Source organism: Sparus aurata, chromosome 13 (assembly GCF_900880675.1).
Source record: "Sparus aurata chromosome 13, fSpaAur1.1, whole genome shotgun sequence".
NCBI lineage: Eukaryota > Metazoa > Chordata > Actinopteri > Spariformes > Sparidae > Sparus > Sparus aurata.
The window spans coordinates 12,208,210-12,329,994 of NC_044199.1; the positions used below are offsets into that span (position 1 = coordinate 12,208,210).

Sequence of the window (121,785 nt, forward strand, 5' to 3'; positions counted from 1 at the left end):
AAAAATTAAAACCCAGAGAGAGTTCTGGGTGGAACCATTACTCCATAGAAGTTTTCTGTAGAACCTCTGTGGCCAGTTTCTTGGTCAAACCCTTCCAGATGGTTCTAAGTATCACCCTTCCTGTTGGGTTCTAGTAAGAACGTTCTAAAAGGGTTGCAGGTTGAACCTTTATACGAAGAATCACAGACCCAAAAAGGGTTCTCCTATGAGGACAAGCCAATAAACCCTATATGGTTCTAGCTAGCACTTTTGTTTCTAAGACTGTACAAGATCAAGACTGAAGCCGAGGAGCAAGAGAGTAAAATCTGGGTCAGGTGTAAACGAGCTGTCCCTCTTCAGCTATTATTGAAGTACCTATGAGCAATCCCCACTTGTCCTAGTGGAGCTGCTCAGTGGCAAACAGCAGAATGTGCTTGCCCGTGGCAGCTCCCCGTCGGGAATCTATACAACTGCATGAATGTGACACAGTGTGGTGCTGAAAAATAGCATGCACACTCAGCCAAAGCCCCCTGCATAAATAAAGACTCAAAAAGTTAAACGCCAAGAAAAAAGAATTTAACGTGTAAACATTTTAAAGATTGTAAGTCCCCCTGCAGAGCGCCAGTGAGTGATTGCCGGGGCCCCGGGTCCCATTGCCTTTCAGCTTGACAGAAAGAAAGGGAGGTGCATTCAGGGAGAGTTATTCTTACGTAATTACTCTGAAATCAAGGGAGGAAAGAAATAAGTCTCTGTCTTTACGTAGAAACTTTCGGGAGTATCTCACTCTCTCCTGTAGAGCAGCAGCGAGTGATTGCTGTGCCCCGGGTCCCGTTCCTGATGGGTTGACAGAAAGAGTAGAGAAATGCATTCAGGGAGAGTCATCATTTATCCCTATGTAATTACTCCGAAATCAAGGTGCTGAAATATCTGTACTCAGGCCGACGGAAGAGAAAAGCCCCTGAAGGACTGTCTGAAACACACGCTGCCTCGGAAATGAAGAGACGGCGAGGAGAGAGGCGAAAGCGGAGCAAGAAAAGCGAAATGAAGAGATGAGGGGGGATAAAAGTCGATACAAGGTCAAGCAGTTTTAAAAGAGATGGTCTAATGAGCAGTCAGATACAATGATTAATCAGCAGACGGTGATGAAGGGTGGAGTGGAGAAGTGTAGAGAAAGAGTGTGCGTACCTGCCTTTGTGCGTGTGTGTGTGTTTGAGCTGCTGAAGTCAAATAGTTATTTTAAACTGCATGGAAATGAGTCGAATCTTCCGTGTCAGGACGGTTTGTCTCATTTCAGGTATCATGAACCATATTCACATGGCGGCAATTTTCCTCTTTCCCCTCTCAGGGTGGGAAGCTGGAACGCTGGGATAATGTAATGCTGCTGTTCTCTGGCACGTCATATAAACCATCGTTTTCACAGCTACACGATTGATCAGCAACTGAAGAGAGGATGGATAGCGAAAATCTGGAAGGACATCAGGCCACATTTCAAAACAAGATGTTTGATAACCCGCTACCTTAAAGTTAGCATTCGACCACTTCCGAGATAACGTTACCGATCACATCCTGCACGTTTCACTTCAGGCTTAAATGTGCAATATGTGCACTGATGGGTCGTGATATTTTGTAATTATTTTAAGGCAACACTATCAAACAGTAATGTTAGCTCGGGAGTTGTTCGAAGCTAACGGAGGCGGCCATTTTCCTTAGCCATCACGCTCAGAGCGGTGCTGTGGTACTGCGGTGCTTCAGATTGCAGGGTTAGGGTTAGGTAAACATAAGGCACCTGACAAGACGTTATCATTTGACTGCTTTCAGATTGAGCAGCGTCAACGGTCAGTTGCTAATCGATCAGGAAGCAGCGATATGATAACAGTTTGTCAAATTCCCTTACGTTTACACAAGCTGCAACTTGGAACACAGCATTGCGACATTTGAGCTGATGTCAGAGGAAAACGGACGCCGTGTGAATGCGGTCTGCGGATCGTCAGTCGCGGAAACAATCAGCTGAACTTCTTTTGGGATGTTTTGCATGCAATGATCAAAACTTACTCATTGCATCTACTCGGTGCTCTGTTTGGCCAGTGTCGAGTGCAAACATCTGCTGCCGAAAGTGCGTATCTGCCTGAATGCGTGCAATCGGGCACAATGACGAACTTATTACTTTAGTTTACACGAAAATGTTGTTGAAATTCCTCCCCGAATTAGCTCCCCTTTCATCTCCTAAACATCCGCATTGAAAATTCTCTCTTTTCATTTTTTCCCGCAGTAATTCTCTCAAACAGGAGTCCTCTAACCCAGCCCAACAGCCCCCCCCCCCCCCCCCCCCTTTCTGCCAAATGAGAAGTTTAGTTAACACATCCAGCACTAATCTCAGGACCATTATAAGCATTGCAGGGATGAAAGAATGGCAAGGGAGCTGATGAAAAGCGGGTAGGGCTTTCGCGTCTTCCCCTCTGCCGCGCTGTCCGCTGATGAGTGGGTTTTTGAGGATGTTTGAGTAGATCATTAAGGAGAAAATAAATCCTTAATTCTCTCTCTTCTCTCCCCCCCCCCCACCCGTCTAAAAGACAGCAGTTTGCGAGCAACATCTCTAATTCAGCGTGCATCTCTGACAAACAGACACGCACACACCCGCTCTCGTAAGCCATGCATGCACTCAAGTGTGTGCGACTGTGACAGGAAATGAATATTTAAGCATTGAGCCGCAGGTGTAGGAGACGCAGTCATTTCTTGAGTCTTCTTGAGCGCATCATTTATTTACCAGTTTGAGGCTTCAAAGTGGGCTTAAATATCATAATTTTCTCACAGTGTTCTCTTTAATCAGGCGCATCATCTCCTCCAACCCCCTTTTTCCCTTCGACTCCAGCCTCCATCTGCTTTCGCTCCCAGGTGCCGTGGAAAAAAAGGGTTCTCTGTGTGGTCTCTGAAGGCATGTTTCTCCCTTGTCAGGGGTCAAGGATCAGAGTGTGCTGCTTTCCTTAAATAGTTAACACAAGTCCATCGTCCGCCTCCCCCCGAACACAAACGGGAGGGGGAGAGAATGTGTCAGAAGAAGGACAAGTCTCCGAGATACACATGTGCAAAAAGCTGGAGGAGATGTGTTGGCAAAAAAAAAAGTCCTGGTAGCGCTTCCTGTTTCCCGGACAGGATGTTCAACTACAGCTGAGTCTTCCCAGCGATTGGGCTTTGATGTTACCTTGAGTGACAGATGAGAGAGGTGGAGGAGGGTTGGAGGAGAGGGAAAAAGGTGATGTTGCTGACACTGCAGTTTGAGACAACTTTCTTCTCCACGTTTTTTTTTTTTACTTTAAGCCTTTGCCACTGTTCTATCTGCACTCCACACTCCAAAAAAAAAAAACAACCGCCTCACTTTAAAGATGGTATAAACCGGAGATGGCGTGGCGGCAGCCGAGAGGGGGATTTGAAAAAGGAGCGTGAAACGGGTTATGTCAATTTTTTATTCTAATGCATTAAGGAGGCAGTCGGAGGTCACTGCGGTATTCACAAGCGTGGGGGGGGTTAACACCTTGGACAAACAACGCCCCGCACCTTTTAATCAGCTCATCGCCACATACTGTAAAAAAAAAAAGTCTGCTGTGTGAGACGAGCAGCCCTGAGGAGGCGGATGGGGAAGAAAGAATACTCTCACTGACACACACATGGATCATCTCGCACACGCAGAGGGAAAAATAAGCATTAACCGGCGGGACGGGAATGGACGGTACCGTTTTCTCCTCTTTATTAATAACCGCGGAATCAGACAAGCAGCGCGCGTGATCGAATGTTTGTTGTTCGTCAGAGCTTTTGGGTCCATTTGTGTTCAAATAGCTTGTGTCCCTGGTAGCAGAGGCAGCGTGCATCCCTTGATTTCATCTTAGTGATTGATAGTGAGAGTGGCACATGCACTTGTTATCCCTCCTCACGCTTGCAGGGGAAATAATGTACTCCGCTCGCACAAAGCATACAGAGAGTCTAAACAGAAATTACCTCAGTGAATCCTGATCCCCCGTTGGAGATAAGTACAATTAGTAGTCGGCGTTCAGCAGTCATTTCTTGTGCGGCTTTGTACATGTGCGCCTGTGTCACAACATTCATCTCGTGTCTTCAAAGGACGCTATTACCTGGGAGCGGTGGGACAGATTAAGAGCTAATTCCACAATTAGGTTTCTGATTTTAGAGAAAATTGACTCCCTCTATTACATACGAAAAAAGACAGAAAAAGATTCACATATTGCGTTCTGTAACAGATGAACTGTTTGTTTTAATTCTGTCTAAACTAATGCACATAGCCTCGTGTTAATAGAAGTCCCCGGTAAGAGGTGGTAGGTGTTGGATCCTCTTGTCCTTCCATTGCAGCGCCTCTTTCTTTAATTCTCGTTCCATCTTCATTAGCACTTGACACGCACGCTGTGTATTTAATAAGCCGGGTTATTCAACCCTGATGTTTGTTCCATCAGTGCAAATGAAACCTTGGCTTCTCTACCTTTCGCTTTTTACAGTTACTGTATCCTGCGGGGGCAATTTTAAAGTGGCATCACACCTGCTGCAGCACTTAAACCAGAAAGACATCCCTCCCTTTTTTTTTATTTTTACCACACTCTCCTGCACACACAGCTAGCAAATACTGATATAAGTCTCATACAAATTAAATTGCTTGTCTAAAACAAATAATCATCTGAAATGGTCACATTGCGACAGCTCCCTCTTAACAATGAGAGGGGAGATTTGATGAGCCTTATGAACCTTTGAGTAGCAGTATTGATGTAATCTATATTCATGCTGGCTTATTTCAGATACATCCACTGGATCAGGAAATGTCATTGTATTTCATTAGCATTTATACATGAGTGAACCATGAGCGTACCCCTGGCCGGGAGTGAGACGGCTTCCTCGCTTACAAGGAGCTACAGTGCCCTCAAGTGGTTTTATATTTAGATGGATTTCATGCTCCAGTTTTGGTCGAAGCGCCACATAACAGCCAGCCCAAGTCTGTGTGTCTCGTTTGAACTTTGAGAAATTCCTTCTGAGGGGGGGGAAAAGGCCAGGCCTCTTTTTGTCTTTCCAAAAACCGGTTTCGACTGATGAGACTGCCGAAACAGTTGCCGGTCATCCGGAGCTCTCAGGCCACTCGAGAAACAAACAAATGTCAGAACGAAGAAATGCCAAAGCACTGTTGGCTTTTCACAGCGGCTGAAAGTTAACACATTTACTCAAGAGCTGCACTTAAATAGGACTCTGTGGTACTTGTACATCCCATCTTATGCTATACGTTTCTTGTGCTCCACCACATTTCAGAAAGGAAATATTGTAATTTCTACTCCACATTATTAATTCAACATTCTATCAACAAATAACATATGACACACTATTAAAGAATACGCCACACAGCATATAAAGTATTGGCAGTCAGCTCCACCTTCGCCAGCATAGTTTCAAGCCACTGAATGATCACAGAGATATAACAGGAATACTACAGGCAGCGGTGTGTCTCTATGATCCTCTCGCTCTTCAATGACTTGTCACTTTCATCATGAAGGTGATTCTACTCTTCTGAGCATATAGGCTACAATAAAGTATCCAATTGTGTATTTATATTATAAAGTTTAGAGAATATTACAGATCCAAGAGGAAACTGACAGAAGGGGGAGCCTGAGAGAAATACAGGCAGAACCACAAATCAGTCTGCTGCTTCAGCACCACAGACAGCGCCATGGATTTAACAGGGCACGGCACAGTTAGGCTACTGACGTCTCAGAGCCAGAGTCCGAGCTGCACAGATCTAAAAGACTGATAACTGAACAGTGAGAACTAAAGCACAAGGTACAAGATTATTTGTTGGTCGGTAATAAGTAACCTTGTACTGTAGCAAATCACCTACTGTGAACTCACAGAGGAAAATCAGTCAAATGTAAAGTAAAATGAGTACATATTCCACCACTGCTTTTTGGGATCTATATCCAAGACCCAAAGTTGCACACTTTCTTGAAAATTCTGGATAAGGGAAGCTCCAGGTTGCACTTGGTTAGCCTCACATAGTAAAGAAAATGCTATGTTGCAACAATGGGCACGTGACGGGATGGAATATGTTATTAATTTAGAATTGAATGTGGCAGTTGTGTATTAACTTTGCTCCAAAATACCGGCTCTACAATATAAAATCTAGATGAGTTTTTTTTATATTAATGAAGATTTACAGCTATAAGCACATTAGCCGTACATCCATAAGGACGTTCTCATTGACACACGCTCGTTTGTTTTGCACATGTGCCAGCCACTAATGCAAACACACGTAGGTATCTGGAATAAAACCAAGGAAATGGTTACCTTTGTCAGTAGCAATGGATTGGTCACGGGATACTTGCGCTCCTCACTACGTCAAGTGAATAAGAAATGGAGCTCTGGACCTTTAAAAACGGAAATGCTACCATTAATGGGAAGATATTTATCTCCAATTATAGTTTTAATGGCAAAGGGTCAGTGTGATGTTAATTAATCACAACATATCACTCCAGCTCTATCTGCGGTGACACTTTAATTTCAGCAGTTATTATCAGTACCGGAGCATACACTTTGCTGTGTCAAGTAATGGCTCGGTAATGACCCCTTGCTAACTGCGGCCTCGCATGTCTGGCATTTATTAAAGGAACCGAACTATGATGAAGTCCAAGAATGCATATTATCTGTTCCTATCAAAGAGACATATGCTCCTCTCACCTCTCCCATTGTCCATAATGTGTATAACGTGTCACCATACATACTGAGGCAATCAGGTGCAATTTCCGAGGGAGGCGTTCAGATCTTTCATCTTGTCCGGACTATTTTTGAAAAAAAGCTGTCGTCTGGGTAAGGACATAAGTGAAAGAAATGGCTGAGACATTATGAAGAGTGAATGTAAGTGGGATAGAATGAAAGGAGAACATTATTCTGGAAAAGGGTTTTCTCAGAAAAATAGGTATGCGAAGGTCATACACATGATGTCTTTTCAACTATCTATCTATCTATCTATCTATCTATCTATCTATCTATCTCTGACTTTGTATTAATACTAAATCTTTCTCCCTGTTTGTTCTTAAAGCTCCTGTTTGTAAGATGGTAAAACTGACGCTTTGGGTTTCCCAAATCGTCAGATACTGACGCTTTAGGATTGTAGGTCGGGTCGGCCACCACCTGAAAGCGTCAGTATCTGACGAGTTGGAAAACCCAAAGCGTCAGTTTTACCATCTTACAAACAGGAGCTTTAAATAAACTTATATGTGAATAAATACTGAACCCACTCCTGGCTCCTTTGTGTTTGGCACAATAAGCCCTTTCTGACACCAGACATTATGACTTGTCATAGCAGGAAACGCACCAATGTGTGTTACTAACAACATTAATGAGGTTCTGTTCTATTTTAGGGTCCCAGCAAGCTGTGACAGTGTGAAGCAAGAGCAGCAAAAAAACCGAGCAGTTAAATGAAATTCACGGATCGCGTGGCACGTCGAAATACATCTACTATGAAAAAACATCCGTACCTCATAACATGTCAATATTGTGAACTGAAAATTGGTGAGCTAATTCTGTTTATCCCACAATGCAGGTTCCAGGTAATTAATATCAAAACACAACGCATGTTTTTTTGGCCATGGCTTCTGTAATTGAGACACTTCAACGGAAGAATGTTCACACTAACTTAATTTTATCCCAAGCTCTGATGACAGACCTTGCTCATGACAAACAGTAAGCCCACTCAATTGTACAGTATAACATGGATGCAATGGTTTACTACAACCTATGATTTTTCCTTTCAAAATGATGAAAAGTGTCTTTGAGCACCATGAAAAGTATTATTGTTAAGACTGGAACCTAAGATATCCAAATAGAAGAGCATTCCACTGTCCTACAAATGGGGCCAATCCACAAAACTGGATGGTTCAGTGTTTCGAAAACACCTTGTGTAAATATTGAGGTTATGCTTGCAGTCCTGTTTTCTGATCAGGGTTTCCCCCAGTGTATTATAAGCCTGATTTTTATTACTTGTGTCAAGACGTCAGTCGGGTCGTTCGGAGAACATACTGAGTAGACAAAAGGCATCATTGTTAGACACAGATGGCGTGTTGTCTGAATGTGTTATAGTGAGATTAAATCGCTGGAAACTTTCATATTGAGCTTACTGGACCGTTGCTGTCAAAGTCACCCCCCTGCTGTATGTTATGACACCAATACAAGATTTTAATGTTGGGCTACTATCTCCGTATAAAAGGCTTTATACAAGACTAGTCACGTGTTTTTTACAGTGTTAATGCTCTCATGGCACTTACCCAAATGCAGACTAAAAGCAGGTGAGTTAAAGGCCATTTCAGTGGTCCTTAGGGTTGTGCAGTATTGCAAAAAAAAAAAAATCATATTGGGATTTTATTTCTGATAATTTTGATTGCGATGTGACTCATGATAAATGGGGATAATCATTTTTGTAACACAATTTTAATTTTCACAAAAAAAAACTATTCAAGTCATGATGATGTGACATTTGTTGGGGTTTGTACCAAACAAACTTGCCTTTAAAGTCCCTCCCCACAGAGGAGCCACAAGCACAAGCAGGCTTGTAACCAAGGTAACAGAGGAAGCCAGATGACCAAGCTGGTGCATTCAAAATAACAACAAAATAAGTCCTGATTGTTCTATTTCTGATAAATACAACTAAATTACAATGACAAGTGCCTGGTGGCGATCACTGTAGTAACTCGAGTAACAAACAATATTCCTCACATCACTGTAGATGGAGTTACCATGTAATCATTACCCGATGCAACATTTATGCCATGCTGCTTTTCTCAAGCAAGAGTAATGTTATTTCTCGAAACCAATTCAACCACTTCAGAGCGTATCGACCACAAACTAAAATTATAACTGCCTGGTCACTTAAAAGACACTTTTGCTAACCAGTAGCCAGAAAGACAAAGCAAAACACCAGAGTTAGCATACAAGCTAACAAGCTAGTTTTAGCAACAAGCTACGTAGCTCGACTGCAATATCTTAGGGCGATATTCGGTATTGCAAGAATTACTGTGACCGCCGCCACCATAGCCTTTTGGGTTAGACATAGAATTAAAGATATATCATGCAGGGGTCCTTACTTGTCCAGCAGAAAAGCAGCCAACTCTGCGCTGCTCTTGAGTCATTACAAATCTCGCAGCTCCTCCACCTCTGAAATGATGCTCTGATATTCATCCTTGTTTTCTCTCTGTCTCGGTCCAATTATTTCGTTTTACACTGCTTTTCTACGCCAATCTTCTTATTTCTTCTCTTTGACTTGGGAATTGGTGGGGCATTTTTTGGCTCTGTTGTTGTTGTCTGTTCCGCCATTGTTTACAGTTTGGGCTTGAGCTTGAACGTCTCTGACCAGGTAAGAGCTGGCACTGCGCCTGCGCAGGGGAGGGGCACTGCCCAGTATGCGCTGCGTGAGGGAGGGGGGCTGCCTCAAGTGTGCACGAGAATGATTGACACTTCTCAGACACTCCCTTTGGCTCTGATTGGTTGTGTTGATCTGGTGGATACTGGACCCACAAGACAGTGGATTTTTACACAGCTGATCTGCATCTTATTCCACTGTCAGATCACATGACATTTAGTGCAAATATAACTATAGACTATAGCTGTAATTGATTGATTCGTTGCTGCATTTAACTAAATGAGTGATGCCCGTCGCTACCAGTTCTGACCAGGTGAGGGCAGTGACGTGACGGTGACGCACGCACTCGCACCTTCAATTTCTGAAACACGAAGAAGAAACGCTGTTCCTGGCAGAAAATGGCCGACTGCGAGTGTGGGAATAATCTCCCTCGGCTTCAGGTGCTGTCTTAAGGTGTCTTACATAGGAGCATGCACCGCTGCGTTTATTAGAGAGACATAATGTTTAAAAAGGCGAAGCGAGCTAACTTTCGGCGTAGGAATGAGTCCGACGAGGACGAGCCGGAGGAGGGTCGGCTGCCGACGCTGGCGCCGATATCGTTCGGGCCTGTCGCGGAGCAGATCCCGTTTATGGAGACCTCCAGCAACAGTGTTAGCGGAGCACCTAGCAGCACGGATAACTATCATAGCAATGGGTTTCTGGCTAACATGAATAGCATAAGAGCTGTGAAGAAGGAAAAGAAAAGCAAAGAAATACCCATTGTACCCGCGCCGACGAAAGCCAGCTTGCTGAGTTTCGACGACGATGAAGGTAACGTTAACGTTAACTCGTTGAAGCAATGCTAAGTTAGCTAGCCGGTAACGATAACCAGCTGGAGAAAAACGTGTTGTCCTGACGGGTTTAAGCATCATGTTCATATTTGATACACGAAGCGTGTATAAAATGATGTATAAGCAACACCCTTTTAAATTTAAAATCACCCTGTGGTCTTGAGGTTAGCTTGGATGATGTGTATGTTTAAATTGACTCTTCACCGCTTGTTTGTGAACAGATGAATCCGAGGTGTTCAGAGTAAAGAAATCCAATCACAGCAAGAAGATTGTTAAACAACTGAAGAAGGAGTACAAGGAGGATTTGGAGAAGTCTGGAACCGTCCGACAGGACATCAAATCAGGTGGGATACATGATATTGTCACCTCTGCTGTCAATTAGCAACGTGAGAATACCTTAACCACGCATCTGACTTTGCAGCTGCAGCGATTGTCCCCTTCCACGAGAGGACATGAAGCTGAAGTGAAGCATTTAATTTTAGTTTTGCTAACATGCACTTAACAATAGACAACAACAGCATTAACAAATACTCAGAGCCTTGAGGGTTAATTGTGTATTAATACCACAAGATGGGGGTAGATCTCTGAGGGGGGGGGGGTCATCATTTTAAAGAGACAGTTATTAGTAGTTATAGCTGGGATTGCATTCAGCAGAATTATCCTCATATTGCATTCCCACCAAAGGGGATCAAAATCAGAAGTCATCAGTTTTGTCTCCCGAAATAAATCTGATTGGTAGGATTTATTTTTAAAGGGTGTATGGTCTGCAGTCACACAAACACATTTTATCATATTGGTACAAGTTGATAGAAGCTTGCCGTGCTCTATCCTTAATAATACCTTTTGAGCATTGATTGCAAAAGTAACAAAAGAAATCAGATGTCAGTCGGTCAGTCTTTAAAGGTCAGCAGGGCATGGAAATGGCTCCACCCCCTGCCAAATGCTAGTTAAATATACAAGTGGTTGGTAGATTTGCTGCACTCACCTACCAATAAAACAATCTGAGTGGCTGGTCAAATGCAAACTAGCCATTTGGCGGACTGACAGAAAAGTTAAGTATGCAGCCTGCTTGTCAGTGCTCATTTCAGATTTCCATTATGTTCTCTTTGGTGACACCGATGGCGATGAGTGGCAGTTCCAGGTGTTTTGAATTTTTTTGGTAGCTCGTTTACAGAGAAAATGAATTAGCCCTGAAACGATCCCGTTTGTTTGCAAACCTAATGACTTCCACAAAGTTTCATGAAAGTCGGGCCAAACCCATAATCCAAACAAACAGCTCCGAAAATATAACCTCCTTAGCTGAGGTAATAAACTCTCTAAAGTCTGTGTGGTGACTAACGTTAACCCAAAACAAGGTCTGCAATTGAGGTGGAGTAGATTTTATAGTTGACATTATAAACTTTAGCAGTACCTCCCAGTCCAAGAGAAAGAGAGCAACATTTGTATCTCCTCTCATAGTCTTTTCTTTCTTTTAGTGCTCTGCATCTTGGCAAGGCAATGCATATACAACCTCTGGTGCTTCCTCGCTGGTCACTTTCCCTTTTAGACCATTTGCCTTCTTTTGAACATCTAATTGCATTTCTTTCTTTAGAGTGGCACCTTCTTTTAAAGTTCCAGCTTTTGTCTTCTTTGTTTATTTAGACATGACCATTCAACGTTAGCCAGACCAGAACAAATAAAACTGTTATGTCGTGTGTGTACCACCTACTGTCTCTGGCCAGTAAACCACTGCTCACTGCTGGGTGACCACATAACTAACTGTGGGCCATTGTGTTGCCTCCTTCGGCAACAGATGATGACTTAACAGATATTTATTTATGTGAAAATCTTCAAGATTATTGCTTTAAAATTACCTTAAGAGTCTACATATCATTGCTATTGGGTTATCTGAATGGGCCAGTGCTGTAACAGTATGCATCATGGCAATCACCCTGTAGTATCTGCTAAATGGGTATCATGTAAATATAATGGAAGTTTCTGAGACAACAGGCTCATTATTTTGCTGCATTCCATTTTTTCCTAGAAGCTACTCAGCCTGCGATTTCTATCAAAGAGGAGGTTGCTAGCAGAGCTGGTAGTGAACAGGGGGAGGAAGAAATGGAGGTGGACAGTGCTGATGAGCAGGAGGAAGAGGCGAAGGGTCAAAGTAGCCAGGCATCCAGTCAAGTCTCCAAGAGCACCAATGCTGGAGCAACATTCAACACACTTTCCTCCCTCGGCAGCCTGAAACCAGGTATAACACACACACACACACACACACACACACACACACACACACACACACTAAAATTTTAATGATCGACTGGCATAACTGGCCTAATACTAGTATGAGCACTTTTGTGAAGATTGGGCCAACTCTCTATGTAGTCTGATCGTTCTTTACTTTTAAGTGTTATGTAACTGAAAATATTTTAATAATATTTTTTGAAGTGCACTTTTCTACTAATGTTCAATTGAACTTCATACCCCTCTCTGAATTATTGGTTCTTGGAAGTGCTCTCATCTCATTGCATGCAGCATCAACCCTCTAGACCTGAAAGACTTGTTGGGAGCTGTAAGCACAATTACACAAGAATGTCACTCAAGAGCTGTTTCACACTTTCATTAGGAGAGATTCCTGACGCTGCATTCATCCACGCTGCCAGGAAGCGCCGGCAACTGGCAAGAGAGCTGGGAGGTGATGCCCCTCTGGTAGAGACGGAGACCCCTAAGAAACGTCTGGTAGGAGAAGACCAAGATGCAAGCGATGATGAAGATGAGGAAGAGAAGAGGATTCGCTTCAGCGGGGTCAAGAACAAAAGCCAGAGACAAAAGATAGCTGAGGAGATAGGTACTGTAAGAAGATAGTGCACTGACAAGTCATTGTGATTATACACTACTGTTTTCAATGACATGAATGTCCCCTTGATATGTACAGGTATTGAGGGTAGTGATGACGAAGCACTTGATACAGGTCAGGACGAGGAAGTTAGCCGTTGGGAGCAGGAGCAGATTCGGAAAGGAATCAGCATACCCCAGGTAAGCTCTACTAAATCTCTGAACAACACTTTTTTATTTTTACGGTAAAGACTAAACAGTTAGTCCATATGAGGCTAATAGCTTTATTAATAATACAAAGAAACATTTGTTACAGACTTAATGAATTAGTCGTATAAGCAGTACTAAAAGTTTTATGTGTTTTACCTGTTTTTTAATGACCAGGTCCAAAGCAGCCAGCCAGAGGACAACACAGTCTACTACCAGAACAGCTATGAGAGCCAGCCCTATGGCTCTTCCTACAGCATGCCGTTCACCTACAGCACCGTGACCCCACAGACTGTCAAGCCAGTGGGCCGAGCAGACAACGGCTCTGTTCACTACGGAACCTCTATTAGTGATCTAACCCCGGTATCCATTGATCTGGTAAAGAAACGCCTGCAGGATAGGTAGGTGCAGTAGAAGACTGCAGCAAGGTCTTATATCAATCTTCAGGTGCAGCAAAGCTACCCACAGATCTAAGGGCCAGAGAGGCAATGTGGGGCTGGAGGGAGTTGTATTTCTCGCCCTAATTACAGCTCCTTTTTCACCAGGAGTTCATTATTTTAACATCTTTGTCTCCTGTAAATCAGTTTTCCTGATTATCTGTGTATTTGATGGTAGTGTTTTTCTGCTTAGTGTATGTCAGTGATCAAAATTAGGCTACCTTTGTTTGTCCTCGGCCCCATCTAATTCATCCTTACTGTTTTTCCCCTATATGTCGTGTGTCTGTAGGCTCAGCCATATGCATGCAGGCCACAACGCCAACCTCAAGCGCTACAAACAGATCGAAGAAGATCTAGCTGCCTCTGAGAGCACCATACAGCAGCTGGAGGGCTCGTCCAATGACAATTCAGATCAATATAAATTCTTGCAAGAGATGCGAGGGTATGTTGGAGACTTGCTTGAGTGTTTCAGTGAAAAGGTAAGGGAGAATTTTTCTGCTGCCTGATTAGCTGTTTTCTGTTTTGTGTCTGTGTTCTCCTACCACTTAATGTGGATTTGAAAGGGATAAAGTCAAATAAAACAATCCATATTGTGTTTTGATTTAGATGTTAATCTTTTAGACATTATTGTTAATGCTAGTTACCAAACCTGCAAGCCAATGTGACTTTAAATGTCTCACTTGGTGTACACTTCATGATTGTCCCAGTTGCTTCACAATTTCTGGCCTTTTTATAGAAAGTGAATGTTATTAATTCATAATAAAACACATTGTCAATTATTCCCGCTACTTAAACTGAATTAATTTATGCTAGTCATTACTCATACAATAAGTTAACTTGTCCATGATAAAATTTCATCTGATACAAACTATATATTTATAGATTTTCAACTTACTATATGCATGTGTAAACAGAATAATTCAGTCTTGATCCTGCAGCAGCAGAGCAGCAACTACTTGAAACAAACAGAGAAGAGACTTTTCCCCACTAATGTCTGTTTTAATCCTGATAGGCAAAACTCATTGCACAGAACACTGATGGAGACGGGACACTAACCAACCATTCTCAGTATGACTTAATATGGAGTCTTTTAATCCAGCGTAAATATCAAGACTGGAACTGGATATTTACAGTGTAGGGTAAAAACCTTCAATTCAAATAGTACAAGGCATTTGACTTTAATTTGGTTGATCAATATTTTCTGGCTTAAACCACTGGCTGATCTAAAGATTGTAGATTTTAAGCTTTCCTTCATGGGAGTATGGCATTTCAGAGATGCCAGGTTTTCTCCCGACACTAGTGATATTTTGGTTCCAGTGTGATATTGTCCATCGTGCTCCTCTTGTCCCTCCAGCAAGACACCCCTGTGATTCGGAGCCCAGCTTTTGTTTGGGTTAGAGGTCACAGAAGCCATCATATCTTTCAGGTGCCTGCTGTCCTGGAGCTGGAGGCTGCCATGCACCAGTTACTAAGGCAACGGGCCTTACGACTTGTCCAGAGAAGACAGGATGATATTAAAGATGAATCGGCGGAGTTTGCAAGCCTTTCAAGTCAGTCCATCTTGAAGGTTTTTATGATTTATTTGAACAGACCTCGTTAGTTCTCTGTATGCAAGTGTGTGTGTGTGTGTGTGAGTGCGTGCTGTTCACATTCTTGTCTGCCACAACCCCCGTTATGTTTCCCTGATGAGTGTGATTAAGGTTAATTGAGGTGTGATTTTGAGTGAGTGAGCATGTACATACACGGGGAAATGTTTTATTGGAGCTGTTTCAGCTGCTCTTTAATGGCCGACTTTCACTATCAGCTGGGTGGTAATAACGCAGCTCAAGAGTCACTAAGTAAAGATAAAATCTGTCAGTGACTTGTCATCTGTCACTTCACTGTGACATGTAGGAGGTTGCAGCCAGGTAAGTGACTAGAAAATGAATGATACAATACAATTATTTGTAAAAAATATGTTGTGTTACTGTTGGTTTATAGATTAGCAGATTAAGGTCAATATTTTAAATTTGCTTTGTGATTATAAAACAGTTCTTAGACGTATCCATTGCCTGTTTCATCTGAATTTATTATTAAGTAATTAAAATCATTTGAGTACTTTTGTGTCCAGTAAAAGATTGAGGTTATGCGCTGTCTCAGCTTTTCATTACCGGTTCTAACATGGCTCCTGTCTCTTGCAGATAAAGCTGTCGTGGCTCCTAATCTAGACTCATTTGGTCGAGACCGCGCAGCATACCAAGAGCATAGTCGTCAGAGGAGAATAGCAGAAAGAGAAGCACGACGGTATGACGCTTATTCACTGTCGAGGAAATGCTGCCAGGATGTGTAATCTTCATTTTTGTGACGTGTTTCTAGCCTTAAGACACCAGCTCTATTGTTGTGTTTTTGTGCTTGCCTTAGACCATGAATCCTGATCTTCCCTCTTTGTGCTATTCACAAAAACATATTGCTGATTGTGTATTGGTTTGTAAAGTTTGGGATGACCATGCAAGAGATTCTTAGTTCTGACTTTTAGTGACAACTGATTGCAGTTTATCACAAACTCTGTCCGCTTTTATGCTTGTGACTGGGTGCAGAACTCGGCGGCGACAAGCTAGAGAGCAGAATGGAAAGCGGGCTGAGCATAAAGAAGGCTTATCATCGGATGATGAGGAGACCTCGACTGACATCACCAGTTTTAGCATGGAGAGAGGTGCATGATTAAATTGCTGTATAGATCTCACACTATCAACCATAATTAAATGTGATGATTAAACACAGACATAACTTGCATCTGCAGCTCATGCCTAACTAAAGCCTTTCGTCTCCCATCCAGAAAGGGTCATCAGGGAATGTAAGAAAGTATTTGAGGATGTGGTGGAGGACTTTCACTCTCTTGACTGCATCAAATCCCATTTTGAAGTGTGGAGGAGAGACTACGCCGACTGTTACAGAGACGCTTATATAGGGCTCTGTCTACCCAAACTCTTTAACCCTCTAGTCCGTCTGCAGCTGATAACATGGAACCCTCTTGAGGTACGGCTTGTATGAGATTTTATAGTTTTAACTTTTTTTTTTTTTTATATGAATTCTGATTCTCTGATGTCTTATTCCCCCATTCTTCTAGGGCCAATGTGCAAATTTCGAGTACATGCTCTGGTTTGAGTCGCTGCTGTTTTACGGCTTTGAGGAACACAACATTTTGCAGAGAGGAGATGGAGATATCAGCCTGCTGCCTGCTATTGTGGAGACGGTCATCCTGTCCAAGCTGACTGGTTAGAGAAACCCGCACAGACGCACTGAGCATACTAAGATTTGTCATGTGTCATATGTCATGTGTATTCATGTATGGGTTTGTGTGTGTTTGTTAGTGTTGGCAGAGCAAGTGTGGGACCCGCTGTCAAGCAGTCAGACAGCCAGTCTGGTGGGCTTCATTCACAGACTAATGAAGGGTTACCCCACTGTGCTGCACGGGGAAAACCGATACACACAGGTATAAACATAATGAATTTTATCTGCAAAACAAGAGATAACTTTGATCACTTGTCATGGAATTGATGTCTTGATTTTTTTCCTCTATCAGGAGCTTTTAAAAACCGTTGTCTTAAGGACCAGGCGGACTCTTGATGAAGATGTCTTCCTTCCACTCTACCCAAAAAGGTATGTTTCTCAACATTGTAGGTCGTCCAGTTTGCATTTGTTTCAATCTATATAATAAAACCTGATAACTGATTAAAGCTTTTGTTTTTTGCTTTTGTTTAGTGTTTTGGAGAACAAGAATAGTGGTCCCTACTTATTCTATCAGAGGCAGTTCTGGTCTTGTGTGAAGGTAAGCGAAGCAAAGACGGTGTTGTTTTGTATTAATTCATTAATTCAGACACTAATTAAACTGACGGGTCAATTCAAACAGAGGTCCAGAATCCCTAGTGTAGGCTGCATCACAATAGGAAAAGCGGTGATTTGTATGTTTTGTTTGAAAGGCTGATTACTTGACAAGTTGCACAATAGTAAAAAAGTACAGAACAAAAAATCTGAGAAAACTGTTAGGGTGCATTTACCCTGTCAGGAGAAACCTGATTGCCTCTTTTCTCTGTAATACTGCCAGATGTTTAGCATCTGTAACCCTATTTGCTTTGGACTAGTATAAACATGGGACCTCATAATTTAAGCAAAGTCTATATTTTGCTCACATTTACTGGTATAGTCTTCTGGATATGATGTCATGGCTCTGCGTAACACTAACATTTAAGAAGCGAAGTATCTGTTCTTTACATTAATAATATGGTTCAGAGTTGTTTTGGTTACTTTCTGCCTGTGTTTCAGGCACAAATGCACATTTGCAGCTCATTTAGATCAAGTAACAGATGCTTTGGGGCTTAACTTGAATATGACAACCTTTTGTTGCACCTAACTTTTCTGCTGACTGCTATTCAACATATTTTGAGCCGCAATCAACTTTTACACTAATTTATTGTGGGACAACATAAAACGGAGAAGAACCACCCCAAATCACTGCAAGTCACCCAGATGGCAATCTGCATTGAACTAGTATTATAAGTTGACACAAATGAAGGACAGGGCAGATTTGCACGGGATAACAGTCCCAGTAAACCCCCCCAATTACTATGAATTACTAGAGTACCCCAGGTAATACTAGTCCTCTGCGAAAAGGCTCTATATATATTTTGTATACTAAACACTGTAGGCAACATTTCCATCCTTGGCAGCCAATAGAAATACTTGGATATTTACGTTGACATGCTGTTGTGCTGCTCTCCTTTTGAGTACGGTCTTACTCTGTTACTCCTTCTGTGCGTAGCTGCTAGGCAACATCCTGCAGTGGGAAGGCATCCTGTCCAGTTCCTGTCTGAGGGATCTGGCTTTGGACAGCACTCTGAATAGATACATCCTCTCTGCACTGCAGACCACAGATACTTGGGAAGATAATGTTCCAAAGTGCCAGAAGGTACAAGACACACACACACACACACACACACACACACACACACAACACAATGTTTAGTAGTTTCATTCACATGTAAATAGACACAGCGCATGTTCAGATTAACTGGCCTGTTTTGATGCAGTAAATTACAGTATTCATAAATTTCACATCTCGCCATGTGATCGAAGTCAAGTTGAAAGTGAAGCTTAAATTTACATTTGGTGTGTTATAAGTGTTGTGAACATGATTTGAGGGCATGTACATCCTTGTAAATCCTGTTTACTTCATAAAGCCTAACACCCCTTCTGCTCAGATATGATATCAGTGTGTTGACATAGAGAACACCATTATAAGTAGGCACTGAGAGGCCTCTCCCGTCTGCTGTTTTAACTCCATGCTCCACTGCAGTTCATTGTGCTAGAACATGAAGCTTAGCAGGAGGGCCATTTTAATTAGATACGATGATTCCTGATTCCACCAGTGTGGTCAGCAGTGATATTAGTTTGGTTTGTATGAGAGCCATTACAGCATTAGATGCTGTTCTTTCTAGTACATTTTTTAGGTACACACCATCAGTAGTGCAAAGAGGAGAGCAGTTCTTCTACACACTACAGTAGATACATTTCTTGGTTTCAAAATAAATGTGCCAAACATGTCTAAAAATAGATTTTTATTTTTTTATAACTACACAGTGGGAACAGTCTCCTCTCCTGACTCTATTTTAGATGTGCCTATATTTTATCATACACGCCTCTCAGCACAGGTCCGTGTGATTGGGCTGCTCTCCTTACTATTTGGCCTTTTTTATGACTTTTTTTAGGCAGGACAGCTTGAAAGTGTGACAGGAAACCAGAATGGGGGAGGGGTGACATGCAAGCAAATGGCCGCAGGTTTGATTCCAAACCGGGTCTGCTGTAGTGAGGACACAGCCTCTAGAACATACCTGTTAAGACTCAACTTTAATAGCACACCTGTTCGGCTGGTTCAAGCCTGCCCGTTTTTCAGAATCCCTAAACAAAGCGACACACTCATGTTGAACTCCCTTCTTGTACGTTTTCAGGTGGTGGAGTGTTTGCCAGCACAGTGGTTCTCGGGGCTGAAGGGCCAGCAGACGTTGCCTCAGTTGGAGCCACTCTGTCGCTACCTCGCCCACCTGGCCAACTCTTTGTATCGCAGTGGAATGGGCACTTGTGATGTGGAACGGCGAAATACCAAGTAAACGTCTCTGCGTGACTGCATAAACAGTTTATCAATGCAAATTTGGGAACTTGAATTCAACTTTAGCTCCATCTGCTGTAGCATTATGGAAGGTGCTCAGAGAAGGGTAAAAATGTCAGGGTTGTTTGGTCAAATAAAATAAACCACTAATATATAACCCATATCTGCCAACAGGGACCAAGTCAAAGAGGTTGTGAAGATGTTGGGCCATATGAACGCCCTGGACCACATCATCAACGTGGCCGCAGAGCAAGGCGTTAAAGACATCAAACAACTTTTTGAAGCCAAGTCTTAAAGGAGGACAAAGAAACGGCAACGCTCCAATGATCTTTTCTTGTGTTCAGCACATTTAAAGCAATCAGGATCAATAAGTTGGATCCCCTGGACAAAGTGCGTGTAAATCAAAAACAACAGTTGTTACCTTTTGAACGAAAGGAGAAGGTGAAAAAATACTTTGGTGTAAATACTGTGAATAATGTATAGAAAGGTTTGCTCACACACTTGTTAACACAAGACCGATGCTGAAATGAGGCCTTGTTATTGTCAGCTCAAAACAACCACTGTTACACCACACGCTGGCGATATTTTAAATGCATAATTTATTAAGAGTAAACTGTTGTGACCTGGATTATTGACATTTGATCACCAAATCGACAACCCCGCTATCTGTAAAAAAGAAAAACCTGCTTTACCACCTTGATTTCCTCCTCCTCAACTTAAACTTTTTCCACATGTGCCAAAAAAGAAAAACTGCACACTGGCAAAGACTTGACACAACTTGTTTTTGTTCTTTGGTCCCCCACTTCATCTCACTGTCACCGACAGACTGCCCCGATGACTCCGCCAGAGCTGCAAGCTTTGTATTTAGATTTGTAAAACTTTTGTTTTAGAATATTATTTGCCTGAAAATAAAAATATCCATTTGAATGATCGCTGTCTTGTCGCAATTAAGTGGAAACTCTAGCTCCTACTTTGGCTTTGTTTTATAGTTTTGACCATAAAAGGGGACATCCTACTGTCCTTAAAATGTTTATTTTCTCTCATTTTAAATGACAACTGTATAGACTGAGGGAGGAATTACCATCACTGAACTGGAAGTTTTATTTTCTGGATGTTGATGTGAGGTTCAGTGCGCGACCTTTTGTGAGAGTCATTCTAAATTGCTGATTCTCTCACCTCGTCTTCTAATCATCAGTCTAGACAATCCTGCTGATTGGAAAAAGTATTAATTTGTTGTTGTTGATTTCAGCCAGTTGCCACTTGTGGCGGTTGGTCACTACTTGGTATTGCACAACTGTAATGAGCGGGCGGGGCTGCTGTTTGCCTCTGTATCCCCTCCTCCATCTGAACGCGCTACCCGAGACCTTAAATTCTTCTCGCCACCTATGGAAAGAGACGTCTAATTCTGCCCGACCACCGTGTCTCGACGCAGTTTGGGTTTTCCAAAGTTTTCAGACTTCTGGAGGACATTTACCACTTCTTTTGGATCACTGCTTCATGCGCTCTCGCAGTGTATACACGGTAAGGAGCAACTCAAACGAAGCCACATGCATGTATATCTTCACTGTAGGTATAATTTCTAACCTTTTAGTGTTTGTACTCGGGGATAGAAGATTTTCTTGGGACGTGCACAGTAGTCGGAGCGCTTTGCGGACAGCCATTTCCGTGCGTAAAGTTGGTTGTTGCGCGACACCGTGGAGCACATGCTCCTCTCGCTCAAGCCCATTTTAACTGCTTCACAATGCAAAGAGCTGCTGGTTTTTTCTGCAGGACGCTCGTGGAAGAAAAATCCCACAACAGCATTGCGTAATTTCTTTTTCTTTTCTTTCTTTACATGCAACTTACCATTTGGCTTGATTTTAAAACGTACGGGAATGTAAGCATGGCCATGTAACGCGAGAGGGGCAACTCCTGGAATGTGTTAAGACTTTTTTTTTTTTTTCTGAAGGCTTCGGCTCAGTGCGGTCTGTCCAAAGAGGACTGAGAATGAGGGTGATGACAGGAAGGTGGCTCTTGTCTGGACTGGAGTCAAAGTCAGCAAGTGGTCACAAAACAGAGGAGAAAGCCAATAAAGAAAAACATCCAATGAAGTAAAAAAAAAGTGTTAAACTCTCCTTCAGAGTTTGAATTAACTCAAAGGAAAGTAAACCATAAACCAATTATACCATTTAATTACATTTCTTAACAGGCATGTTAGTGATTGAAAACAGGAACATGGGTGCAGATAAATGTTGTTTCTTTCTTACTCAAGAAGAGATTGTGACAATAGTTGACATGTTGCGCCTGACCCATGAATAAATCCACCTCAGATATTATTGGGGTGTTATAGATTTAAAGATATGTTCATGTTCATAGGCTAATATTTGTTCAGAGGCAACTGTCTAGTTACCCAGCTGTTGTTTGTTTAGAAAAAAAGCAAAAAGATTAAATGTTAAATTAGATGTGAAATGTTAAATGTGCACTATTTGGGGAAGAATCAAAAGAGGAAGATCTTTAATACCTAAAAAAAAAACTAAATTAACAAACTGTCTTTATTTCATGACTGAATAAACAAACTGACCTTGAAGGACGACACAATTTCATAGCGTTTCATCATGTTTATATGTGGCGGACCCTGCCACCTTTCTAGCTCCAAGGTTTGAGTTTGAACCCCATTGATATTGTAACTACGAAAATTCTGGGTTTGAATGTCTTCTTCAAAACAACACAGTGCCCCTTTTTTAAAATTGCACTTGAATGCATGAACCAAAACACCGTGGAGCCCCTGCTAACAACTCAACATCTTAATAGCCAATATATTGCGGGTAACACTCTCACATAAACCCCAGTTATTAGCTGAAGAGCTGTGAAATGGTTTGAAGTGGCAGGAGAAAAAAAAAAAAAGAAAAAAGGGTCAAATCTGCTGCAGTAAATCTGTGTCAGTAAAACGGTCCGAAAATGTGGTTTAAATCATCGTAGGTTTTGCAGCAGTCCAGTTCGCTGGATGGTTTAAAGACCTGACTCAAGCCCTCTCTCCAAACCTTTGGCATTTGGAATAATAAAAACAAAATAAAATAAAAATAACTTTAGAAATACACTTGTGACACTGCAGTAGAATTGTTTTGTGTCATCTTTTTTTTTTTTTAAATGTGACAAACAGAAATCAACTATGGCTAAATTCCCAAATGTAACTACGCTTTAAGAATGACCTTTCAGATCCTGGTGGCGAGAGTTCAGGCGAGTTCCAGCCAGTCTAACTTTAGCCACCGGTGTGAAAGTGGGTCACTTGTGGGCAAGCTGCTGACTGCAGAGCTGTACGTAAGTAGCCTACACAAGACGTACTGAAGGTTTCCAGGTTCACTGGGATTTCTAGGGCTTCGTATTTCCTTTTTTTCCTCATCTTTAGTTCCCTGTATGCTTAATTCCTCCATAAATGAGTTTTTTTCTCCGAATAGTGGGTTGCTTTTGCCTGCACTCAACATTACGGTGAAACAAGTTGCAGTTGGTGGTTTTGAGGCAGTGTGCAGAATGCAAGCGACTGCCGCTGCAGTAAATAGCTGGCAGTGTGTACAAAACATGGATCAGGAGCATATTACGATGTTGGGTAATAGCAACACACACACACACACACACACACACACACACACACACACACAATGTGTACTCAAGCTTACGGAAGTGATTAGCCCCTGAAATAGAAACAGGTTGAGATTCCAAGACTGTGCTTTGTTTTTTTTAAACAGGCAGTGATGCCCTGGACCAGCTTTTTAATTCGACAATCAATGTAGTAAAAATGTAAATGCTCTCTCAGGGGATCATGTATCGAGGAAAAACTAAATCTATTTCATACTCTAAATCCACTAAATCTGTATTTTTAGATAGTAAATAATATGTTGGACATGGGATGATACGGAAATTTCAAGTCACGATCATCCTGCCCTGCTATACATATTCACTCATGTGAAGATATTAACAATTATCCCGATTCACAAGTACCCTGATATTTTTTCTTTTATTTCTTCAACATGACCCGCAATAAAATCTTGTATCGTCCCATCCTTAATGTGACTGTCGGTCAGTGTGATATTGGATGTCTCAGATCTTCGGTCCACTTAAATTCTCAGCATGCAGTCAGCAGAGAAAAAGAATAGAGGTATCAGAAGTGTTTCACACTTTCCTTTATATTATCGTGGGATCCCATGTTCTTTGCCTGAACAGTGAAGGGCCTCTAGTGTTTTAGCATCCTTTTCCTCCTGAAAAAGAGATAAAGGGCCAATCTTTTGCTTTCTAGAGTGTGGGATTATTTCTCTGGTCCTCGTCAGGGGAAGGCATGAGGAGGATTGGGGTCAGTTCAGACGGAACGAGGGCACTTTGCCTGACATGTGTCCCTTGTCATGAGCTGGGAGTTTGACTTGACTGAAGCGAGAGATGCTTTTTTTTTTATATATATATATATATGTGTTTATTAATTTTACATCATAGACAAGACACGTGACAAGACCAAACAGGGACGAAAGACAAGCTGGGAGTAACAACACAAATAAAAAAAACAAAACAAAAAAAAATAAATAAAAAACAGTTAACCAGTTCCAGGTTAACACGACAGGTACATTATACAGCACAGAGTGGAATCAAGTCCAATGGGAGCCAAAAACAGAAAATTGTCTTCTTTTTTATACAAATGCTCTAGTCAATATAGCAGAAAGATTTACATTAATATAGTCAGGAAATGGTTTCCATATTCTTTCAAAGGCATTCGTTTTGTATTGCAGGAGACAGGTCAGAAAGTCCAGAGGTATATATTCCATTATTGTCCTCTGCCATCCCGCAACCGAGGGGGCTTTGTCTGAGATCCAGTGCTGAAGAATATTTTTCCTGGCACAAAATGTCATAACATTATACAGTTTTTTCTGATACATATCAGTTACACGGCCGCTGGGGAGACCCAAAAGGAGGGAAACCGGGTCAAATTCCAGCTCCTTTTTCAGAACCTTTTGTATTTCAAATAAGACTTCCCTCCAATACTTTTGTATCCTAACACAGGACCAGAAACAGTGAGTAAGATCACCAATTTCTGTCCTACATTTAAGACAAAGTGGAGAGACGAGAGATGCTTAACTAAGGTACCAATGACCTGTTCTGGTAATGCTCAATATGCATTGGAATTACAGATCATTTGAATGTTATTGCCACTGCATTACTTGCTGTTCTTTGTTGCTCACTGAGGCACAGTAACTTATGCTTTTTCCACAGACTGACTGACTGACAGTCATTGTTGAAATCCTGGTGCACGACAAGCTCAAGGTGACCCGGTGTGGCGCGCTTAAATCTGCCACCATCAGAATACTTTTTTTACACGTGCGGCAGCAAAGCTGTAAACCTTGGTAAATTAGCCGGGTATGTTGATATATGGTTCTCCGGGGAAATGAGTGGGTGGCATCGTGTTTGCACAGAGACACATATAGGGCAGGGAACAGATGAGAATTGTCAACACGTAGCAGTCGGCGCTTCGCTGTTGCATGCCGTTCCCTCTCCACAGCGAACCCGCCTCCGCGAGTTGGACAAAATGTACCATGCATATGCACAGCACATTGAATATTTTTCTTCCTTCCTCCAACATAATGGAGCACAAAGCTGCTCGCGTGCACTTATTCGAGCGGGGCTCTGTCAGGCCGACTCGGCTGACCTTCTTCTGCGAAGTATTTCTTTTTCCACCTACTGTTTATTCCGTTTTTTTTTTAAGGAGAAATCATCATCAATTTTCTGCCTTAAAAAAACAGAAAAAGTACTTTTGTAGTTCTTTTGAAAAGAGCTCCGAGCCCTTCCTAAATGTCAAGCAGTGTCTCATTCACGGCCCGCTTTCATTGGTCGTGCGGGATCACACCCCCCTTCCTGTTCATCCACTCCCTCCCGGTGACACTGGCACTGCCTCCTCTTTCTTCTCTTTCTCCACGTCTCATCTGCCAAATCTCTTTTAAACTGACAGCAGGTCGTGTACATGAACTGTGTGTGTGTGTCTGTGTGTGTGTGTGCACACTCAAGATGAGACTGTGCTTTCTAAACCCTACAATTCGGAATCTTTAATATTTATCCATGTGCTCTTACAGTGCAAATACATACAAGATATACAAATACGAGAGAGGGTAATGCCTGTGCGCTTACTTCATGCCACAGAAGCTTAATGAAAACAGTGTTTAAATCCCCACGTGGCTCTTCATCAGGTCAAACTGTGTATATGATATGATATAATGTGTGTATGCGTAATAAACTGAAGGATTGATGCGGAAGTCATTTCAATCCAGAAACATCATATATGAGAGTTAAAAAACGTACCCTTTTTCCGCAAAGGGAAGTTTGTTGGGTTAGTAGTTTGGTTTTGACACAAACGTGTTAATAATACTAGGATGCTGTTACCAAAGTAACGTTTTTGTTGCAGGTTGTGACTTTTCTTTGAGTAATTTAACAGCATTCTGATAGTCACTTCTCTTCTTCCACCATTGCTTGCATGCATGGCTCACACCAATGCACAGGCTCGTCTGGATGTTACCAGCCCTTGCTGCAGTACGTTTCTGTTCTAAACAAGCTGCTGCTTTTTTCGAGATAAACCCAGTCACTGCGACTGTTCGCAGCTGCCATTATATAAGTCGTCCAGAGTTATAACCGTAAAAAAAATCACGTTTATCAAGGTTTTCACGGTCAGCTAACGCTGCGCTTGCAGCCGAGCTCATGTGTGCATGCGTGCGTGTCTGCGCCGCTTGGAATAGCCGAGGCCATGTGATTCCTCCAGGTTCTATTTCAGAACGGCGGCCGGCGAACGCTCTGCAGTCTTCACAACAGCTTGAAGAATAGTTAACAAATCCGTCATTTAATCCAGCCAGTATCTGTCAGACTTTCCGCACGGAGCGACAGGTGAAGCCTATCTGACCTGCAGACGGCCTCAAGTGAGTATTTGGTGAAAGGTGGTGCAGGAACAGCTTGCTTGCCATTTAAACGTTGATTTGCAGCATTTTAATTTGCAGTGATTGGTTTGAATCGTCAGATTTTGTCACGGTTAAAGTGTCATTATTGCGTCCGATGAATTTTCACAGACAGGTTTGACTCAGCAGTTGCACAACCCGTGCACCCGCGTCAGTGAGGGGTCACGTGGTTCACACGGTTCTACTTGCATGTGTGTGTGTGTGTGTGTGTGTGTGTGTGTGTGTGTGCGTGTGTTCATTCCCGTAAACACAAAGATATTTGATCTATTTTATTTCTAAGCTTCTCTTAATGAACTGCCATTGTTTTAAAGCAGCATGGGGAACGAGTTGTTATCTGGGTGGGGTATTAATCTTACTCAGCAATTTTACCGCTGCTGGTTAAGATCCTGTAATCTAACGGATTATTTGTGAAACGCACATGACACTTTTTGACATTTGCCCTTAATTTGCTGCACATCTCCCCATCCTAAGCACTTACATTTACTCGATATGTGAAATGTGGACTGCATTGACAGCTTCGAGGTATAGTCTTGTTCATTCATCGTTTAATATGTGGATTGTTTTCTCTAATCAATGAATCGACCGGTGGTTGCAGCTCTAATTAAAAGGTCTTATCACCCGCTCTTAATGATGGGCAACACGAGTGCCTGCACCCGTGTCATTCTTTCCACACTGTTTCTAAAGGACGTCCAGCGAGCCTCCCAGCTGTAATGTTACACCGTTCGAGATCAGTGACCCCGAGCAAACAATAGTGACCTCTGGAACACTAAATAGCAGCTGCAAATGGGAGAGACTGAACGTAATGTCTTCCAACTCGTGTTGTGCAAGCTCCTTTAAAGGGGTAATTTGTGTTTTCTGACGCTGGGGTCTTTGCAACATTGTTTGCAAAGCCTTTCTGACGTGGAATCAAAGACATTTCTAATTTCTCTTTCCAGCTACAGGAGTTTCTGGTCTACCACTTTGTGTCATTGTGGGACTTCAGTGAGACCAGCACCTCCAGTGTCATGGGAAGTTGGATTACTGTATGTTCTTGAAGGAGTCTGGTGCCCTTTAGAAAGAGCAATATCACTGCCTTGGTTTCGCGCTGGATAGAGCTGTCCGATGGCAGGGCAAAGCTGTGAAAGACACGCTTAAACTTATTCTGGACTATTTTAAGCTGTCAACATGCTGCCTCCGTCCACTACAGTGCACTGCTCAGCTTCCTGCACCATTACTCCTGCTGATTCACCAAACTGGGGTGGGGGGCGTGCCGACTACCATCAGCTGCAGGTAGTGCCAAAGATGACTATTAATATGTACCTCATGCAACCCTACTTATTGAATCTGCCGTTCTAATATTCAGTATTCTCATTTTATAAACAATTTAAAGCTCAGACGCTAACGTGGCTGGTTGCTGGTAGTGGCTGTACCAATACAACAGTGTTTTTCAGTGACTGATCTTTATGTAACCACTGTATTTTTTCACATGTGATCTAATAGGTCAGGTTGGGAAAGTTGTATCCGAGCCCTTTTTTTTTTCTTCTCTGGATTGAACAACCTACAAGGTCGCTACCTTAGCTTACCCTCGCGTGGAAGTTTCCATGAGGTGTGACACGACTGTTGCAATGTCCACATGACCTTTTCTGGGTATATGTCCTCTTGTCAGCGCTCCCTGGACGGGTTCCATTATCTGGAAATGGGTCACGGTGTTATCCCGCCGCAAAACACATCCCAGTCTCTTTCTATGGGACATACCACTGGACTTCCGCCAGGCCGGCACTACTTAACTTCGCTGCAACACATTGTTTATGCCCCCTCCCTTCTTTTTTCCTCCCCTCTTTCCACTCCTCTGCCTGCCCTGTGTATTTTTTTTCTCCCTTCCAAATATCAAGTATTACTGCTGAGTGTGTGAGCTCAGCACTGGGGAATGCGCATAAGATGTTGGACAGGCTACTGACACAGAGAATCCTCTCAGCTACCACTTACAGCTGCTCTTGGCCTCCAGGCTGCGTTGGCTGCTCAATCCTAATTCCTCTTTTTAAGTATTTCTGTGAACACGCACTCCTATTTTGATATCAGCGTATGTCTGCTTTAAGTCAGAGAGCAACACGCTGTTACTATTTCCCAAAGACACACATTTTATTGTGTTGCAGAGAGATTGCAGAGGCTACGTGCTAACCAGCTAGCATCATTCTGTCTTGTATTACCACTTTGTGCCTCAAGAGGTGCTAGTATATCCCCCGGACTTTGAGCTGGGATGTGTTTGTGAGCGGCAAGTTAGCTAGTTAGTCTAAGGGCGTTTTCACACCTGCCTTGTTTAGTTCGGTTGAATCGAACCCTGGAGCGTTTACCCCCTTGGTGCACTTCGTTTGGGAAGGTGTGAACACATCAATCGCATTCGGGTGCGGACCAAAACAACTGGACCGAGACCTTGTTGAAGAGGTGGTCTCGGTCCGGTTCCAAACAGACTCTGGTACAGTTCGTTTGTGGTGAGAACATGATCCAAACTCGATCCGACCCAACTGCAGGAAGCATCAGTGCTTAACCCCGAATTTCCACTGGATACGTGTCCGCTGCGTTACGGCCCGATCAGGTGTTTTGCTCTGCCATCCGGTAACCCCCGGTTGCGTTTTGAGTCGGACACGGTGCAGTACGGTAGGCAGCTGGCGTCTCGAGGCCAAGGAGTTCCCGCGATAATCACATGATCACTCGCGACCGCAGTTATAGGTCTGTGTCATAAAAACAACAACACGAAGTGTTCCCGACCGAAGGATCAGCAGAAGAGCTTGTGTTTGTCTCTTTTTTTAGATTTGTGTGCTGGTGTAAACACGGAGTGTTTTATTTTGAAAATGTCAAATTGTTGTTGTTTCAGTGCTTGACTTCCTGTCTGCTCGGTGCTAAATTCAGCTGAATTGCTGCCTCGCTTTCGAAATTTAGACCAATTAGAGAGCAGTTTCCTCGCGCATCACACATTTTGGTCCACTTGTAAATGCTGCTTCGTGAACACAAACCAAACTCGAGGCAATATGCAACATTGTAACAAGTTGGTCCCTCATTCGGACCAGAGCAAACGAACTATAGGTGTGAAAACGCCCTAAATAGTGAATAAAATATACTTGCAAAATGTCAAGAAAGGCGATACTCTAATGGAGCGCCACGGGAAACGTGTCCTATAACCGGAATTTTTATTATTTCAGGTTCTCTCATCTCAAAGTCAGCAGGCTTTTTTTTAACAGATTTTCCGTTAGATGTCTGAAATAAGGTCTGTGGTAAACACGTTTTGTTCTACAACATAAAATATGTATACCCCACACCTGAATTAAACAAGAATTGTCTTGTCTCAAAAAAGGCGTTCGCTAACAAGTGGCTTACCGAGACCGCAGACGTTGAACATGGGAGACTCATCTACTCACTAGTCCGTCTTTACACAATTCTAACTCTAACTTTACAACATATGGATTGATCAGTTTTAAGTAAGTGTGTATACTTACAGTGTAGTAAGTGTTGGTGACATCCAAGTCATATGGTCGCGGTGTAGTATGTTTATAGCCTGACATTAGCTTCTTACTTCTGGCGATTTCATTTACACTTCGTAAATCATCAAATTGGTGTTTGACAAGCCTATAGAAATATGTCATCCTTACACCAGTCTCGCCTCATTGCCTCATCGTAAAACACATTTCACTGAAATAAACTCAATAAAACCAACCAAAGCAATCGTGGCTTGTCTTTCCACAATCAACTCTGGTCAACGTAAATACTTTTCTTACAGAGTAAGATGTGAAAATTTTCCAGTTCAGCGTGCTGACGATGTCCGACTCTCTGTCGCACCTCTTGGCACTTCATGCCTCTCATCTCCCCGCCTGGTGTGTCCTTATATCCCCGAGTTATGTAGTCTTGTTCCGAGCCATTGTAAATCACCTGCGTAGTGTATCCTCTGTTGTCTGACTCCTGTCTTTCATCTCTGCAGCTGTGTCCAGTAACAGTCTGGTCTCCAGTTGTTTTAACAGAGAGCTAGTGAGGCCACTACTACACTAAAGACAGCTAAGAGTACAGTGAGCAGTTGGCAGTTATGCTGCCTCATATATATATTTTAGAGCTACCTTCAAATTCTGCTTCAACCTTACAAGATAAACCTCAGTTCGAAATGTTTAAATTACTTACCTAATAGTAATCAAAGCAAAATGCAATATAACATTACATAAGACCTGCTTTTTCTCTCCACTTTGGCCGATTAGGTGTCTTTTTTTGTTGTCTATTAATTATTTTTACTTCAGCCCCAGATAATGTTGGATTGTCCTCATTTGTACTGTGTAACCCAGAGGGAGCTCCTGACAGAACAGTCTGAGCACTGTAGGTTTTGTTCCTTCTGCTATGTGTAGGAGTAATGCAATGTGATGATGAAACTCAACGGCACAGTTTCAAGAAGGCGTTTCTGTGCCATGAGTCGGGATTCTGTTTCTTGTCAAGCAGCCTGTTAAAGAGCTCCGCGTCCTCCCCTGTGAGTTCCGCTGTGTTATGTAACGTATGTCTGCGACCTATTCCAGCAATAAGATGGATTATCCCTATAGGCCCGCCGTTTTTTTGGCTGGAAGTCACACATCATGGATTTGGGCTGCGTTATGTAACTCCCCAGAAAACACTGTTCTACTTACAACAAGTTTTGTCAAGCACAAGTGAACCCATTTAACCCAGAGTGGAACACTCCACCGCTGTGCGACCACTGTTTGTTGATGTCATTTTGAATGTGCCCTCCGTGTACTTTCACACAGAGAAGACACATTGTACGGGCTGGAGAATATTGGCAAATTGTTTGATGAATGTTTCTATCACAGGGACATATTTAGTACGCTAGACAGAGCGGACCACTATAACCTACTCTTGTCTCTTATCTTTTTTCACCCTCGCTTCTCTGTAGGTTGTGTGTGATCTCTCCCCTTCTCCTCTGTGACCTCAAAACCCCAGCCAGCGTTCTACCCCCTCCCCTCCTCTCCCCGAGGCCATGGTGCTGGGGAACCTTCTGGGTTTTGGGAAGCAGTTGCTGAGGGTGAAGGTGGTGGACTGTAACGCAGAGGACTCCCGTCTGTCCCGATGCCTCAACACTTTCGACCTGGTGGCCCTGGGCGTGGGCAGCACGCTGGGCGCCGGCGTCTACGTGTTAGCCGGCGCAGTCGCACGAGAGAATTCGGGTAAGTTTACTGGGAACGATCAGCAGACGTCCTGAGACATCTTGAAGCCTCTAATCGTATGATATGCATTTACCCACTCCCCCCCCCCCCCCCCCCCCCCCCCTCACACCCCACCGCCACCCCACCCCACAGGTCCAGCTATTGTGCTGTCTTTCCTGATAGCAGCCTTAGCCTCAGTGTTGGCTGGTCTGTGCTATGCTGAGTTTGGAGCCCGGGTTCCCAAGACAGGCTCGGCTTATCTTTACTCCTATGTGACTGTAGGAGAACTCTGGGCCTTCATCACCGGATGGAACCTCATCCTTTCCTACATCATTGGTAAAACTTACTCAACCACTATGAGAGAATAGAAAAAAAGCTTGAGAAGACCTCACGAGATCAACTGGCTTTTCTCCGTCGCAGGTACCTCGAGCGTGGCCCGTGCATGGAGTGCTACCTTCGACGAGTTGGTAGGGAAACGCATTGAGCTGTTCTGCAGAGAGAACATGGCCATGAAAGCGCCCGGTATACTGGCGGAGTACCCTGACGTGTTTGCTGTTCTCATCATAATCACTCTGACAGGTGAGAACACCTCATTCTTTCTTTCTGTGCCGTTCTAACCCCCGGGTGTTCGCTTCTGTTGCGCAAAGAGAAGCGCGTGCTTTATCTTCGCCAGCATGCAGTCGATCGTACTTGAACTTGTAATAGTTGACATTTCTGCATTGGCATATATTCACTAGACACTTGATAGATTTCAGTACAAAAACACTCGAGTCCAGTCTTTCATTGTTCCTTTTCTTTTCTTTGCCTCCTCCATTCCTAAGGTCTGCTGGCGTTCGGGGTCAAAGAGTCAGCAATGGTGAACAAGGTTTTTACCTGCATCAACATCCTAGTCTTGTCGTTCATGGTGGTCTCCGGTCTGGTTAAAGGCACTTTGAAGAACTGGCAGCTAGACCCCGAAGAGATCCTGCATCCTAATCACACCAGCAACTCCAGCAAGTAAGAACGTGGGCGCGCACACTCGCTTCACACGTGGAGGACATTCGGTGAAACGTCCTGTTACACTCGATCAATGTAGGTTATTTTCTGTTGATTTTCATCTTCATTTTCTTTTTCGCTGTTCAGTGTGACAGACGTCCTGCCAAGCACAGAGCGGTTAGGAGCGGGCGGCTTCATGCCGTTTGGATTCACCGGCGTGCTGTCAGGAGCTGCTACCTGCTTTTATGCCTTTGTCGGGTTCGACTGCATCGCCACCACAGGTCAGTCCAGGGTGAAAAGACCCTGTTCGGCCCTGTTCTTTTCTAGGTCCACTTCTCGTGTCTCTTCCACTGGCTTGAGGGTTCGATTCCACTTTTGGGGGGTTGGGGCTGCGGGCTGGTGTAACTAAAACTGGAGTTGGAACCTTTCCAATGCCAAGCCTGTCTAAACATCCAGGAGTGTTACATAAGAGGGGCAGAGCAGAGAGAAAAGATGCAGTTTTCGTGCGCCTGGCCTAATTTCACTCTTGCAAAGCGCTGGAATGCAGGTCAGGGGCATAAATCATGACATGAGGGTTCCTCAAGTTTGTGCAGATCTACACCTGCGAATGGGTGTGTGTCCTCCTATAGTTCTTATTTAATCCATTCAATTCCTCTGGGCCCTGTAATAGCTGGAGCGCCTGCTCCCTGGCCCCCTAGCTTTTCCCACCTCTCTTTTTCCTGGCTTCTAATTGGCTAGCATGAAGTTAACCCTGAGCGATTGCTTGAGTTTGGCTTGTAGGGGCAAGTCTGTCTCACGCACTCTCCTAGGCAGCTGAAAGCCATTATATTATATCATCTGTGTGTGTGTTCGTGTATTCTGGCTAGCTAGAGTTAAGTTGGCGCAAAGCCATGAATCCCTTCCCCCCCCCCCCAAAACACACACATAGACCCACACATACAATAAACACACTTGCATCCACACAACTGTCATGCTTATGACCCCGCCAGCCTCGCAGTAATCTAGGCCCAATCAGTAGCTGTCACCTGTCATGACTAGATGTGTAGAGGAAAGGATCCAGGCAGTCTCTCACGCACTCCATCATCGCGGTGTGATTTCACAGCAGAACAAGACGTGTGTGTCTGAGGAGCTCTGTTGCGTAATCACCTGCAGCTGAATAGTTGGGTGTTTCAGTCTCTCGGGTGCACAGAGAAAATAAGCTCCTTGTTCGGTTTGTTGCAAAGTACCCAGATTTTTTTTTTTCCCCCTATGCACATCTGTTTGTCAGTTTTTTCCATGTTTACTTGAATTCGGCCAAAAATGACGATTAAAGACAAGATGGTGTGTATAGGATTCAGATGTATATAATCGACCCAGCTCATTATAACGTGTCATTACATACATTTCTCAGGGACACTGAACTTCTGAACAATATGTTCTTGCTGAGTACATCATCAGCAGCCTGCAGTCAAATACACAGGTCTCAGTTGAAGATGTTGATCTGATTTCTTCTTTTAGCTATATTATTGTAAATGGCGTATTTATTCAGATCACAAAGCAAAGCCAAAAAGACTGGACCTGAAATTCCAGCTAAAGTGATAAAGAGGTTTGGCCTTTAACTGTGCCCATTCACTGCCCCACGCCCCAGGTGAAGAGGTGAAGAATCCCCAGAGAGCCATCCCTATCGGCATCGTGTCCTCGCTGCTCATCTGCTTTGTGGCGTACTTTGGCGTGTCCGCCGCCCTTACCCTCATGATGCCGTACTACCTGCTGGACAGCAACAGCCCTCTGCCTGTGGCTTTTAACTACGTTGGCTGGGGAGGAGCCAAATACGCTGTAGCTGTAGGCTCTCTTTGTGCTCTGTCTACGAGGTAAGCGGCCACACGCCGGCATAAGCCTGCCATTGTTTTTTTTTTTTTAAATGCATGCTCATGTGCCGGTGGTTCTCTGTCTCGGATAAACATGAGCGCACACACATAGACACGCCTCTGTGTGTCTGTGTGCGTGTGTGAACATCTGAATGTATATTTAACTTCGGAAGGGCACTTGATCCCTCCGCTAAAAATACAGGCACTGCTCAGAATATATTGAAGCTTCAGTGTATGTGTGTGATTATGTAACACTTAAATGTCCAGCTGCATTTTTAATTAACATTCAGTTTTTTGTATGTTAATTTTGCACATAATTCTGAAAGTCTATTGATAAATAATTATGTATTATATGCATCTTTTATTAAGAAATGTTTGCATGGTATGTTTGAGGTCAGGTTGGTGTGTATCAACCGAGGTGTGCTTCCTGTCACTCGTATTCTACCGTGTATGTTATGCACAATGTGTGTATTGTGTAATTGTACTGTATGATGTTCCCTGTATATGTGAGCTGGTGTTTCTTGTTCATGTATGTTCCACGGCATTCTTGTGGGTGTAAGTGTGGATACTATATATCCTGGTCTCCCCCCCTCCCCGGTAGCCTGCTGGGTGCTATGTTCCCTATGCCGCGTGTGATCTGGGCTATGGCCGATGACGGGCTGCTTTTCAAGTTCATGGCCGAGATCAGCCCCCGCACCAAAACCCCGCTAACTGCTACCCTCACCTCTGGCGCAGGGGCAGGTGAGACACTAACACGCATGATTCAGAACAAGCACCCGTGTTCACTGAGGCTTCTTTTCATGTCGCTGGAAATCAGTGGTCCAGCATAAAAAAAATGGCATCACTAATGGTTATTGGTCGAGGTAGTCCAGGTCATACTGTGTCATTCTTCTAGCATGTGTCAGTGGCTAGACCTTGTCTGTTATTAAACTTCAAAAGACCCAATATAACTGCATGCCGAAGTAACCAAAGGTTTTTTACAGTGGAACAGAGTAACAGCATGTAAGGAGACAAGGTTTTTTGCATGCTGGCATTAGAATATCGCCGGACTTGTGTTCCGTTGCAAGTTCCCCCACCCCCAAATCCGCAACTTATATTTGCTTCATTTCACTGATTCCTTCCCTTTCTGACCTACTGACCTCTTTCAATTCTTCCTTTCTTGTTTCCTGTTGTTCCTTTTACCCTACACCTACAACTGCCATCCCCAATCTGACGTTTCCCTCCACATCCCACCCACCCCCCAACTCCCAGTCTGTTGGGTTCCATGTTTCCCCTACCCCGTATCATCTTTGCCATGGCTCGGGATGGCCTACTCTTCTCCTTCCTGGCCCGCGTCAGCGAGAGGAAGTCCCCCGTAACCTCCACTGTGGCCGCCGGGGTTATGTCTGGTAAGATGAAGAGGGAATGCATAGTCAGGAGGTTGAGGAGAATAGAGGCCTGTGTTTGAGGACAGGGGAGGAAAGAAGGGGATTAAGTTTCCTTATTGGAAGAGTAGCTTCATCATTATGTGCGATCATTGAACCATATATTTTAAAATCATTTGATGCCGAAATTGTATTTATTGAGTACACTGTTGCAGATGCAGTAACTAACCTTTTCTTCATGCGCTTGCTGCTGCCACTTCATGCATATGTTTTGATTTGATTCCTACCTGTGACACACATGATTGTGACCTGTACATGAGAAGTCCATAGCCGTGCTAGCAGCTCTGTGAGGATGTTCTGCACTGCAGTTCCCTGCGCTAAATGCTAATGTCACCATGCTAATATTCTTACAGTGACAATTCTTACATGCTGGTGTTAATTTTTTATACATTTTTTTTTCCACCTAAGACACTTTTGCCTAGTTCTGCCCGCTATATTGTATTATATATACAGGTTTGGCCAGAAGCTCTCTTGCATATTGCCTTTTTTGGTAAGTTCTATCCAAAACTACTTAGTTAGGTTGAGTCAACAAAACTACATGGACAGGTCTGGTCAACAAAACCACTTGGTCAGATAACAAAACGACCTGGTTAGGCAACAAAACGACTTGGTTGGGCAACAAAACTACTTGGTCAGATAACAAAACAACTTGGTTAGGCAACAAAACGACTAGGTAAGGCAACAAAACAACTTGGATAGGCAACAAAAGACTTGGTTAGGCAACAAAACGACTTGGTTAGGCAACAAAACAACATGGTTAGGCAACAAAACGACATGGTTAGGCACCAAAATGACTTGGTTAGGCAACAAAACAACTTGGTTAGGCAACAAAAGACTTGGTTAGGCAACAAAACAACATGGTCAGGCAACAAAACGACTTGGTTAGGTTTAGTCACCAAACTAGCCTACTAAGGTTTGGGAAAATATTATAGATTAGGTCAAAACAGAGCCATAGAGTAGAAATTATAAAAATGGCGAGACATGGCTCCTTTGCAGATTTAATGTTTGCCATGTTTTCCATCTTAGTTTAGAGTAAGCTAAGTTTGTATAGCTAAAAAGGAAAATATTGTAGATTAGGTCAAAAAAGAGCTATAGAGTAGGAATGATAAAAATGTCACACTAAGGCAAGACTTGGCAAAACTGTCTTGGGGGAACAAAATTAATGCTGTTTTGCAGATTTAAAGGGATATTCCGGTGTAAGTCTAATCTATGTTCTAACACATCGTGACACCGAGTAGGACCCCCGCTCGAGAGATAAAGTTTGCAGACTGCTAGCTTACATAGTTTTAGCAACCTCAGAAACGACCGCACGACTTATACTTGGACCCATTAACTGCAATGTATTGTTGTCGTGCGATCGTTTCTGAGGATGCTAAAACTACGTAAGCTAGGGGTACGCAAACTTTATCTCTCGAGGGGGGGTCCTACTCTGTGTCACGATGTGTTAGAACATGGATTTAACTTACACCAGAATATCCCTTTAATGTTTGCCATGTTTTCCATCTTAGTTTAGAGTGTAAGCTAAGTTTGCATTGCTAAAAAACAGTTATCAAAGAAGACGTACAAATTAAATCCTATACATGTTAATGAAAGATCAGAGATCTTGAAAACACATTGCGATCCTTTCAGTAGCAGTTCATGACAGTGATGAATATACAAATGTGTTTTTCAGTTTCAAACTTTCTCTTTTCTTTCTTGTTTTTTGAAAGCTATCATGGCATTTCTGTTCGACCTCAAGGACCTGGTGGATCTGATGTCAATAGGGACGCTGCTGGCCTACACGTTAGTGGCTGCCTGTGTCCTGGTGCTCAGGTCAGTGGTGGGTGGGGGCGGGTTTCAGTATATAGAGTTTATCCAGGGACACTGGGATTGCACCTGTCAATACTTTTTCATGAGCTGTCAAAACTCCATGCGTGAATGCGAGGTGGAAAACACACTGGCAAGTCAGTTCTAGTCTGTGAAGCAAAGTAATTTCCACGTTGGCGTTGGTCCAGCATGAGACTGAAATACTCTATAGTTCGATTACCGCCTTCCTGTGGCTGCATATGTTTGTGTCTCTTTTAAGCAACCCTGTGAAACCCAGCCCGGCAGTCACGTTGGAAGCCGTTCCATACTCTTACACTACCAGGAAAATGTTGACAGCCACTCAATTACTACTGTGACTACCAACTTATTCAAATGATGCAAATAAAAAGTAAAGTGTGGTGAAACGGCTTTATGTGTGTATTTGGTCGCGCCAGGTACCAACCTGAGCACCCAAGTCTGACGTATCAGATGGCGAACACCCAGGAGGAGGTTGAGCTGAGCGATGGCATCAGTGCTCCCAGCATGGGCATCCTTCCTGGTATGGAGGAGAGGTTCAGCTTCAAGACCCTTTTGTTCCCAGACAACAGTGAGCCATCCACACTGTCGGGCTTCGCTGTCAACATATGTGCCTCCGTCATGGGTAGGTGATAATACCAGGCCAACTGTGATAAATACAAATAAATTGGTTAGAGATCGGTAGTCTGTGTTAAGTTGCATTTTCTCCAGAGTTACACATGAAATGAGATAAAAAAAAAACAAAACATTATGTTCTTCTGCAGGAGCGTTGATCTTGGCGTTCAGTATCCTGGCAGTGCAGGGAGGCGCCGCCGTTTGGAGCGTCATGGCGCTCTGCGTCATCTTCATGGTGTGTCTCCTCCTCACCTTTATCATCTGGAGACAGCCGGAGAGCAAGACGAAACTTTCCTTCAAGGTACGATTCCAGGCACTCACTCCGTGTTGTGTCGTGTGGATTTAAGGAATCTCTTTTTAGGATCGCTTTTTTCTTTCTGTGATATCGGCCCTTTAGGTTCCGCTGCTCCCCTTCATTCCGGTGATCAGCATGTTTGTCAACGTTTACCTGATGATGCAGCTGGACAGAGGCACTTGGATACGATTTTCTATCTGGATGGCTATAGGTAGGTAGTCTCCATCTCTGTCGTCGTAAATGGCTTCTGTCCAGGGTTTAAACTGACTTTCTATTTGAAGAAATGTTATTGATTCCTTAAAAGGAAGTGTGTTTTTTTTTCTTTTTTTTTTACTTGACCATCACTTGAGTGTCTGTGGCTGAAAGGATTGGCTGATTTCCTCATCACACACTTTACCGCCGATGCTCTCAGACTAATTCCGCACAGCTGTCACTTCACTCGCTCTTGTAGCTTGAAATAGCAGTCCATCAAAGCTGTGGTGCAGGCAGCCTTATTATGTCATCATTTTGTAATGATAGAACCAATCGCAGCGTTTGTTTACCATAACATCTTGGTAGAAAACCCCCGTGCCTACATTTAATATGCTTCTTTTTTAATGATGCTATAGCAGGGTTAGGGTTAGGGTTATTATTCCGAGCAGCTGTAATGTTGTAATGTGGAGATTTAGTTTGTGAAAGACGTCAGTTGAGCAACAAAGTACGTAAAATAGGCACAGGCCATGTTTAACTACAGTATATGTCTTTAAACTTTGACGGCACATTCAGCTAAGAATATGCCAATACGGGTGTTATATTGTTCAAATTATTTGATGTAAATTGTTTAAAGGTGCAATATGTAAGAATTGTATACCTTTCAAATTGAAACCCACAGCAAAAAAATCACATTCTATTGGTAGTTTTAGTTAATTTTTGAACGTTTTCAACTTAAAATTGTTACATTGTTCACCTTTAAATCATTTACAAGCGAGCATAATACACAATGATTTTGTGTCTTTTGCTCTGCATTTCAGGTTTCGTGATCTACTTTGGCTACGGCTTTCATCACAGCAATGAGGCGGCTATGGCCCGCTCATCTCCGGGCACAGAGATGAATGGCTTCAAGCGCGTCCAGGAATCGGTGGCCATGTCACCGGAAAAGGAGGCCTTCCTGCACTACACCAACGATGCCAGGGAAGAGGACGATGGGGATTTGTAAAAAAAAGAAAAAAAAGCATCAGAAAAATGCTGCGTACCTCTCAACCTGCCCCGACACCAGTCTATCTGTGTAAGAGTGTTTTTGAGCCGACAACTCCCAGTCCCTCCCCGGCACTGCTCCTTTTTTGCAGGGGAAAGTTTATTAAAAAAAAACAAAAAAAACTTTTGACCTCAAATTCACAAATCTGTGACTTTCCTCTTTTGGTCAATCGGTGGAACAACAGAATTTCTGAAGCCATAATTGACGTTATTTCGGTATTTTGTAACAAGCTTGTTACCCCCTTTTTAGCTTGGCTTTGAGTTTTTCAACTACTTGTTATTGCTTGGCTGTCCGAGGGGAGGGGAGGGAAACGTATCAGTGTTTCAGGGAGTGTTCAGAGATACTGGGAGACCATAACATTTGTTCCTCTACATGGGTCGTAGCTACGTCTTTGGAGAGCGTCTGGGTTACATCGCTGGCAGTAGGACTATGTGCACATGTGATAACTGCTTTCATCTGGGAAAAGTTCAACAGCAGTACATTTTTGTCTTCTCTTTTCTGCTAAAATCCAAAAACTAGCTACCGTATCAGATGAAACAAGTTGGTATTTAACAGATTGGTACACATTCTCAGAAACCTGCCAACTCTTGTGCAATTGAGGTTGACATGCTGCTATATCAGTCCTCCCTGACCAGCGAGAGCTTGCACAACACACACTTGCCCTCTCACTGTTATAATTACCCTTGTTCCCTCGAAGAAAAGGGTGGTCGGGCCAGTGGGTGCAACGTGGGCCGGCAGGGAGCTGTAGCCTACAGCCTCCGTGAGTCCAATTTACAGTCCAAAGGGGTTGCATTGAGACCATCGGAGGCGCCATGCTTTTTCTTGCAAAAAGGGAAAGCCTGGCGTCCTACTGTGGTCATAAGGTATAGTTTGAATGCAGGCGTTTGTCTTAGCAGAAAGCGGTCGCGAATGATCATGAGCTACGGATCTGGCTGCAAATTTATGATGCAGAAACTGCTGTAAACAAAAATACTGAATGTGACATCCTGTTGGGTGGTTCCTTACTCTGAGAGACAGAGATTCTGAGAAAGATATTTGGTTTAAAGCCTACCAGGAACAATTTAAATCATTTTATCCTTGGTAAATATGGGAAATCTGGTGAAATCGTTGACAGTTGCTGAATGTTTGTGAATGTAATGTAACAGTAGATCATAGTGGATTTTCACAGTGCTGGCTGCTGTGTCTTTTTTTTTGCATCTGTAGCTTGTTACATTTAGTTAGTCTTATTAAAAAAAAAAATAAAACAGGCAACCTTTTTTTTTTCTAAAAATGTTTGATTTGGAGTTATGTATTTGTTCTCAATTTATTTTACGCCTTTTCTCATGTTTATTCATGTCTTTTTATTACTCGCTCCCTACACATGGTCATTTCTAGCATGCTGTTCAAATTAGAATCTGATTCAAGTTTAAATTTACAATTAAGTAAAAAGCCTCCGAAGAGTTGTCCAAATTGTGGTCCTGTCTAAAAGGATCAGTGTAGCAGAAGCGGAGATATCATCTCCTTTTATTCCACATAATTCTCTTCCATGTCAACCAGGCGCCTACATTACCCACAATGCAACTCAAGCGTCGACATTACGGCACGAGATTTGGGTCTTGATGCTAGTAGCACGAATGATGAGATCAGATGAGATAAGGAGAGGGTTACACTCGTAATCTCTCTTCTTTTTATACTATTAGAATAACATCTTTTCTTTCATTGCTAAACTTCTAGTCTTCAGCTGACTCAGGTGACATCACTTGAGTCAATTTATCAGACTATGCGTTGCTTCCTCTGGGGCTATAAAAGGCTTTATACAAAATTTTTAGTACTCCCAAAGATTTGCCAACAGACGTTGGTGTGTGCAAAAGGTGTGTTTTCCTGTGAACAAAGGGTTATTAATTGTTTAAAGGTGCAATATTTAAGAATTTTAGCCGAACAACATTAAAAAACTAGCTAAAATCATCACAAGAAAGTGAGGAAATAACAGTTGACATTATGACGTCTATGTATTTTATAGCAGAGAGCTATCTACTGAGATTAGCATGCTAACCAGCTAGCCCCGGCCTGTTCTGGCCTCATAGCTCCTATGTTTTAGCTTCCCGGTCTGCACTGCTAGCTGCGGGAGCTAACAAGCTAGCAGCAGCTACAGTTAGCAGTAGCTAGCAGCTATTCTGGTGACATGGTGAGATTACATTTTTACGTATTGCACCTTTCAATTGTTACGTCATATCATTTTCCCATTAGTTTTAACCCTTAAAGTGCATTAACTGTAGCTTTGGGAGTCCTTCAAGACAAAAGTAGCTGTATAATCCAGATTGTGTATATAAGATTTTGTTTATATTTCTTGCAGTAAATTATTTGTAAATTGGAGAAAAAGGCTTATTTTATGTTGCTCTGTTTGTGTCGGACGTTTTGTGGCTTTACATTGTGTTTGCAGGATCAGTGCAACTGGAACTTCATCCTCAGGGTTGGCAAAATCACTGCCTTCACCTTACTTCATCCGTTATTGCCTTTTGATAGCAAAAAAACAAAATGCAGTCATGTAACTAGGAATATGTGATATTGGCCATGACTGTGACAGAAGCAGGTTCCTTGGGGGGGGTCGTAGTGGGGCTCCCTGTTACGCAGCCTTCCACTGCAAGTTGAATCATGAATTGCGATGTGACACTGAACACATCGGGTGTCGCTTTGATGAATCACGACTGACTTTTCTGGCGTGCTTCACATGTTCATGTGCTGCTAAATTGTCAAACAAGGAGGTAATTGTATATTCTTTTTGAAATAGACATATCAACTTTGTCAAAGAATGTGAAAAATCCCATTTCCCGGTATTATTTTTTTGCAAAGAAATCTACCTATGCACAGTATAACATGACAACAACCGACAAGTGATTCGTGTTTGATCTTACTGTCCTGTGAATGTCCATGGTGGCAGTTATTTGTTTTTTACTGCATGAAATGTATATCTGGTTTCCTGTTGAATCAATACAAAAGGGATTCATGTGTATATGAAAATCTATTTTCTGGCATAAGATGTACCTTTTACTCGTGCTTTTATCATGTATGAATACTATAATGTATACACATCCGCATAGACAACAAGCAGCTTCTTTCTTTCCCCTTTCATGCTGCTTTAAAACCCTACTGACCTTAACCCTTCCCTTTTACATGATGTATGCAGCATTTTCGAGCGTTTGATGTTTCAAATCCATCACCATCATTTCGCTGCGATCGCATCGAGTTCTCAGACCCTTTGCCTTCATCCCTCGGCCGTCGTTTGCTTTCATTGTGTTTTAAGAACTGCATGTAAATGCTGAAAAAAAAACCCACGAAAAATGTCCGTCTGTTTCAGTCTCGTCGAATGTTTTTTTTTTTCTCTTTCCGTTATTCATCTCTGTGGTTCAGTTCTCAGCACTGCCTCGCTGAAGAGGAGCGGGAACATCTTGTTCTTGCTGCACACAAAAAACTGCAACAGCAAAAATTGTGGATCACACATTGTCACGTGAATGGGGCTGTTAAACAAGTAATGCATGGCGGTGAGCTTGAAAAAAACGCTTGTGTGGTTACACGCTTTTTTTTTTCATGAAGCTTTGTGTTCCACACGTAAAGTAGCTCGATGACAACAGAGCTACCTCCTTGACAACTGAACAAACGCCGTCTGGTTTTATGCACAGAATCTTTTCAGGTATACGGCTGCAGCCTAACACAGCTTCTAGGTCTCTGGTAAAGTTCTCTATGTTTGTTTGACATGTGACTCTTTTTGTTTGTTCGTTTGTTTGTTTTCTCGTTATAATTCACATAATTAGTCACTGTGTGTGTGTGAGGGGAGGGGGTGTGAAATGTATGTACTTTGGCGCCACCTTCTGGTAGTATCAGGACCGACCCTGGGGATACTGAGAATGAGGGACTGAAAGCAATTCATGGACTATCTTAAAACTTGTGCCCAATCAACCACAAGTCCCTCACGCTGTAAATGTCACACTCATGTAACATGTTGTCAGTCGAGAATGCCTTGATTGTTTATGCCCGTCTGGTGGTCCTCTCGTCTCCTGTCTTTTTGTTTGAGATCGGTGTATGTTTCGTGCATCGCTCCTGTAAATAAAATGAGCTTTTTCGAAAGAAAAAAAAAACCCAGACTCCTTCCTTCTGTGGCCATTCACGAAGAGATCTACCGATTTAAAGACTTTTATCACGCTCCTCACGCAGTCCTATTGACAGGAATATAATGTTTCTCGCAGACTTACAATATGATGAAGCTCATAAATATCAGAATCAGAATATTATATGAGGAATTATTTCTACAGACAAACGAAATGACTCCTTCGGGGACGCGTGTTGAACGACCGTTGAAAATACACTGAAAATACAGTAATTCAACAACATATAAAAACAACAACAAACCACAGGTAGATGTCTGTTCCATTGTTTTCTGATATGTTGGCATTGACTGACTGTAGTTTTGCATGTTTCTGATATTTATTTGACAGGTTTCTTGCAGTTTTTGTAATCTTTCTTAACTCCAACCCCTTGGATCATCGTTCAATCTGTTCAGAAACCCCGCTCAACCAACTATCAGATGAGGACTGCAGACCTGATCCGAGGTGACTTGCTTTCCCGAGTCTCTGTCCACTCCATTGTGAACACTTGGATGTTTGCGCATTTAAAGGCTGTAAATTAATCAGCGTGCTCAAGTCCCCATTCTAAAATGTGTTGATTTAATGAGTTTTCTAAAAATAAAATCAAATAAAATAAGATAAAATAAAATAACACATCGGGATTCCAGAAGAAAGTAGAGAAATATCTTGACACCCAAATCGTTTATTCATTTAAAGTGGAAGCCAAGGCTGTAATACTAAAGCAAAAAAAAAAAAAAGTGCAGGAGACTGCCAGGTTATCAATTTTCGCATTCATTAAACATCTCCCAAGGTCTCACTCATAATTTAAACCCTTTAGGATCAACTTTGAGAATTACTTTCAAGCTATAAACAAAGAAAATGTCCTTATTCATTGACTTGTTATTTATCATTTATCATAACATAACATGTACTTTCTGTCCTATATTGAAAGTATTATCTCATTGAGAGCAGAGTAGGGGAGACCGGAGACAGTTGTAACAGGGGACGGTTGTAACACCTTGAATTTCTCCAATCAGAAACAACCTAGAGTGATGACACTCACTGTGCTCATGCTAAGTTAGTTTCCCTCCATTCTTGCTTAAAAGGAAGCCATATTTTAAACTTCCCGACGGTGTTATCTACAAAAGGTTGTTTTTGAGGTAAAAAAAATTACTTTTCTTTCTGATGTACTTTTTTTGGATGCTGTTATAAGATCAAATGTCTATGAATTCAAACAAGTATTATTAGAATCACTGTTTTGTAAGCTAAAAATAGAAATGGCTAACAAGTGTCAAACTAGCAGTCAAGCTAGCTCACATGAGATGAAACATGGTTGGTGATACTGGTTGTAACGCCCCGTCACAACCGTCCCTGGTTTCATTTATATTTTAAAAACAAGCTAAGGTTAGGGATAGAGTTGCAGATACTGGTATTAAAGGGAAGCTATGCAGTTTGGGCAATTTCTTTGCTGTTTTCTAGCCGGCCCAAAGTTGCATGGCAGGTTTTGGCAGTAAAGGGCCGCTGTGGCTGCTGGTTTTCATTCCAACCAAGCAAGAACACACCTGATTCGACTTATTCAATCAACTGAATTGTCTTTACACAGTTGATTTGTTGGATCTGGTGTGTTCTTGCTTGGTTGGAATGAAAAACTGCAGCCACAGCGGCCCTTTACCAGATCAGTTTGACACCACTGCGCTAGGGGGAAGTGAGGCGGCCACCATTCACCCCAGAAAAAGTCATATAACCATTCCAATGACCCAGAAGCTGTCAAGTTAAGGTAAATTAAGCAATTAAAGTAAAATGTGCACTTTTGTTAGGTGTTCTACCCATTTGATAATTTTCTTGCGTTATAACTTGATGGCTTCACCACTTTTTTGTCATGTCGTATGAAAAAAAAGGTAAACATTACTTAAAGACATGAAATTCATAGTCACAATAACGTGACTGATAAATAATATTTTCCATTTTGACTATATGATTGATTCATTGTGTATATTTTAGACATGTTACAATCGTCCCTGACATGTGTTACAACCGTCCCTGTACACTGGGACGGTTGTAACAGTGGAGAGACTGTATTAACATCAATTTTGCAACCTGTACATATTTCATAAAACCACTTTCAGCAGTTGACAGATTGAAGATTATAATATAACAAATTGGTTATTCCAGTGTAAATGGTTTTTGATGTATTGCTAAAATTGCAAAAAAGTTTTACAACTGTCCCTGGTCTTCCCCTATGTTGCAATCGACAAATGACGGAGTAGGATTTGGTCCAGCAGGGGGCGCAAATGTGTCGCGCGGGAGAAAGGAGGAGGAGGATGCTCTGCCAGGTGTCGGCTGCAGCATCAGCACCGCTCCTCCTCCTCCTCCTCCTCCTGTCCGCAGCATCTCTCTCTCTCTCTCTCTCTCTCTCTCTCTCTCCCTCCCTCTGTTGCACTGTTTTCTGGCAGTCGGAGAAGGAGGGAGACGGAGTGAAGAGACGCAGCTCCCGCACCTGACCGACATCTCTTCAACGCGCCATCCGCGCAGAAGCCTGGAGGTGAGTCGCGCAGCTGAAAAAACAAACAAACAAAAACACCCGGCGGTTATTGTGTTGTGTTTGCAATGACGCATCGCATTGAAGACAATAACAATTTGTATTAGTATTGTTATTATTGTTTTTTAGCTTGACGGATTTTGGTCTTGGTGCTGACTCGGTTCCGGATCTGATGTGTTTTTATTTATGTTTTTATTTTTTTCTCGACATTGCGGTGCAGCTTTGTGAAATGTCACCAAAAAAAAAAAAAAAAGAGCGACGCGGAAGTTGACCGCGCTGTTAAGTGGAGCAGCATCGGCGGCGGCGGCAGTAGTGGTGGTGAGCTACAGGAGAGCGAGGCTGCAGATCGAGGGAGGTCAGACAGGCAGGAGCAGCCTGGTGTGATGGATGGTAGCGGGTCAGGTCTCTGTGGGTGATGCTAATGATCAGACATAGATTACGCAGGGCTTTAAGGACCTGGCCCCAGCTATGATCTACTGCACTGAGAGGACACTTTGGAGGAATATTGTGTTGTTGTTGTTGTTGTTGTTGTGCTTTTTTTCTTGGTTGAGTAGTTTTGCACCTGACTTTGGAGCGTAATATTTTTTTCCGGCATCAAGTAAATGAAACATAAATGGAGAGGCAAAAAATTGATCTTACAAGAGTTCCGTTCTGAACTGTTTCTCCTTGAAAATGCGCCAGGAACAAGGCAACCGGTTTCTAGTTCTGTTCTGTAGCTTTGGGGAAGGCATTTATGTGCATTAGTAAATTAAAGAAACAAACTCCATTGTTTCCATAAACTGAATTAACCAACCGACCAACAATTTCACACTGTTTTCACTTTGTTTATATGTGGCGGACCCTGCCGCCTGTCTAGCTTCAAACAGTGTACTGGGGACATTGTTTTTCCTCTGAGAGCAGCTTGTTGATTCAGTTATGGAAATAAAACAGTTTTAGTATTATTGCTGCAATTATGTTGTAAATATTACAATTCTGAGTTTGAATTTCTTCTCCAAAAACTACATAGTGCCCCTTTAAAAGTGGAAGTGGCTTTTTAAAGAAGCAGCTGTGAAGTTTTGCTCGGCGATTGATCAAATCTCCAAGGAAACTAAGGTTTCTTCTTCTTCTCTTTACCTTCATTTGCCACTGAGACTGCCCTGCTCCTGCACAAAAGTAAATCCCCTTCCTTTTCTTTAGCGTCTTTTAACTCCTTTTCAAAGAATCGAAAGCGCCTCAGCCGGATGCACAGTATCTCTGTGCGCTTCAGTCACTTTTGCAAAAACTCCTCGGCTTCCTCTGGGAGGAGGGGAGGGGAGGAACGACGGGAGATGATAGATTAAAGAAAGGTGAGCAGACAGGGGGCATGTCTTTCACACTCGGCTGCCTCTCGTCCTGATTGATCGGCGTCTGATGATCAAGTCGTCCTTGAGACTGTTTGATGGGGGGTCAGTTTGTTAGAGCTGTGTTTGTTAGGGTGGAGCCTATGCATTGGGTTTGTTTTCTCTTGACCGAAAGTGTCCTGACATCTAAAAGTTGCATCATTTTGTTCTGTGTTGTGGCTGGAAGTTTGTTGCTGCATGTGTGTGTATTGGAACAGTCTGCTGCCGCGATTGATCTCAATATCAGCGGCCCTCCCACATGTATGGATCCCACCACTCCATGTTCCTAAATCTCGCCAATCCCTCCCGGCTATGTTAATGCGGAGGGTTGACAGGGGCAGTGGAGCCCGTGGCCTTGTAACTCAAGCCGGTCTGCTGTCGCTCGCTGTAATTCCAGATGCTGATGCGTGTGTGATTGATTCATTACATCTGACCTCTGCATTGCTCTGAGCAGGCGATCAATTCAGCAGATCTCTGCCAGGAAAACCACTCACGGCACTGGTGCCTGCGTGTGTTTTGTGTGTGTGTGTGTGTGTGTGTGTGTTAGTGCTGGGTCATGTGCTTATGTATGTGTGCGTGTTTCTGCAGGTAAGACAGTTTGTCACAAGGCCCAGGAGTGTAGCTCGCCTGCCGCGACCTTCAAGGTCATTTTTATAGGCCGGAACAGGAGGAGGAGGAGAAGGAGGAGGGAGGGAGGAAATAGAGATGATAAGTGAGGACGAAGGAGAGAGGAGGAAAAAGTATGTCAGTGTGCTTCTCAGTTTCATGTTCATGTGTGTACTTGCGATTGGTTTTTTTGTTGTATTATTTAAACGCAGCGAAGTAAAAGCAGCTCTGCGTGCGCTCAGAGACAGGAGAGAACGCCAGAAAAGAGGGAGAGGCCGCTCACAGTTAAAAATGTTTTGAAGGCTCTGCGCGAGTATGCGTCGTGTGCGCATGTGTGTGTGCGAACGTAAGTGTCAACACACATGCGGCCACACGCTCTCAAATCCACGCCGTCTTTTGTCTGGAAGGTGGCAACGAGCTCGATGCGGCTCCTCCCCCTGCAGTCACAGGCAGGACATCGGAGGGTGAACAGAGAGGCACGCCTCCGCAGATGACACACACACACACATAAACACACCAGCATGCACATGCACGTGCACACACTCCCCCCTGTCCTGCGGGGAGTCAACATGAAAGACCTTTTTTCCACTTGTGTGCGAGCGTGTGCATCCATTTGGAAGAATCTGTGCCGCAGAAGTCAGAAAGGTCATTTTAATTGTGTTAGTCAGCAGGCTGCGGCTCTTAATAGGCAAAATAATGTTACTTTATGAATGCAGCGGACAGAACCGTGAGAGGCTGCACTTAACTCCACCACAGAAACATTCCCTGAGTCCACATCATTCATCTTTTATGTGACGTCTCCACGCCGGACGTCTGCATCCCGTTTGAGCCTCGTCCCCGTTTGCCAAAAATAAACTGCTCTGTCGGAACGGCGGAAAAATCCTTTAAACTGAGCAGAATATCCTCTTTAGGTATCCCCAAAGACCAGTCCGGTAGTTTCTCTCTGCTTCCAGTCTTTTTTTTTTTTGTCAGTTCAGACCATTACCATATTTTTTTTTTTTCTGCACATCATCACCACCACCACCACCCCGAAACCCTCAGCTCGTTCTATTCTTTGCTCACCTCTCGCTGATCCTATGCCAGCCGTCCCTCCCCCACACCCCTGGGGTTTTTTTGCCACTTGCACATTACGCATGCATACGCGCACTCACACATTACAATGCTAACAAGAATCTCACACATCCACACTCCCCCCCCCCCTTCCCCCCCCCCCCCCCCCCCCCCCCCTCTCTCTCTCTCTCTCTCTCCCTCTCTCTCTCTCTCTGCAGCATCATTTGTTTCTATTATCATATTTTTTTCCCCCCGAAAATAAACAGAAGTGACTCAGCCCGTCTAAGTTGCACACTTTCTTTTGTCTGGGGCCGTTTCACCTTCGCCAGGCTTTATGTCTAACGCTGCGTGGGCAACTTCCTCCCGCCGGTGAATTCTTTGTCTGCGGCGTGAACTCACATCCTCACCTCTCCTCTCCTCTCCTCTCCTCTCCTCTCCCTCCCCTCCTCTTTGTCCCCCCTCCGCACAGCAACGCAAGAGTTAATATTTTCCCTGCGACAGGAGCGAGGGTAGTGGGTGGAGGGGCTCTGCTAATAACAATGCGGTGCAAACCAGCAGCCAGCGTGGACAGACACCCCTTTTTTTTTTTCCCCCCTTTCCTCTGTGCCACCCCTGCCTGCATCCACGTTCATCCGTGAACCAGTAAACACAAGTCTTCCTCCCTCTCCTTGTTCTCTCCTCCGGACTGTAGCAGTTCGTTTATTCCTCACCGAGTCGATCTCCCTATCAGTTTGTTGTTTTGTCCCTCATTTCTCTTTTGCATTTCCCTGCACATTCGTCTTCCCTTTCTTTTTTATCCATCTCACCGCCGTCCATCCTCACAGGCTGCACAGCACAGCACAAAACCAGACAGTGAGGCAAGGACCGCGTCTGATTGATAGGCGATTCACTCCTCGGCTCTTGCCAAAAGCGAAGCTGGAAAAAAGAAATAATGATTTAGGAGATGGAGAATGTCATCGGTGTGTGTTTTTTTTTCTCGTCTTTTGCGTGACAGACCGAGCCACATTTCCTACCCCAGAAGAGAAGCCGTCTTCTTTGTCTCCGCTCCCGCTGCAGTGGTAGTCACTGCCCGCATGTGTGTAGGTGGTACCCACGTTGCTATATGTGCAACTTTTTGTTGCACGTGTGAGCCCAAGTTCGCAGCTCGGAGCTCATGTATAAGTGGGAATTTGAATGTTTTTCTTCGTGTGATTATCTTTTTATCCAGGTAGCAAAGTAACAAAGAGACGAGGTGTGTGCGAACACGTGTCGTTGGGAGGGATGTGCGGTCGCGCGCCCTCCATTTTTTCATCTTCGCCCCAGCTGATAAATCCTGTTATTGCCATTTTGCGATTTTTCCCAGCGATTTTCATAGCAGGTAGCAAACGCTCGCAGTGAGGGGAAATAAATCAGCTTTTATTGCAGATGATCTGATTTTCCTCATTCTTCTTATTCAGTTAGGTGTGACCACCCACTCTGACCCGGGATCCTGCAGAAATCCTGTTACACCCCCCCACCCACCCTCCTTCCCTGCGATACAGAATAACTCTCTCTGGGGTGCAAACTGTCTGCATGTGGGAGTGGAGTGGGAGGGAGAGAGAGAGAGACAAGAGGGGGAGAGAGGAGGGATTATTTGGGGAGATGGTCTGCTGATGTGAGGATGAAAATGGGATTGATCACTTCGCCCTGCCCTCATTAACTCTGTATTATTAGGGTGGATGAGGGACTGGAGGAAGAGATCTCTTTTTGAAGGAGGGATGGAGCATATGGGGATCACTGAAGGGACGAGGCTTAATTGAATACAGCTAGGAAGGAGCTTTGTTGTGCTGCAGTCGTGGGGGGGGGGGGGGGGTGAAGCTCTAGATCTATACGTAAAGTGCAAAACCGACAGTCGAGCAACTGGAGGATACTATTTCTGGATATTTCCCAGTTCTACCTCAACTCTCCTCTCTGTGATGATCCCTCTCGCTGTTGCTTGGTTCACACATCCAAACACCCGGGCCGCAGTTTAGTGAATCATCACTTGTGAAAAAAAATCTGTCTACGGGGTGTCTATTGTGTCTTCTGTGGAAAAATGGAGCGCTTAGCTTATTTTGGTGCTATTTCTGTCGCCGACAAAGATGGGAGGAGAGGGAAACGGATGACTGAAGCTTAGCTCGTTCCTGAATAGACTTTCTTTCGCTAAGCTTCAGCCCGCCGGATGATTTTCTATGTGAATAGAAGTACAAGGAGAAAGAGGAATACTTTCCCCCACCCAAAAAAAAAAAAGAAAATGGGCAAGAGGATGATTGTTTTTTGTTTTTTTTGCGTGCGTTCAGCGTTCTGCCGCTTTTATTTGCATTTCCACCAGCCAGAGCCTCGAATGCGATCGCGTCTTTGGAGGGTAGATGTTCACAAGTTCACACTTTCACGCGCGCACATTTTAACGCGGCCTCGGGACAGCGCGCAAGGACACGCAAGGATGATGTCATTAGAGATTAATTACTTGCAGGCAAAGACACAGCATGTTCTGTATTAGAGTTTCGTCTATAAGGGCCGAATATTAATGTAAATCTGCACTAAATCTAATCATGTCATGTGCTAACGCTCAGGAGTCATAAATTATGGTCATGCCCACGTCGACGCGCCCACCGTCTTCTATCTAAGTGCTGGAATTCACATTTCTGCAGAAGTATGTGTGTGTATGGATGACAGAGGGATGGCACAGGGGGAATGTGTGTATGTGTGTGTGTGTGTGTGTGTGCGTGTGTGTGTCGTTGGGGGTTCCCCTGGGACCAGCGAGCTATAAAACCTGTCTGCTCTCCAGTGGGGGGAGGAGAGGAATAAAGCAAAGTGCCAAAGACAAATGGCTTCTGTAACAGCCACATGTGCTGCTGGACCGACAACAAAGACGCCGAGGGGGGGGGGGGTGGGGGGAATGTGCGCACATGTGTTGATTGTGTGCGCGGTGCTGAGCAGGTGTGCGCGTCCGCTTGTGACACCATGCATTATGGTATTCACGGCCAGCCTTTGTGTTGTAACATCTGTGTGAAAACAAGAACGAGGAGTTGCGCGTTGCAGGTTTTTTTTTACCTGGCTTGACTTTTCAGGGTCACTGAGAGAAAAAGACAGTGTGCGTATGAGAATCTGGAGCATTGGTGAAACTCTGATGTTTTTATTCTACATCATGAAAGCCTAAGGGACTGCATGAAAATCAATCGTATACTCGTACAGACCCTACCCACAATTGCAATTATGCACAGCTCTGTGACTGCTGATGGAGAAGAGCGCTGCCTTGTTTTCACCCCACCCGCCGATTCCATTTAACGCCACCATACATTCAATTGGATGATGCCGTAGCCATGAAATATATGAGATCAGATCAGGTGCATGACGCATGGTCGGGGTTTTTTGTATGGCCGCACAGTTTTCAGCAAAATGTAAGGCCGAGTGGGTAATCTAAATCACAGAAGCTATGATTTTTCAAAATGGATCTCGGTCATCAGTTTGGTACAGATCCCAGCAAATGTGTCATCATGGTTTCAATAGTTTCCACTACTAGTTTTTCAAAACCACACATTTAAATGTCAAAAAGCCATCTTTGTAGAGCAGCTATTTGATTTCTTTTGATTTTTTTTTTAAGAATAAGTGAGAAATCTTTAAAATCCAAATTTTTAAAGACATCATCAGCCCCCCTCCTCCCCAAATAATGATTTTTCACACAGTCCCTATGAGAGAAACAAGCAAAATGGCTATAGTCCATTATTAGATTCGGGGCTTACTGCTACCATGAGATTTACCACCTGCAGTACCGAAATGTATAAAATGGTTCCATCAATGGGGGGGCAATTTAGCGCTCATTAGCATTATATATGGTAAAGGATTTTCAATAATTACCTCTCTCCGCTCTCGTGAGCTTTTATCAGCGACGGGGGTTCTATAGCTCGTATACTGTAGGGGTTCAAATGATGTATTCCCCTCCATCAGCCTAATTAGAAAAAGCTGTGGCTCTCCTGTGACGATTCTCCTCCTTCTCTTTATGTCTCCATCTGCATGTCTCCATCCTTCCCACCTCATGTCTGTGTCTCATTCGTTCACCCACACATGCCGGCTCGCATTCAGAGCAAAAAATAAATAAAAAATAAGCATGAGGATGAGGAAGGCCTTTCTCTTCTCACATTCCATTCTGGATTTTAGTTTTTCCTATCCATTTCCAGCGAGTCAGGTTCTCAGCACATCATTTTTCTGCGCCTCAGAAGAGCTTTTCTGTGGTTAAATGCGGCACTTGATAGGTTGGGAGCCTGGTGAAAACCACATATTCCAGCCCTCGACTGAATTTGATCAGTGCTGAGATATCGTCTTATCCTGCCCTGCACTCTCATCACTTCAGCAACCGACTACCCACTTGCGGGGATATGATTGCTCCTCGATGAGTGGTATAGCTGGTGGGAAAAATGTTTTAAAAACCCTGACTTTCACTCAGCTACTCAGCGAGCACCGTGTGGATTTCTTCACACGAGTTCACATGTGAAAAGCGTCGCACAGCAGAGTGTATGCATGAGCTGTGAGTGTGAAAGCGTGACCTTCAGAACGGTCCATCTCCCCTCTAACGCTGACCTTTTTTCCCCTGATGGAAGACGCGGGGGTCAGGACGTGTTTCCTCCAATTCCCAGGGATATGGCATTGCCATGACAACAGAAGCAGGACTGTTCAATTCTTTCCTCGGCCTTGTCTCCCGCTCTCGTCCCAGAGGAGATTGCGCTGAGTGGTTACCTCAACTGGTGGTTCTCACCATTAGGTGAAACAAAGCCAGCCTCCATTAATTATTCCAGCCCAGATCACCTCAACATGCATATATGCAGGAGGAGCATCAGTTCTGGCTTCCGCGGTATTCTCTGAAAGTCATCAAAAAGTCAGAATCCCAGCCACTTCGAAACACTTTAATTTAGAAAGAACTTTTGACCAGATTTGAGTTTCTGTGTCCGCCCTGGAACCTACAACAGCCAAGGAGTAAAAGTGTAGCCAGGGTCCACTCCCTGTCCCCTCCCCTCCCTCCTGAGCCACTCACACACCAGCCATCCGGATGATTGACACATCCTATTTCAAATCCGGCATAATATGCTTTTTATTGTTTATTGTTTAAGAATTTCAGCTGCAATTTTATATATACATATATATATTTTTATATGCTGTTTTCCCACCCAGGGACCTATTTCTAACTGTTTTATATGCACAAAGTTAATGTTAATAAGGAAATAAAAAACTAGAATGACTTTAAGGCTTCTGTAACTCTCAGGAAGGGGTGTGTTGAGGTAAAAGAAATGTTAGGGCTTTTTTTGCCAAATGCCTGGATATTTCCTCAGAAAAACATCTGTTAAGCGTCCTTTTTTAGTGATATCGTCATTAAATTTGAAGCCGGTGCATGACAGGCAAAATGATGTGGACCCATTGTGTTGTCCAGCTAATAGGGGCAGTTCATGGTCATCTGCAGGCTCGTTTTCAGGTTCACCTAAGACTTTTCTTACCGATGGTTAATGTTAGGGGTTACTACATCATCATCAGTTAAATCTATCTTGTATATCTGCGGTAAACCAGTAAAGAAATAATGTAAATGAATGATAGCGTGCCATTGGCAACACTGCATACATAACTCATGAAGCCAAAAAAAGTACCCTGTGCACTTACTGTTTTATTTACAGTGTATTCTCAAACTGAAGGAGGTTCGGCGATCAAAGATTTCCATCCACATTTGTTATTTTTGTAATTGCATAATTCATACTCCAGTCAAAAGGAACATCAAGTCAGCCCCTTTGCCAACACCATCCTGCTTCATCCACTCCCTCCCGTGTGATCCTCTTTACTTTTAGCATCTAAGCAGGTATGTCACCGACAGGCAGTGCGACAGCAGGGAGAACCTGTCAAGTTATTCTGCTCTGAAGCATACGTCTCCCGAAGCGTCCCGAGATGCACCCAATTTTTTATGCTCTTTATCATCACAACAGGCCCTTTTATTCACATAGTCAGACAGGTTCTTTTGTTCTCTGTCGTATTGTGTTTAGGGCCTTGCCGGATTGGTTTTGTCTGCCTCGCTGTGAAGGTGATGTGTGCAGCTTATTCTGGTTCAGCCACTGTGACCAAGCTCAGCGCTCAGCCTTCCCAAGACTGCTGTCATCAGCACAACCTCCAGCGCTACATCACTGCCGCAATCGATGCGCTCCCCACTTTCAAATACGGACCTCTGTTTCTTTCTCTCCCTCCCACTCCTCTCCCTCCCCGCCCTCTTAGAATTTTTGTCTGTGTGTGTTTTATAATTAGCTAATTATTTGATTGTGTGTGCACCAGCTAAGGGTAAATATTAGCCGTCTGGCAGAGTGCAGGAGGCAGCGTGTGGATTCATCTACGCGATGTTTGTCTATTTGTCGACGGAATTTCCCCCTGTCTCTCTGCAATTTCGACATCTGGCTATGAAGGTTTTGGAATCGGCAATACTTTAGTAAAACAACCTTTGTTTAACCTTCTTCCGCTCCCAGAAGTTCTGTAAAATGTTTTTTTTAAACGACTGTTTGAGATTTTATGATAATATCGCCAATGATTTTTTAAGACGACCTTCAGGAATACGAAAATGCATCCTTAAATGTCTCCCCTCCCGGTACATTTGTAGAAAAAGGAGCTCTACAGCCGACTGACTGTAAGAGCATCAGATGTGCCAAAGGCAGTGAGAGCTGCCATGTTAGCAGTTCACTCTGTTCAGTGATATCGCTGCCACAGGACACATGGAGAAACCACCTACTAATGAGAACAGACTCCCCCGCCACAAATATAACTAGAGGGTGGGAGCTCTATTTGAACTTTGGAACCCGCTCAAATATTCAGTGTGATGGTTTAGAGATGCATATTTGGACTACATTAACAGCCATCTTGGTCTAAATATACAGTATTGACTGCCTGCACAGACAGATGACGGGACATGTTAAATAGGATAGGATTGGAGTTAATTGGGCGATGCAGGAAATAACCTGTGTTTGATCAAAACTGCAATATGACCAAGTCATTTTTTTTTTCGCGAATCACAATGCAGTATGTCATAATAATCAAAATATGACTTTCTTTTTATCGCTTTCCATCATCTGCCCGAGAGACAAGTCAACAACAGATACTCAAATGTAACTGAGTCCATTAATATTCTGTGGTTTCAATGCTTCTGGTTTCGAGGCAGAAAGAAGAGCTCCTCACAGAGCTCTTGCATAATTATGGAGAGATTGAAATGTAAAGAGACACCGGGAAGTCCTCCCTCCGAGAGCGAAAAAACATAACAGAGTCGTTTCATGTCGTCGAGAGTCCCCTCAAGTTTCCTTGGGCGTGTGGATGTGAGGTTGTTTGTCGGTTTGAGTTGTTTTCTCTTTTTTGTACCGCCGCGATTACACCGTCCTGCAGTGACACAGTGCCGCGAAAAGCTCTCAGACATTTGCCCTCCCTGCCATCTGCTCATCTATTCACTGTACGCCGCACACAGTCTGTAACCTTGCTGGGTGTCGGAGTGGAATTTGAATCTCCGCTTTTCTGTACATCCTTCAGAATGTCGCTTTCAAATCAGACAGGATGCGCTGTGGTTGAGCGCCATCTAATCGCGGCATTGGCTTAATCAGCCATATGGCGTGCTAGAGAGAGCATGTTGGGAGAAGAGCGTTAACCCTCCTGTAGAGATGAGACCTACAGTCTGGATGTAACCCTCCTGAGCTGGTGTTTTTATTCCTCGCCTAAGTGACACCCACACATCATTTTCATGTTTATCATGTTGGGAACATATATGCACTTGTGGGCGTATCAGAGACTCTGTTAGCTTGTTGTGTTCCATTAGAAAAAGAAAAAAAGAAAAAAAAAAGGGAACATGTTTTTACTGCAGATGTTTTCCCCTTATCCTCATTCTGCCTTCTATTTTTCAAAGTCTCCAGAGGAAAGAAGCTCATTACAAAACACTTCGCACCCTTCCTTCCCTGTCTTCCTCTTTCCTGTCTTCGTCAGAATATCCCCATGGTGATTCCTTCACTCGCACGCAAACAGACTCTCCTCTCCTCGCTTATCTTTTTTCTTTTTGCCCTCAAGTGAACATCCATCATAATTTGATAATTGCACTCCTATTATTAAAGCTGCAGCAGCCTCTCCGGTTACACTATGAGAATTATCACTCTGTGAGTGCATTTAGCCACCGGTCGCATTGAATGTGACACTCACATTAGCATCATTTAATGTAGATATTTCTACCTTAATTGCAACAGATGCTGTTAAGAAGTTAAAAAAAAATTAATAAAATGTTAAAATAGAAAATAGTGATGCCGAGACTTGCACTTCCTGTTCTGCCTGTGCTGTCTTTTTGTCACATGGGCATCTGTTTGTTTTAAATGACCATCCATTTATAGTCTTGAGCAAGAAACAAACCTGCTATGTATTACTGATTGTTGACTAGGTATAAAAATCCTTAAAGTTAGTGGCTCTTTGGGGAAAATAAACACAGAATTGGTCCTGTGTAAGTGTCTACCTTTCAGGCATACTTGTTGCCTTTTCTTACCATTTCCTTTATTATCCTCTATTTCAGATTCAACAGACCTCCATCTCCTCGAAGAGCCATTAAAGACAATATCATTAACTCAAGGTAAATGGAAGATCAGTGGTGAGTTGAAGTGAAAAAGATTTCATGAGATGACATTTCGTCCTTGGAATGATCAACTGAAGGGCCATCATCGCACAGAGCCTGAAGAGGAGAGACAAGGAGGGGAGAATAATTTGTAAGTCCATAGATGGCCTCAGCACCCTGCAGGTGTCTTTGAGCGTGCCAACAAAATCAGTCTGACATGAGCTTCCCAACTGGTTACCAGGGGCTGAGGGTCAATGTTGACAGGGGAGAAAAGATCGGAAACAAAACCCAGATCCAGTTCTCCCAATCTGGGGATGATAATGCCAATCAAATATCCTCGATTGGCGATCGGGAAGGGTACAGCACAAGCTCCATTCCTCCTTTGGTGTCTCAGAGTGAATCCCCGGACAAGTTAGTGATCTGGGGCTCCGAGCAGCAATGCATGGAGCCTGAGCTCGGAGAGTTTGAGGTTTTGGAGCGTCAGGAGATACATACGTTTTTGGGGAACAGGGATCAGGAGGAGGAGAATGAAGAGGAAGACGATGGGGAAAGTTTGAGGGATGGAAAAGATCCCATGTCCATATCCTCGAGCTCAACTGCCAGCTCTGCTTCAACCGGCGTGAGGAGAAATGACAATGACAGCAACAAAGTGGAGGGCAGAATGCAGAGGGGCAGAGAGGTGCAGAGGAGGATTGGCTGTCATAGCACTGAAGAGCTAGACATATGTGTGACAGGCTCAATAGAGAAAAGAGACAGCAGGTCGGGCAGAGCAGGAGACCAGGAGAGACGGAAGGGAGGTCTGAAGGAGTCCAAGTCAGAGACGAATGTGTTCGTCTCCAGTCTGTCGGCAGCCGCCCTCAGCGGGAGTCTGTCGAGTGCTCTGGATAGTGGCGGGGAAGCTCAATCTTTCATCTCTCTATCCAAGACCAACCCTTATCCCAATACAAACAACACTACCTCAGCTCAGACCAGGAGAAGGGCAGCCCCTGTAGATGCGTACCTTAACTCCCCACCATCGTATGAGAGACAGGAGGAGGGAAGTCATCATAGAAATGGATTGTCCTCTGATGGAGGGCTGGGCCAAAGGAGGAGGGCTGGATTTGAGGAGAGGGTGATTCCACCACGAAGGCAACAGCTTGTCAGACCCCTCTGCCAGACTGAAATGGGAAGAACAAGGAGCTTAGCTGAGCCCGGTGCTCATCAAGCCGAGACAGGCCAACCTCCTTCCAACAACCCCTCTCTAGAAACACACAGTAATGGGTCAAACAGAAAGTTGACCAAATCGTCTTTACGTGAGCCATCGGATTTCTCCTCCTTGTACAACATATCTGGAGCCTCACAGCTCCGACAGCCCAACCAGGTTCCACCTGCAGAAAGACAGCCGGCTACAGCTGCATGGCGTAATTCCAGTCCCTCCAATCCTTCCACTTCGGACAAGAGACCTCAGACTCAGCTCACATACAGAAGGAACTGCTCCAGTCCGAACAGAACAGGCGTGGATTCCAGGTCATCTACCCCTCCCCACTCCCCTCTCAGGACACCCCAGGGTTCACCACGCAGGCAACCCTCCATGTACCTCGTTTCCAGGAATGTCTCTGGAGGGGTTAGACACATCCCGTCAGGATGCAACCCTGCTGTGACAACATCAGCTCAGGGCTATGGCAACAGTTTCGTGAGAGCACCAGTCAAAACCAATATAAGCACAAGTGGAATCCCCAAAGCGCCTCTTAACAACCAGCAGAGCTCGACCCACAACTCCAAGCCCAAAGACAGCTCCCCATCACCTAAACTCAAGCCTAAAGGAGTTCGACCCAAAATCATCACCTACGTCCGGAAGAATCCTCAGTTTAAGCCCCAGGCCTCTGACGGACCTTATCAGGTATCCTCTCTGCCATCCCGGCTCTCAGCATACACACACGGCCAAACGGCCAAAGACCCCGCAAAGCCAGAAGCGGAAACCAGAGGAGCTCCAGTACTCAGTGCCTCCAATCTGCTTTATGACAAGTACCGCCAAGAGATGCAGACGAGCATCTTCCCATCAGGAATGCTGAACAGGAGTATCAGGCCGCCTGGACACACACACACTGTCCCCCCTGCACACACACACAGCCACACGGCACCCCCGAAACTGGGCAGCAAAGCAGACAACTTCTACGGGGCTCCATCAGAGGTGAGTATTATGTCCCTATTACACCTCTGTTCCACATATGTGAGTTGAATGGGAATCCATTCATTCCAGTGGCAACCTCCATGATCTCCTCCACCTTGAGTACGTTGAGATGTATTGATGGAATGTAACTAAGTACATTTACTTAAGAACTGCACTTGAGTACAATTTTATGTTACTTTTACGTACTCTGCTACATTATACATTCACATATTGTACTTTTACTCTACTACATTTACACTTTAGTCACTAGTAACTTTGCAGATTTCCGGTTGCATCAGAGCGGGAGTATTACAAATTTAAAAGTATTTCTTTTATCAGCAATCAGATAAATAACCCAAACACTTATTCCGATAATCAGAAAAATGCAGTGTATATGTTATATATGCACAACACTGCTTTTGTGGTGTATTTCGGACAGACTGTGTGCACTGTGTGCCACAGGAATGTGATCGCTTACTGATTGATGAAACACATCACACAGGTGAAACATTCGATGGCATATTAAGCTAACACAGGTAGCATACTGGCTGTGTGCGTGCATAGTGGTTCTTAGCCTGTAACAGAAACACCTGGCAGGCCATCTTTCTTCTTACTGTATATGTCACTATGCATTATCGATCATATTTTGTCTCAGTTATGCTCTCCTTGCATACTAAAACTAAGAAAAATGAGCTTCCCTCCCTTGTTTCCATAGCGTTTCTAACCATCTGTAAAGAAACGCATGTCCTTGCGTTGAACACCAGGGCACACGTCGGTAATTACAGACAAAACAACGTGTATTTCAAGGTTTTTATGATACATTTTTAGCTTGCGCTCTGATCTCTTTTGTAGTTTGGTATCGTGCTCGTTCTCATTCAGCGATTTTCTCTCATGCAGAGATTCAGCACAAACCGCAATCACAGCACATTCACAAAAATAGGCTCTAATTATTGTAGCTCCCTGGTCAATTAGCAAGACAAAATTACTTTATGCTATGCAATACACATTAAGTACAAAGACAAACCTCGTCTTTTAAATCAGTTGACTCTGCGTATCAGTGTTGCTAGCTGCTGTCCATAATTCCTATCCCACAGTAAACCATGTATAATTGATCACAGCTCTACTGCATTTTATTCCCACTCTCACAGCGGCTCATTATCGCTTTAAAATCATTCCTTATTGATTCCGATTAAATAGCTTCATTTGGCATTCGTATTCATACCGTGTCAAACAACCAGCATGTGGAAAATAAATAGTTAATGCATTTCGAAGTACAAAACCCACAGGGACACGGTGATTCTCAGTGCTTTGTACAGTACGTCACTGCATGTACATTAGCATTTTGTCCAGCACGCGATGTGGTGCCGCTGAGGGACAACACTCGCTCTTGCATTACGCCAGAGATGTTAAACAGGTCAAATTTCTGGAGATGACTTTCACTTCAGATCTGTGTTATGTTTTCTTTTTGGAGCCCGCAATGTCAGATTTGCAGCGGTCCAAGTCACGACACAGCATAAATCAGGTCTGTGGACACTGCTGGCATTCGTGGCATTGTCAGATCATTTATTGTCATCAATTTCAATTGATCTATTTCACATGATCAGCCTTATGACTGTCTCATTATGTAGTCTGAATCACTGTGACGTTGTGCTAACATCAACAGTCACTCCCAGGTGGTAATCTGGCTGTTGATTTGCATTGTACACAACAATAGAATGTCAGACTAAGTGCTAGTTCGGGGGCAAAGTCAAGCTATCATTTTATTTAGTCTGTGACCCAACAGGTAAATGAGATCTTTAGTGAACTTGAGGGAAAGTGTCATGATATGAGATATGTAAGCTAACGTGTGATGTACAGTTTTTTTTAACCGAGAGCTATTGTAAACAATTCAGTCTTTCTAATGTTGGATTCGGTCTTTCTAATGTTCTATAACAGAGGGACAAGTCTATCTTGATACAATGACAGACGTAAAACATAATTATTATGTTGACTAATAAGATTAAAGGGCGCATCAGATGTTTGTTTTTTTCTGCCTGTGGTTTTCACACTATCAAAGGCAAGATAGACATTATACAGTATATGACATTAAACATTAAATCCCAATAGTTACTCATGGGCTCACTATTTACATCTTTGAGAGCTTAAGCCTTAATGATAGCATACATGCAACATGTTTATTGATGTTTATAAAACACATTTATAAGCACTTTTAAAGAAACTTGTTAACATGTTAAGTTTATTCTTATAAGTGTCCTAAAACTGTTTAATATAGCACTACAAACATGTATTGAGTGGAATTAACTTACCTATTATGTCACTGTTAAGTGATAACTAAGCTTTTTTTGTTGCCTGATTAAGATGAACACATACTTTATTAGGCATTTGTAGCAGTTAACTATGCACTTACTTACAGTGTACTCTGCTTTTTTTGCAGCTGCCAGACATATAGTGTGTTTTAGAGGACTTATAAGGGTTTTTATATAAAGCAGTGTAGAGATTTTTTTTGCAGTTTGTGGGTTTGTCCCAGAGTAAATTACAGGGAAGTATAGAACAACTGGATTTTCTCTGAGAACTTCTGCTTAATGAACACTGTAACATGGGACTGTACACTGATATGCTCTGTGGATCTGGTGACACTTAAAATTGCTCAGGAACTGATAAAAGATAATTGCCAGCAAGTATTTTTAAACTAATATCATTATTTTGATCCCTAGTTGGGAAGATCTGCCAGTTTTAAAGGAAGTGCAGCGGAGGACGCGCTGCAGGCCCGGACGGCCGCGCAGGCCGGAGGGAGCGGCAGCCTCCTGCGCTCCGGCAGGGGTCTGCGTCTGGGCCTGGGAGCTGTCACCAGGACGACTACGGGGTCAGCCAAGGGCAGAGGACCTGGTCAAAGTCAGAGGTCGACTCTGGTACTCAGCCAGCCGGTCCAAGCTGTGAGCCCAGCGACCAATCAGAAAAGCCAGGACAACACAGGTAAAAATAAAACATTTCCCTCACAGGAAACAGATAGAATACCAGATGGAGATGGCCTCCTTTTGCTACTGTATGTGTCTGATTTGATTTCAGCAAACCCAAAATTTGACACACTGGAGAGCTACCTTATCTCTCTTCTCCTCTGCATGAACAAGCAGTTGTGGGACCGTCTCCCCCCCCCCAAAATTGGCGTGAGATGAAGGCGGCTCATTAAAATGCGCTCTCCGAGATTAATTTTTGGCTGATCTGATTGGAGGGCTTTAAGAAAAACTCTGAGGGGACTTTTTTCTGCTCCAGAAGGCTGCCATCTACAAAACAGAATAGATAAATAAATAAAAGCTTGCTCACTCTATCCCCCTCTACACACACACACACAAACACAGCACATTTCTAATTCAGATGATTCAGATACCACCTCTGGCCCGCTGAAGTCAGATTTACAGTTCGCCCCTCGACTGTCGCGGGGATATTGAAGTACGAAATGTGCTCATCCCCCCGCACACTGCCGGAAGGCCGCGCCATTTATCACATGCATGCATATTTGATTTGCTCTCTCTCCGTCAGTGCGATAACCCGGACGCACGGTGGAAAAAAGAGCATACATGTGCACGCTCACACACTCACAAAGCCAAAGAGTGCACGCGCCGAATTGATCAGCGTGGTGGTTATGATGTGCCAGGCTTGCTTATCATAAACCCCATTAATACATATGCATGGTGTCTCCATACTGCACGGCCCTCTGGGAAGTGCAGTGCTTTTGAAGTGCAAAGCAATTAACTCTTAAGTAACGTCAGTATCTTCCTGATGGAGCCCTGCCGCCCTGCACACGCTGCATGGATAAACAGCAGCTAAGACGTACACTGTACATGTAGCATTAGTCAGCGTCGTGTGCATCAGTGTCTGTCCCTGTTTTTCCTCTCGTTCATGTTGTCGCTGTTGCTTTCCTCATCCGCGTCCCCGAAGAAATCTGAGCCACAACACTTGACACCGCACGTGACATAAGCTCCTTTTCTTTTCCTTATTCTTTTCAGGCTTTTGCGAAGGGAAATCTCTCCATCTTGCATCCACATCTTATAGTAATTATACTGTATAGCCATTGTGCAGCAGTCAAAGTACTCTTAGCGGCTCACGTAATCACTGTGTAGGTTTTTTTAAACAGCATTGTTATGATAATGAGGATGAACTACTCATAAGACAGGACGTTTAAGCTGCTGTAACTTCTGCACGTCGAAGGCTCTAACCCGCCCCCTTTTTTCGCGGATTCGCTCGAGCACCTCCGCAGAAATTGCAAATGTATTGAGTGTCGTATTTTTGATAACGTGCAATTTAATACCGTGCAGAGGAAATACACGCAGGTTGACTAAACTCGCCTCGGGTTGGGATTAAAATCGGTCGGTCATTATAGTGCTCAACACGGGGGATCTTTTCTAACCTTATTCATCACACTTTAGGATGCCATTTTGACAGTTGCAGTGAGAGCCTACGGCTGTTTCGAAGAACATTTCTCGGTGGTGTTTCAGACCCACAGGCGAAATAAAGTTGTTGTACACAAAACTTTGGAGTGGCTGAAGGGAAAAAACTGCAAACCCCAGGAAAACACCAAGGGGTTTTCTGATTTATGATGCGTTATTTTTACAAATTTTATGAATTCTAGTTTTCGGTGCTTTGGGTACAAACTGTGGAGGAAGGAGATTGACAATTCTAGGAGAAACAAAGTCGAAAGAGAGCCAAAAAGTTTGACCAAAAGAAACACAGAAAGAGAGATGGACAGTCAGTTTTAAAGGGGCACTATGTAGTTTTGGAGAAAAAAATTCAAACTCAGAATTTTTATATTTACAATTTTAATGAGGTAATGATTCAAACTCAGATATATTCATCTCTTCTATAACTGAATAGACAAGCTGTCCTCAGAGGAAAATAAGGTCCCCAAAGCACTGTTTGAAGCTATAAAGGTGGCAGGGTCCGCCACATTTAAACAAAGTAAAACAGAATGAAATTAGAAAGTAGGCATTTAAAAAAAATCAGTCGATGAAGATCTTTCTCTTCTTGTTAAAATTTCTTTCCCCCAAAAAACTATGTAGTGCACCTTTAATCGTGTTATCTCCTTTTCGATTCCTCTTTGGAGTCTCATGAATAATGTGCGTTTTCATTTCGCTGGAGCACCGGTCTGTGACATCCAGGCTAAAGCCGATGTTTGTCAGTCTCACTCCTCTCCCTCGTCTCTTGGAGGAGCTGAATAGGGTGGAGGGGGCGCGGGAGGGGCAGGAGGGAAATGAGGACATTTATCTTTAATGATCCTGACCTTCTCACTGAAGAACAGCGAGCTCCAATCTAATAAACAGACAATGTGGCACACAGGCAGATATTGAAGAAGGAGGAAACAGCGGTACTGGTGACGCTGGAGGCGAGCCACGCTGGAGACTTTTTCCTCCCTCCTTCCTGCCCCACTTTGTTTCGCACAGAGCTGGCGTTCTTCCTCTTAGAGTTTTGTCTTGTTTTTGCTGCGGTGGTTACCCTGTGGCATGCACTGGAGCACCCAGCTGTGCCAAATAGAGAGAAAGAGGAGGGCTGCCCACCTTATCTCTGGAGCCAGCAGGGGATAATGCTCCTCTTCAGCCCAGGATCTAAACCTTGTGCTGCAGGCTCGGGTGGCCAAGATGGGTCTCCTCTCCGAGGCGCGGGGATTTGCCCACTGCCCACTGTGTCTGTGTGTGTGTGTGTGTGTGATTGTGTGTGTGTGCCTCGGTTGTTCATGCCTGCACATTTCATCTGTTTTGCTGTGGGAAACCGCAGATAACGGAGAGGGAGGATTTCTTCCCATTGCTCGCTGACAATAGCCGCCACTATGGAGCTGTGATTACTTATTTATCCTCCCTTTCTATCTGTGATTCGCCGTCGTTCCTTTCTCTTTCCTCTGTGAAGACGTTTTTCCATCCTCTTCATTGCCTTCCCTCTTTTAATCCCGCTTGCATTGGAGCCCTCTGTACCCAGGAACGAGGGAATTACTGATCATGTAATGAACCATAAACACAGGCAAATACAATGTATGTAAGACACATCTAAAGATCTGAACTGCGGGGTGTCACATTGAATGTCGTAACAGTGTCGGCATTAGAGATTCCGCTGGCCACCGGCCCAGCCTGCGAGCACGGCCAGAGCCAGAAGCAGCTGTTGGCAGGTTGTTGTGTGTACAGTTATTATATTTGCTTGCTGTAGCAGTCGGAGTCGTGACACAGAGGAACTTCCTGGACTTAGCGGCACTTAGTGGGTACACTAAGTGCTTAGTCAACGCAGGATGATGAATGATTCACAGGGGAAATAAACATCACAGCTATGCCGGGTCCCCCCTGCATTTTGTTGGTATGTGAGTGGTGCTTAATGAGTTTACAGTAGTTATTTAAACACACAGACACACAAACAGCACACGCTCCATATGCTGCGTCCCAAGTTGAAATGCAGCGGATGGATGATGTTTGTTTACCATTGTCTGGCTGCTGCCTATATTCTCCCGTATGGATAATATCAGTTTAGCTAAGGACACTCCATGTAGATTTTAAAGGGACAGCTCAACCCCAAGTGATATTTTTCCATCCAGATTGCTTTGCTGTGAGTTGCCGAGTTTTGGAAATATGTCCATCTTCTCTTGAGTGTAGTGAAACTTAGATGGCACTCAGATTTTGGCGCACAAAGCACCAAGAAGTGATATTCGATAAACTCAACAGAAATGCCTCTTTCCAGAAATCGCGACCCAGTTACTGAAGATAATCCACAGACCATGTTGGGAGTGGTTTCATGCAGGAGCTATTTAGTTTCTACAGAACCAAACCCTGCTCGAGCACCATGAGATGAGTGCCATCTAGCATTGAAAAAAAGCACTGAAAGATGTATGTTTTTATTTTGGGGTGAAGTGTCCCTTTAACAGTCTACCTTTCTGAATTGCTTTCTGAAGTCTAATACGACATCAAAAAAAGCACAATTTCTTCATTTTGTTTTCTTCTTCTAACAGATGAGGTCTTCACCCACCACATTCCTGCTCCTCTTCCTCAAGCAGCAGCAGCAACTCAGCCCCAGGCTGCAGCCTCCCGCTCTATGCTCCCCAAGGCGAGCCAGTCTGGTCTGCGTCCACCCGGCTTCAGCTCCAGCCGCCTCCCCGCGGGCCGCCTCGCAGCCTTCGGCTTCGTCAGGAGCTCCAGCGTGTCCTCCGTCTCCTCGGCCCACTCCGCCGACAGCACGCAGAGTGACCCCTGCAGGACCGCCCACCGTGAGTCCGCTCGTTGCAGATCTGCTGTGCTACCATTTTGTGAGATTTGATTTGTGTCTTGTCTTTTTTTGTTTTGTTTTGTTTTGTTTACAATGTGTTAGTATCTATTTGTTAATCCCAATGGTGCTTTCACAAACAGCCAGTTTATCGCTTCATCATGAGCACACCATTACCATCACCGGGCCGTCTTTATTGCCGTATCCCCCTCATGAATATAGTTTGCATAAATAGCCCCCTCCCACATTCATTATGTTCCAGTTTGTTTTCTTTTTTCCCGAGCTCCACCCCGCCTACAGTTTAATCTTCACTCTGTATTTCCATGAACCAGCTCCAGGTCAACGACAACTGTTGCGCTGCAGCAATTTTGAAAAGCATATTTTTGCACATTTTTGCTCTAGGGTGACTCCTTAAGTCCCCCTTCACTCAAAAATGTTGTTTTTCCTCATATTCCTACGGCTGAATGTTTTGCTGAGTAGAATGATGTACGTGCAGAGTTTCACTCTCGAAGGATGTTATTACATAAATTCCCTGAGAATTGAACTTTCTCTGTGCACACTAAAAATCGGATTTTAAGTGGCGGGACACTATTTACCTCAGAATGACCTAGTAAAGTAGACTGTGAAATTTAAGCTGTATGAGCTTAAACTTTTAAACAAGTTAAAAGTATTAGTCCATTCAGTAGCTAATCAACTTCCTAGTCTTTTTTTTTTTTAAAGTGAAGTCACTCTGTCGAATTTCAAGGTGTAGTTTGAAAGCCAACTCTGGTCCTAGTGTGACGTGAAAACTTGAAGCCTTTAGTGTTCATAAATGAGCTTTAAATGAAATGGGAAATATCTTGTGTCTGATAGTTGAACTTTGAAAACGAAAAAAAAAAAAAAAAATTAGCTATTCACAGATTCTTGAATTTTAAAGTGGAGCGAAGGAGTAGATGTTGTTTTAAGGATTAGGTAATTTAAGATAATTTAACGTGATTTTGTGTGGAAACAGCGAATCTGACAGGCAGTTATTCGGAGGAGAGCATTTAATATGCATCTTAAAAGAATGCTGGAGGGGATCTTTAAGATTCATGAGTAAAGTGTGGCGACCCAGTGCAACGTTGATGTGATATTATGTACATGTGCCTTAAATGTAACTTCAGAAAAGTAGAAAATGTAGTATGAATTTCTTAAATTTGGTGCGAGAGTGATAAGTGATTGTTTCACATACTGAACGCGGCTTGTTTTGTCTTGAATGTATGTAAAGAAAACAGGGCCGTGAGAGCCATTCCTCAGACTCATCAGCAGTTCGATAGGCTCTTATTATTTCCAAGGTTAGCAGAAGTAACAGTGCAGGGTGCTTTACTTTTAATTCTCACAGTCACTGAGAACGGGAGGTTTACTCACAGCTGTGGTTTCAGAGCTGCTCTGCAGGCTGGTCGGTTAGTTGGCTGAATTTGCAGCGGCTTGCATGTGTTTTTAATGTGACCTACATAAGGAATGCTTTTTCTTTCCTCTCCCAGTTACAGTTGACGTAAGCACCTCCACTCTCATGCATGCCAGGCCCCCTGTTATGTCATCACTCCTTACCCTCGTTCTCCCCCCCCCCCCCCCCCCCTCCTTTTTGCGTTCAGGCTTGTTTCATCTCTCTCTCTCTCTCTCTCTCTCTCTCTCTCTCTCTCTCTCTCTCTCATTGGTTGAAACTGAATACAGACTGTGCATCGATGTGAGGGTGGCGCATTTTTTTTATCTGATGTTGAGTAGGGGAAAAAGAGGACTCCCTTTGGGGCTCCGGGGGAGAACAAGATTATTTTTTTTTTTTTGTGAAAGTGAAAGAAAGACAAATTCATTTTTGAAAAGCTTGTCCGTATCTGTTTCGGTGATGTATCTTTCTTAATTTCTCCATGTTTGGGTAAAAACGCGATGAGGGGAAAGGCTTTAATCAGTGAGCAGTGCTCTAATTGCATTGTGAGTATTAACAAATGATGTTGTCGTGTGTGTGTGTGTGTTTGTGCAATAGAGCTGAAGTGATTAGTCGATTTATCGATGAACAACATAATAATCAGCTATTTTGATCATCAGTTAAATGTTTTTTTTATATATATATAAAAAAATTCCAAACATTTAATAATCCCAGCTTCTTAAATCATACTACAAGGAAGCAGGTTATTAAACAGTCAGCCTCGAGATGGCCTACATAAGTAAATGAGGCCATGAGAGAGAGGACTGGCCATTTCTATATAGTTATTGTAGTTATTCTTAGTGTCTGTCACTGGATTGGAGTGTAACTTATACGGGTTGGATAAGGCATAAAATTCAAACTAACTGGTGGCATTATAAAGTCAGCATCGACACACAGTACATAGTCACAAAATAAAATTTTATGCTTATTTTCATTTTGGGTCACTTCTAGAATAGGTTTACATCTCACATCAGTTTCCTCATGCAGCAGAACTGTATCCCTCCTCTTTCTGAGACGCTGGCTCATGTCTATTCAAGGCCCCCCTCCTGAATACCCAGTTTGCTCTGATTGGTCAGCTCACACATGCCTGAGCCAGCGCCGGCCAACAAAAACAGATCGGCTGCGCTAAATCACTTATCTCGTTCCAAATGTTCGGCAAAAGTTAAGCAAGCGTGTGAGTCAGTGTTGAGTTTGGTGACGAGACGCTTCAGGAGCTGTGTTGCCTCTGTGGGAGAGAGGAGCTTCAGTTGGTGCGGACTTTGACCTTTTTAAGTTTCAAGCTCTTTTGTCGTGCACAAGGACCTGTATAAAACACACATGTCCCCTTTAAAAACAATGATTTTATCTCACGCTAGCCAGATCAAGATCTTTACAACAGGAGGCGGTGCTGCTCGTACTTCCTTTGTCCACAAGGGCTGCCAGTATCAACAAAAAAAAGGTTTCTTGTTGCTGTTTACATGTGGATATTGTAGGTTTTGTTAGTCTTCTTCGATTGAGATGAATATTTTGGTGTTTTGGGCTAATGGTCCGTCAAAACAATCCATACAGAGACGTCACCTGGAGCTTTTTACTGAATAATTAATCACTTAATTAAACTGGGAAAAGACAAGTGTTGATTGCACAGTGTAATGGCTGTAGAATAATGACATCATCAGCTCGGTTTCCTATAGACCTAGCTTTCAACATGCAATGATGTCTGGCACAGGGCACATCCTTTCTAGCGGAAAATGAAGTCAGGCTGGCAGCCTGGCATCATTTATATCTGCTGTCATGTCTCCATTGTTGACAAAATGAATAATAATAATCAGCAGAATAATCAGTGGATGAGTCCATCATGAAAGTATTTGTCAGCCGCAGTCTTAGCGAGATGCAACACTTCTCTTCGTCTGTCTCTTTTATTGTTATATGCTATTAATTGCTCACAGTGTAAATTCCCTTCAGCATCTAAAGTCAATCTGTCAACTCAAAAGTGTGTGCAAAACACAGTTTCCATAGCACTTGGATCCAACATAATCAACATTATTACATTTACCCTTCGTTTTCCTCCAAATAATAGCTTCATTTGTATCGTAGTTTTCCGAATAATTCACCCTGCTAATAACACCAGCATGAATCAATCTGATGAGATTCAGGCGAGAGAAAAATTTTCCGCCACGCCAAAGACTTCAGAGTTCATCCCATGAAAATACATCAAACTGAATCTGACTCTTTACTGTAACAAGTGCATCCACAAAGATGAAAATAAAATAGAACAGCGACCTCTGGCATTTAAGCCACCTGCCAATTTTAATGTGGAAAAATATTTTTTGGTAATCTATCACCCCTCATTCACTGTAGGCCATTTTATATTACCTGTCAACCACACAAACAGACACACACATACACACTCATACGCACTCACCAGGCACAGAAACACCTGCCAGCACAGCGAGAGAAAGCTAGAAGTTTTTTGAAAGTAGCGCCTGTAGCAGAATGTTCCTGTTCCCGCCGCTGCTGCTCAGAGCTCAGTGAGACCAAAATGGAATAACGGGTGATAGACATGAGAGGCAGGAGATTATGGGCCCTTTGATGTTCAGTCCTGTGAGTGTGTGTGTGTGTGTGTGTGTGTGTGTGTGTGTGTGTGTGTGTGTGTGTGTGTGAGAGAGAGAGAGAAGATGAGAGGAAGGAGGATGGGAGGGCGAGCGAGAACATTTACTTCCTCTTTTGACTCAGTGTGGTGCTTGTGACCTTTAGCTGGGAGGCATTTGAACTCCCCACTCTATTTGAGCCTTCCAGAACCAAAGTGGGCTTGACTGTAGATACCACTCTCTCTTTCTCTCTCTCCCTCTGTCTCTCCCTTCTTTCCAAGTGAGAGAGCACTTGTTGAGCTTCGACAAGTGTATTATCCGATGGCCTTTTCCTGAACCTTTCTTTGGGAAATTGGGGAAACTTTGAAAGTTATTTGTGTTTTTGCAATGCTTTAAAACTAAACTTTTTTTGTTCTTGTTTGTTTTGAACCTTAATAAAAAAGAGAACACCAGACACTAAGGCAGGTAGGAAGGCATAAAAAAAGATAGATATTTATGTACCACTCTGATGGTTCCAAAAAGACCTCTGATTGCATGTAAGCTTATGAGAAAATGACCCTACTTCTTCACTTGATTTATTACATCAGCACATGCAGTCAAAACCATTTTATGGTCTCGGTCACTAGTTTCCATTGTTATTAAAAACAGCATAATGTCCATTTTTGACTGGGATTATCTCATTAAGGGTAAATGAGATGAGAAGATGGGGTATGATTTAGATTCACCCTCACTTTTGGCTCCAAAGTGACCGAGACGACGACGGCTATAGTGCCAAATTTGAGGCATTAAAACAGTATTCCAAAAAAAAATCAGTGATGTGATGGTGGGTTTACACTTGGTCAGAGCTTTAACACTCAAACCTTAAAGTTTGTGGACTGTATTATATAAAATTAACTTATTTTGTTGTTGTTGTTTTTGTCCTAGAGCCAATTCAGAAAAGCTGAAATAACCGCAGTGACATTTACCTGATTTGAATTTTAGATATCATCAATTTATCCCAAACAAATTGCATTTTGAAATCCTTAGGTAGCCCCAGGCCCCCTGTAAGATATTGCAGTGCATTTCTGACTGACTGCACAAGCCCATTTGTGGATGACAATGTTGTTATTTGCAGCAAGACGGTGAAACACCGACGGGGAACAGAAAAGTTAAGTAGCACTCGTGAGAGCCGGTAAACATTCTTCAGTTAATTCCAGAGGCTTTAACCTACATGTATTTGTAAAATGCGTTCACAAACAGGTCAGCGTCGGGAGCTGTGTGTGCGATGCTTGTTTGCGATACCCGGTTTTTCCTCCACCACCCTGGGGATCTTTGCCCCCTCTCGCTGCGCTCCGGCTCAGATCAAAGAAACAGACAGATTGACGGATGAGTTCTCACACGTCTTTCCGTCAAGGATGTTGGGGGAGCCGCGGCAACCTGGTACCTCCTCCTGCACTGCGGAGAAGAAAGCCCAGGCTCAGTTGTTCGTTTTCCCCATTGATCAGCAAGCGAAGTGGACTCCATTAGGGGCCCTGGATGATACGGATAGAAGAAATCATTAAGGAATAGAGCGATAGGGTGGAGAGAATTGCAGCGCTTGAGTAAAGTGGGTTAGGGGAAGTATGCCCAGAGTTTAAACTCCCCAACTGTCGTAGCTTGTCAGTCTGCTCTGATCAATCTGTGCGTGTGTGTACATACGCAAGTGTGCATGACAAATTGTGTGTCCTAGGACAACATGCTTCGATTTGCCCAGTCATCAGTACATAATCACGATGTGTGATTGTTGGATCATCCAGATTAGACACACAAAATGTTTTTTTGTTTGTTTGTTTTGCCTTTTTGGAGAAATCAACGTCCTTTCAAGATTTCTGCCTGCACCCCAATCCATGTATCGACAACATTAGTATAGAGCAATACCCTTAAGCGGGACTATAATTTACAAAATGAACATGATGTTGTATTGAAGAAGACTTGAATCTAGCAATCAGGACCATAAAAGTGATTAGAAAACTGTTTACTGAGGTAATAAATCAAGGGGGAAGTGGATTCAGTTTCTCATAAGCTTACATAAAATTAGACCTCTTTTTTGAAACCAGTGGAGTTGCCTCCTGCTGGATATTAGAAAGAATACAAATTCACTTTCTTTGCTTTCTTTCTTTCTTTCTATCACTTTTCAAACCCGGAAGCTTAGTCCATATTATACAAAGTCAATAGTACTGACACCTTTGATATATTTGAAGTAAAAAAAAAAAAAATGAATCGCCTCCAGATCTACTGTAGATCACTTGAAGTGAAACAAATCGCGGATACAGGATACCTATGATGGAAACACACAAGATCGCACTCTGGTTACCGAGGTGAAAGTGAGCTAAATTGTTATGGCCTTGATTGATTTTTAGCGCCTGTTTGCTATAAGTATGCACGGGTGTATGTGTGTGTTTGTCTAGCAATCGGAGGGGCTATAGGTTACTCTATATGACATCGATTAGCCATTAACCCAATCCTCACTTTAGCCCAGTTGCTGACATCCCCCTAAGGTGTTTCAGGGATGCATGTGTGCGTGCGTGTGCATCAGAAAAGAGAGGATCTGTGCATGTAAGAAACCGAGGGGGACGCGTTGCTAATTCCACTGTGATTGACAGACTCCATTACACAGCCGATAAGGGATCTAGCAAAGGGGGGGGGGGGGGGGCTGATGAAGCCTGTGCATTTGAGCCAGCGCTGACTCTGCAATGGAAATTCAATCGCCAAAACAAACTTTGTGTTATTAGAGGACTCTCACCTCTATCCGTCTTCTCTTTAATGAAATAAGAGTGGAAAATCGAATAAACGAAAGGGGGGGGGGGGGGGCGAGCCCGAGCCGGCAGCTGACGGGAGACGATGAGCCGAAGGGAGATGCGATGATATAAAGAAGGTGAAATTCAATGAGTCGACATGAGCAGTGGGGGAAAGGGAGAATGTGAAAAGGGAAGAAGAAAAAGAGCGGAAAGAGCGTGGAGAGATTGGCGCAGGGAGGAGAGCGGATGCCATACCCCCAGATGCCATGGCTCAGATCTGCTCTGTGACTCATGCTAGCTCACTGTGAACAGATGGTTTCTATGGTGCATGTGCGCACACGGATATTCACACAAACACACACTGGTAGAGCAGCAAATTAGATGGGCCAATTAGATATAGCTGCCATTCTGCGGACTGAGGAGAGGAAAACCAACATGGCAGGCAGAGGCTTACTGGAGCGGCGGCGTCAGGATGGGCTCAATGGGCCTGTTCATTAACTGATAGAGTCCCAGCGTATTTTATCCAGCTCCGATGTTAATCACTGTTTATGAGCTCAACTGATGCACTAGGGTGACAAAGACGAAGGGAAAGTGAAAACAAGATCAAATCAGATAAAGGTGTTGCTCTTCAATTTACCCAGAGCCACCGGATGATGATTATATAGTAAGAGTTGTGGTGTATGTAAGTATTAGTATGGGGTTAAAAGCCTTCAATGGCTAAGAAATATAATCTATGATTCTGCTCGCTCGCCAGTCCCTTTTCTGAGCAACCCTCACTTCTGTCTACATCGCCAACTGATTACTTTTTGTTCCACGGCGTGTACAGTACAGGCTTTTCACCCTAGCTGCTTCCCCCGAAAAAGTTTTCATCCTCTGAAAATGTAGCTTTTATATTACCTCTCTGGTAATGGTCCAGTGGTTTTTCGGATAGCATGGTGCAAGATGAGGATTTAACTGAACCATTCGTGTCAAGACATGGCATGATTGAACAGCCTCCTTACCAAAGAAAAACAAAAAAAACCCAACAGTGGGCGGTGTAGGCTGCTAATTATGGCCCATATTTACGGTTATTGTTGGGTAGAATAGGAGCAAAGGAGGAAGTCAGATGATGTAGCATAAAAAGCGCATATGGATGGGATGAGGTGGATCGGCGGGTCAAAGGACCCAGGCTTTAACCCAGGAGATCGCTGTTTGTGTCCCATGTGAAACCAAAAATAATCGCAGACTTTTTTTGAACTATTCAACATACTTACGTACATTAGGGTTTGCAATCATACTGAAGCTAATGTTCTCACTTGACCACATACCAATGATGATTTTGTAGATCCGAACATTTAGTTTTAGTGACTAAATGTAACCAAACTGCATCCGATGTGATGACAAAGGTCCGTTACTTCTGTCACCTTGACCTGGTTGATTTGTTTCATGCTCTTTCCTGGTTCCATCCATGCTTTAGCTGCTAAGCAACCAATGGTACCAGCTTGTATTGCAAAAACTTAAACTTACCTCTTGAGCCAGAGTATTGTGTGTCTGGAAAGACGTTTATTGATGTAAACATGCTTTAACACCTGCACCGCCTACGGGAAATGAGTGTTTGTGCAGAAGTACCAATGCAAAGTGTGTGTAACGCTCATGTGGATAGCAAATACTATCAGCCTGTGGCCTTAAAAAACATTAATACAAGCTTGTGAAGATTTCTGTAAATGTTTTGTTTATACGTCTTTCTAAATATCGGTTGGCTCAGTTTCCTTAGCGTTCCTTAATGTTAAGCCAAAACCCTTGGTGATTCTGCACTCCGCTGAATTTACTACGGTGACCTTCGCGCGGTTCTTGAGGGTCGTGCTTGTGTGAAAAATCTCTGTTTCCGCTCTAGTGTGCACGGGAAGAGAGATTTTATTCATCGATATTCTACAGAAATCCTGGCAGGCAATTGTGAAACAGCACCAGAGAAACGGGACTGCACAAACTGATTGAGAGGCACAGCAACGAGCTGGCTCCGTGTCGCCTATACTGTGTGTCAAGCTGGCCCCTTTTTCAGGGACACTTGAGCAGGAATGATTCTGGCTGTCGCTGGAGTTTGAACCCAGGCCGGTCACTTCCTTGCATGAGTCCTTCTGCCGCCCTCTCATTCGGTACGAGAACTTCAACTAACTGCACTCTCCTCTTTCTTCTTCTGATCTGGTTTAATCCCTCCGTAACTGTCGCTCTTGTCCAATAAGCCTGGCCTTGTTAGGGATACTGTACTATTGTACCCGGCAGACTGTGGGCAGCTCTACCGGATCTTTTTGTCTCCAGGCAAGATTACACTACGAGTCCTAAAATAACAGAGAGAGTCTGTGATTCATTCAAGTTACTTACAGCATTCGACCAGTTTCAGTCGATGTTGCTCTACCGGGGAGGACTATCGCTCTCCCGTTGACCGTAAGATGCGAAATGCTTCACTTTATGTCCTTCTGGTCGGACCAAACCTTTAATCTCCTGACATCTGGGTCCTGACAGAGGACAAGAGGCCGGTGGATGCTGCTGTCAGCTCCATTGTTATCATCTGATCTATCTCTCAGTCTGCTGGAGACCGGGTCCAGTCTCTGCAGGGCCATTACTTTGTGTTTTATGCATGCAGTTTTAACCTTGGCGTTCACACACATCGCTGCAGGTGCACCGTTGTGTGCTCTGCATTTGCGGACCCTATTGTTGCAGGGAGGAATTAATTGTTTGCAGCACATACTGCTGTACGGAAGTTTTTTTTTTTAGGTCGTGGTATTGTTTTGTTTAAAACACTAAAAAAACCTTTTACTCCAAAACTGTTATTTCCCCTGAAACAGTGTGAGGCATAATGATGCCAGAGGATTTTTGTTGCATACACCGAGAGGGAACAATGTGTCCTGTCCTTTAAGACTGATGGATGAAGAGTGACAGACGTTTTAAACTGGCTTCAAACAGTCCGACAGGAAGCAAAACGATTAATGAACAGGGCCTATCATGGGCTCTGATGAATACAGTCTTCAAGGTTAATTTCACACAATGTCTTCTGTGTTGAACGTGATGTGATGAGTGAAGCTGACGTCTGTCCGGAACAGCATTAAATCTAATCAAACAGCCAGCGTTCAAGTTAGACTTTCAAAAAATCTCCTAAACTAAGTGTAGATGAGCTGTCTGTCCTTTAAAGAATTGTCAATTACACCGTCGGGGATTAGATCATTTCATCTGTTCACGCCTCAGTTTGAATATACATCAATGCAAACTTGGTGTACATTTCCTTGAGTCCTGTGCCTCTGGTGCTTCACTGGTTTGTACTTTATTTGTTTTATTTATTTATTTTTTGCAGGCAACTTCTTTTGTTCACTTATTTGCTGGTGCCTGCCCCTTCTCTTTTTGTTGCAATTTGTTGACTGCCTTTTGTATTAGCTCGATTTTTAGCATAGCAAAAAAAAAACATAGCACAAATGACACTTTGAAACGTTACCTCGTCCGTGAACGTTTTCTCGTACGTAGATTCTCATCGGCAATGGTCGTAGTTTACATAATGGAGTATTTTTTTCAGTGTGAAACCTTTTGCTTCAGGGAAAGTATCTGTGTAGTTCTTCCACTTCTGTATGACACATAAAAATGCTTCGAAAAAACAATCGATAAATCAGTTAGGAACAACAAGGTTACTAAATCCCCCTCCTCCATCTATCATCTAACCATCTAGCTCATCCTCTAAACTACCCAAATGAGTTTGTTCCTACTAGATGCTGCTGGGGTGTTGTGGTTTTTTTTCTCGCACACAATACATTTTGAAGCGTTCGTGTATCTCCCAGAGGCTGTGTGTTTTCTGAAGAATCAGAGCTATTTTCTTTGGCATGCACCTGGGTGTGCGCTGTAATCAACTTGGACAAGACTACACCATGATGAAATCCTCGAGGACAGCGGGGCAGTGTCGTTCGCTGGATGCGAATGTGCTGATTTAGCTGACAAGCGCCAGAAGTGTTTACGCTGCAGAGAGGAGCAAAACACCTCCGAGGTGTAAGTTTCACAATCGAATTAGGCCTGGCACTCGTGCAGGTGACGCGCGGCTGCATCGAACCAATGCATCAAAGGAAACCTCTGAGTGCATAGGACTGCTTGAGAAATGAGAATCAGCGTTATTCTACTGGCATTAGTTTTGCTATGAGGTGCAAGCTGCTCCAATAAAATGGCCTCCCACTGAGGTGGAAATAAACCTGCTGTCTTTTGTTCTCAGCTGTTTATACTTGCTCACAGTCCCTTTTTAATATCGTTGCTATGTTTCATCCATCATTGTAATACGCTAAGCTCGCCACTGGCTCCGTTGCAACCGTCCCTTTATTCCTCTATTGTTTGCTTCATCTTGATGCCACGCAGCCGCCCTCTCCCTTCCCTCTCCCTCCGATCCTCCTCGCGCTCTGTTATCCATCATCGGCTGGCACTTTGCCAATCAGTGATGCATATCAGCTAGCTTTTACCGTTAATGAAATTCATCCCTTTTTTCTCCCTTTTCTCTGAAGCCGCTCCGAATTGCACTTCCCCTTTTCATCATTCACAGCGTTCCCTCGGTCTTGTCTCTCTGACTGCCCAACGCCATCATTTACTCCCCCCGTCTCCGCTCTGTGCTTCGGGAATTTGTTCGTACATAGTTGACCTATGACTAATGAGCGCGCTCCTGTTCATATCAACTAGCCCGTCCATCTGTGTCCACCCGGAAATGTTTGAGTGCCAGTCAAAGCATTTGAGATAAATTCTGATGGATATCCTCTCATCTTAAGAATCATATTATTTGTTGCTTACAAGCGCAGTTCTTATCATTATCACGCTGTGGAAGTCGTCCTCACATAGAGGATGTTGACAGCTAGTAATTGGAGAGCAGAGATTCCAAGATCATCCGGCCTGGATTCACTGCCCAGGCCCTCGACCGGTTAATGAGGAGGGAGAACTGTAAACAGCCTCGCTAATCAACTCCTGGAATAGCGACTGGACGACAAGTTAAGCACTGTAGCAGTGTAGCATCACTAGCGTATGGTGATGTAGCAACGTGAGCAGCACATCACAGCACTGAGATAATCATAGAAAAGGCATCTGCATATATGTCCAACATATATAGCTGTTATTTTCTTCTTTTTTTCACTTTAATGTAATCATTTCAATTTGTGTTTACACAGAAGAGTATCTGAAGCTAAAACTGATTGCGTGTCCCTCTAAAGGCGCCGTTGCATTCACGTTACAACACCGCTGATGATCAAACCACCCCTCAAGTTGCAAGTGGTTTGTTGCACTAGCTGATGTAGCTAATGCCAGCTTGCTAACGTTAGGGCTGCTAATATTAGCTGGCAAACGTTAACGTGGCTAACATCAGCCTTTTTGTTGCTAACGCTAGCTAACATTAGGGAGGTACAGTATGCTGTGTGTATGCTGTTAAACTCAGCCATTTTTAATGCCTGTTTCCACAAACTGGCAACTACCAAGACTGTCGATGGCTGCCGGAACACAGATACCAACGACTTAACACTGTTGGCTGACAAACCTTGTTATAAGCTCGAACCACCCAGACAAAACAAAACAATCATTTCTGACCCGACAAATATTTGAGAATTGTTGATTCACAGTCATAATGTTAAGCACTGTAGTTGTATAGTCTTAAAAAAAAAAAAATGTGTCTACATAGAATGTTGTCAATATGACCTTTAACCCATGGTTGTTTTTCAAAAAAACACTACACATTATATAAAATATATTGGCACCTTTTTTTTCTACTGTAGCTGCTCACTACTGACCGGGCACATTTGCCAACACTATAATCACAGCCTCGTCGTCGTCGCAGTGTGGCTGTCGTTATAACGCACACCTCTCTTTTGCTGTCAGTTACGTGACCTCTAACCACTGTCCTGCTCTGCTCGCGTCTCATCTTTCCACAAACATATAATTCCCATCGCCAATTGCTTCAGGCGCATTTTCATTTTTCAAAAATTACCATCATCGAAGCCCTCCTGGGTCTCGGGAGACAGAGCGAGTCGTTCCACTAATCACAGGGCTGACGGTTTGATACCTGCCACCACCCCCTGCCCACATGTTAAAGTGTCCTTGGGCAAAAGGGCGAACCTCACACTTGGATTTGTGAATGAGAAGAAGATATTGAAACAAACACACATACACATACCTAGTCTCCGGGTTTACAATATACCCTTGCATATGTATTTGTGTGTTGTGTGCAATAAATCTGGTCTGCATTTTTAGAGCTAAATTATCCGTAAATATTGGATTTCAAACAATACACGCACCGGTGCAACATGCATGGCTGCATTATACTGTAGGGTACATTTACCTTTCTTGTCTTGACATATTTCTTTCCTTTTTCCTTTGTCAAACATTCTCTGTCAAGCATACAGAGCGCTGTCAAGGGTGTGCTGTTTTTTTTTTCTTTTACGTATAAAGAAAAGAAAAAGGGGAGGTGGAATACTTTGGTCACTGAAACAATTCACACCAAAGCAGCTCCTCTGAACAGATGAGGCTCCCTGCAGTGTACTATTCTAAGCCTGAGTGCCGGAGAGACTTGGCTCTAACATGAGACCACACGGGCCAAATCAAACTCTTCGGCAGCTGTTTTTTTTTCTTTTCTTTTTTTTTAAACATTCTTTCACCACATTTTCCAACATGCACTGATCCCCGAGGATGCGGGGAAGATTTGGGAGAGTCCTGCGACGTGGCTTAATCACCGCCTCACGGCATCTTATGGGAGGCTTTACATTAGATTTGTTTATCCCCCGCTTGTCACACGAAAGTGCGGGCAATCTGTGGCGTCATTATCGATCGTGGGGATGAGGAGATGAGCAGGATGTACGCAATGTGTGTTTGTGTGTGTGTGGGTGTGTGTGTGTGTGTGTGTGTGTGTGATAGTGTGAGCCCCGCCAGTGTGTAAACTATCCAGTGGCCGTTTTGATAGATTATAGCTGCGGCGTAGGCCCAGGATGAGCGATGATCAGTGTGCTTCTGTGTGAGTGTGCATTGTATTTTCCTGCATATGAATGCGCTCATGTGGAGAAGTGTCCCTGTGTGAACATTGTGTGTCACAGTGTGTGGGTGTGTGTTTGTGTGTGTGCAGGATAAGTGTCCAGCTGATTGAGAGAACCAGCAGCGAGACCCAGAGGTTACAAACCATTTCTCAGTCCAGTGAACCTAAATTAGGATGTAACAACCCTATCAGACTGTAGAAAAAGCAATATGTGCTTAAAAAAAAGGAGGAAGAGAAAGAGCAATTGAGATAGGCTTTAGCAAATCAGGAGAGGGGACTTTGAAGATATAGCCTTACTGCAATGGATTTAAAAACGTTTAAAAAAATCTAATTCTGTGTATTCCAGGTCTGAGTGTGAGCGAGGAGCCTCCTCTTCACAGAGTGACCACGGGCCCCCCGTCCACGGATCACCAGAGAGGGGTGCCGTGTCGCAGCAACAGCCTCCAGCCGCCCTCGACCCCCGCCCTGCCCCGGCGCTACCTGCCTCCCCAGCCGAGAAGCTCTCCTGGAGGTCTGTCCGAGCTGGATTTTTCATCGGACTACAGAAATCATTGAAAATGTGTCTTCCAGCTTGTGCTGCGGCATATTTTTAAGAAGGGGAACAGGGAGCGCACTCAGCCACATAATGTATACAATGCAATCTGAGCTGCATGTGTGAGAGAGAGAGAGAGAGAGAGAGAGAGAGAGAGAGATGCGGTGTTCCACCTGCAACAGATCGTTTTCCCATCGTCACGTGCTGGCTAACAATTTAATAACCGACACATGGTGTACAGTATGGCATACTGTATGTACAGTGCTGTTAAAAAGCCCATTTTGCATGCAAGTGACACACCAACCCTTCCAATCCTCATCACGTTTTGTGGAAAAACAGATTTGTCCAAATTCCATGCATAAAATAGATCAGCCAATGTGGTAAAAAAAAGAGCGAGAAAGGTCACGCAGAAGCCAAAGACAACATTGACTTTTGTTTAAGTCAAGACCATGATTTAACAGACATCAACGTAACATGCATCGCATCATGTAACGTCATCTTTTCCTCAACCTAACCAAGTAGTTTTGCTGCCTAAACCGGGGTAAACAGGGGTAAACAACAGATTTTAGATTCAGTTCTTTTAAATTGAAAGTAGTACTTAAGTCATATACACAGTACAAATGTTTAATATATAGCACATGGCAGGAAATCAATGGTAGAAGTAAAGAATGCAGTGTTCTCTATGGCTTTTTCTGGCTCCATATACAGTCGTAGCAACTTACTAAGCACAAGCTCCTGCTCTCACGGGTTGTTGAAAGCCATTTTGGGACACGCTGGAAGCCTCTAACGCAACCCCTCAACACTTCACTTAATTTGCAAAAACCACCCACAGAGCTGGGTTTTTTACCAGATATCGAAAGGGTGGAACTGCCTGTAAGGGGTCGTTCCTGCATTTTGTTTTTTTTTTCATTTGCTATAAACTGTTAAAAACACAAAAAGCCTTTCAAAGTATCATAAAACACAAACACCACACACTACGTTACCTCCGCCTCATAAATGTTGAAGAACTTGTCACCTGTCCCGGTTGATGACGCCAATACGGTTTGATGAGCGGGCGAAGGAAGCCCACAGGCAGCGATGCTTTTCACACACGGTTGTATTTTTCACACGTCGGAACTAACACCATGAGCGACGTAGTATCACACTTCCCTCGCTCGCACTTAACGCATGTCTGTAAACTTTTATGGGGGGGGGCTGATTGAATAAAAGACACAGAACTCTGACATCTTCGCCGTAGCGTGAGCCAGCTATCTTGAAAACAAACGTCAGGATGAGGCGCGTTTCAGACAGAAAAACAGTGTCAACAGTGATGTTGTATTGTTGCCTACATTTTTTTTTTTTTTTTTTTTTTTCCCAGCCCCCGGTCTGTGTATGCAGACAGAGTAGTGGCTACGAGAAAAATCTCTCACCCTGTCTGTCTGTAGCCCTGAGCTGATTTTAAATGTGCTGTAAATTATTGATGGAGAAGTACCTGAGGAGTCCCTGTCAACCTGCAAGTCATGCACACGCTCTCCTTTTTTATCTGTGCTTATCTGTGCTATACATATATTCATTTTTTGGAATATATGTATGTAATACAGCGCTCATATATTTTGTCAGACACCCACACACACACACAAACACACATCTTATAGGACAGACAACTCCGTCCTGCTGAGCCCCTGAGAGCTTCAGACGAAAACCTCTAGTACAGACAGCCCACAGCAATTTAGCGATTGTGTTATTACTTTCCCGATAAAAATGCTCTTTATAATCCACGATACAATACGTGGCCTCAAAGATTAGAAATTATTATTTCAACTTGCTCTCAAACTGACTGACAGGTCCTTTGTCACAGGGATTTAAACAGGACAAGAAGACAATCTCTAAATCTGAGTTATTAAAGGACCTGAAAACGAACTTTCTTGATTTTCTTAATCGAGCACCCAATTTCCTTTTCCGAATTCATCACGGTTATTGTCTTTGGTGATTGACCTCCTTGATTTCCACAAGCACATAGTTCATCAGAAAATTGAATGTTCAGGCATGTAAAGGGTAACTCCACCAGTTTTAGACATTAACACGTAATGTTTGTAGGTGTCAAGGAGTACTACAGCATATGATAAAAAAACATTTTAAAAGTTGTATAAAGCCTTATGTGGCCTTCCAACGAAAGCTGCATGTAGCCTGATAAACTGCTTCAAGCTGAGTTGAATTGTGGGTAATGGAGGCGCCGGGTTCTGATAAGCAGTCCACTGTTTCGGCATCGGGCTCATGTCTCGTTGGACTCATTATGGACGGTTTGAAAACAAATAATCAAACCGCAGAACAGGAGACCTTGGTGCCTACGTTACCCACAATGCAACTCAGATTAGATGCAACTTCCTCCGGAGCCACAAAAAAGGCTTTAGACTACTTTTTTCACATATGCGGTAGTACTCCCCAAGACCTGTGAACACACTATAACGCGTAAAATTGGTGGAGATACCCTTTAACTAGCTGTTTTTTACTGTTTACATCCAATTAGGTCTGTAAATGTCATTATTTATTCACATTTTTCTTTTGTAGCTCAGTAACTCTAAGCAAGATAGTTTGCTGGAGGCCATATTCGTTTATTTTCCTTACTTCTGATAGACTTTCTCTTTGCTCCCGGTCTCTGTGTTCAGCTTGGCTAAACACCTCACAGCGAACTATTGAACACAGAGACAAGCGAAAAGTGTTCCCAAATATTCTCACCCAACTTTTGGGTGAGAATATTTGGGAAAATGTTAGTTTAGAGTAGACTTGTACAATCAAAAACTTCAAACACAGGTTTGATACAGTTTTACCAGTAACAGTACAGTGGTGTGGCAGTATAAGTGTGTGTGTGTGTGTGTGTGTGTGTGTGTGTGTGTGTGTGTGTGTGTGTGTGTTTGAGTCTTGGGTTCACTCGGCAGTAATGAGTCACTCTGAGAGCCATGTTGGCACAGCCGCGCCGACACACGCACGGCGAACACACACTCCGCACGGTCTCTGCAGACCTGGAGTATCTCTCCAGGGTTATTTGGGGGATTTGTTCAGGATCAGAGGCTTCTCTCCCATTACAGGTCTAATTAGTTTCTTTTCAAGGCCCCTCTCCTCCTCTCCTCTCTCTGCTTCACAACAAATTCCCTGCTAACCTCCCGAAACCCACTTCCCTATTCACTATCATCATCGCCACCACCACCAACCCCCGAGCACCCCGGGTAATGCATCTCACATTTTATTGTTTCAAATCCTCTCTACTCCCACACACACCTCTGCGACAAGAGTTCCAGATTGTTGCCTGTCTTGGCTGCAAGGTGCGCGATGTCACGGAGAGCTGAGCAGAGCAGGGAGGTGACGGGCACGTCTTCCCGCAGTACATATGTTCCGCTTCGCTTTGACCCAAAACTCCCGTGGGACGTAGTTATACGACGCAGCAGGGGGAGGGAGATAGCTGGAGATGAAAGCGGGAGGGTAACAGAAAGATTGAGAAAAAAGTCGGGAGAGGGGAAAAGAATCAGCACAGAAATGGAAGAGATGGAAAAAGCAGAGAGTCGACAGGGATAGATGGTTCGTTTGATGCCTGTGTGTGTGTGTGTGTGTGTGTGTGTGTGTGCACGACGAAGTCTGACTGACGTAATGTTATATTTCAGGTGGCTTTCATGGTTTGTCAGTGCTACATTTAGTTTGTCGCCTTTTTATGACAAGGTGCGCTTCTCTGATTAAAGTTGTCGTATCCCTTGTTGATTGACAGTCGGCAGGAAGGAGTTTCAGCGTTCGGAGGTCACACGTTCTCTCCCGTCCTCCCCGAAGAGGCTGGCGGTGGTCCCTCCCAAACCACAGTCCCCAGGTGAGTCTTTTCCCCCCTGTTACCAAATTAAAACACGCATAATACTGTACATACACGGAGTTACTGACAACGAATGTTGGAAATCTACGTTTCTGCAGACCATGGATATGTTGAGACTTTGGCGCAAAAACAACTTGGTTAGGGTTAGGAATAGACCCGATCTTGGCTGTGGCAATATGCGAGAATTTGAATTTAAAAAGGAAACAGAAAAAATGATCAAACGAATATGAGTTTTGTCATGATGAAGTCTATGTATTGTGTTGGAGAGATATCTACCGACGTTAGCATGCTAACCCAGCCTGTCCTGGTCCAAAGCTCCTGTGCTAGCAGCGTAAACACCGACACCATGTCCCCGAGCATCCCAGTCTGCACAGTTAACTGAGCTAACTAGCTAAGGGCAGCTACAGTTACTACTACTCTGGTGATATTTGTCTTGAATTCAACAGGTGGCTAATTCTTGCATACTGCACCTTTTAAAAATGCCAGTTTATGTCGCCACAAGCACAGCTGGGGATGTCCCAATTTCCCGTCAATAATATCCGGGTGTGTCACGCTTACCATTGTTGAAGCGCAGCAATCCCTTGTCAGAAATATCCAGGGGTTTTCACAGTTACAAATGTTGGAACATGAGGTCTCGAACTGCTGTTACGGGCATGGCAGCCTTCTTGCCTGTAACTCCGCCGTTTAAAGGCATGTAACATAAAAGTGATGACACCTTCTGCTTGAATGTAAATATGGTACGTAGCCTTTGCAGAAACACTAACTGACAACATTTCATCCTGGCAACAGGTGAAGGCCAAATTAAGTCTCACACACACAGGAACCAAAAAGTCAAAACAAGAGACCCTTTTCTTTTTTTTTCATATTTTGACTTGTCAAAGTAGGAAAAGCACAGGTGTTGCTAATAACATTAACAATGACTCCATTGTGTTCAGGTGTCTCAGCATGAACCATCCTGCACAATGCTCCGGACGTCTTTTTACCCTGGAAGTCGATTTTCACAGCGGCCGTTTTCACTCACTCGAAGCTAGAAGAAGCTCGCACAAAGGGCTTTTTCTTTTTTTTTCTCGGCAGACATTTTGACCTGTCACGCTAAAAACACAATCGCAGGTGACATTAATGACATCAAATTTTGGCTGCGGCCTATTCAGCTGTTGCAGCTCCGGGGCTCCGGTGAAACACACGCTGGCAGTACTTTTGACACCTGAATGGAAAAGCGTCATCATTAACGTTTCACACCTGTGTTTTTTTCCCACAATGACATGTCCGCTGTTCGAAAAGTGTCGTGTCAGAACCCCCTGGCAGCCTGCCTACGTATGTGCCGTCCTTATTAATGAGTTCTGCCTGCCTGTGTTTGATTAAAAAGTTGAAAAGGTTCCGCTTCCACTGACGGCACGTTATTGCTTTTTTCAAAATTCGGTTTTAAGAAATGCAAACAAGCCAGAGCCTTTTCCCCCCGCAGCAGAATGATAATGGGTGCAGCCAGACACTCCAGCACTGACTCAGCTCATAGAGGTATGTCTGGCGATGCGAGACTATCGTTTGACTGACCTCCTCCTCCAGCCCACTTTCCCTAACCCTTTCTAAAAATAGCCTTTATATACTGTACTTTATAACACACTCAAACCCAGAAGCAAGCTCGCGTTCGCACACTGTCTCCGAGCTCTTCTGCGTTGCAGTTTGATCCCTGCCATCTGGACATTTTTCTTTCTCTCGGCTCCGTAGGTGTTAAAATCATTTTCTCGCAGGATTGCGCAGGGGCCTCCCCATCCTTTTTCCTCGCAGAGGCCGACACGTTTCCTCGGGCTACACCTCTCTCTCTCTCCGCTCACTTCGCTGTTTCTCGCCAAAGGGCTGCTGTTACTGCTCACCCGTGTCTTTGCTGCATCTTGTGCTGGACCTTGTCTCCTCCCACACAGTCGCTGAATAAGAGCACTTTTTTTTTTCTCCACTCCGAGTCAGTTGTTTACTCGGGTTTAGAGATATTGTCAACGTGTTTGCTCCTACTCGAAGCTCTTTTCTCGACGGCGTGCCAGAGACATTAACGTGAAAATTTGCTGAAAAGCAGGGCCTTACCACCTTTAGCCAGAGCCTAGTAGCACACACACACACACACACACACACACACATACACACACACACACACACACTGGCGTCTGCACCCTGCGATGTCTGCCGTTGCCTTTTTTTCTCATTGTTGCCCGCATCATTATTCCTCCTCCATCAGCTCCTCCGCTATCATCTGCATGCTGCCTTCACACTAGAACTCATTTGGTATGCACTCAACTCTCCCTAACCTCTCAGGTAGCACCTACAGAAAAAAACGGTGTGTGTGTGTGTGTGTGTGTCTGCAAAAATAAGGTAGACATCATTTACATAAGACTTCTATCCATTTTTAAAGACAGGGAATCCTATTGTGCCTTTAAGGGGAAAGACCCTGATGAAGATGTGATACTGAAACATTCACCGATATTTGCAAAGCCAAGCCAAGCCTAAATTATAAAGAAGTCATGAACACACACCTTCCTCTTTTCGCCAAGAGAACCCCCCCCCCCCTTCTCTTTATTGGCCTTAAACATCCATCACCATCCCGATCATTTACCTCCAGCTACCTCCCCCACTTCTTGCTGAATTCTTTGTCTCTTCGCTCTCTTCTCTCATTTACCCGTGGCCCTCAGCAATCCCCCTTTATTGTATCCTCCCCCCCCCCCCCCCCCGCCTCCTCCCTCCTCCCTCTAACTGACTCATTACCTGGGACCCTGCACCCCAAGCCCAGCCTCACGTTGCCATGGAGACCGTTCCTCATGCCTCGGCAGGCCTGACTGATGCAGTTGAGGCAGGTGATGTGGAGCTGCAGTGATTTCGTATATACATCTTAGCCAGAGAGGGCTCGTTTCAAGAGAAACGCAGCCGATCCGAGTAACGCTGTGTTCCGATGCTGTGCGTCTCCACAGGCCGATAACGCGTTCACACTTCCCGACAAGGTGACTAACACAGAGGTTAATCTGACTGCATGTGCGTCAACTGCAGCTTAATGGTTGCGTCCTCCCCGCCCCCCCTAAGGGGAGAAACGGCTGTCACATGTTTGTCTGGCCTTTGAATTACCTCTGTCATTAGCTTACAGTCAAAACACAAGCACGCTGTGTCTGTATATCAGCGGATGCAGCAGCTCCATCATTTCTCGATACGGATCACATTCATCACGAGATTAGGCGGTCCGACACCAGGAGCACCTGACTGGGACTCACCCCGAGGCTTCCTCTGTAGAAAAGATTCAATTAACTCACGATCATTTATCATGTGAACACAGCCATTAGCGATAGGTCAGGTCAAATCTCCTCTGATTTAATGCTCATCAATTTCATTATTAGAGTTGGATGTGTCCCAGTTAGGTTTAGGAATTAGTACAGTACACTAATTAATGACATAAGAGAGATATCATATATTGTACGCTATCTTTGAATATTTCCACATGTTTTTCCCAAAAAGACAGTCATGTAGACTCACTTCTGACTTCATGTAATTGTCTGTGTTTGTTTGCGCAGTCCAGTCCGTGCAGCGGCCCGCGGCGGCAGTGCGGGGGTCGGCTCCCCCGGGGTCCCCTCGCCGTGTTGCCCCCCTGAGGCTGCAGCAGGAACAGCAGGAGAGCCTGCAGAGGGAGAAAGAGGAGGCTCAGCAGAAAGAGAAGGAGAGGCAAGCAGAGGAAAGAGAGAAAGAAGAGCAGAGGCACGAGGTGAGCTGGTTGGGAGAAATCCAAGGGCATGGGGTTTTGTTTCAAGCGGACATTTGAGCGTGAAACACATAACTGCCTGCGTGTCTTCTACATTCTTGTTATTCCCCGCTGCATTAATTCATGCTCGAAATGTCTTTATATGTAACAGGAAAGCACAAATTTAAGGGCACCCGACAGGCAATCTTAAAAAAAAAAAAGTGGAATAAAATGCACTCCGGCTCTCTGAAGCAGTTTGTCAAAATAGAAGTCCTCTGCTTCTTGTTTCTTGCTTCTACTCGGGGGCACAAATGCACTTGTCCTTACCCCTCCATCCCCCCCAAAAAATTCTACGCCTCTGGGAAATCTGCAGCAGCGCTCGGTGCACTGTGCTATTCTTTTTTTTTATTATCATTCTTATTATTCAGTTTCATTCTTCGTCACTGCAGGTTCAGCGACTGCAGGGACGCTGTGAGCAGCAGGAGAGGCAGCTGAGAACGCTCAGAGAAGAACTGAGGAAGACCTCCTTGGGTCTGGAAGCCTTCATTATAACCACTCAGCATTACTGCCTCAAGGTAGGCCACTTGGATAATGCAATGCATACACTCAGTAAAACTAATATTGTCCAATACCACGTTAAATATATCCTGCACTTGCCCATACACGCTTGTATACTGCTATCATCATCGTGTCTGCCCCCTTCACGGCCCCACCGCTGACGCACAGGAGATAATGGGTGACAAAAACGCTCTGACGCTCAAACACGAAAACAGTGACTGAACCTTTCCATTTTACTCGAAGCTTGGGTTGTAGGGAGCACATGCTCACCCACATGTGAACTCAGGAACACATACAGTATTAAACACCATGAGGTGAGATTCACAGCATGGTCCAGCCAACGAGCGAGAGTGATTGCGACTGTGTGGAAGGGTCCTCCAGAGTTCAGTATGCCACGGAGCTTGTTTTTATCCGGCTCTCCGTGTCTGATGGTGCGATGGAGCCTCTGAGGTGCCGTAGCTGTTATACTACTGTCATGCTGTCGTGGGAACCGTCTGATTTCCTCATGGTCACTGTCTGAGTGCTGCAGTCACTGACTCACAGTGCAGACATGGACAGCCTGTTTGAGGAGGTTTTGTGCTCCCTCTGCTGGCGTCAGTCAGACACAGCGTCCACGGTTCAGCATGTGCGTGTGCTCTTTGAGTTGTGAATGTTTATTAATGATATCAATTAGCTGTATTTACATCAGTTTTTTTTCCCCCACTTAGCTCATGCAGGTTAATTTCAGATTAATCAGCATATCAGGACCTTGTGTACACTGCAGATAAGCCTTCATAATAGTCTTCTGGTGTCTTATCTTTTCGGTTCCTTTTCAAGGCTAACAGCTTTTGTGGTAGTGTTAGTGGAGGTTAAACATTCATTCTGGAAATCATTAATCGTGATTTGAAAAAAAAAAAGATAGCAACAGGTTTTGTTTTTTCCTTCTGGTGTAGCTCTGTTTTTAGCCATGCTAGCACATCGCCCCAAGAGTTTGTCCAACACTTTGATCAACGACCAAGTGACTGGCGGGGCCAAGACATTCCCACTGGCCATTGCTGGACTTTGTGTGCTGATTAGCAAACGTTAGCCTGCTAGTGTGCTTAACTAGGATGATGAACATGGTATGCTTAACATTACACCTACAAAACATTTACATGTTTGCTTTTTTAGCATTGTGAGAATGTTACCTTGCTTACATTAGCATTTAGTTTGAAGCTTCACAGAGCAGCTAGCATATGGTTTTACATTATTGTCTTGTTTCAAACAGTTATCAAGTATTTAAAAGTACAATATGTAAGAATTGACCACCTCTCTAAATTACTGTCAAAACAAATATGGGGTCAACAAAATACTGTTGCTAAGGGAAGCTAGTTAACTCACTTAGCTCGCTTAGCTCCCAAACTGGGAGTGTGAAGCACCAGAATTGTTGGTGTTTACACCACCAGTATAGAAGCTTTGGGCTTGGGTTAGCTGGTAAGCATGCTGACCTCAGTAGATATCACTGCAACACAACACATAGACATCATAATGAGAAAAACATTATTTCTTTACATTCTTATGACTTTTACCCCCCATTTATGTCCATACTCCAGTATTAACTGTATAAATGGCACACCGAACCTGCGCTAATAATGTTGTTTATTTCCAATTTTCAGAGCAAAACTACAGAAGAGAACCAAAAGAAATTGTCCTTGGAAATGCAAAACATCAGAGATGAAATGGGTAGGTGGAAACCGAGGGTCAGTGGTCCCAGTAAGCCATGACGGAGTGACAGTGAACCAACATGAACAATAGCACGACCATGAAACAAAAGCAGCTAAATTAAAGTTATACTCTTACTGTTTACACCTGTTTTTATTCTTCCTGTGGCATGATATCGAGATGTCTTCTTGAAAAAGGCCCTGGCAATTTTTTTTTTCTGTATTTATATTTGTTGATCTGCTGACAGTTTGGAGGACTCAGGGAGGACCATTTATTTCTACTTTTTGTACTTTTGAGATTAATTAATTATATTTTGAATATAAAAATCAATTCCACATAACTGCTTTTCTTTTAAATTCTATCTAGCTAAAATTAAATTGAGTGACCCAAGTTTGCATAGTAAGTCTTTGAGATAAGCTCTGCTCCATACACAGCCTTTAACACGGCGCGATGGGAGAGACTCCATCGGGAAAAGATGGCGCTGGAGGTGGCGTTTGAACGAGAGCTGCAGGAGCTGCAGCTGCAGCAGGAGGCGGAGCTGGCTGCAGTGGAGGAGGGGCTTAGGAAGTGTCACTCGGCCGAGGCGGAACACCTGAAGGCGGAGCATCGGTCAGAGATGGAGGAGCTAAGGACCCATCAACAGGAGCAGGTGAGAGTAGGGCACCATGGGAGATGTGTCTGTTTTTAGGTTTGATGAAATCTGATCTTTCACATTGCAATGTGTGTGTGTGTGTGTGTGTGTGTATCTGTGTGTGTGTGTGGGTGGGTTGGTATGTTAGGTGGAGGAGATGACTGTCAACCACCAGGCAGCCATTCAGGAGCTTAGAGACATGCATAACATCACCATGGCAACACTGCATGAGGAGCACGCCCGTACCATGAGAGGTATGATTTTTAGGCCTCATTTAATAAACACAACATGACACCGGTGCTGCTAGACACAACACCAACTCTCTTTTGTTCCGCTTCCGACTGTGTGTGTGTGTGTGTGTGTAGACTTAAGGAAAGCTCATGAGCAACAGAAGATGCTGCTAGAGGAGGATTTTGAGAAACTCAGGCTTTCTCTACAGGTATGATTCCATTAAAACTATACTGAATGGGTCATTTTTTTGGCTTATGCATGCTATATATGTGTGTACTGATACCATGAATCTTATTGTGTTTGTGCAGGATCAAGTGGACACTCTAACATTTCAAAACCAGAGTCTGAGAGACAAAGCCAAACGTTTTGAGGAGGCTCTGAGGAGGAGCACAGACGAGCAGATAGTTGTGAGTTTACCTACAGCTACCTACTCGAGCAAATGATGACTATGAGTCGCCTGAAATATTTTAGATATCCAAATATCTCTACGATGACCCCTCCTCTCTTTTCCACCTCTTCGTGTTTGTGAACGTGTCTGTAACAGGATGCCCTGGCGCCGTACCAGCACATCGAGCAAGATCTGAAGAGCTTGAAGGAGGTTGTGGAAATGAAGAACCAGCAGATACACCAGCAAGAGAAGAAGATATCTGATCTGGAGAAAGTGGTAGGCTCAAATAAGCTAGCCCAACCCCCTCTGTCACAAGCACACACACACACGCACACTGAGAGTTTTAACGGCTTGAATAGCTGAGTGTCATCAGCATAAAAAACGGTAAAACAAATCATTACTGTGAAAAACCTGGCAGCATGCAAAAAGAAAAGAGAAGGGGGCCATGAACGGAGCCTTGAGGTACACACACACGTCCATCAACGCCAAGCAGTTACTTTAAAGATTACAGTGTCAGTACTATGAAGCGCTCTCACACTTTTATGTCTGGTGAATTAAATATTGCGCTGCGGTTGTGTTCTACTTTTGAGCAGGCTCAAAAGAACGTCTTCCTTGAGGAGAGGGTCCAGGTTCTGCAGCAGCAGAATGAAGACCTGAAGGCTCGTATTGAAATGAACCTCTCCCTGTCCAGGTAAGACACCTCCGATCATCACCACCATGTGGAGATTTTGAGCTATAATTAAAATATTCATACAAACAATGCAAAGTGAATGGGATGGATCAGAGGTGAAATATGACTAAGCATCAGGGCCAAGATTCATCCTCTAGAAAGTGTTAAGGAGCATGTTTCAGGCCATTTGGAGTTGATTGGGTACCAATCAACTCCAAATGGCCACTTACCAGGTGCATTTGTATTGGCCAGGTGCATTTGTATTGGCGCTTTTTTGGATTACATATTTGGATCTGGCATTAGGGTTAGGGTTAGGCAGAAAACTGTCGATGTATTCATGGAAAATGGAAACTTTTCTTTGAATTATTCATGAAAAACAGAAGTTCTAGCAAAATCCAATAAAAACAAGTGTGTCTCATTCAACCAGAATCAGGCGGTTAGGGTTAGGGTTAGAGTTAAGGTTATAAAGTTGGATCTAAGGTAAGGGATAGGGATAGAGGCAGAAAACTGCCAATGTATTCATGAAAAATGGAGACTTGAAAATGGAAAATGGAAAATGAAACACTGCATTGTTCCCTGCAGGCAACTGTCCGAGGAGAATGCCAACCTCCATGATTCCGTCGAGAAGGAGAGCACCGAGAAGAAGCGGCTGAGTCGCAACAATGAGGAGCTCCTGTGGCGTCTCCAGACCAGCCCCCTCATGTCCCCTGCCTCTTCTCCGCTGCACCGCTCCTTCTCCAACTCCCCCGTCCCTTCATCTCCATTTTTCTCCTCCTCACCTGTAGCGGGCTGCGACTCCCCCACCCACTGCTACGGCTGTCCCCAGCAGGCCCAATACTGCTCCCCCTCACACAGAGCCTCCACCAACCAAAACCTCTCCCCTGGACCAGGCACACCCACTCACAGGGCAGCCAGCAATCAGAATTACTCCCCTGGCCCGGCCACGCCCACACACCGAGTGTCAGCCAATGGCTGTAACTCGCCCAGTTTTCTCAGCTCTTTGCAGAGATAAGCTCACATTTCTCTCTCTCTCTCTCTCTCTCTTTTTTTTTCTTCACATTCTCTTTCATTTCCCTTCATTCTCCTCTCTCCTCCGTTTCATTTTTGAATGTGAACAGTCGGAGAAAAGCAAGGGCTGTGGTTTCCTGTCATCACGGGGACAAAACTGGACAAAGTCGTGAACTTTCAAGTCTCTTGGTGATGCCGGGGGGTGTCCGTCAAGTGAATCACAACGCAGACACAATAAGACTAAACAATGTAATGGATGCAGATGACTGCAACTCAGCCTCGTCTCCTGTCCTGACTTGTACGTAGTCCTGGAAGTGTAGAATGTACATAATGTATGATAGTGGCACGGATAGTGTCGGCGTGTAGAGAAACCTCCCTGCATTGGCAGTCACGACGAGTCCCGCACAGAGGAAAACAGTACAGATGGAAAGTAGCACACTCTCGTCACCAGAACACAATGTGTTGTAAACACGGCCATGACCTTGATAAAATAAGCTATGTTCTCTCTCATCGGGATTAGTTTCTCATATTCAAGTCTGAATTTTGAGTCGTGAACTGAATCAGCGTTCAACAGAAAGGTTTTATTTATTTATTTATTTTTTTTGTTTAGTTTATCATCCGGAAAAATCCCCAACAAAGCGCCTTATACTTCGTCCCGCCGTCTCACCAGCAGAGGACAAGCAGCATTTTATCCCGTGAACGGCTTTGGATTAAAGAATTGGTTTGTAAATCCAAGTGAATCGCGTTTTTTCAGCCGTTTTAACATTTTGTAATTTACGTCAACACTGATAGTTTTACTTGTGTGGGACAGCCCTACCTGGAACCCCAGCCATTTGAACCTCGCAAAAAACACAGAGGACTTAAAACGTTTAAAACCTTTGCCAGGTCTTCCTTACACGAGCTACGAGGGATCCCTCAGGTCAACATGCAAAAACTACGTCTGCCATTTTGTATTTTTTACCTCAGCGGGGAATGTGCAGTCTGTTGCGTAGCTCAACAGCAACATCAACAACAAGAAACAAACAACACAGAGCTAACAGGGAGCTCAAAGCTAAGGGGGGGGGGGGGGGGACCCAACACAGGAATCTGTTTATAAATGTTGTGGATTTCTTTAAAAATGTGATATCTAATTCATTTGTTACATGTATTTTGCTAACTTCTGCAAGCATGTACTGTGAAAGTCTTCCAGTCTTAATGTGAAACTTATTATTGCTGTGATCCGTCTATTTATTAAGGGGGTGTTTGTAATTTTTTGGGGGGAAAATAACACATATGGGACACAAGTGGAATAATATGTGATGTACCTGAGGAGAAAGGAAATATAGTGCAGAGTTATTGATTTTTTTTTTTTTTTTTTTACTCGTCATACATAGGTGGTGTTCAGGGGACTGACTTATGATATGATATGGGTCTATAAGCTATGTAGGTTAAAGGTGCAATACGTAAGATTTTAGTGGAAAACACTCAAAACGTAACTAAAATGATCAACAGAATGTGAAGAAATAATGTTTTTTGATTTTTTTTGGGGGGGGGGGGTATTAATAAACAGGTGTCAAATTCTTACATACTGCGCCTTTAAAAAAGAGAATAAAAATACAGGTTAACTCTCTGTTTACCACTTCGTGACTAGTGTTACAGAGATCAGCGGCGTCGGCCTGTGTTAACCTTTTCATAACCTCTCCTAAGGCTTTCGTTTATCCGAATGACACTTTTTATCCTTCGAGTGTTTTTCGTTCAAACTATTTCGCGAGCCACGGCGAGTTTTTCTCGGCGCGCGAGAAATATGTCATTCAGGGAATTATTTTCTAAATTTAGATTAGAAATATCGTCGGCTTTTCATTTTGTATAGCCTCTCGACAGAGCATCATACACTCTCAAGATGTTTTTCCCGAGATAATTTTTTCCACTTCTATGAAACACAACAGAGAAAAAAAAACATCCTTTGGTATATACAAAAACAAGAATTATTTTATAGCATACAGTATGTCATAAATGCCTCCTGCTCTGTAACTCTATAACTTACCCTCAGGGTCTTTCATCCGGCTTGTGAACGATGTGGAACACTACAGTATTATTACAGTTTAATCTCAGTGAATTACTCATATTGTAACAAAACAAAAGCTTAAACCGCTGTAAATAAACAAGGGCAGTGAGAAGGGGATGAGGGTAAGTTTACGTCGGCTAATAGGAGCAGGATTTAGGGTTAGTCACTAATGTAATTTTGTTAAAAGTTATGTAGATGCATGGGGGGGGTCGGGCTTGGGGGGGTGGGGGGGCGCCCCTGGTCACTTTTTCTATTAAGTTAACCTTTTACCAGCATGTAAAGAAGGGGCGTTTCTGGGCTTGCCAGTTTTTTTCCAGTCAAATACTTTCAAGTGGATCCTTAATTGCGATACCAGCAGCACTTTTGATGGTTGTTAAAAGACAGAAACCTAAAAAAAAAAAAAAATTCTTTCTTCTAGATTTTTTTGTACGATACGGTACAGGGTTGAATGCTCTTAAACAAAAGAATGTCAAGCGCAGCGTAGGGTCTGAGGCGCGTCTCTCGATTCTCACTTCTTTTTTTGTACCTACACGCTGACAATTTTGAGAATGTTTTTTGCGCGGCGATCCCGCTATACGAAATTCGCCCGTCGGGAAAAAGTCACTGTGTTGCCAAACGTTTAGGACCACAGTTCACCTGCGTCGTCGAGTGGTTTCTTCAGGGTCCTCCTAAAGGTCGCTTCAGGTGCAAAAAAAAATAAATAAATGCAGCCTACAAAAAAATGCAACGAAGACTACTGTTTACAAACAGCGTAAAAATTTCATACTGAATTGATGATTCACTTTTTCTGAATGGACTATGATTTCTAAACGATGAACCTGGTATTGTAATGACCCTTCAATGTGTCCTGTGGACATCTGTGTCTCGCTATACGCTGAATGTCAGAAATGTAATGACCACATGTTTTATACGAGTCATTCGTGTGATTTTGTTTGCTATAGAAGGACCTCTCGTCTAACCACGATGTAGCAGCCATTTAATATGTAGCACTTGGTTGAGCCTCCCCTCGACAAACGTGGGTAGTCCATTTAATTCGTTAGGGATTGAAACGTCCATGTTGGTTTTTTAAACGCTGCCGTAGCAAATTATTTCCCATGGCTTGTCAACTTTCAGCACTAAAATTTTCGATTTGTGGTGGTATTTGTACAACTAACTCTCACGGATTTGGTCCAGAGACAAAAAGTTTACCGAATTGGTTTGTTCTGGCACTGATTGTATGTTTGAATGTAAATACATTTACAACATGAGTTGTGTCTTAGTGCACCGACAAAAGTGATAGAAGCATGTTTTTTCCTGTCTTTGCTGTTTTCTCTCGCTCTCCCTTTCTCTTTCCTTTTAACCTCTCTGCAATCTGTGATGGTCGAAAAATGTAACCGTAGCGTAAGAGGCCTAGCGGACGAGGAATGAGATAGGTCAACATGAAATGTATACGCGGTATGTTGATGCTATTATTTGTACTTTTTGGAGGGAGAACACGGTATTAAAAATATTCAAGAAAAAGTCACGCGATGTCCGAGAGCTGGTGTGTGTTTACCTGCATGCTGCAACATGTGTTCTGGATACAAGCGATTCTCCTCAGGGACAGAAAAGTGTAGATGTTCAGGTTCGGTCTTGACTACAAGCATCAGAGTATACTTGGACAAGACTACCATATTTAGAGTTTGCTAACCTTTACCTTTTTGACATCAGATATCCAGATTAAACCTGTTGCCCCTCTCCTTTTCTATTTCTGGAAACAACTCTGTGAGGTTCAACAAACAAAGTAGACCAGCAAACAAAAAAATACAACAAAACTTGAAACTTACACAACAGTTTTCATCTTTTGTTATATTTTTTTTATATAAATTCTTCAGTTTTTTTCAACTTTGTAGTAGACGGAAAAAAAGGTTTTTTTTGCAGCAGGGCGTTCTCATTGTTAAAATGACATCTGAAGCTCAGAGGGTTTTAATGAAAACTGTTCAATGATGAAGAGATTAAAATATGTATATACAATGCAAAAATCACAGACATTATTGTTGGGATCCAAGATTTGAGACAGGAGGTGACAGAATCGTTGTACGCTGTAAATGAAAACTTCAGCAATTCCACATTATAAAATATTTCACATTTATTGTATCAAAGTATGAGGTGATTAACATTACATCATTTAATATGGATGACACGATATCTATAACATAATTGTAGCAACATATAATCTTGTAAACTCTAAGAACCACTTGCGATTTCATCCATCAGCAGGCCTGGCATATCAAGCATTATCTTGGACATGGCTGTTTATTTCACAAGGCGCCAGAGAAATGTACCCCGACCCCGTTCACATCTTGACTACATAAACCACGGAGGTTGTGATCAGCTAAAAAAAAAGAAAATAGAATGTCAGCCATACAACAATCAAGCATTATCTCGCACGTGGCTCCACAGAAATGTACCCCGACCCAGGATGCCTCCGTTTCATATAACTCCGGAGGAGGAGCGAACTTGAGCGTCGCCGATCAATCACTTCCGCATGAAGTGAGTCATGACATCTATGGGCAGGGGGAAGATGATGGTGGAGTTCTTCTCCGCCGCGATGGTGTTGAGGGTCTGCAGGTAGCGAAGCTGCAGGGCTGAGGGAGACTCTGCGATCACGAGGGACGCCTCCTTCAGGGCGCGGGAGGCGTTCATCTCGCCCTCTGCCGCAATAACCTGCAGATCAAGAATGAGATATTACAACATATTTACATGCTTTATTTCTCATACTGTCCATTGCAATTCTAATCACCCGCTGTTTGAACACTCTGTTTTATTGCCTGACTCTTTAAGGCCTCCCACAATCTACACTCTCCTCTCATTGGTCAGCTCCTACAGGCTGTGAGCTAGCATCCGTCACTGTGTTTCAGCATCAGCTCTGACAGTGCTTTTGGAACCTTGTCCGTGCAGGGGGGCGTGGCTGAGGTCGGTGACTGTGCAGCCGTGACATCACAGCCTTACAGAAGTCCTGACGGCTCGTTTTAAAAGGCAGGTTCTGAATAAGGGCTGTGGTCGCTGATCCGTGGCGCGAGTGTTTTGCTTCTCTCGCAGTATTCATAGAGCAAACAGACCTCCTTCTTAATCAACAAGGATCTGGGAATCGCACTGTCTACTATATGGGACCTTTAACACTGTATGTGTGGTGTCACTCGTCCTAACCTTGGCTCTGGCCTCTCTGGCAGCCTCTGCTTCAGCGGCCATGGCTCTCTGCAGCTGATGCGGCAGCTTCACATCTTTAATCTCCACACGCTCCACCTTGATGCCCCAGTCGTCTGTGGCCTCATCCAGGTTGGACTGGAAAAAGACAGAATGGGGAACAAGTTACACCTGTAGCTCACCAGTCAGTAGTAATAACCTGAAAATAAATCCCATCGCAACCACGTCACAATTCGAGTGAGCGTTAGATTCTGTACCTGCATGCTGTGAGCGATGCCCTCGCGGTCAGACAGGAGCTCAGCCAGGTTCTTGGTCCCCAGGACGTTTCTGAGGGTGGTTTGGGCCAGCAGTCGGGTGGAGAAATCAGCATTAGACACATTGGCCACAGAGGCGATGGGGTTGCTGACGCGGAAGTACACCACTCCGTCCACACTGACCGTAACCGAGTCCTTGGTCAGGATCTAGGGTAGAAAGACATGACAGTTTTTCATCCACAGATATATTACCTGTGATTACTGTATGGTGTTGCAGTTTTATGTTGCCTTGCCTCTTGTGGCGGGATGTCAAAGGAAACTGTTCGCAGGTCGACTTTTATGCAGTTGTCAGTGCACGGCAAAACAAAGAAAATGCCTGTGGATGAACAGGGGCAAAAGGCATGAATTTCCACTAGAAAAAAATCCCCATGTGAAATCCCCTTTTTTTTTCTGTTTAACCACAAATGATTTCCCCCATTCTCAGCGTGCACTACCTGGTCCCTTGGCCTTCCTGTCTGTGATGCGACCCAGTCTGAAGATTACGGCGCGCTCGTACTCCTGAACGATCTGCGGGTAGAGCACAACACAGGCCTCAGTTTGCATTCAAAATTTGCAACAAAACAGGAAATGGTGGTTTTCTGCTCCTTTACCCCACTGCAGTGCTGATTTCCTGAGTATACTCACCTTCACACAAAACCAGATGGTGATGGGGAAGAGGAGAGCGGCGAAGAAGCCCGACACTATGACTATGAACCAACCGATGCATCCTAGCGACCCTGTCCGTTCAGCTGGGGATAGAAAGAGATAGCGATGTGTGTTTGAGTGTGTTTGACATACTAGTAGAGAGGAAAAGCTTACAGCAGATGTGAAAATCACTTTGGATGTTTACTGCTGTAAAAGCGCACAAGGGATCATAATGACCATAAACCAGTTTGAAACGACTTCTGATCCCTTTGGAAGTGGAGGCGATGTGTTTTTGGCCTCGATGTAACTCAACCGCAGAGCGCACCTGCTCATTTTAATCACCTTGGGTCAATAAACGTCCTCTGTTAACAATAGTAATTAATGTAATGTTTTTGAACTGGAACAGAGCATTATTTATACATCCTTCATGGATTGTGCTTCTGTTTTTCCAGCTTAGTTCTACAGAAACTCAGATTACACACAGAGCAAACAGCGAAGTGTTTACTCGTGCAACATGATCTCCCGAGTGCCACTTTGGCAATAAAAGAAAATCATTTAGTGAGGGATGGGTCCCCGTATGATGCTGTGTCCTACTTTCCAGCCCCGATGACTGTATTTTCAGCCTTTATCTACACGTTTTGCAAGAGGTCATTACATTGAGCACCGTTGCTGTCAGAGAACAATATTTATATTTTGATTGTCAATTCCAAAAGCGTCAACTCTGTGGCCTTTGTCTCTCTTTGCTTCCAAATTTTGTAGGTTAAACCACAGGAAATGCAGCTTCCTGTTGCAGAACCAAAGGACATTTCACTGTTGCATCAAATTCTAAAGAGCCATTGTTGCACATTAGAGTACCTTGCAAATTCACTTCCACTGTTCCTCGTGATCCATGACAGTCAGTCTGGGAAAAGGTCACGTGTTTGTTGCCTAACGGTTTATGAGAATCGTTGTGACACAATAACAGATAACACCGTGGTAAACATTCATAAATATATATATTTTTTTCCACTCAAGTAGTTTTTTAGAAATTTAGAAATGTGGACCAAAAGCACAAATCTGTTCATGAGATTCAAGTTTAAAGGAGCACTGTGTAGTTTTAGGGGAAAGACATTTTAAGCACAAGGGAATGATCTCCGTTGAAACTAGATAAACAAACTCTGTTCATTTTCATGATTAGACAAACAAACTGACCTTTAAAGGACAACACAGTTTCATATTGTTTTACTTTGTTTATATGTGGCGGACCCTGCCACCTTTCTAGCTTCACACAGTGTTCTGGGGACCTTATCTTCCTCTGAGAACAGCTTGTTTATCCAGTTATGGAGAAGATAAATATTTCTCAGTTTGTATTATTACATCATTAGAATTGTAGATACTAAAATTCTGTTTGAATTTCTCCCCCAAAACTACACAGCGCTCCTTTAAATTGATTGGTCCTGTGTCACCAACAAATACTTAATTGAAAGCTTTTTGCAAATAACGTGCACACCGTCGTCTACGTAACACAATCCTGTAAAACAGGTTGGCCATAATGAAGGCCTTGAAGAAGATTACACAGCAAAACCTCTGATATGAAAACAAGCTCTTATCAGCGATCAAATTAAGGAACTTTCAAACACACACACACACACAACTCCAATGTGAAACCTTGTAGTTCCCTGTTCACCTGACTTCACAGAGCATGAATCCAGATGCACACAAATTGAGGAAGACAACCACAAACACTCACAGTCACATGCTTTTGGGACTCGTATGTCTGTGACATGTGATTTCTGTCTCTATGACGATGGACTTACACTTTGCCCTCAGCCTCTGCGGCTGCTTTCCACCTGCACAGGTGAGCTCCTTCGTATACAGCACACATAACACACTCCTGCTCACGCAACTATATAATGACTATGTACATTCAGGATGAGCACAGGGAAGAGCAAACAACACTGTTGACCTAAGCCTTAAAGCAGCTCCTGTGCTATTGTTAATATCACAAGACTTCTTGTTAATATTTGACTTTTTTTTTTTTTTTTTTTTTAACACCACCAGCACATATGAAAAATAAAGTTCTGAAGAAAAGACAGTGGAGACAATGTGAGTGCGGTTTGCCTTACATATTAAATCTTCTTTGCTTTGCATTCCTCTCCTCTTCTGACTTTCCATTTGGTCCTCCATTTCCATGCGCTTGGGCGAAGTGAGAGGGGAAGTGGGCTGAGAGTGTTTGTTGAAGTGTGTCTAATGAGGAGGGAGTCACCCAGCCTTTTAAAGCTGTAATGCTGAAAGAGGAATGGTGTAGGTGTGGCTCCAACTCCGAGCTGATCATTGATCAGATCGTCATCAGGGTACGATTGTCATGATGCCAACACGTCGCCGGAAAGATACCAGTAATACATAGAGTTAAAGATGTCGAATGTATGCTTTACTTTTGTTTTCATGGTGCATCGACTTAGCAGAGAGATTCCCTCATATGGCCTCTTACCAGTCCTAAATCAATACAGTACATTATTTTTTATTATTATAATTATTTACTGATGGTATTTAAATGCAGAATGTTATGAATTACTTTCTCTCTTTTCAGTTCCTACTACAGTGAACAACTATTTAAAAGCCTGGCAACTGTGGATGTATTAGAATGAGCTCATTTGACTGAAGGGCAAGGTTCCTACTACTGTTGCAGGAACACAAATGTCATTCAAGATAAATAGCAGGGTAAAGGATGAACAAAATGTCATACCCTGCTGCTTAAGTGAGAAGAAACAAACAATATAAAGTCAGATAAAATGTGTGTTGAAATGTTATGTTTTACACTTGCACTTTTTTTTTCACAAGCTCAGTTAATAAAAAGTTCAGTGAATTTGGAGATCTTTCAAAAACGAGAGGCAATCCAGGCCCTCCAAACAAGAAAAAAAATACAAAAACAAGAAATATATTAAAAAAAAGCCTTTATTATAGTGGCTTTTAATATTTTCCCTTTTCATGATTGAATCATGATCATGACTTTTTTTTATATTTATATTTATACATACTTCCTCGTTTTGATATTTCCTTGGTTGGAGTACCAAGAAAGGCAATTTTCTTGGTAAATGAGTCATCTCGCTTTTCTCATGTTGCAGATGTTGAGTGATGAAAGTTTACAACTACAATGGAAAAATTGGAGAAATCGAAATTGTTCCTGTGAGATAGCGAGGTCAGGTGTTGGGAGGTCTTGTGACTAATTGCCACATGGAAGATAGCGATACCTGTGTGTTGTGCAATGTCACTGGTGCTCGTGATAACCACTGTATCAAGTTCTAAGAGGAGTGTTAACGGTATAAAATAAGTGAAACACCTGGGGGATGGCAGCTCACATCACAACTCAAACTGTCCTTACAAACTGCACATTAATTATTTACATCGATTTATCAGAGCATTCACAACAATGGCAGATTTAGGATCTGGGTGAGGGCTGAAAACAATAACAGCTGCACCCTCAACTATAGGATCTGCACTTATAGCTATCTTTGTAATTGTGAGTGAGCTGCACTGAAGTTCTTTTTCCACCCTGCGTTTTATTTTATTTAAGCGCCTTTTTCCCCTCATAGCCGTAGCGTCGCACAGAAAAGAGACACGGCAACAGTTACAGCAACCAGCAGTTTACTGACCTGATAATAAAACACAAATACAAAAAAAAGAGCAAAAACAGACGACAAAACAATGTATAATCTCAAACAATAAAGTAACTGTCTCTGAGTGTGCTGAGGTGTACAGTAAAATTAGAAGTAAAATTACAATTTTCACTATGTTGAAAAGCATCACAGAAGAAGACATTTTACAACTCCATAAGTCCACACATCCCTGAACAAATGCTTCAGGTTCTCAGCAACATCCGCATACAGTATGTTCGGACAAATACTGTAACAACAGCACTAGCAGGGTGACTTCTGTCCCAAAAAATAAGGATGTAAACAGAAAAATGTAAACTGCCGACAGCCACAAGTGTGTCTTAAAGGAAAAATAACACAAACATGAATGGAAATGCATGTTTTTGTGTACAATAATCCCACCCTTGACACAGCACAAGGATTCAAAATACTCATACAGCGTCCGCTTCAAAATACGACCGCGCCCGAGTCGGCCTAAAGATTTCATGTCATAATACAATATTTAATTCAGGACAATCAATCAGTATTATAGGCATGTCCCTTGCACCGACACTGGACATGAAATATTACATGAGGATACTGTCAATTCATTACATGATGTCATGTACATTTTTACTAGAATTCATTATTCACTAATAAATGTTGACGAGCTTGATTAAAACCAGCCGAGTCCAGCTAACATTAAAACCAGTCACGGTCTACTTGTAAAATCTAACAACTTTGACAACTGATATTTACATCTATAAAGAATATAACACATTAGCTGTGACACACATTACAGAATCTTTCCAATCTGCCATGTGATCCTCAGTGTTCAAGGCCGAGAAAAAAAGAAAAAAAAAAAAGAAACCACGTCAGATACTGAGGGGAAGGGCAGGGTGTGTGACAGGGGTCGTCATGTAAGTGTACTCTGTGTTTCAAAGTGTGTTGTGGGTTTCACTGCCAACCCAACTGTGGATGCAGACCAGGTTGGAGGGGGAAGGGGTTTCCTGGGCCTGGAGGGTAGTTGGTGAAGCTGTTGGGCTGCGGAGGAAAGCCCTCCAAAGCAGATGAGGGATGAGCCTGGAAGAGGACAAAGAAGAAGAGTTTTTGTGAGGCTTTATCAAACTGACATTCAAATACTTTTACTGCGTGCGTGTGTGTCACTACCTGCAGCAGGGCAGACTGCATGGCTTGGTTATGGAGGCCACCGAGGGCAGCAGAGGAGGCCGAGGGAGAGAAGCCTGGTACCCCGGGGAAGGAGAGCAAGCCGGGGAACCCGCTGCTTCCTGGAGGCTGGAGTCCACTGCTCAACCTGTGACACACAGAAAAACATCAATTTAATCACTAAATTATACTATTCTGCATCAGTTTTTATCCACTGGGTCCACTTCAATTTACGACAAAGCTCTTTAAGATCTCATTTTTATATTGTATTTGTAATTAAATATGACTTTGATCATCTCCAGCAATATCACAGTTTCTCTGTCCTGTAATAACATACAGTATTTCCGTTGACTCATAAGACAATTAATGACAATTCTCCCTCTTTTTTTTTTTTTTTAATCTTTCCCAACATTTTGGGAAATATGTGAGATGGAGAATAAGACCAGATTGATACCACTGTCCTATCTTCCAGTTAGCTTAGCTTAGCTTAGCTTAGCTTTGCATAAAGAGTGTAAAACAGCAGGAAACAGCTGGCCTGGCTCTGTCAAATGGAAAAATGACAATTAATTGATTAATTAATGGGAGGTCATTGGTCTGAGTAGTTCTGACCAGTTTCCAAGCAAACGGCAAAAACTCAAAGAATTTACTGCTCTTCTGTTATTCTCCACTACCAAGTATATTTTCCAAAAATTGTAGAATTATTCTGTATATCATTATGTATGTTTATACTAATAATACACATACAAATGTATAAATGAGAGTGAATACTTTTGGGCACATATTTATATTTTTTCACTCTTGTATCAACTTCAAAAAGTATAACTTGATTTTAAAACGTTTGCTGCAAGGGCACCACCTGCATCTTGAGCGCATGAAAAGTTGATTAAGTTGAGGCTTGCACTGTCTCACACACACACACACTTGGTTGCATCATACATTTAGCAAGCTAAATGTATGATGTATAACAATAATAATATAATAATCATCTCGTAGAGACAACACAAACCACAGTCTAGCTCTGACACTCCCAAGAAGGAATACAAGTGGGACTTTGCACTTTGTAGTGTTTCCACTTAGCAGATAAAATCCAAAGTGGAAAATCGATGGGCTTGATTTATGATGGCACTGTAAACAAAGTGGAAATCAATGTCACATGTTCTAATTCACCTGTAGCCTATTCTTTATGATTTGACTCCTCTGTACTAGGGGTGTGCCAAAATATCGATACTACGATATATCGCGATATTTCGTCTTGAGGTACGTTATCGATACACTGGTGCCAAATATCGATATTTAAAAATGTTTAAACATTTTTTTTTTTTTTTTTTTCGGCCCACCACCACCACCACCACCCCAGCTTTATCTTTATTCAAACATAGGTATACAACCAAATAAAATTTAGAAAATGGTTTAAGTTGCTCTGAAACCCACACATATAGATATTTAATGATAGTTGTAGTCAGTGTGTGTGTTAAGAAGATAACAATAGCAATATACTCTTTGTTTACTTGGCTGTCATTCATGTGAAATTGATTGACAATGTTTTGTAATTCCTGTGAAATGGATTCAGTGCAGTCAATAAATTCTGAATTTCTTCAGTGACACAGATATCGTGATGTATCGTGGATGAAATTTCTTGCAATATATCGATTATCGCAGAATCGCTGTATCGTGATATTATCGTTATCGTGGGCAAAATATCGTGATAGTATCGTATCGCGAGGTACCTGGTGATACCCAGCCCTACTCTGTACTTGGCAGTTAAATGCTAGAAGCTCACTCACCCAGGCTGAAAGTTGGAGCTGAAGGCAGATGCAAAGCCTGGTAAAACAGGCGACGATGAAGGAACTCCAGCCGCAGCTGCTGCGGCGGCGGCTACCGCTTGCAGTGGTGCCACTGGTGCTACTGAAGATGGAGTGGCCCCTGGCAGTCCCATGAATGAAGACAACACGGGGCTCCCAGCGCCATGCCCACCTGAAACCCCCAATCCTGGGAAGCCAGCTGGGCTAGGGCCAGGCTGAAGGCCTGGGAATATAGAGGGGGCAGAGGTGAGGCCCAGACCGAAAGGGGAGGCTCCACCGGGTGCAGTGTTGGGAGCTAGACCTTGATAGATGGAGGTTTGTGGATGGGTAGAAATGTTGCTGTTGGGAGGCATTGGGGGCATGGACGCAGTCATGGTGGAGGGAGGAAGAGAGGAAGAAAGGGAAGAAAAGGGGGACAGGCCAGGATAATGAGAAGGTGCTGGGCTGGCGGACAGACCTTGGAGGCCGGGTATAGCAACAGGACTAGGGAGAGAGACTTGAGGAGAACCTGAAGGGTGTGACAGACCAAAGGAACGTGCTAGAGCAGCCTGCGCAGAGCCTGGCACCACCAGAGAACTAACAGACGGCGTGACAGAGCGAGAGGTGCCCTTGAAAGCAGAGGGCACTGGGCTGTTACTGCCACTGTTACTACCCCCAGGATGTCTGTTCAGGACACCAGCTGCAGCCATGGCAGCCTGAACCTGAGCTGAATGAACCGGGGAGGGTTTGGGACTGAGACCTGGGGTGGAACAGCTCGGAATAATTGGAGTGGATGATCCAGGAGTGAGAGATGATGGTCCGGAGGGGGTGTAACTTCGGATCACAGAGGCAGAGGGGTTACCTGCTTGTGGGTGTATGCCAGGATGCATGAGTCCTGACTGGTGAGTTGAGCTCATGGAGTTCGTCTGATTTAGGGGGTCTGGGCCGCTGCGAGAGGTAGCTGGGGTGCCTGGCCGGGAAATGGCATGGAAGGGGGAGAAGCTGCCGGGGACAGGAGTTCCACAAGGGGTGCCTGAAGGGGTGTGGGCTTTAATGACAGATGAGGGTGTAAGTGGACCATGCCCGCCAGGGGTCTGAGGTCCTGCTTTGATCACAGATGGGGATGGAGCAGGGGAGGGGGAGGGGGCGTTAGGGTTGTGGGAGGGGACCATGCCGGGGAAAACTGGTGTGATGGGGGTCGTGGGAGTCGGCTGGGCAGGAGAGGCGTGGGGTTGGGCAGGGGTAGAAGGCGTGGACCCATGCGGAATGAGGAGGGGCCCGCTGTTCACTCCAGGTGTGGTTATCTGGTGATTGCCTGGTTTGGCGTAACCTGGAAGCAGAAAAGAATAAGAGTTGATATAAAAAGGTCATCTTAAATCATGACATCATTACCTGACAGGGTACAACGTTTAAATAATACTCAATACTTGCATTAAATGATAATGATTTTTCTGATTAGTAGTGTTATTGTTCAAAGCAAATTTCATTCCAGGACACAGACAGAATGGGTTTAAACCAAACAAACTATTGTAAAAGAAGCGATCCACTCACATCTTTAAAAAAAAAAAAGAAGAGGAGGCAGCAAGAGGGAATAGCCAGAGAGCATCCCTGTGTGCAACTATTGCATGGAAATTGCAAGAATTTTCAAGATTGGAATATGTCTTCTTTTTACCTTTGGGGAAACGTTTTAATTACGTTTCAGGCCCGGTAACCTCAACTTAACTTTCATTACGCACCATTTTTATCTCAAGACTGCTTTGGACATAATAAAACCTGAGATATCTTTGCGCTTATGACTACAGATCTCCCCAAAGGCCCTGAAAGATGTATTTCAACTGTGAAAACTGATGAGTCAGTGCTTTAAAAAAATAAGTTATCCCAAGCGATGCATATTAAATGCCATGACACAGCATAAATCGAGAAAGAAAAAAAGATTAATGACATTAGTGAGAGGCTATTACCAGTCCAGGCAACCAAACAACCTGTCCTCACAATTTAGCAAAGCATACAACCCAGACTACAAAAAAGTTGGGAGTAAAATAAAAAAACAAATGCAATCATTCGCAAATCATTTTCAACCTATATTCAACTGAATAGAGTAGAAAGACGGGTACATTTTATTGTTTTTTGTAAACACAAACTCATATGAATATGATGCCTGCAACACGTAAACTGAGAAGAACCACAACTTCCCAACTTTTTTTTCTTGAATCGGGGTTGTACTTCTACAATGACTGACCAGAAAACAGAAGTACCAGCACACTGCACCAATGAAATACAACAGCCTTGCAGAGATACATATATATAATGAATGCTGACTGAAATTCAGTATAATTTTCCATTTGTGTACTTCATCTGTACATTTGAAGAAGAAAATAGTGGAAATACTGTATCATATTAAAGGTCCCATATTATGTTCATTTTCAGGGTCATTTTGGGTGCCTACTAGAAAATGTTTCCATGCTTTAATGCTCAAAAACATGTTAATTTTCTCATACTGCAGAACCTTTATTCTACCCGTCACTTGAAGAACCCTTCTCGAAGCCTCACAAGCCTAAGGAGGCTCCTCCCACCATGATTCCCCATTACCTCTGAGAATTTAGAAAAAAAATTAAAAATTCAATCACATGCTAGAGGCATTGCTGAGGACAGAGACTGTGCAGTTGTGACATCACATCCTTATGAGGTCCTGACAGCTCATTTAAGGCACAGTTTCTGACTATGGGCTGCGTGCTCTTCAAGGATTGAGCTTTGAACACACATTCACATGCTTTGTAATCAAATATGGGACCTTTAAATATATATGAAACGTGGTTGCACTGAATGCAATCTCAACCAATACGACAGCATACAGCAGCCCCCTCAAAAATGATTAGAAAATTGAATGGACATCTCTTTAACAGTTCTAAATTCAATTAATCCAATACACAGCTGTTGTATTGGGGAGGGGGGATATTTTTCTGGTCACTCAGTGTACTCTGGCATAAGTAAGAAGCACATTCGTCACCTGATAAAGGCTTTAGAAGCGCAGGTAAGCAGCATGCCAGGTAGTTAGGCAGCAAGCTTCAAGGAGTGTCTATCTGCCGTCACACACATACACACACACACACACACACGGGTGTGTGTGCACTCTCGACTCATACCTGCTACTTTGTGGGTAGAGTTGTAGGGGGGAGGGGGTACGCTGGCTGTTATAACCCCTCCCATAGAAACAAGGCCTGCGTTGTTGTACGCACCTGCGTAGCGGTTGCAAATATTAAGAGTGGCCACCACAGATTCATTCATACACACACAGATTGAGAGCCCTCCTTTTTTTCTTGTCATTGAAGTTGTATACAGTGTTTGATTACATTACAGGGCAGGGAAAGGTACTTTAAGGACAAGTGGGTCATTTCTTACTTGGAGCGATGGTAGCATGAGGTCGGCATGGTGGTATAGGGTAGGGCACAGGCCGATGAGGATTGTAGCTTGAAGGGAACTAGAAAAGGAAAAGACAAAACATATTAAATATTTAACTGATCAGCTAGTTCTGTTTAAATAGAATCTGTAATGCAAGTTATATATATATCTTCCAAGATCTTTATGCTCATATACCAAAAAGTGAATGATGAATGAAAGGGAGATAGAACCCAAACATCTTTCATAACACCAATGTGTTCTCACTGATTTATTTATTTATTCAGGGTGAGTGTGTGTATGCGTTTTTATTATTCTGTCCATGCCCTCCACTGTTCAGTCTTTAACACAGTCCATTTAGCGCTATCACCTTGGTCTATCATTTGCTTATATAAACACGGCCGGTTCAATAGGTTGTCATGGCTAAGTAATGTAATTAGTCATGGGAGGCCTCATCACTCAGTCATGGGATTTCTCAGTATCATCCCAGTCATACTGGTACTTACAGGTTTGAATGGTCCCGTGATCCGAGCAGCAATTCCTTTCCCCTCCATGTTGTTTGATGTGTCCTCTTTCTTCTCATTTTCTTTCTTTAATGGAGGGATTCCCTGTGTAAAGAAATGTTAAAAAAATGTCCATGGTCAAACCAGAAAGGGGGCTGATGGACATGTGCCACTTTCGTGGTGTCTACTAAGTAAAATGTGAAGTCAAAGAAATAAACAGTTTTATCTTCTACCAGTGAGAAATCACTAGTATTCTTCCATAATTGTATCAGCTTTCATATGTAATTTACATGATGTTGTTTTCTGATACACTTTGTCAATTAATTCATTAAATCAAAAGTGAAATATCAACATTTTTATTAAGAAATTTGTCTTAAAAGTCCCCCTTGCTGAGGATCATAAAGATTCCGAATCCTGTGACATGGACATGGAACAAGTTAAGCCTTGGGGACCTTCAAGCCAGAGACAGAGACATGCACATACTTACAGGGAATGTGCCGCTGACCAGGCTGGGTCTTCCTTTAGGGTATGGATTTCCTGGTATTATACCACAGGAGGATATCATGGCTACAGGAGCCTTGCAGCCAACCTTACACACCTAGTGAGACAGACATTGAATTATTTAGAAATTTGGAAGAGGGTAAGCATGTTTGATACTGTGTTCAACATCCATTAAATTCATTAAAGTCAAAGATAATATGTAACATCATATGTGTGCTATTTAAAATAACTCTGATTGCTTTTCTGTTTGTTTGTTTTTTGCAATCGCTTGTCCCTGCACGTCTCACTAGGCAACAGTTGTTTCTTGGGATTTTACAGATACCAAAAGGGACTCCACAAGGTCTTTTGATACCAAGACATACACATAACAATAGCAAAACGGGTTTCTATGTTGACCTACTTTAAACAAATACAACAACATGACTTACTTTATAAAGGTTAACTTACTTGCTCAAGTATCCTGCGAGCACGCTTCTTCTCAGACAAGTGTATGCGAAACAGATCCTCCACAGGACGATAATTCTGAGCATCTGCAATATTCCTGTATGACAACAGAAATCCAACCATTTTAGGTGTAACGAGTTAGGCTAAAAATGTTATGACTGACTGACCCAAACAGGGTGATATTACAATACAACCTTTGAATTACAGTGTTTTACCAAGTCCATTTTGGGTGTTTAAATGTATTTTCAAAATGTACTCACAAAGCTATTAGTTCCAGGACTATGAGTCTGTCCTTAGAGAAGGTGAAGCAATTCAGGATATTTGCAACTTTGGTTGTAGGTATTGCAACCATTTTCTAAAGGCAACAGAAAGAGAAGCAACTTTAAAACATATTGGTGGCAATCCAACACAAAATATTAAAATGGTTCCATTATATTGGGATTGTGGTTTTTACACAGATCTTATACATAAACTTTTAATTAAATATTAGTCGATAAACAAGACTCATGCCTACCAGAACAGTTTGTGCCTCGATCAATCACAACATATTCTACTCACATGCTGCAGAGCTTTAACAGCTTTGATCTGTGGTTCTGCCCACGAGAAGTACTTCAGTATCTCCATCACCTGCAGATGTTCAAGACGGTGTTACAGCTTACAATAACTCTAGAGCGGCAGTGATTTTGAACCACGATCTTTATTGATAAATATAAAGTAGGAGAACACAAGTTTATCTCCATTCAATTTTAGCCATACACATTGTTTGGTGTGGAACAAGTGCAAATACACATTATTTCTCAGTATGCACTGGGTCAAAACAGCTTAAGTAACACAGAAGTTAAATTTACTGAAACATTTGATTGCATATAGATGACTTCAGGGATTATATTTCTATTTCATATCCGTTTAAGAGTTAAGGATTTTACAAATGTGGTGATGTGGTAAAAATTAAGTATGTAGAAGCTGGAGGTTCTGTGTATCTCACGGTGGTTACACTGGGAGGTTAACATTACATGACACTGCTGCACCTGTTTGAACGGTTACCTGCTCACTGGAGAAATATCCATGCACCTGCTCTATGGCTTTGATCCGCTGATCGGTCAGGACGCACTGAAACACAAAATGAAGAATTAACGTTACCAAACCCGATGCTGAGACTGTTGCAAATCTCAGATGGAGAACTGGGTGTTAGATTCTCCTTACCTTTCGTATCTCATCCAAGACAATATCAAATGATTTCTTATCCATCATTGCAGATCCAAACAAAGTTTCACCCCAATGAACAGTTGTTGTTAAACTACGCAAATCGTAAACACGACACTCTTATACAATACACAACAGATAAGGTCAACGAAGACCAAATGCATTCGGATGACGTTAGGTCTACAAACTAAATCAATGACCCAACGTTACCGTTACTGATTTAAATTCATAATGGTGCAAACCATAATTTGCAGCAGCTAATCATGTGAAGCTGCATGGTTTTCACAGTCTTTTAACACGATGCAACTTTCCGCCCGTCAACAATGACTTCAAAACAAGAGAAGCTGAATCTGCAGTGCTAAACCTGTCTGCACCAGATTTGTCTGCAGCTAACAACAAGCTAGCCAGCTACGGCTACTTTACACTTGTGCAGAGCTCAATAAAAAGACGCGATAAAAGGCGAACAAATATAAGTACATCTGTAAATTCAAGCTTAGTTAAAATCCGATGCTGGAGATAATTACGTTAGCGACAAGAGGACGTCAAATTTTATGTAAAAATCTTAAAATAACGCGCTAGCAAAGATAGCAGCCTTGCTAGCTTCCACTGACAGCTGGCGCTAGTAACGTCAACACCGGAAAGGACCCCTCTGAGGCTGCCTGTCAGAGAAGACACCATGTAGATAATTATACATAAAACATAGAATGACAGTAAGTTCAAATAATATTACCAGTACAAATGGTTACTTCTAGTCAGCATATTTATTAGTTCAATATATTTCACCTTATATGTGTTCTAGCTTAGTGTTTACATGCAGGCAGCGGCAGGACAACTCTGGACGGCGTACAGGAAGTAAACATAAAATACGCCTGAGCAGCGGAAAAGAATAAGGAATTGCTTTATTCCTTTTACAGTATAATTGTAAAAATGGACCGCTTTTCGTGGTCAAATGGGCTCTTAGAAATAAACGAAACATTAGTGATCCAACAACGAGGTGTCAGACTGTATGACGGGGATGACAAGGTGTTGTTTTTTCTTCTGTGAACTAAGTTTTATGGCGTGGTGCAAAGACACAGCAGCTGAGAACTTAGAAAGTTAACGTTACATATCATGGCGGTGGATAAGGGTGCATACGAACGTAATATGAACAAACAATGACGTATTGTCTTTCCCTTTTGCTGTTCCAGGCTAAGCTGGATGTCGGAGTTGCCTTGTTGAGCACCCATCGGTTGATCTGGAGGGACGTTAAAAATCACGTAAGGCAGAACTGGTGCTCATGTTCACAGATTTGGCCTTTCGCGTTTCATGTGCTGACTCCAGTGGTGACTCTGTCCTGTCGTCTGTAGGAATGCTGCATAGCCATGCCCCTGTCACAGATCATTTTATTTGAGGAGCAGGCTGCAGGAATAGGAAAGAGGTGAGTGTGTGCACATACTGTGTATGTCTCGTGGCTTCTAATCCTTGCTGTTTATGGAGCTTGCAAGTGCATCTTTTTGTCTTCATAGGGGGATGGAGTTTGATCAGTTGTCACGGAGACTGCCCAAGTGACATCCAATTTAGTGTGAAGCTTGGTTAATGTCATAACCGGTGCTTGTATTTTGGATAGCTGATCCCTCCTCTGATTGGAGGCTCTGGAAAAAGCTAATAAGAGGAGCTTGAGTTAATGGTGTTTCGTTTTTCTTTTTCTTCTTCTTCTTCTTCTTCTTCTTCTTCTTCTTCTTCTTCTTCTTCTTTATTTTATGTATTTTCTGTCAAACCAATATTTCCATTGGTAAGAAGGAAGTTTGATTGGTGACACTGCAATTAGAAAAATGTAAATAGTAAATAGTTTTTATCGTCCTCAATTCGTTTTCGCATTGTTCGTCCGGCAGTGCAAAAATCGTCATCCACCTGCACCCTGCACCTGCCAACAAGGAGCCAGGTCCCTACCAACACAGCAAGTACACCTTTATCAAGCTGTCCTTCAAAGAACATGGACAGATTGAGGTACACCCACTTAGACTTGTAGCTGGAAAAAAAAAAAAAAACGCTTTTGTTTCCTGTTGCTCACCCTCTAATGAGCCATCAATAGAAATATTGTGTTAGATTATTTGACGCCTGGAACTGACATGTCACGTTTTGTGCAGTTTTACAGGAGGCTAACGGAGGAAATGACCCAGAAGAGGTGGGAGAATACGCCAGCTGCGCAACCCATCCCCACAGGATCTGGCTCTCAGGTCAGGAGCTGAACAGATGTTCCACCTCATTTGGCTAGAACCTCTTCCTTTCCTTCCTTCCTTTTCTTATATTTCTGGAAGTTGTACGATTGAGTTATTGGCTGGTTATGTGATTTGTTAGGGACCCGGATTCAGATTCAGAATACTTTATTAAACCCCGGGGGGAAATTGTTTTTGTTCCAATGCTCCGTGCAAAGTAGAAATAGAAATACAGCAAGAATGGAAACAAGATGATAAAACAAGATGATAAAAAGATGTAAATAAAATAAAATATTAAAGTAGACATTAAATAAAGTGAAATATCAAACTCGTAACTGTATCGGCGTTCAATAAATGATGTGCTTGGGAAATGACATCTCCGTCAATTCAAACTGTGTTCCACAGGATGGCAGTGTTGTCACTATATTCTTGAGGTTGACAGAAAAAAATAGAACTTCTGCATCTTGTTTAAGGATTTTCAGAAAGGCAGTGTCTGTTTATTGCTTTTCCAGTCACTGTTCTATGAAATTATTTAGCATCTGACAGCAGGACTTGCGCCAAAGTAAAAACAGCCCTTCGTGTAAGTTGTTAAACTCTGTCATTTCACTTGCATTTGTGTCATGCGTCTCCAGATTGGATTACTTTAATCTTATTTTTCTGATAAACATTATGAAATCATAGTCGCCACAAATCTTTTATGAAGTGTAACAGCATTTAACAGCATTTAACTACAATTTGTTCTCTCCTCACTTCCCCTGTGTGTTTCGATACACGTGTTTTTCTTTCCTTCGTGGTCGTGTAGGCAGGAAGGACTCGCGCAGTGGGGATTGTTGGCATTGAGAGGAAGATAGAGGAGAGGAGGAAAGAAACGGACAAAAATATCTCCGAGGTACTGTAAAGCACGAGCACAGAAATGCTGAGAAATGTGTTGGATTAGGAGTTGCTTAGTAAACTTCATGTGTCCCCTCATTAACCTCTTTCAAGCGGAAGTCTTTTGCCGTATTTTTACAAAAACGACTGTGAGCACTCTGAGAATACAGAGTGGTTTTGTTTAAGAGGTTTCCACGAGTGTGTTGGTCTGTTTTTCTTTTTTTATTTCTGCCATAAAAACTATTGGAATTTATTGTAACTGACATGAATTTAAGCTGACCACAGAGTGAGACATGAGACAACCATGAAGTAATGTGTTTATACAGCCACTGTTAAACTGACTGTATACATATATACATGTTTTATGACTTAAATAAATCATATTTATGTAGCTTTATTAATGTTATGGCATTGAAACAAATGGGGATTTATGGCTGGGGAGAGTTTAGTCATTAGTCAGAGGAGGGGTTCGAGGCACTGTGGAATGATCTTTAAACTATCTGTAGAATGTTTAGTGGTTTATTTAATTGACGATTACATTTTTGAGCACTATCATTCATTTCTGTTTTTTGTTTTTTTTCAGGCTTTTGAGGACCTCAGTAAGCTCATGGTGAAGGTAAGTAATGCAGTTCTTTATATGTTTACATTTTCCTCACTTTGTTGATTTAACCTGGACGTGAAACCTGTGCTAAGCTCATCTATCGATAGTGCATCGGGATTGGCTGAGTGATTTGTCCTCTCTCTGCTGACAGGCCAAAGAGATGGTGGAGCTATCCAGATCTATAGCCAACAAGATCAAAGACAAGCAGGGAGACATAACAGAAGACGAGGTACAGACTGCAGACAGAAACAGGAGGAGAACGGACTGAGTTTCAAATCATTTTACGTGAAACAATAGTTGCACCGTACACACAGCTTGTCTTACATGATGTTTGATGGCAATGCATTTATATCAGTAGTGTTACTGCATGATGATGCTACACCATACTGTTTTTTTTAAGTAAGTTATTAACAGTTCTGTTCTGCTTTTTATAGACAATTCGGTTTAAGTCCTACCTGCTGAGCATGGGTATCGCCAACCCGGTTACCAGGGAGACGCATGGATCAGGCACACATTACCATTTGCAGCTGGCTAAGCAGCTGGGGGATATGCTACAGGCCCCTCTCGAGGTAGGTGTGAATTTTCTACACGCCACATATGTTTCATCTGAAAAAGGACTTGAGATCGTTTACTGGCCAGCGTTTAGCAGCTGTTTGAACACAACACTTTCAACTAATTTTACACTCATTTCAACAAAGAAGTGCCCGTTTTATTGACCGTAATCTCGTCAAATTCTACAAATACAGCCGACGGTGTCCAAAATAGGCGACTTCTTTGTTGCTCCTGGAAAAGTCCCCAGACTCCCTTTGAGAACATGCTCAATTTTGTAAGCTGATGAATTAGAAGAGACTTTATAATTGTTTTCATTATTTGGGCAATCTCACTCGTCCACTTGTGATCCTGTCAGCCAGATCGATGTTAATGCCTTGTGTTCTCTGCCTCATAAACTCATTCCAACCTCACTTTTCTTTTTTTACCATTTTGATCTCCACCTGATTTTTATTTCTCCCACTTTCCTTCTACCCCTCCCTGCTCTCTCAGGAGCGCGGGGGTATGATGGCTCTCACCGAGGTCTATTGTCTCGTCAACCGTGCCAGAGGGATGGAGGTGACGCTCGCATAAGTGCACATACACCCAGAATACACACATTTCTTTTCTTTGGTGGCCTGTCTGATACTGAGGTTCCTCCTCCTTTTTTTTTTTTTTTTTTTTTTTTCTATTTTCGCAGCTTTTATCCCCAGAAGATTTGGTAAACGCGTGCAAGATGTTTGAGTCGTTGAAGCTTCCGCTGAGGTAAGTTTGTGTTGTTTAATGCGCCTGCGCACGTTCGTACATTTCGTTTGCGTGTACCGACCAGGCTATGTGTGTATTAAAGGAATATATAGAGCAGGGTTGGCGCCTGCTTCAGAGGCCAGGCTCTTCCTGCCTGGCTTCCTGTTGTTGGAAGTGGTGTCCAGCCCTCTTGCAACCGTCATTTCCTGTCACTTCCTGGGGTTTTGAAAAGAAACACTGGCCTGTTTCCTTACCAGGCCGGTTTCTTGTATCACCGAACTGGTCGCTGTTCTTTTGCCAGCTCCCTGTAACTTTAACTTAATAAAAAGATCACTCGGTCTAAATCTGTTGACCGGATCCCTCTCTCTTTCTCACACACGCACACGCACAGACTTTCCTTCATCCGTCTTGTCTTCTTCGTAGACTGCGGGTGTTTGACAGCGGTGTGATGGTGGTCCAGCTGCAGTCTCACAGCGAAGAGGAAATGATCGCCTCAGCACTGGACAATGTAAGCTTTACAATTACGAAACACTATACTGACACCGACCACACAGCACGCCATCTTGGATATATCTTGGAAAAAAATCTAGTTTTTATCTTGACCCCTGGCTTATCACTGTATCTCTTCATCGTCCCTTATCTGCAGGTGTCAGACAAAGGCTCTCTGACAGCAGAGGAGTTCGCCAAGCTTCTGGGTCTCTCCGTTCTTCTGTCGAAAGAGCGGTAAGCTGTTAAACAACAACAATAAAACACTTAACTAGGACTCGTCGTGTTAGTCTGTCGGGTTTCATCTCACAATATTCTTAAAACGATGAGAATGTTCACATGTTTTTATGTTGTTGTTCCTTTTTTGCTGAATTTTTAGCACACTGTTTTTTATGTCTTCGTCTCCTCTCCTCGTCTCCAGGTTGCTGCTGGCTGAGAAGATGGGACACCTGTGTAGAGACGACTCTGTTGAGGGTTTGAGATTCTACCCAAACCTATTCTGACCTGTTTACAGAACCCAAACTAAGTGGGAGAAAAAAACAACTCAGACTTGGTTTCACTGTCTCTGCTGATGAGCTGGATGCATTGAAAAAATAAAAACATCTCTTTAGCAGCACATATATAAACGGATAGGCAGCACTGAACCTGTCCGGTCTGCTTCTGGTTGTTGAACGGTTGGTGTTCTGTTGGTGGTAAATCTCTGCAAAAAGTCACTGTAAATATTACCAGCTAGTCTCTATCTAGGTCCAAGAGAAAAAAAGAAATGTTTATCGAGAGGAAACGAACATGTCAAATACTGTACATTCGGCAAAGTTTTCCCAAAATGTTGCTTTTTTGGTGGAATGATGAGAAATAAGTTATGTGTTTAGTAATAAATGGGTTTGGGAAAACTGTCTTGATGGTTTGTATGTTTTGCACCGTATAAGCTGTATACGACTGTTATGAAAAAAGCCCATAGACCCTGATCGCATGTTTTTCTAAGTAAAAAAATACATTCACGTAATAAATGATTGAGGAATTCAGCACGTCATTCTGTCTTGTCGGGGGAGGAGCACCTGAACACACCCAGAACTGAACACTCTACTTCACCTTTCATATTCTTTGGCTCTCTCTCAACCTTGTACGCCAAAACGCCTTTCAATTCAATCATTCGTTGAGGATGCACACGAGAAATGGATCGAGATAAAATGCTGTCGGTCCGGTTCATGGCTTACGATTTTTTTAGGGCACGTCGCCAAATGTCACTCTTCAGGTGGTTCATCCCGTCGTTGCAGAGGTCGGGTTATAAAGATTCCAGTTGTGTCTGTTTTGAGGCCAATCTGAAAGCGCCCCTGTTACTTCTGTTGTAAATTCTGTCACCTGGCCAAATCTACTGTTACAGGATATGATAAAGGGTGGAAGTTTGAATGTATGAAATATGAGCATTTTCTAAGTCTGAGTAGCTACATGCCTGGGGGTTATTTGCCGCCGTGAGTGTTCCCAGTGCGCTGGTATTTTGAATCCCATGTGCGTCCCTGTAGGGCTTTTTTAACACACGCAATAGAAAAGTTCTTTGTTCCCATTGTGAACCGAGCCGAGCAGCTGAGTGTGTTTCATCTCTAGAGAAGCTTCCTGTTTTCTTGCTTTCTCTGGAGGAAAACGATTGAAGGTCTGCAGTGCTCTACAGCTGATTAGATTAGCCCACCATGTGCTTCACTTATTGATAGGAGATGAACTCAATTGCATCAGGGAGTCTTGAGAGCTCAAAGGCAGGTTTGATCATAGTGATTTGGGGATTCGTGTACGACACTGTACAACTTTTGATGAATGTTCTTGGACAAAGTAGGTCTCGGTCGTTTGCATTCAGGCAAGCTAACGTGACTGTGTGAGATGAATAGGTCTGCAGTTTACAACTATGAACACATTGTATAAAATGTTTCCAGGGCCCTCTGGGCTTACTGGGATATGGACTGCTGTTCTAACTTAATATCGTGAGTTCATATAAATGATAAAAGAAAGTTTTATGTGCGACTGCGACTGGAAAGGAGGGGATCCATCCATCTGTTGAATCTCACATATTTCCCCACCTTGTCACTTTCCTCAGGCACCTGTGCCTAAGTTCTTTAGATGACTCATATGCCCCTTATTAAAACGGATAACAATCTCTTGAATGTTTCTCAGCATATAAGTTGCTTTTGTAACATTAACTTCCAAGCCTGTGAGTAAAGTCAATCTTGTGCAAATTAGCCTGCATGTACAGGCAATTCAGTTTTTGAGAATGAGTGGGGAGTGGGAGGGCAGATTTTATCACAGAAATGCAGAGCCCACAGTAGTAAGAGCCACTTCCAAACCAGAAAATAGTTTTGCTACATTTTCCCTGTCAAGCCCCCCCCCCCCCCCCAAGGCAGGAATGTAAGGGAAGTAGTGGAAGAAGTATTCAGATCAGGCAACGCTACAGTGTGAAAATATTGTGGTACAAGTAAGCACTACTGTCTGCCATTTACTCTGGTAATGTTTTACCTAAAAAAAAACCAGAAGTTGGGGCACCGTTTAGCTCAGTTGGTAGAGCGGGCATCCCATGTGCAGAGGCTTTGTCCTCGCTGCGGCGGCCCTGGGTTTGAGTCCCGGCCTGTGGCCCTTTGCAGTGTGTCACTCCCCCTGTTTCCTATCTATCTTAAGCTGTTCTATCAATAAAGCCAATAAAAGGCCAAACATTTTTATTTTTTTTAAATTCCAGATGTTAAGTATCAGTTATATTACTGCAATTGTTATTACCTTACTATTTCTTTATTACTGTCATTACCAGCCTACATTATTATAATTAGTGATGCATTCATGTGTATATCACTTCAATTTTGTAAACAGGAGCTAATTCCACGTGTGA

The 121,785-nt window shown here is 43.3% G+C and overlaps 6 protein-coding genes across 11 annotated transcripts; 4 read left to right on the plus strand and 2 right to left on the minus strand.

Annotated features, from left to right (window-relative positions):
• The first annotated feature begins 9,727 nt into the window (after positions 1–9,727).
• On the plus strand, positions 9,728–20,736 carry paxbp1 (PAX3 and PAX7 binding protein 1). Of its 2 annotated transcripts, none has more exons than XM_030438049.1 (18): positions 9,728–10,183; positions 10,425–10,547; positions 12,227–12,436; positions 12,812–13,033; positions 13,121–13,221; positions 13,405–13,628; positions 13,954–14,143; positions 15,091–15,214; positions 15,845–15,947; positions 16,241–16,356; positions 16,480–16,679; positions 16,771–16,918; positions 17,015–17,136; positions 17,227–17,303; positions 17,406–17,472; positions 18,463–18,609; positions 19,649–19,803; positions 19,981–20,736. In XM_030438049.1, exons 1-18 carry the CDS (start codon positions 9,874–9,876, stop codon positions 20,099–20,101), a joined length of 2,760 nt encoding a protein of 919 aa, XP_030293909.1. In that variant the 5' UTR covers positions 9,728–9,873; the 3' UTR covers positions 20,102–20,736. The 2 variants fall into 2 exon arrangements, with proteins under 2 accessions (XP_030293909.1, XP_030293911.1); XM_030438051.1 differs by having other exon boundaries at positions 12,230–12,436.
• A 435-nt stretch (positions 20,737–21,171) lies between these two features.
• slc7a1a (solute carrier family 7 member 1a) lies at positions 21,172–44,221 on the plus strand. 2 transcript variants are annotated; one of them, XM_030438344.1, is made up of 13 exons: positions 21,172–21,327; positions 31,660–31,930; positions 32,063–32,245; positions 32,330–32,488; positions 32,731–32,905; positions 33,032–33,165; positions 34,512–34,734; positions 35,333–35,472; positions 37,865–37,967; positions 38,396–38,601; positions 38,741–38,892; positions 38,989–39,097; positions 39,897–44,221. In XM_030438344.1, the coding sequence occupies exons 2-13, from the start codon at positions 31,744–31,746 to the stop codon at positions 40,079–40,081; spliced, it is 1,956 nt and encodes a 651-aa protein (XP_030294204.1). In that variant the 5' UTR covers positions 21,172–21,327; positions 31,660–31,743; the 3' UTR covers positions 40,082–44,221. The 2 variants fall into 2 exon arrangements, with proteins under 2 accessions (XP_030294204.1, XP_030294205.1); XM_030438345.1 differs by lacking the exon at positions 35,333–35,472 and adding an exon at positions 35,983–36,119 and having other exon boundaries at positions 21,173–21,327; positions 39,897–40,096.
• Positions 44,222–46,604: 2,383 nt separating this feature from the next.
• mtus2a (microtubule associated tumor suppressor candidate 2a) lies at positions 46,605–96,297 on the plus strand. Of its 2 annotated transcripts, none has more exons than XM_030437367.1 (16): positions 46,605–46,759; positions 58,322–60,530; positions 63,224–63,482; positions 67,489–67,743; positions 81,853–82,017; positions 85,775–85,870; positions 89,416–89,603; positions 90,029–90,154; positions 91,772–91,838; positions 92,252–92,466; positions 92,597–92,702; positions 92,814–92,887; positions 92,988–93,086; positions 93,224–93,343; positions 93,658–93,758; positions 94,320–96,297. In XM_030437367.1, exons 2-16 carry the CDS (start codon positions 58,578–58,580, stop codon positions 94,747–94,749), a joined length of 4,254 nt encoding a protein of 1,417 aa, XP_030293227.1. In that variant the 5' UTR covers positions 46,605–46,759; positions 58,322–58,577; the 3' UTR covers positions 94,750–96,297. The 2 variants fall into 2 exon arrangements, with proteins under 2 accessions (XP_030293227.1, XP_030293228.1); XM_030437368.1 differs by having other exon boundaries at positions 46,606–46,759; positions 93,661–93,758.
• A 2,431-nt stretch (positions 96,298–98,728) lies between these two features.
• stoml3b (stomatin (EPB72)-like 3b) lies at positions 98,729–103,132 on the minus strand. Of its 2 annotated transcripts, XM_030437370.1 has the most exons (8): positions 102,998–103,132; positions 100,893–100,996; positions 100,703–100,775; positions 100,502–100,584; positions 100,212–100,415; positions 99,958–100,092; positions 99,252–99,474; positions 98,729–99,145 (listed from the first exon to the last, which is right to left on the minus strand). In XM_030437370.1, exons 1-7 carry the CDS (start codon positions 103,062–103,064, stop codon positions 99,286–99,288), a joined length of 855 nt encoding a protein of 284 aa, XP_030293230.1. In that variant the 5' UTR covers positions 103,065–103,132; the 3' UTR covers positions 98,729–99,145; positions 99,252–99,285. The 2 variants fall into 2 exon arrangements, with proteins under 2 accessions (XP_030293230.1, XP_030293229.1); XM_030437369.1 differs by having other exon boundaries at positions 98,757–99,474.
• Positions 103,133–104,499: 1,367 nt separating this feature from the next.
• proser1 (proline and serine rich 1) lies at positions 104,500–114,153 on the minus strand. Of its 2 annotated transcripts, XM_030438930.1 has the most exons (12): positions 113,499–114,153; positions 113,340–113,405; positions 112,854–112,922; positions 112,556–112,650; positions 112,299–112,392; positions 111,838–111,948; positions 111,354–111,455; positions 110,851–110,929; positions 110,595–110,687; positions 107,455–108,781; positions 105,674–105,818; positions 104,500–105,586 (listed from the first exon to the last, which is right to left on the minus strand). In XM_030438930.1, exons 1-12 carry the CDS (start codon positions 113,544–113,546, stop codon positions 105,461–105,463), a joined length of 2,355 nt encoding a protein of 784 aa, XP_030294790.1. In that variant the 5' UTR covers positions 113,547–114,153; the 3' UTR covers positions 104,500–105,460. The 2 variants fall into 2 exon arrangements, with proteins under 2 accessions (XP_030294790.1, XP_030294791.1); XM_030438931.1 differs by lacking the exon at positions 110,595–110,687.
• A 172-nt stretch (positions 114,154–114,325) lies between these two features.
• On the plus strand, positions 114,326–119,944 carry vps36 (vacuolar protein sorting 36 homolog). The gene is made up of 14 exons (XM_030439137.1): positions 114,326–114,521; positions 114,686–114,754; positions 114,845–114,915; positions 115,370–115,484; positions 115,625–115,714; positions 116,496–116,582; positions 117,147–117,179; positions 117,316–117,393; positions 117,599–117,733; positions 118,206–118,271; positions 118,393–118,457; positions 118,860–118,944; positions 119,083–119,159; positions 119,344–119,944. The coding sequence occupies exons 1-14, from the start codon at positions 114,426–114,428 to the stop codon at positions 119,423–119,425; spliced, it is 1,149 nt and encodes a 382-aa protein (XP_030294997.1). The 5' UTR covers positions 114,326–114,425; the 3' UTR covers positions 119,426–119,944.
• Positions 119,945–121,785: the final 1,841 nt, after the last annotated feature.

What these genes read in the sequence shown, in the direction of transcription:
- paxbp1 (XM_030438049.1), top strand. Translation starts at nt 9,874, where the DNA reads ATGTTTAAAAAGGCGAAGCGAGCTAACTTTCGGCGTAGGAATGAGTCC. An exon ending in GGAGTTTGCAAGCCTTTCAA is followed by an intron (nt 15,215 to 15,844) that starts GTCAGTCCATCT and finishes TGTCTCTTGCAG; the next exon opens with ATAAAGCTGTCGTGGCTCCT. An exon ending in ATGTTCCAAAGTGCCAGAAG is followed by an intron (nt 18,610 to 19,648) that starts GTACAAGACACA and finishes GTACGTTTTCAG; the next exon opens with GTGGTGGAGTGTTTGCCAGC.
- slc7a1a (XM_030438344.1), top strand. Translation starts at nt 31,744, where the DNA reads ATGGTGCTGGGGAACCTTCTGGGTTTTGGGAAGCAGTTGCTGAGGGTG. An exon ending in CACACCAGCAACTCCAGCAA is followed by an intron (nt 32,906 to 33,031) that starts GTAAGAACGTGG and finishes TTCGCTGTTCAG; the next exon opens with TGTGACAGACGTCCTGCCAA. An exon ending in TTCTATCTGGATGGCTATAG is followed by an intron (nt 39,098 to 39,896) that starts GTAGGTAGTCTC and finishes TCTGCATTTCAG; the next exon opens with GTTTCGTGATCTACTTTGGC.
- mtus2a (XM_030437367.1), top strand. Translation starts at nt 58,578, where the DNA reads ATGAGCTTCCCAACTGGTTACCAGGGGCTGAGGGTCAATGTTGACAGG. An exon ending in GCCGAGAAGCTCTCCTGGAG is followed by an intron (nt 82,018 to 85,774) that starts GTCTGTCCGAGC and finishes GTTGATTGACAG; the next exon opens with TCGGCAGGAAGGAGTTTCAG. An exon ending in TATCTGATCTGGAGAAAGTG is followed by an intron (nt 93,344 to 93,657) that starts GTAGGCTCAAAT and finishes TCTACTTTTGAG; the next exon opens with CAGGCTCAAAAGAACGTCTT.
- stoml3b (XM_030437370.1), bottom strand. Translation starts at nt 103,064, where the DNA reads ATGGAAATGGAGGACCAAATGGAAAGTCAGAAGAGGAGAGGAATGCAA. An exon ending in AAGCAAAGAAGATTTAATAT is followed by an intron (nt 100,997 to 102,997) that starts GTAAGGCAAACC and finishes TTCTATCCCCAG; the next exon opens with CTGAACGGACAGGGTCGCTA. An exon ending in CCATCTGGTTTTGTGTGAAG is followed by an intron (nt 100,776 to 100,892) that starts GTGAGTATACTC and finishes CTCTACCCGCAG; the next exon opens with ATCGTTCAGGAGTACGAGCG.
- proser1 (XM_030438930.1), bottom strand. Translation starts at nt 113,546, where the DNA reads ATGATGGATAAGAAATCATTTGATATTGTCTTGGATGAGATACGAAAG. An exon ending in TCTTGGATGAGATACGAAAG is followed by an intron (nt 113,406 to 113,498) that starts GTAAGGAGAATC and finishes TTTGTGTTTCAG; the next exon opens with TGCGTCCTGACCGATCAGCG. An exon ending in TCACGGGACCATTCAAACCT is followed by an intron (nt 110,930 to 111,353) that starts GTAAGTACCAGT and finishes TTCCTTTTCTAG; the next exon opens with TTCCCTTCAAGCTACAATCC.
- vps36 (XM_030439137.1), top strand. Translation starts at nt 114,426, where the DNA reads ATGGACCGCTTTTCGTGGTCAAATGGGCTCTTAGAAATAAACGAAACA. An exon ending in GAGACATAACAGAAGACGAG is followed by an intron (nt 117,394 to 117,598) that starts GTACAGACTGCA and finishes TGCTTTTTATAG; the next exon opens with ACAATTCGGTTTAAGTCCTA. An exon ending in TGCTACAGGCCCCTCTCGAG is followed by an intron (nt 117,734 to 118,205) that starts GTAGGTGTGAAT and finishes CTGCTCTCTCAG; the next exon opens with GAGCGCGGGGGTATGATGGC.